This window comes from Tachypleus tridentatus, chromosome 6, assembly GCF_004210375.1.
Source record: "Tachypleus tridentatus isolate NWPU-2018 chromosome 6, ASM421037v1, whole genome shotgun sequence".
Taxonomy (NCBI): domain Eukaryota; kingdom Metazoa; phylum Arthropoda; class Merostomata; order Xiphosura; family Limulidae; genus Tachypleus; species Tachypleus tridentatus.
The window spans coordinates 79,038,537-79,160,432 of record NC_134830.1 but is presented as its reverse complement, the minus strand read 5'-3'; the positions used below and the strand labels follow the sequence as shown (position 1 = coordinate 79,160,432).

General features: G+C 32.8%; 1 protein-coding gene across 1 annotated transcript; it reads left to right on the top strand.

The window, feature by feature from the left end:
• The first annotated feature begins 3,812 nt into the window (after window positions 1-3,812).
• Window positions 3,813-112,774, top strand: LOC143252876 (oxysterol-binding protein-related protein 2-like). Its single transcript, XM_076505676.1, has 13 exons — window positions 3,813-4,049; window positions 5,113-5,250; window positions 78,107-78,182; window positions 78,515-78,649; window positions 79,979-80,076; window positions 81,687-81,863; window positions 89,507-89,585; window positions 93,417-93,535; window positions 95,267-95,537; window positions 96,649-96,765; window positions 106,409-106,532; window positions 107,876-107,966; window positions 108,401-112,774. The coding sequence occupies exons 2-13, from the start codon at window positions 5,201-5,203 to the stop codon at window positions 108,501-108,503; spliced, it is 1,440 nt and encodes a 479-aa protein (XP_076361791.1). The 5' UTR covers window positions 3,813-4,049; window positions 5,113-5,200; the 3' UTR covers window positions 108,504-112,774.
• Window positions 112,775-121,896: the final 9,122 nt, after the last annotated feature.

Here is a 121,896-nt window from a genome sequence, read left to right as displayed (position 1 = left end):
TCAGCCGTGAGGGCGTTATAATGTGACGGTCAATCCTACTATTCGTTGGTAAAAGAGCAGCCCAAGAGTTGGCGATGGGTGGTGATGACTAGCTGCTTTCCCTTTAGTCTTACATTACTAAATTAGGGACGACGAGCGCAGATAGCCCTTGAGTAGCTTTGTGCGAAATTCCAAAAACAAACAAACAAAACAAACCTAATGGAAAAGCCCCTTAAGAAGCACAGCGGTATGTATGCGGACATATAGCGCTAAAAATCGAGTTTCGATATCCGTGGTGGGCAGATCACAGATAGTTAATTGTGTAGCTTTGTGCTTAACTTCAAACAAACAAAACTATTTTATGAAAAACACGTTGTGTGAGAAAGAGGTGCGGCCGAGAAAAGGTTGAGCGCGCGACTTAAAGGAATGAGATCACAATTGGCGGCCAAACTGTTCGCTACATTTATAGCATTGATAAGAATTTTACGACAACTTTTCATTCATTAGTTAACCAGACTGCATTTTTGTTCAACTTGTGATGGTTGGTGAAACAAAATATGCGGTCTAGCTAACTAAAGAACGAATATTTTCCATAAAATTATTATCAATACTATAACGCAGCTACCAATTTGGCCACCGATGTTGATTTCATTTCTTTAAGTCTTACGATTAATCCTTTTTTGGCTGCAACTCTTTATACCTACGATGTTTTTGGTTCGACATATTGTAAGTGGTCACTCTATAGTAACCAACATTAGCTTTAGGATCGCAGCTCTATCATTTGGAACAAACCTATATTTTTACAGTACCAATCACATTATTTAAAATATGCTGTGTTAGCTTTCCTCTCGAAAACAGTGTTAATATCTTACTTTACATTACATCTAAATTAACAGTTTCTCATCATCAGCCGCATGCAGTGGGTACAGCCATATCAAGCAAAATTGTTTACGCTAATTGCTGAAGCTAATATCGCGAGACGCTAAGCTCTCTTTAATTAGGAAAATTTTATAAAATGTGTCAACTTCATGCTTAAAAGCTGGCCATCAATAATCTAGTTTGCTTGGTGTAACCCATACGTATGTTTTTACCTTATTACTTTGCTTGTCTAAACGTGCTATCTTTAATCCGAATGAAAAAAACAACTAAAAACCGTTCACTTTTAGATGAAACTGCAGTACTAACTTTAAACCTCGACTTTACGTGACTTTTTGCGTAAGCATGCATAAAAACATTTGGGCCAATTTGAATGGTTTTAGTTGAATAATTTTGTACGTGTAGCTTATATGTAGATCAAATTTGACATTTAATTGCAGTTTGCAAAGATCTGTTATTGTATTAGATATGGAAAAAAATAATAAAAGTTAAGTTTGTTTTTATATCCTATAAATGTTTCGTAATTTTGATGCAAAGAAATAGAAAAAAAACATTCAATCAATTTATAAAACTGGAAATTTTATATATTACGTATTTCTCAATGGATTGCCTTGAAATTTCGTATGTGTAGTAAGAATTCAGTAAAACACAAACACTGAAAATATCTGATAATTTGGATTACCACGTTATGAGTAACTGAAAGGGGAAAATTACTAAGTCTCATTCATGTTAAAAACACACAGCGTTTTGTACAGTTATTTTCGCGGAATGACATACTACAGTGTGTTTTGATTACTATGTTAATGTTATCATGAAAAATAAATGTTTTGATTTTTAAGAAGGAAAAGTTCTTGTGCTTGACTTTATTAAATTAACTAACAATCGCTAATTTTAAATTTTGCCATATAAGGAAAGTACTTTTAAAAATATGTTTACATTTTTTCTTCTTCATATGAGACATCTGCTAAAGCTACAGTCAAGACGAGACTTACAATTAATTTCTTGTAACATCCTTCTCCTTTTTATCCATCTATTATTATTCATTTATTTATCTGTATCTCAACGTGGATATTATTCAAAGAAATAGAGTTTATTCGTTTGTAATTTTGTTTTCTTCTATTAAATAGAAAATTAGCTTTATTTTATGACAGTCTTTAGTGTGTGATAATTATGAATTTGCTAGATTGTACGATTGGATTTTAAAGAAACTTATGCTTTTCTTACTACATAATTAATTAATTGATAATGAAGAAAAAGGCCATTAAACACTGAACTCAAAATTAACAGCATTTTAGTCTTTTTATCTGGCCACTGTACAAACTACACGCATCTGGTGTAAAAGGCCAGTTATCATTTTACCGGAGCGAAAAAAAACAGACCATAGTTTGTAAATCTCTCAGATTGAAGAGGTATGAAGAAATAAATATTGAAAACTCTTACGTTGCCATCATTTAGTGGCTCAAAAGTACTTAATGTTTTTATTTTTGGTCAGTTTTATGTTTTGGTTTTCTTGATGAGAAGAGTTGTGTGAAAGGTGAAAGAGAGCGTGAAAGTTGTTGCAGATTGAGGTTCTGTAAGACATCCAGAAGTAAAATGTGTGTTAGGACTGTATTTGAGTTATCTTTCACTGCGTTGAAAATAACTCTTTTCATTAATCAAACAAAGAAATAAAATGAAATAATGATTATTTAAACCTCTTTTTTTTTATAAAACTCTATTGCATATAACATTTCTTGAAATATATTTGTTCAGAACTACGCTTCCTTACTGCAATGTAACACTTTTTTTATCAGCCTTTTTAAATATATTATAAAATAAAAAGACTTTTGAGAAATTAATTAGGATTCCCAACAGCGTGAAGAGTTTTGATATAAGTTTTGTCCAGTGTATTTGATTTGAAGTGTAGCGGTAAAATAAGCTTAGTTTTCTTTAGTGAGAAAGGTAATAGTTTGTACATGATGAGTTGAAATATTGGTCTTAAGACTGTTTAACATTACATCGAATTGTAAAAAGGGACTTATTTTTGTACTTTACCCATGTGTACAGCATATAGTAATCACTGTTATTTGGAATAATATCGCGAAATCAGGTTTAAAACGTTTTACTTCTATTTAACAATGGGTATTATAGTATTTAAATCACAAATAGTCTAGTTTGTAACAAAGGTAATTTGAACTGTATATTTATAATATAAACATAATTCACTGTGTTGTAATTAAAACATTGTTTCAGATGGTTTAAATATAACGGGATTCAGCTATAGGATATAGAAAGCAATTGTTGTTTGTTGTCTGAAATTTAAAGCTATAAATTTGAAGTACCTTTTCGTATCTCATATGATCTATGATACCTTCCACATTTGTTTGTTCTAAAAAGTTGTTTAGCGGTACGTTTAAGAGCTTATAACACTAAAAATACGGCTCAGATACCAGCAATGGACACAAGACAGATAGCAATGTGGTTAATAACAAACAAACAAATTATGTGTTATTGTATCACTACATATGGTTGTTTAAGTGAATATTTATCTCGTTCAAGTGTATAGATTTCATTGAGAAATTGACTTGTGACGTGTATTTGTTTAATAAAAATGTTTTATCCATTTTCCAAAGACCTGTTATCATCAACTACAAAAGTTTAAATGTATAAAATATAAATATATATGTGTTCAATAATTTGGGGAGGAAGTTTTATTTTTAAATTAAATATATTAGATAACAACCATTTTTCGAACTCGTTTATTATGTTTGCAATGACTAACTTTGTCACGCAATCGGCATGAGTTAAGTTACTTATACATTTATGGAAGAGTTTTCATTGCGTTATATCGTTTGTTTTTAGTGGCAATTTTTTACGAGCTTAATTTCTCTCATTTTCTTTCGAATTTCTCTCTTCTGTCTACCACTTGACTTCCCTGAGCTGTTGGTACCAACCGTCACCATTGATCTGTCAGAAAGGCTGCGTCAGCTGTTCGAGACAAGTGCCGCGTGCAGTAATACCTAAAACTGTTGAGAAAAGATGTTACAGGAGAATTTGGACCTGTTTCAGCCTGTGTAATATTTTCAGTACTTTTCCTCAAAAGTTATAAACTGCAGGAGACCTTTCAGTAAACTGTAAGATTATAAAGCTTTGTTGTCAACCTGAAATCCTTTGTAGTCATGCCAACATGAGATAAAGCTGTACAGGTAACTAAGGTTGGTGTACTTTAATATTATTACTGGTTAAGTATTCGATTTGAGTGAAATTGTGTCTTAGAAACTAAGTTATCCCAAAGTAACTGAACCTAAATAATCGATAACAGACTTCATCAAAACTGTTTAATGTTTCAAAAACACCTGAACGTTACCGGACGTAATAAAATTGTGAGTACCACGTTCTAAATAGAAAGTGATTTTTAAGCGAATTTTGTTCGCAGCAGTTATCAGCTAACGTGGGCACCACGTGTACTAAAGCTACATCACAACTGCTGGCTCTGCAGTTGAGGTAGCGAGAAATATTAGTTTGTTTATTCTGGATCAAAATTGATGTCACAGTTCTTAAGTGCATTTATAATACAAAATGGTTAACTTTTTAACTAAGTGTTATAATGTTACTATCCTATAACGATTTAGTAGGTATAAGTATAAAAATACTTATATCATCAGACTAACTTCAGGCATCGATAAAATGTTATCTCAATTTATACCTTTAAAGGAGAGCCCGGCATGGCCAAGCGTGTAAAGGCGTGCAACTCGTAATCTGAGGGTCACGGGTTCGCATCCCCGTCGAGCCAAACATGCTCGCCCTTTCAGCCGTGGGGGCGTTATAATGGGACAGTCAATCCCACTATTCGTTGGTAAAAGAGTAGCCCAAGAGTTGGTGGTGGGTGGTGATGACTAGCTGCCTTCCCTCTAGTCTTACACTGCTAAATTAGGGACGGCTAGCACAGATAGCCCTTGCGTAGCTTTGTGCGAAATTCAAAAAAAACAAACAAAGCTTTAAAGAAAGTAAGCTAACGCAACAACCACATTTTCAGCTTTCTTGGCGTATACTTTTTTAATTTTCTGTTGTAAAATTGTATCCATTTTATCGAATAAATGTTACACAGAAATGACAACTGTTAGTTCCAAGAGCAGCAATAAGTGTGAAACTGTTTTCTAATATTTGAAGAGCTAGCAGTTATTCATCGACGTTATTCCAATTAAGGTATTAAGCTACAGAGTGTTCTCAGCCATGAGGGTGTTAAAAATAAATTCTAGTTTTTGTTTCTTCTCTCAGGTGGTGTGATATCTCCAATAAAGTTATCAACAGCATACCTTACATTGGGATTGAAATATTAAAATACCTTACTGACACCGACCTAGTAATGGCAGATGAAGATATTGCTGCTGATAGAGTTGTCTCGAAGCGTTACAGGTAATTTTGTAAAATGAATTCAAAATCTTATACAGGTATTATAAATAGCAATCGTTATTTTTATTGAGAGTCGTAATTTCTACCGAAAATTTAAATCGGCACCTAAAATGTATGAGTAAAGACAATTTTGATTTCTGTCGATTTCCTGTTTTTGACAGTGTTAGTACTTGTTTCTGTTTGTTTGTAAATTCTGATTATTTATTCCATTAAAGACTGTGTTGGTTCTGTCCTGGTGGAAAGGTCATATTAATGAAGCTTCAATCACGTTCTGGTGTAAAGACCAGGCTAAAGTGAATGAATGTTTAAGTCCAGTTCTTGTGCAAAGGACAGATTGGAGTTAATGAATATTCTGATCCTGTCCTGGTGCAAAAGTCAAGTTAGAATTAAATAATGTTTCAGTCTAGTTCTGGTGTCATTTGTACTGAACTGCTCCTACTTTGTTTGTTAACGTTTCATTCTCTTGATGCCTTCTTTAGGTCAGTGTTTCATCTATTACTTTGTCTCTGTTACATGTATAATTGCAAAGAGTCAGTTTTGCCTATTTCAACTGCAATTAATTTTTTTACAACAGCGAAATCTAGTTGATCTTTTCTGCGCAGATCTTCTCCCAACATTGTGCAAAGTGTCACGTAATATTTACCAGAAATAAAGTGAAATATAAAATTAATAGTGAAAAGAGACTTTTGTGTACTAAAGTAGATAACATTTTAACAGTTTATTAATATAGTGTAATAAAATATTGTTCTTTGATGGTTAGGTGGAGAAAATAACTCGTAAGTGGTAGTGAATCTCTTATTGGTCACGGAAAGCCTTCTTGTAATACTTTTTGTAAAGTCATTGTATTTTCTCTGTCATGGGATTTTACATCAGAAGTGTAGACAGAGCTCTTGTTTGAGTCCTGATAAATTTTAATAATACTTTCATAGATAATCTTGCTTCATTAATTTGGGGTTTTAACTATTTAACTAAATATGTATGTAAAGTAAATTATTGGCTATAATAACTGCCTCATTCAAAAAATGGGTAATACGTTGTCTCGTTGATCTGCGGAAGTGAAACAGCAGGTGTCTCATGGATAATTATCTACCTAAAATAATAGTATCGTTAGCTATGATAACGTCTTTAGCCCATAGAAACACTGTAAAAAGTATACTAATTGAAATCGTATATTTTGTCCGGAACATAGTTGTATGGATAAACTTGTGAAAGTGCGTCATATTAAAAGCGTTATTTTCAGGACATTAATTGTAAAACTGTATTTAAATATTGGAAACTAAAAATTATAATGCGTGTGTTTAATGTGTACTAAGTCATACAGAAACGATTGGCAGTGTTATTAAATATTTAGAAAAACATTAGATATGGTAAAAATTTTCAGCAGTAAGTTAAATGTGTTAGTAACACTGTCATTTTCAGAAATATAATTAAATGAAAAGTAAGATGAGACGTTGTGAAACTTGCATACTGTCCTTTGGAAGTATAGAAATACCTTTGTAAAATGTATGCAATTAAATGTAAGTTGAAATCTGTATACAACCCTTAGTAACATTGACACCCTTTGTAAAACACAAATAATACAAATAAATATATAAATAAAAACAAAAACACAAGTAAGACATATATGTAGCCCTACAGGTCTTTCAGTCATTGTAAATCGTATGTAATTATTTAATTATAAAGCGAAATTGAAAACACATCGTTATGAAATTAAATTATTAGTTTTAACACTTTGTTATTATAATGTCATGTTGATATAAGTTATACGATGCGCCCTCTCTTTTCACTTTGTCGAACTATGACGTCATCATCTCTGGTGACATCTTACACGGCACCAGCGCTCTCTGGTGATACCTTGCTTCTGATAACAAAATTGTCTCATCCCCATTGCCTGAGATCGACACACTTGTGTTGCCCATTGGCGCCGTGGATGGAAATCCCCAGTTTAACTACTTATGTTAAATATAGGGTTGCTAATTATATATAAAAACACAAAAATTTTGTAAAAATACCATTAACATTGTAATGAATACTATTAAATGCCAAAATATCATAAATATCGTAATAAGTGGCAGTAATCACCAAAAATACCATAAATATTGTAATTAATAGCTGTAGTCAACAAAGATATATATATTGTAATAAAGCCCACTAACCTCCAATATCCAAATATTGTAATGAATCTTATTAATCACCACAAATAGTGTAATTAATGCACTAATCACCAAAAGTACCATTAGTATTGTAATTGATCCCACTGATCAATTTTGTAATCCTTTGTATATTATCTATACGATATGAGTGATTTCACGTAATTTTTTTTGGGCGTTTCATTACATTGGTTGTTAAAACACGCAAAAAGATAAAATTTCTCAGTATTATACAATATGTAGAACTAAACTGAGTTAAAACAAGCCCATAATTTTAGAATTAAAAGAAATTAGTTAAAATCTTTGTACATAATAATAACAATAACAACGACAAAAGTTTCAGTTGCTTTTATTTCCTAATGAAAGCAGGAGAAATATGCATATTTTCGTGTTTGTATTTGGATGATGAAAGGATTTAAAATTCCTGAAGTGTTTTATTTCATATTTTTCTGTTAGTCATTTTTTAATACAGTTGTTGAGAAATGCATACATATGATAAAGATAGCAACTGTATTATCCTTAGTTTGTTGATGTTTTGTAATGTTAATTGATGTCAGTTTATTTCTAAATTTGGGCACAAAGATGTAAGCATTTATGTGCGTTTCTTCTTCCTTCATTAACATAAGGAACTATGAGCTACAATTATGCAAAAATGAGTATTGTTTTGCTTTCTTGCACCATGTGCAATATTAGTCTTAAGGAGAGTTCAAACTTGCTATAATTATGCATCACGATAAATTGTTATCCCAGATGATATTCTGGTAGACTAATCTTCAAAGGGCTGCTCAGTTTGTTTGATGATAGGAGAAGCTAGAATTTGTTGCATTAACTTGGCTTCTCACGACTCTGATCATATGCATTTTCTTTATAAAGATTTAAATAAAACTTAATTTAACTTGATAGTTCCCAGGTGAGACAGCTGTAACTTTTACGGACTTACAACACTGACAACCGGAATTCAATTACCCGCAGTAGACAGCGCAGATAGTCCAAAGTGGCTTTGCTCTGAAACGAATTAACACACAAATTAGCTTTATAAATTTTGTTATTTCCACAGTTTAGCATAGACTGTGCTAAAACATAAAATTATATATGTGTAAGTATTTCTAATAAAATGTTTTGTTTATTCAGTTGGGTGATTTACACTAACGTATGTGTTTAATTTTTTCTTTTTATAATTTTTGAGATTTGTTTGTTTGTTTGTTTTTGAATTTCGCACAAAGCTACTCAAGGGCTATCTGTGCTAGCCGTCCCTAATTTAGCAGTGTAAGACTAGAGGGAAGGCAGCTAGTCATCACCACCCACCGCCAACTCTTGGGCTACTTTTTTACCAACGAATAGTGGGATTGACCGTCACAGTATAACGCCCCACGGCTGAAAGGGAGAGCATGTTTGGTGCGACGGGGATGCGAACCCGCGACCCTCAGATTACGAGTCTTAACACGCTTGGCCATGCCGGGCCAATTTTTGAGATAATGTATAATTTGTTAAATTCGCGAGTATTTCTTACATTATCCAATGACTTCAATAAACGAAAAAAATAACAGTTTAATCCACAAATTAAGTAAATTTATATTTCATTAAACCGATTAAATTTGTTTTGTTGCAAATACCTGCTAAGAAATCGCATATGTATAAGGGAATAAATTTAGATTTAAATAACTTTAATAAATTAAACGTAATATATTTCTTTGTTTCAATGGTATATATTACATATACTTCCACAAGGACCCTGGAAGTGTTCTGTTTTACGAGTAAATAAAATCAAAATTAAAAGTAACGAATACTTTTATTTCGACTTTTAAAGTTCACGTCATTCTGTGTTGTAGCCTTTAGAGTCTATAATCCTTCTCGTGATTTATGGCATGTGCACGTTTTACTGACATCACTACAGTACATATTGCAACGTTAAGCTTCCCTTCTTTGACGTCATTTTAGTGTTTACTGACTGATTGACAGACAACATTCTAATGCACATTGGTGCAAGTGGTTAAAACAGATTACTCTTTCAGAGAAGTTACAATACCGGCTAATGTAGAATTCTGAACAATTATTACACGGTATTTTATAAAAGACGTCGGTGTTGTACAATTTTATATAATTTCTATTTGATAATGATTTTAGTTTAGGACTGAATTTTGGGTGAATTTTAAGTTATTAGGAATTTTCTGTTTAATGACAAGTTTTTTTCTAAGTGTTGATTACTATGAACTGATATCAAGGATAAATAGTAAGCTGCCGTGTAATATTTTGTTTTTGTTTAGTGTTAATTTTATTTGTGAGTTGAGTTTGGTTCTTTTTGTTGTTGTTCTGGTAGTTGTGTGAAATTTCTCGACAATGGCTAGTGGAAATTTGTTGGTGCGAATGAAGGAATGCTTTATAGAGCTGAATTCTTCGTCTGTATAGTCAGTAGAGCAAAGCCTTAAAATGTTTCTTTACTGTATTGATTTTTGTTTGGATTCATGGGTGGAATTGCAGGGGATGTGGTTGTCTGTATGAGGGAATTTTCAATGAATTTTGGTTTTGAACTATTTGTTATATTCGTATTCAAAGGTGAATTTAAGGTTAACATGAATAGAGTTACATGTGCAAAAAAACTTGTATGTGTTCCGTTGAGGTGAAACCAGGAAAAGTGTACCAGCATTGGGGAGGATAAAGTGCGGACTATATGTCTTTGGTTTCGATCAGGATTATAAATATGTTGGCGATAACAGGTGAAACAGGGTTGCTCATGCTTAAACCATATCTATGAAGAAAGTTTTTTATTGAAAATGAAGTTTGTTGTTGTGAATTCTAAGACGGAAACAAAAATATATTGAAAATATGAATTAAAGGATTGGGGTCATTACGATAGGGATCAAGTACAAGTTTCTTTCACGGAAGCTTTGGTGAAAAGCGACACAACGTTTGGTAATGTTAGGTCATATCACCTTCTAAATATAGTTTTACAGCTCTCAAGGTGTTATGTCTGCAAAGCTGCAACTCATACCTCCATTGAACCTATCACAGCCTGGTAGTTAAGGCGCTTGACTCTAAATCTACGAATCGAGAATCCCCGTCCTCAAACATGCTTGCCATTTCAGCCATGGTAGCATTATAAATGACGGTCAATCTCACTATTCTCTAGTGAAAGAGTAGCTCAAAGGTTGGCGATGGGTGGTATTAACTTAAATATCTATAGTCTATCACTTCTAAATTAGGGTGGCTAGCGCAGCCAGCTCCCATATTGCTTTGCACGAAATTCAAAACCAAACCATACTATTAAATTATGGCATATTTGTTTAATATAGGTCATTATGTAAAAGTTCGTTTCTTTTCTTCCACCTGCTGGCGGGGACTGGCATTGCAAAGCATCAGTTGGGTATCACACTTCTATTACTAAGTAATACTGTCTGTGAAGCAGTAGTTAGCAGTGCACAATCTCTGGGCCCGGCATGGCCAGTTGGTTAGAGCGCTTGACTCGTAATATGAAGGTTGCGAGTTCAAATCTCCGTCGCACCAAACATACTCGCCCTTTCAGCCATGGGGCCTTTATAATGTTCCAATCAATCCCACTATTCGTTGGTAAAAGAGTAACCCAAAAGTTAGTGGTGGGTGGTGATGACTATCTACTTTCCCTCTTGTCTTACACTGCTAAATTAGAGACTACTAGCGCAGAAAGCCCTCGTGTAGCTTTGCATGAACTTCAAAACAAACAAATTTCGGTCTATGTAGCCTTGTAAGGGTCAGAGTTGGCATAACTGAGTTTTAGCTGCGTAATAGATTCTGGCTTCACTGTCCACGGTTGGACTAGATTATACAACTGCTTCTCATTAGTAATTTCATGTCTTTCAAATTTCGGCCAGCATGTATCCCCCTCTGACATTGTTTTATATACTTAAAGTAGACAGCTGAAGCACTGTATAGAGGTTTCCCCAGATCATCATTTTACGACAAGCTCTGGGCATCAGTCTAGCCTGCTGGAATGATATTGCGTCATGGATCTTAAATGGATAATATCAGGTGATGGTAGAATAAATGGGAATGGATCATGTAGTATCTCCTATACCTACAGAAAGTTTAATTCCTAAGTTATCAAATGGGGGGTTCCGTAATTTATACCTGCTACGCATTATAATTTATTTCGGACGCATCTCCTGTTTATTATATTACTTATGTTAACGTATTACGATTTCAAATAAACAAAAATTTTAATTTATAAGTTAATTGAATGTCAATATACATCAAATATGTGATATTTTTCAACAAGATTGATACACAATTTTCTTTCTTAACACAAATATATTTTAATATACAAAAAACAACAACAATACAATTTGTAATAACGGTTAATACTAATAGTTATTAGAAATAATTATTTATGTAGAAAAATGTTACAAACTCGTAAACAGTATTCAGTCTTCCATCTTGTCTGGAACTGAATATTTTATCGACTGTCCAGATCCACGACGAGCAGATCAATTTTATGCTGATGTACAGATACACCTCACTTGACGGAAATGCTATCTAGCTCTTATTCTTGTTTGATATAACGCAATTTACAATCTTACTTTCACAGAGGAAGATAGATGTCTAATGTCCTGGTAGAAATACTAATTCTCGAACGTAATTCCCTGAAGTTAAACGGCTTATAATTTTCGAAATCTATAAACGTTCCTCCTGGTAAAATTCTGTAGTTTTCCCGATTAATAAGCGTTAATTACAGTTATAACTTCTGACGCTTGTAGTATATTGACTACAGCTGAACAACAATATTCTGTAGGTGTGTCGATTTATAAACTTTAAGCGAAATTCTAGAAAGCTCACTTGTCCCAACAATAATCGAAGATACACTGGTGCTTTTGTGAAACATATATTGTTAATTATTACTCATGAGAATCTTCTGCAAATCTAGAGAACAGGCGGGACTTTTGCAATGCACATTTTACAATATAAGTTACACACATTTCTAAACATATACTACATTGAAATAAATATAGATATTAAAATAATATTAAATCCGTTACATACTTTAAGACTTAAGTTACATGTAAGTTATTTAGGGGCTAAAATATGACTTCAGGATGTGAATAGAAATTATTGGAATATTATAGATTACACAATGTAACACACATTTTGTTCCTGGATAGTATGTGGTATTTCTTAATTGCTTATGTTGTTAAAGTACAGAAAATGGCCATTATTTCCTTGAAACTTTGCTTTCGTGACCTGGATAATGAAATTTAGAAAGTAACCTATTTTCTATTTAAAAACGGACAAATTTGCACATTTTCATTTACATAAGGTCTGAATAAAACAACATATGAATCAAGATTTACATGTATATATACTAAAGTTATTCAAAAATGTTTAGAAGTGAGTATTTTTTCGAGATTTGCGAGTGTAATGTAAATCACTTTCACGTATCAGCCCCCAAATATAGTCTCCCATCATGTTTTTGTTATACGTTCCCAGGTAACAAAAGCAAAGTTCGCAGAGACAAATAGGTCTTTTCCATTCACTTTAGGCATAAGCAATTGGAAAATAACACTTTCTGCCCAGGAACAAGAAAAATTAAAAGTTTTGTTACATGGTGTTATAAGTATTTGATTTTCATAACATAGGTCAACTGCTGCCATAACTGACCACAGGTATAATTGTTTTAAATTGTAGGTGCTTAGAAAAACATATAGGATGAGCATACAGGTAATATGGATTCAAAGTTTCAACTTTGATTATAAGCTAAGCGCCTAAACTATCAGGTCATGCTCTGTCAAGTTTTGAATATGTATTAATTACGAAAACTGATAAGGGAAGTAGTGTGGACGTTTTAAATAAAATTATGCAATTAAAGTCAAAGGTATCCGAAATGATTATACTAAACTTATGATGTTAGATACAGATCCAAAAACAGAGAGAGTAAATCACAAATATACTTATTAAAATTTAGAAGTTAATTTATTGGCAAATAATTAATGTCGTACATTAAGGAGTTGCTATGAGGTCAACATAGCCCAATCACCTGCAAATTTTTTTTTCCTATGCCACCATGAAAAAATTTGGGTAGAAAAATGTCTAGTTCAGTTTAAGTCAGTCGATTATAGAAAATATGTAGATGATGATGATTTAGACTACAGAGAGCTTTAGCATGTTAAAAGTTTAGTAAACCACTTTAATAGTACCTTCAACGTTAAATACCAAAACGTCTACAAATCTTCATTTTCAGATCTATTTATTCAAAACAGTAAGGGAAAGTTTCTATAACGAGTTGACTACAGATTTATGTTTCAGTTTTGATAATTATATACCATTGCCTTTTAATAATTCCTTAACAGGAATTGTGTTTGTTTGTTTTTTTGAAATTTCGCACAAAGCTACTCGAGGGCTATCTGTGCTAGCCGTCCCTAATTTAGCAGTGTAAGACTAGAGGGAAGGCAGCTTGTCATTACCACCCACCGCCAACTCTTGGGCTACTCTTTTACCAACGAATAGTGGGATTGACCGTCACATTATAACGCCCCTACAGCTGAAAGGGCGATCATATTTGGCGCGACTGAGATGCGAACCCGCGACCCTCGGATTACGAGTCGCACGCCTTAACACGCTTGGTCATGCCGGGCCAACAGGAATTGTGAATCAAGTGATTCATACGTGTTTAAGTACGACGGTCCTTTCTGTACAATTCTTTTCAATTGGCCTGGCATGGCCAGGTGGTTAGGGCACTCGACTCACAAACTTGGGGTCACAGGTTCGAATCTCCATCACACCAAACATGCTCGCCCTTTTAGCCGTGGGGGCATTGTAATGTTTCGGTCAATCCCACTATTCGTTGGTAAAATGAGTTGACTATTGGTGGTGATGACTAGCTGCTTTCCCTTTAGTTTTACATTGCTAAATTAAGATTGCTAGCGCAGGTAGCCCTCTTGTAGTTTTGCGCGTAATTCAGCAACAAACAAAAAACACTTAATATGTAAAAAAACAAAATTAATTTTATTCAATTATATACTGGGAAACAGGCGATTGTGATTAGAAATCATTTAAGTAAGCTAGCCCATCAAACTTATCTTCAAATGGAGGTGGGATGTATGTTTAAGTCTACATATGTATATCACAGTATTTTTTCAAATATAAAGATCGAATATCTGCCTACAAAACTTTTATTGTGGTATAAAAATACTCTTAATATAAGTTAGGCCATATACATTCCAACACTAGGCGTTTAAGAGCACGTTAATTTTAGATCTACGTCATATTCAAGTATTAAGAGGCATGTACAGTACAAGTATAATGAGCCAATAAATACAGGACAGTTTGAAATCGCTGGTAGGTTAATAATGAATTAATAACAAACAGGAGTTAAAAATAAATTGAAATGTAGTAATCAAGTCTTCAACCAGAGATAAATGAGTGGATTGATGGGATATATTTATAGGTTAACGTTATGTAAGTAGGAGATTAAGAAGTAAAAAGCCGCGAAGGTGAAAATAATGGAATGTGAAGCGTTTGAAATAAATTGTAGAGAACAATTCAAGAATCGAATTTTTAATTCACATTAAGTGTAATACGTATTGTATTTACACAGATAAGTAAACGCACCTTGGTCGATTGGTGAACTTTATTGTAACTAAAATCACAAGTAAACGCTGAATCAAAGAACTTGTATCTCTTGACAGCAGTACCGAGTAGAAAGAAGGAAGAATTATTTAAATAACGACATATCAGCAACTTAGATACTTAGATACATCACGAAACTTAGGAAAAGTTTAATGATGGCTGTGCGTTTCCAAGGTGGTATATATATTTCTAGGAAAGTAGTTAATGATGATGTTTCTAAGATGTTATGAAGTGGTCAGTAGTAACAGATTTCTAAAGGAAACCAAAGTTGAGATAAACGTACAAAAGGCTAATAGATTTGGTATGTTAAAATTAAAGCTATAACAAAGTTACATCTAGATTATGAATTCTTACTATAAGGTTGCAGCCAAAAATGTCTACAGCAGTGTGGTTAAACCACTGATGAATCAATGCATTCTAGTGATTATAAGTTTTGTTTAATGAAAATGCATACTGCTAGTTAGACGAGTATATTAAAGTAGCTACACGGGCACTAATTATAGTATTAATTTTTAGTTCTAGTGTATGTAGTAGCTTGGTTTCATCAGATAGTATTGATAAATATTACACTTTTTATGATATACCAATGGTCGTGTTTGTTTACCGTTTTTTCACATGTATGTTTTTGGAACTGTTTTTGGTCAATCTAAAATTGGGTTATTTTGCTAAAGAAATTGTATTCAACATTTGTTGTGTCAGAACTCGAACTAATATTTAAAGTTTCTTTCATGTATAAACATATATTACACATTTCAGTTCAACATAAAAATTATACATATGTGTTTATACACAAAAGAAATGGCAAGAAGAAATCTGCTAAAATGCAATCTTTTCTTTCTTTGACTTGCCATAGCTGTCGTTCATGTCTACAAAAGATAATTGTCTTTAATGCGCAGTCGCTTTAGGATACTGACGCCGTAGAAACTGTAATTGAGTGATCGTTTTGTTTTCAAAACTTCGAAGATATGATCAAATAGGTTATCTATATACTTGTAAACGTTTATTTGAAAATCTGACACAACGATGAAACTGTTTTAGATTATTTGAATATAAGGTTTGATAGAGCCGTCTAAACTATCGAACCACGTACGTCCCCATACCACTTTAATATGCATAAAGTTATTTTAATACACGGAATATTGTCGAATCATAAAAACTGAGTATAAAATAAGATATTGAAAAAAATATTATGATAATTATTTAGATTGAAGGAGTTTTGCAATAAGTGTGACATAATTTTGTTATATAAAGTTAGTAGATTAGAATTTTCATCTTTTTAAAAATACAAATATTTTAATACAAGGATATAAATCTAATATAATAATGTTGATGAAAGCGATTGGTAAAACCTAAACCGTCTTATTTACAAGGTCCTAACGTTTCGGGATACATTAATTTCATCGTAACCGAAATATAAAAATAGTGATAAAAAGATGATTATCAACTAAAAGTATAATACAATAATATAAGTATTAGTTGATTTTTGTCATTAAAAGAAGTCGTAAACGGAGGAATAAAACAATGATTATATATATTGCAGAACATTTGAGTTTAAGTGGGAAATTTTAGAACATCTGTAGATCCAAAGAAGCTCTGTAAGTAGTTAAGAGTCAGAGAGTTTTTAGCTATGAGTACGTTTTCTTTAATGTAGAGTCTAAGGTGTGGAAAGTGTCTGGTAATGATAGAGATCGTTAACTAACATACTGCGACACGTGGTTTCAGAATGTGAACGAAAGGATGAATGGTTGGATTTAAGTAGTTTAATTATATAATGATTTTAGTTAATAATAATCTTTTTATCACGATTTATAGATTTCGCTGAAGATGGAATTAGTGTATCCCGAAACATTAGAACTTTGTAAATAAAATCTTTTGTGTTTTATCAATTGTCTTAATCTTCGTTATCAAACTTCGGTTTTCACATCATGAATACATCGGTAGAATAAAAGTTCGGAAAAAATCATAAACATATATATACAGAAATTAATATAAGGAAAAACATTAATTACAAATTTAATTAATATAACTGATCTATAGAAAAGAAGAAAATGAAATAATAAGAGAACGAGAAAATATTTAGGATGGTGGTTAAATAATACAAAATAAAGAAAATGCTGAGGTTTTCTATGGAGCAAAGAGACTGGTAGAAGTTAAATAAGATGGAAAATATACAATATATAAAGATATAATAGATATGAATATGCAACATAAAGTAAAAGAGCGACAGTATCGATAAAGAATCGAGAAAAAGACGTAATGAAATAACATATTATTGAAGCACTGAATAATTGGAAATCAGTGAAAGAAACTGACTTGTTTATTTAACGGAAGGCTTAGAAAATTCGTTGATAGAAACAAAATTATGTGGATAATCAGATCAATATGTGCAAAACTTCAAAACTCTTGCAGTGTGGCATTATTTTTCAAGCTTATTAGCCAACACATGAATAGGAAAAGCGACAAATCCACGACTGTACGTAAAGTAATCAATAGGTAACATACACGCGTGTATCGTGATGCGGCAGTTGAGGGATGTAGCTCAAACAGAGTCGATCGAGAAGATCGAAGCTTACTGTCTCGATCAATAGATAGCTAATTATTTCCGTGTTTTGAATCAAACGGATGGTTTCCTGGAAACTTTCGATTTATTTTATAGCTGTACAGGTTAGAGACATTAGAGATTTAAAAATGAGTTAAAATACGTTATTCCCTTCCGTTTCCTCGTAAATTAAATGTTTTCTATTTATCCAAGTATTTGACCACAGACGTACCTCTCATCAATTAATATGTACATTAAAAATAAGCATTTAATAAGGCCACCATACAGCAAACTAAAGAAGTTTCATTAGCTTTAAGCTGCTTTGTCACCATTGATTATGTATTTTTGTGAAATGCACTCGAGGAGTTTTAAAACTAATGAAATGTGGTAAACACATGTGGAAGTGTTGTATGTAATTGCCCTGCAAAGGGCAAGATGAGTGGGAAATACTCTGACCCTCATGTAGTGATTAAATCAGTACTGAACAGAAACCAGCTATCATCTACGAGGTGGGAAGAAGAAGTCAAATGTACCTAACTCTTCCAGGTCAATAAGACCTAAGTACCGACATAGATTACCATTCCGTGCAGATCGGTGACATACATACATATAAGGTTAAAAAGATGATAACACCACCATTTGTGGTGGGCTCAACACAGGTAGTCCATTGTGTAGCTTTCTGCTTTACTAGAAACAAAGGCATTGATCTGGTTCTTCATTATAATCATGCTTATACACGAAAAATCTATTAAGAGGCTGTTTTATCCCATAGTGATTATGATACTAAAGTAATGTTAAATAACAAACACGAAATGCAAATCTACGGATTTACAATGCTAAAATCAGGGTTTTATTCCTATCAGTGGACACAGCAGATAGCCCTATGTGGTTTTGCTATAAGAAAAACACAAAAATGAAATATAATTTCATGAATAAAATTATACATGCTCATAGTTTAATAATAAATCTTATTATTTATCCATTCCGTGCACATACAGAGGGCCCGCCATGGTCCGGTGGTTAAGGTGCTTGACTCGTAATCTGAGGATCGCGGGTTCGAATCCCCGTCGCATCCAACATCCTCGCCATTTCAGTCTTTGGGCGTTATAATGTAACGGTCAATCCAAATATCCATTGGTAAAAGAGTAACCCTACAGTTAGCGGTGGGTGGTGATGCACTAATCAATAATAAACTAGATTATCCACAAACGATATTTATTAGATTCTATGTAACACTTTGTTTCAACACACAAGTCATAAGTATCTGGTTTTCAAATTAACTAGCTGTTTACAGAAGTGCATAAAATTATTCATGGTCACAAAACACGTAATTTACATATTTATAGCAAAAACACATGAGATATTAACAAATATATTACTACAGTATTGAAATATTATAGACAGCCACATCAAATTATTCACAGTGAATGTAATAGCACAAATTCAGTTAATCATGAAAACAGTTTCCATCGCAGTAGCAAAGACGACTGCACTTCAGGCTTCCCTTACCGTCGCTGCATAGGTCTTTGCATACCTTCTTACAACTATAGCGTATCATCTCATCTGACATCTCTTAAGAATGACCAAACGTTTTCCATTTTGATTTCCACGGATATCTCAAGTTTTAAACAGGCAGAAACAATAGTTATTATCACGGCTACTGGGGCTTTGCTGATTGGGTTTCACATCCAAAGATGTGTATTATAGACAAATATATTACTGCACCTTTTCGTGCTTTTAAACTAAATTGCACGATTCTGATCAAAATTCTGCCTTAATGGCCACACTAATATCCGTAAATACTAAACGTATGTAATGTACCTCTCTCCAGTTATACAGTGTGTATGTATGGAAACATCATATTTCATGATCTTTAGTTTTACATAAATATCTAACTGTTTCGATAATTTACTCTGATAACGTGATCTGTCCAGAGTTACTATTAATACTTGCGTAACATACTCTGCCATTAAAAATATTAAAGTAAGACTAACGCCAAGAAAGAACAAGATTTTTACGTGAAGTCGTTAAAGCTGTTATTATCAATCACACTTTAGTGAAAAGATTATGGATGCATTTTCCTGAGAAAGCATGTAAAATGCATTTTATGTTATTTTTACGATAACCTGTTCTCAAAGAGTTCTGGGCCTATCATCACAAAACCGTGTATTGTTCAAATGTAGGCGATTTATTGTTCAGAAGAGTGATTCATCTTGTAAGTACCGAATTCTCTCTGTTTGTTTGTATGTTAATAAGAAAGTTTTTTAGACTAGGGCCCGGTATGGCCAAGCGTGTTAAGGCGTTCGACTCGCTGTTCCGAGGGTCGCGGGTTCGAATCCCGGTCGCACCAAACATGCTTGCCCTATCAGTGGGAGCATTATAATATGACAATCAATCCCATTATTCGCAGATGGTGGGTGGTGATGACTAACTCTAGTCTTACCCTGCTAAATTAGGGACGGCTAGCGCAAATAGCCCTCGTGTAGTTTTGCGCGAAATTCAAAAACAAACAAACCAACGAACAGTGAGTGGGTTTCACCATCAAATTGTAATATCCACTTGGCTTCGGCAACTTTTGATCATGTGCCTGCAATTTGCAAGTCGAACGCCATAAAGAAGTGTCAATATCATTTTATCGATCAATGAAGTTTATTATAAAAACTGTGAGCACATAAACAACAATAACACTATTATTATATTCATTATTTTAAATTGCAAATGTTTACGTTTTAAGTTACATTTTAACGAGGTATTGGTGGTTTATATGATATTGCCATACAATATATACTCTTTAAAAAAAAATAAGAAACGTAAAAGGCAAAATATGAGACAAATTGTTAACAAGTTTATTCCGGGTAGTTCTGTATGACATGTATGAAACTTTGCACATTCACTGCTGAACATCCAAAGTCTGCAAAGGCGAAGTCCACGCATACTAGGTGAAGTTTAACGTCACTCAACGTCAATAACGAGTATGCCCCCCGTGAGCATCAATAACTGCTTGGCATCTCCTGCCCATGGAAGCGATGAGATGACGAATCACATCCTGTGGAATGGCTGTCCACTCAGCCTGCAAAGCTGCTGCAAGCTGAGGTAGAGTCTGCGGTTGAGGTTGTCGCCGTCGCAGACGTCTGTCCAACTCGTCCCAAAGATGTTCGATGGGGTTTAAATCTGGTGATCTGGAGGGCCAGGGAAGAACGTTGATGTTGTAGTGTCTCAAGAAGACAGTGGTGAGTCGGGCTGTGTGAGGACGGGCGTTGTCATGTTGAAAAACGTCGTTGACGTTCACCATGATGGGTTGCACATGGGGCCTAAGAATCTCGTCGACGTATCGTTGAGCCGTAAGATTCCCTCGAATGTGCCAAAGGTCTGTTCTGGCATTGTAGGCGATGGCAGCCCACATCATGACGCTGCCACCACCAAATCTGTCAACATCCTGCACACAGTTTGCTGCAAAACGTTTACCTCGGCGACGGTAAACACGGGTCCTTCCATTCTGCCTACGAAGCACAAAACGTGATTCATCGCTGAACCAAACATGCCTCCATCGTCGATGAGGCCATACCCGATGTGCCCGAGTCCACTGCAGCCGTGCTTGACGATGTTGCTGGGTGAGGATGACGCCTCTGACTGGACGTCGAGGTCAGATTCCTGCATCTCGTAGACGGTTGCGCACGGTCTGATCGGAAATCCTACGTAGCCCTGGTATGGTTGAGGCAGTAGACGTCGCAGTGGTGGTCCTATTCCGAAGGTGACGTAACCGGATGTTGCGATCTTGTGCGTGCGTGGTCATACGAGGTCTGCCAGATCGTGGACGGTCACGAGTTGATCCATGGTGTTGGTGACGATTCTATAGCCTTGTGATGGTGCTTGGGTGGACATTCACAGCTCTGGCAACATCTGATCGAGATTCGCCTGCTTCCAAGCGACCAATGGCGTTGTTGCGTTGTGCTTCAGTCAGTCTTGGCGTAACTGTATTGCGTGTCGGTGGCTTAACACTGAGCTATGGAAACCGAGAACCCGTCTCTTTTATAGGGATTTTGCACATGTTGCACTTGCAGAACATGCAGATCTCTCAAACAAATTTATTGGACACGCGTGAGTTTTGGCGAAAAATCCGATGTTTTCCTCCGTTTTCAAAGTGCACAACTTTTATTGTCATTTTGGTCTGACAATCAGTGCCTTAATACGTGTAACATCACATACTCTGAGCTTGTAACGTTATTACATATATTTCTCTTTAAAATAACAAAAATATCCCTTATGCGTTTCTTGTTTTGAAGAGTGTATTATTGAAAATATCTCAAACATTAATGAGTACTTCCTAACTAAACATAAAAGAAAGATAAATAAACAGTTTCGAATTATTTTTAAATTAATATTTTACTTATTAAGAAAATCGTATCGACGAAGTGACTTAAGAGCTTACGAAAGAGAAGTATACTGTAGATGAAAATTGCAATGAGTGTTATTTATAAATAAAAGTTCCAGTTTGCGAGTAATAATACTGACATGTACTTAGTTTAAACTATATAAAATATTATGTTAATCTAGAATATTATTGGTTTAATTAATATTTGTATTGGTATTCAAATGTAATAAACATTTTCTCATAAGCGAGATCTTGTATGTCTACAACATTCTTTGTTCCAAAGCGTTCATATTTTTAAAAAAAAATCATATTAAACTAAATAGAAGACAAAGCTCAAAATCTCTTTACCGAAAGATATTAGTTTAAAACAGTCTTAAAGCCTTTAATTATATTTTCCCTGTATTCGCTATTCCCTGTACGACTTCTATGTTTTTTTTTGTAATAAATACGCTGTTTCATTTGAAAAGAAGTTTTTGTTCATTTGTGTTTTTATTCCTATTTCCAAGCTCGCAACTCTCCCACAGCTGTGTACGTACGTATGGGTGTAACTGTAATTAGCATATTTCGTGTGAACAGCTGGGTACTTGTTCGCGAAGTGGCTTAAAGAATAAACAACTCCTCGCCATGCATATGAAATTGAGCATAATATAGGTCTTATTATATACGCAAGTTAAAGAATAAATCATCAAGTTTGATAAATATTTAATTCTACTCAGAAACAACTTACTTTAAGAAACATTTATTACTGATGTAGCTAACGTAAGAGATCTGGTATCACTGTAAACACAATCCTCAGTTAGTTGTGATATAAGCTTCATTATTGATATATAATGTACAGAGTGTTTGGAAAGTCACTGTGCAGTTTTGTAATCATATTTTATTCAGTCTCTTTCAAGCCAGCAACTGATAACAGTGTTTAGAAACAAAATAAGAAGGATCCAAGTCTGTATTGATGCCAACGGGGGTCACTTTCAACATTGTTTATAACTGTCATTCATATTTATCTCCTGAATTCTATATTGAAAGATGTTTATTAATAAGTATATAAATGCACAATGACTTTCCGAACACCCTGTATTTGCTTTTAATTCGGCTTCATCCTTCAACAGAAACTGAGCTATTTTATAAACAGACACACTAAACAGTCTCAAATATTCTTCGTATAGAACTAAGTAAATAAAAAAGTATCAAGAAAATCCATCTAAAATGAGTTGTACTGATGACATCTGACACTGTTTAATATTTTATATATCATAAGTACATCGTAAAAAAGCTTGTTATCTATTATAAGCACAATTTTTAACGCTGATTTACTAGCGTGCGCTGTTCTGGCACTTACTGTTTATCTGTGAATGTAGTGGTTCAAAGAAATGCATTGAATAATTTTTGTTTTAATGGTTTTTTGAGATAAACGTGATTCATATTTCAAGGCGATTATCTTCTTTGTAGGCTCTTTCATACTGTATGAAATTACCACTCATTTGATGAGCTAGTAGGGGAGAGAAACATTAAGCTTCTACTTTCTGTGTGCTATAGATACGGACGTTTGCTTGTGGGTTGTAGACAGTTAAATTTAGATGGGCAGGTGAACAGATTCTGTAAGCATCACGTACTGTTACGTAATGCTTTGATTTTGTTATGCGTAATTAACGTTTGCCTTAGCATTACTGCTTCTTTTATAGATAAGTTCCTATACTTCTACCAGAAATACTTTAAAGAAACTGAGGTTGTTTTGTAAGTTGGAAATTCGAAACACTGAAATGGTGTGTTGCCATACGTAACAAAAGCATGCCTAGATTATTAATTCGTTCCAATTATTAAAATGTTAAAATTTGTTTTGCTACATTTATTATGCAAAATATAATGTCTTCGCTTAGGTTACAGGTAACTTTATAATTTTCAAACCTGTAAATATGTTGTTTTAAAAATATTATGTCAAACGTACAGTAATTCTTCTCCCAGTTGAGCCGTATGTATAGAATGTTTCCTTTGGAGGAGTACATTGTTTTATGCTGTAAAATAGCAGTAGAAACAAACAACGGCCAATCAGATATTTAAGTTGGCTAACAATGCTTATAAGTTTAACTGCTTTTCAATTATAATTAACTGATGAGATGAAGTTACACATTTTCTTTGAAATGGAATATTTTGTCAATGCGATAAAGAGTGCTAAGGTGTAAGACATCTAATGTTTACGTGACCAAATGCAAGTTTTATTTGCTGAGTTTAACTATTAAGGTAATTTGATGGTATGGTTGTAGGATTTAATCACCGCTACGATGTGACTTGGTACCATCTTTAGTAGCTGAAAATCAAACTTTTGAACTAACCCAGTAGGAATTTCGTTTATTGGATCAGGGAAACGCTTGTATGAAGTGGTTAAATGTTGTGATATTGCTGGATATAAATTTTAGTTTGTGATGCTAGTTTCTTAGTTTATCGCGAGCATTTGACAGATTTGATTTATTTGACTGGTTATTAGTTATAATGTGTATACTGTTACTTCTTTTTAAAACGTAATGTGTGTTGTGTTATCAAGTATTTATCGCTCACTCATGTTACATGTTTACTGAAATTCTAATAAATACTTCTCTTTCATCTTTCATTGTTTCGGTATTGTGTAAGACATGTCTCGTTTGTTTTTTTAATATCACGTTCTACTTTGTTGTAAATTCCTCCCAAATTTATTATGTTGCTACAGAAAACGTTATCACATCATCATTATAATTATTTGTAAGTAATAGAAGCCGAAACGTTGTTTCTCTTCTTTTTATATGCAATTCAAGTTTATTAAATTCCTTATTTTGTCCACTCTGCCTGAAGTTTTTCTGAACTATCTCTCTATAATTATACCTATATATGTACAAAACAGTTTAAGCATGTTAATCCTACAGGATTAGCAAGTAATAGTGAAAAAAATAACTAATAATGAACAAGGCAATACATTTAATTTAGAATAACCAGCAGCAGAATAGGACATTAAAACCTTTTACAGAGATTTAGTAAAAGAAAAGAAAATATTTTTTTGAGTGATTATCATTCTGAATTATGATATGTATGGAATATAATACATGTATATAGAAGTTGGACAGAAAAACGTGTCATGGAAAAACAGTGGAGACATGATGCATTACCTAACCAAATATGGGTAAAGCGAATAAATGTTTCAGAAAATGGATTATATCTGTATTGTAATATTATGAGAGATAACAATTGGCATATGTTGTTTAATAACGTATATCGCAAATTAACTGTAATTAAACTTGATTTTAGGTTATATTTAACAGTTTTGAGAAGAACATGTGAATCGTACGATTATTGGCATTTATGCTTTTATAAAAGTTGCAATATTTTTAAATTAATTCATGTATGTAATTTTATCATTATTTTAGGAAAGGGTAATATATACAGTTATTGATGTAAGATACAAAAGATCAACATTTTACTTATCTTCAAATAATTAAAGAAAAAATTTTACTTAATTTTATTAATAGATTGAAGTCAGATTATATTATAAAAATTGTGCGTCGAACAAAATAGTAAAATTAGAACAATAAAAAAATGGACTCAGGCATATCGATGATTTATTATAGTTAAAAATATTATGAAAATTTCCTCTTTTTTAATAATTTATTCATATTTTTTCTTTTTATGTGATAAGTATATATGTATATATTTACTTATGATTATTGTATGATACATGACAGCTGATGGTGTGGTGGAATTTTGCAAAACAACAGCTTGAATGTTTTAATAAAAGTATTTAAAATTATTTCAACATTTTACAACTATTACTTCTGAGGTTATTGAATATTGATAGTTAAAGGAAATTGCTATATTAAAATATCATATATTTTAAATATATAGATGTGCTTTTAATTGGTATAGTTGTTTTTATTTCTGCGTACTTATAATATTAGATTCGATGCCCGTGGTGGCCATAGCACAGATAGCCCATGTGTAGCTTTGTGCTTAATTCCAAACAAACAAATGGACAATTTATAGATGTTACGGATAAGAATAATAAATTGATCTTGTAAATAATGGAATGGATAAATATGTTTTTATTTCTTTACAAAAAAAAAACAACTGTTTCTTTGGTGTCCATCTTGTAAAACCTGGTTTGGTTGTTTTAATAAAACCTATTAACAGTATCTTTCCACGTATGTTGATTTATGTGCAAACTTATCTGTCATTTGATGTATTCACTTAGGGTAATGCCATGTTGAATAGTTAGGAAAACATACAGTAAGAATAAATTGGCTTTACTATGTTTTGAAATATGAAAGTATTCGTAGAAGTAAATGTCTATTTACATAACAGTATATGTTACTTGTATTTAATGGCTGAATTTCTCTTAATATTATCTTTATACATTTGAAATATATCTTGATTTAATGTTATTTTATTTACTTTTGGTATATGAATAAGAAAAGATAGATTTATTCTTTTTAACTTGTATTTGTAAAGTAATTCGAACCTCTATTTTTGGAGGCAGTTAAAAAACATAAACAATTATAAAAAGTTTGTGTGAGAACTCAGTCTCTTTAACAAGAAACGCAGGTCGCGGGTTCGCATCCCGGTCGCACCAAACATGCTCGCCCTTTCAGCCATGGGGGCGTTATAATGTGACGGTCAATCCCACTATTCGTTGGTAAAAGAGTAGCCCAAGAGTTGGCGGTAGGTGGTGATGTCTAGCTGCCTTCCCTCTAGTCTTACACTGCTAAATTAGGGACGGCTAGCACAGATAGCCCTCGAGTAGCTTTGTGCGAAATTCAAAAACAAACAAACAAACAATTAACAAGAAAATTCATATCACATCGATGAGCGTTATTAACTCCAAAACTAGTTACAATAACTGAGAATATATTTTTTTTAGTGAAGGAAATCACGATATTTACGTGGATGTCGTAAAACTTGTTGTTGTTTTTTATATAATATAAGTAGATATATCAGATATATGCGATATGATAAATAATTTATTAACAGAACTCTCAGAGGATTGCAGTAGCAATTGTGACGTTCAAATATATGGGAAAGATGTTTTATTGGACTAATATCGATCCAATACTTTTTCCATCATAGTGGATGAATGAAGTCACTGTTATACTGTTCAGACTAATTTCGTAAAATACTAGCATGGCGGATTATAGCCATATCCTGTTGTTTAAGAACCGCTGTTCATCGAAGCGGAAATGCAATTTTACAAGATTACATGGTTGGCAACAAGTTTCAGGTATATTCTGCATTTAATCTCTCTCCAAATAAAGTTACAGGATCCGCTTCCTGTCAAAAAAATGTTCCCCATGTTATTACAATAATCGTAAAAGCTCACACTGTAGCACAACTTCAACTGAGCCCACTACCTCGTATATGTGTGTGTGTGTTTTTGAAATGTTACTCTAGAGCCACTTTAGGAAGAATGTAACATAACATGTGTCCTACTCCCAGTCATTAGTTGTTCACGGAGTGTGCCCTAGATGCCATCGAAGTTGTGCTTTTCTGTTTGCGTCTGATGTAGACGATTTTGAAATAGTTTTTCTTTCTATATAATATGTTTTGAAAATGTATTCACTCGATCCAGTTGGGTACAGTATAATCCAGAACATATTTGAAGAAATCATCCAACTGGAACACAATCTGAAATTATTGCTCTTTGAACCCTTTCCATTCGTTTTTCCCTCTGTTACTCATCACTTGTTAGAGATTGGAGTTTTTCTGATTTCAGGTGTATTTCTCTTCTAGGCCTGTTGTTAAGTGTGGTAAAAAAATGTCTTTGAAAAGCCAGATAAAGAAATTATTTTCAACAAAAACAATGTTCTTAAACTGGCACTCAATAATGTCGTATTGTTGAATATCCACGAGTTGAGTAAATCTCTACTGAAGCAATAATCTGACATGTCATATATTAAGTCTGTTTTCATATGCAAATATAATGTTCTACGAATATCCTTGTGTGTGAAAAATCTTATGAAAGTGGTCTGTTAGTGTATAAAACAGGTTAAAGACTGATGGACAGTGTATCTCCACTGCAATCTGGGCCCTACTTCCGCAGTTACCTCCAAAATCTAGGGTTCATTTTATATCCCACATTACAGCCTATACCCTGGGATTTCAATTGGTGCAGCTTTTTCATTTTTGTTGAAGCTTGTTTTTGGATAAACAACTGATATAATTGGTCAGAGGTTTGGAGTTGCTGTTTTTAACGCAGTTCTCCCTTTGTTTTAATTTACTTAACTCTTCAGTATTAATATTATCTTTACAAATATATATATATGTATTAAAACCCAACAGTCAAGTAAAATAAAACAAAATCAAAAGGAAGGACTGCGTTAAAATTAGAAAATCAGAACCTCTGACGAGTGATATTTTCCAATAAACAAAAACAAGCCTAAAAAATCAGAAACGCTGTACAGATAAAAATATGCCCAGAGTATAGACTATAATGTGGTTCGTTTGCCAGTTTCACATCAAGAAATTTATAAGTAATATTAAAATAGTAAATTAATCAAAAGAAGTAGAAATTAGGACAGCTAATTGTGGGCACTCAAGCCTACAACTTTCCATACTTACAGGGGTGGATGTGAAAAAGTGTCCCACCTTGAAAATGTTGATAATTTCTTACATCTGTTATTAAATAAACAGAAACATTTGTAAAACTATATTAAATGTAGGTTAACTGGAATAAGAAGATCTAACAAACTACAGCAGGTACACAACACTTAAAAAGTGATACTCTCTAGAGGAAAGATCTGGTGAATATCATGGATAGGTAAAGTTTAGTTTTTAGACAGTAATGCGTAAGAAACGAGGTCGAACATTATCATGAAGCAGTATGGGCCCGCTGCGATTGACCACTGCTGGATGTTTTTTTTTGACAATTTTTGGTGCATAATTTCAAATTTACAACAGCATTTGTCTGTTGTAATTGTTTCTCCTGGGATTAAGGATGAATATTGGGTCGCACCTGCTGACGACCATCGTACGCAGACAGACCATAAACTAGGGTGAAGAGCTGGTTTTGGCACATGTTTTGGTGCTTTATATATTCTAGCCACTGTCCGAATCGTTGTCAGTTGTCGTAAAGAATCAATTCTTCATTACAGCTGACGTGGAGAAACAGGTCGTTTTTGTTGCGAGTAATGAGTGAGAAACAAAGTTCAACTCATCTTGTTTTATGGTTTTCAGTCTATTCGTGAGGTACTAGTTTATCGAGGTTCTTCACCTTATCAATTACTCAAGATTTTGGGAACTTGTTGAATAAGGAAATTTAAGTATATCGACAAGTCCCCTTACGGTTTGGTAGGTATCTGATTCAATTAAGGCTTTCAATTCTTCCTTATAAATGACTGTCTGAGGGCGATTCCGAGGCTAATTTTCAAGGCTTGTGTCACCAGAGCGAAATATCCTGAACCAACACTGTGCTGTGCGATAATTAGGTGTACCATCACCAAATGCATGATTGATATTATGAGCTAGTGTCGCCATATTGTGGTTGAATTCATACAAGAAAAATACACGAATATCAATTTTATCCATGGTGACAAAATAAAAAAATCAGTTTTCTGAAATAATAAAAATAAGGTGAGCTTGATATGAACCGAACAATATACTATATTATAAAGACAAATTTACGATAATACTTCTCTTTCACACACTGGAACTCAAGTTCCAAATATGCACATGAAAACCTGACATTTCATATGCATCAGACTGAATTTACCTTTTCGATATGCTATTCCTGATTTCAGTAAATCTCCGATTACTTTGAGATGTATTTCTAGTTTCTTAACAATTATTAAACAACCAGTCAAAGTGCGAGTAATGCGCCCTAACCATCTGGCCATGCCGATCCTTAATGAAGTGCTATCTTAGAACATGAGAAATTGATTCCCTATGTATAATTATAAAAAAGAGCAAAAACGCCCATAAAAACTGCAAAACACAAAATGCGAAACCAAAATTTACGTTTATCTCTGCTTGTACCCAACAAACCTTCATGACAAATGTAGAAAAGATCTATCGAAAAAGGGACGAAGTAGTGTAAAAATGCCTGTAAAAACAGCAAAATGCAAAACTGAAAAACTTGTATGCCTTCCCACATGGAACTAACGAACCTTCAATTTTGGTGAAGATCCATCTACATCCTGCGATGTAGTTACATTGACATACATTAAATACTAATATCATATTTTTATAGATGTCTGAGTGAAAATAAACGAAAAATATTTTGAGCTTTTAAACATAAATAGCGAATGAAGAAGGATGTTGTTTAACGATAATTGTTTTTAGTTTCGAGGCGCATAGAAAAATTTAAAAGTATTAGTTTTGACTAAAGATATAACAGTCTATAAAATAATATACTGGGATGTTACAAAGCAGTTTATAAAAACAGCTTGGTGTTCTGAGCGTCGTGTATTCTGCAGAGTAGAATCAAACTCGATGTGAATCACATTCTTATCGTTTTTTTTTCACATTTGAGCCTTCCTGAAACTGGCATGTTTCTCTGTTCATTCGTTCTTTGATTTGGTTCAAGGTGAAGGTACATACCAATTTCAGTCTGCAGTCACCTCTCGATTATCAGTAGGTTATCAAGGCATTAGGAATCAGTAAAGCGTGGTGTAATGTGTACGCATTTATGGTTAATCACAACGATGCAGGTCCCTAAAGCTCTCTCGAAAACAAAATGTTAATAAGATTATTCCAAATATTTGAAGCTGCAACGAAACGCTGATTGTTTTTCTACTTACTTCTTGAGAACTGTGTTTAAATCAGAAACTTTATGCTGTTCATGGGATGAAACCTTCTATATGTTTTGAACTTTTTTTCTGTTCTTTACAAATTTATATTGATGTTTTTAATGATGACCTTGGTTAAAAGCTGTTTTCGTACTTTAACAACCATTATTTTCTGTATATGTTTCTGGAGAAATTATATTTGTTTTTCAGTTTGTTTGTTTCTTTGTCATTAAGCACAAAGCTATTGAAAGGGTAATTTTTGCTCTGCCTTTCACAGGTATTGAAACCAGGTTGCTAGTACTGTAACTCCCTGGACATACCGCTGTGTCACTGGGGGATTTCTTTTTTTTTTGAGAGAATAAGCATTGCTTGCTCTGTAAAATTAATTATACTAACTGAATATGAAATCACGAAGGAATATTTTAATTTATATTTGTTACATAGGGATATAGGTGGTGGATAAATATGGTGATTTGGATCACCTACTCACAAACTGTATACATTAATTAGAATTACGCTTGAATAAAAGACAAAAATATGATATTCCTCATCCATATTAATAAAGTATTGACACGGGTTTGGAGTTGATTTGTGAAATATATATGTATAAACCAGAAACAATATAATCTAATTGAAACTTAAAATTATACCTTTGTTATCAATCCAACGAATAGAATATTCCCAACGCACGCGGGTGCTGTGACTCGAGGACGATAACAAGGAGTGATAACGGAGACATAGGTTTTGAGTTTCAGTTCTGTTGTATTGTTTTCAATTTATATTAAGTTCGTTATTGTTTTGTAACACTGGTTTAATAATCTGTGAACAATTAATGTATTTAGTAGCATTAAATATAGGGGTTTATATATACATACAGAGATTTTCAGAACTTTTAGTAGGTGCCCATTTGTAATTTTGTAGAAATAATTTTTCTAAGCATAAACTGAAATAAAAGGTTAGAATTTTAAAAGATCGGCTGTTTTTATTGGACAACTAAGCCATTATTTATAGATGCTGTGTATTAAAGCTATTGTATCTATAAAATAGGCCTGGCATGGCCAAGCGCGTAAGGCGTGCGACTCGTAATCCGAGGGTCGCGGGTTCGAGCCCGCGTTGCGCTAAACATGCTCGCCCTCCCAGCCGTAGGGGCATATAATGTGACGGTCAATCCCACTATTCGTTGATAAAAGAGTGTAAGACTAGAGGGAAGGCAGCTAGTCATCCACTGCTAAATTAGGGACGGCTAGCACAGATAGCCCTCGAGTAACTTTGTGCGAAATTCCAAAAACAGAAACAAACATCTATAAAATAACTAAAGATAGAGTTTGTTAGTGTAACATGCACTCTGACGTAAACCTGATGCTTAGTTTATTTTAATTAAATAAGACAAAAACTTTTCTACAAATAGAATGTCGTTACTTTTATTGTCACTGTAGTAATGTATTTTTGTCTTTAACAAGTTGCTTTACGTTTATTTCACAAGAAAATTTCTTTAATAGAAATTTGTTATTTCTGAAGTAATTATGAAGTGGGCTGGAAAAAGATTGTTGGTTACATGACAAGGGTGTGTGGTAGTTCATCTAAAAGCCTTGTAATTAACACACTTCTGTTTTCATCATTCAAAATCGGAATGATCTTTGAAGTATTACTCGAAATATATGTTGAATTAGAACCTAGTAGAATTATGCTTTTTCTCTAATTAACACTCAAAATTTTCTTTTAGTGTTATTTTATTATAAATTCTTTTTATATCTTTTAAGATTTTACGTATATGTTTGACTTTTGATTTTGTTTATCGGAAATTAACGTATTATTCATCTTACTGATGTGTTGGGAAGACTTGTTTTTATGACTATGTTGAAAGCTATTAGATGAAATTATATGCAATTTGTAACTCATTATATCGTCTATTTTTTCTCTGTTCTTACATTTCAAACAAAATTTAATTTCTTGTTGTTATAAGAAGTTTTTGTTAATTTATTGGTATTTATCTTCGTTCTTTAGAAAATGTAGTTTCAAGATATTATAACCTTATGTAAATATTATTATGATTATAACTTTCATTTATTAAACCAATTTATGCCTAACATCATCTTAAACACTTAAACAGAATTTATTGTAAAAGTTGCATTTCGTTAGATATGTGGTATTATTAAATACATTAATGTTTTACAAGTAAGAATAATGACTATTCTAATAACAGTTTCGGCAGAAAATATGTATTTCAGATTGACTTGTTCTTGATACATTTAGAAAGCACTTATATTATTAAAAATGTAGAAACTAAGAGATAGACTTCATGCTTAAAGTACGGCACGAAAAAAAAAGATCTTATTCGAGAGTTTTTATGTTTACTAATGTAACGAAATCATATGATATCATATTGCATTTCCAACTACATCATAAAAATGTTTTGGCTTTAAGATAAAAAACTTTTCAATCAAATAGAGGACAGAGATGGCCCTAGAGCATATTTTAGGAAATCATTTCTTCTCTGAACTTTATTACTGGATTAATTTAATGAAAATACGTCGTTAGTTACAACCTATAGAAACCGAGCACCCTGAAACTCATATTTGTCCAACTTTGAATCAGCTTGTCTGAAAAAGTTACACTTAACTAAAGGAGGTACTCGGTGAAGAGCGTAAATTGAACTATTCTGCCGTTAACAATTTCTGGATGTGCGGGATAGTCTTTATACCAGCCAGTGCTTTGGAATCCTATACCATTCTCCAGTCAGTGCAGTGCCAGTTCTTGACATTAATAGTGAGTTAAATTATCATTGTGTGGAAATTATGTTGTTGTTTTCCTTATCAACCAGTGACCTTTATTGTACATGTTATACTAGCACTGTAACATTGGGGCATGTTCCTGCACCTGGAAAATGTTTGGACTAATTCATCTCCAAAAAATCGTAAAGCCAGATTAAATACTATGTAGATATATTGCAGAGCAGGAAATCTGCCATCGGAAGCTCTTATGTTATAACTAAACTGCCATCATTTACATTCAAGGATGCTGCACCGAGCATGTTGTTTACCTTTGGTTTACCAGTTACAAAAACATCGTATCAGGTATAAAATCTTGACCCATATATGAAGGGCATGGACATCCAGTGCTGTCACAGACAGTTCTATTGATTGCGACAATGTTTTTATTTAGTACTCATAATTTATTTTGTCGTATATTCAGGGGCGTAGATTTTGGGGGGGATGAGGTTATGGTGCATACTATCATCCCCTCCTACAGTTTGGTCTGTTGAATTGTTTTATTGCATCATAGACCAACAAATTGTGTGTTTGTTCAGGTGATTCTTGTGTTTTTACCAATCGAATTACATAATTAGGCCTAGATGTAGGCTTTTACAGTAGCCGAAATGTACATCTTTAATATAGGCGTGCATCTAAGCTTTTTGATCTAAGCGATGGTTCGTAAGTATCAGTCAGTAGGCCTAAGTATACATGCAAGGCTTGCAAGCACTATCACAGAATCTACCTGCGTCTTATAAGTAGTGTAAGATTAAGTAAACTTTACATCACAACAGATTGAACAGAGCATGAAATTCGAAAATATTACTCCCAAGCGTAAACTCCTGTGATCTAGATCTGACAGGCCATTTGTATCTTGTAGCTGCATCAATCTTATGTGTATATTGTGCGGTTTTCCTACGCCGTTTGTTCTTATGCATATCTAGCCGGTTTTATTGTCGAAAGCCTTACTCTCCTTAGCTGCCGAAGACGCTGACCATAGTGTGTGTTTTAGTGTACAGTTAACGACAGGTGGAAAGAGTACAGATAGCCCATTGTTTATCTTTGCTGTAAAACAAACGAGATTTTCTACATGCTAATGGGGTATATCGCGCCATCTTTAGGTAGGCACATACAGCGAACTACAATTGTTTCTCTTTGCAGCAGGCCCGGCATGGCTAAGCGCGTTAAGGCGTTTGACTTGTAATCCGAGGGTCGCGGGTTCGAATCCCGGTCGCACCAAACATGCTCGCCCTTTCAGCCGTGGGGGCGTTATAATGTTACGGTCAATCCCGCTATTCGTTGGTAAAAGAGTAGCGCAAGAGTTGGCGGTGGGTGGTGATGACTAGCTGCCTTCCCTCTAGTCTTACACTGCTAAATTAGGGACGGCTAGTGCAGATAGCGCTCGAGTAGTTTTGCGCGAAATTAAAACAAACAAACTCTTTGCAGCTTTTCCTCGGAAGAAGTGAGTATTTCATTGATTTTTTTTATATAAATTTAGAAAATGATGAAATGCGACTCATCCTACTACACCACACACACACACACAACATATTACATTAAAACTTTTTTAAATTTAGTTTACTCACAGTTATAAAAAAACCTGGCATTGTAACTGTTTTACTAACCGTAAGGCCCGGCATGGCCAGGTGGTTAAGGCACTCGACTCGTAATATGAGATTCAAAACATAACTAACCGTAAATCTCTACTTTTGAAACAAAAGAGTCTCATTACATACATACATAGACCAAGGTTATAGTCAGGAGATTTTTGTTGTTGTTTTACTTATGTTTATAACCTTGTTATAATAGTCACTGCTAACAATAACGAACAAAATATTTACTCACAAGTAGTTAACAGTTCAGAGCTTGGAACAGTTAAAACTATCCTGACGTTTATTTATTTTTATTTTTGTACAAATGTTTAAAGGAACCTTTGGTATTTCTTGTGTATTATCTTAACATGAAATATGAAGAGATTGTAATATTTTAATGATGATAAAGACATTTATAATGAAAATTATTAGCAAGTCACATTCAAAAGACATAAAATTTTAGCGCTTTCGAAGCTCTACCTTTGCTAACTGAAGAAGACCGAGGTTAAAGCTCAAAACTTGAAAACAAAAGAAGTTTTAAGTACTATATATATAGTGAGTCATTGCAGCTTAGAATATCAGTGTGTAGTTAAAGTATCACAGTTTGCTTATCATAAATTATATAGCAAGATCATTGGAGACTTGTCACAGCAATTCCTTTTGTTCGAGTGAAATTACTTGGTGAAACTCAGCTCTCTAAAAGCTCTGTTTTGAAGGGAAATGTTTGCTATATGAGATTTTCCCGTATTTTTATTACTGAGCAAAGGATGGTCAACAGGAGAGGAGTCATTCCGGAAATCAATGATTTATTCTTATTTCAGTAAGTCTCAATGAATGAAGCTCAGTACAACTTTTAAAAAGAAAAACAAAATATTAATGAGTATATAACATACGGATTATAGTATGGCGGTACCATACTGGTCATTATACCATTGCTCTTATATATACTTTTCATTACAGAAATAGCAATTTTAACTTGAGAATTGCTAACGATATCGTCTTGTAATGCATTGTGCATCTGGCTCAAACTTCAAGATTGAATCTTTGGGCTTTTCTTTGCTGTTAGTTCAAACAGTATTGAAACTAATAATTTTTCATGTATTATTGCAACCCGTTTTTGAAGATAATAATACCATTGCACCCTTGTTTTGCTGTGAATGCAATAATTAATTGACGAATCTCGTATTCAGCTTACACCATCACATTCACAAATACATCTAGAGCATCTAACATGTTTAATTGATGTGTCGCTTTACTTTGCATTTACGAGTTAATTTCTTCGCGATGGATCTCATGGTCTTGACTTTGCATATAGTTCCAAATTCTTATTTTTTTGTTGATCAACACCAAGATCCATAGTTGGTTCGTGTGGCAGGTATTAAAAGATATATTGCATATTAGTTGAATTTTTGCTGTTTCCAGTATCATTATGATATTTAAAATAACCCACCTCAAAATATAGGTAACATTGCAAATGCTATCCATTTGCAATGATGAAACAGGTGAATTATTCATGGGTGATAGAACATGTGAAGAAAAAAATTATAATTTGTTTTTTCACTTATAAATATCAGTTTTTCTGTTGTCTCATCAAATGTTTGCTTGTAAATAACAATATGTATAAGGATTATTATTTATACTTTGCAAATTAAAAGATAAGTGATTACCATCTTGAATAATTATGCTATCTCAAAAGTATAAACCATTTATGGGAATCACATGACAACGTGATTGTTGTCCTTTTGTAACATTAAATCTTTTGAGTACGTAATAACTATATTTATAGTTATATTGCGCAAATTGTTTTATGGTTTGAGATGTTAACTTTAAGTGAATAATTTGTTATGGAGTTTTTTGAACAAAATTAATGTAATTAATTGTGTCTATCTAAGAATGTGATATTTATAGAATAATTTATACATGGCAGTGAAATACAGAATATTGTATTAATATAATGAAATAAGTAGTTTCAGAAATCGTAATATCCGAATGAGAAGATCAAATATCTGATTAAATATTTGATTTATAATAAGAGTAATAATTTGGATATTTATGTCTAATATCTTATCGTGAACTAGTGAAACGAATTTCTCGCGATTTACGGAACTGTTTGTCGTAAGTAATAATATATACACTATGCAATGAAATCTATATTCCGATACAAAATGCTACACATGATGTATAAATAAACATAGCTTTGAAAGGGGCTGTTGTAACTAAAGGGTGTAAACGGTGCACAGCCCTCGCATATAATTTGTTTAGTATTTAGTAAACACGATAGTATATTTTCCACAGTGATTACAACAACTGCACAGGAGATAGAAGGATCTAAATCGCGATCCAGAGATCTGCTCACTCTAAACTTAGGCTCAATTTTTACTTACAAAGGCTCATAAATCTGTATCCTTGCTTAAGACTACAAAAGTCTAAATACTCCTTTATAAATAAGTGGAAAAGATGGATTTGTAGAATTATTTGGTGTTCTTTCTAAATTTTGGTCTCGTAAACGCTATTATGTGAAGAAAGCAAGAATAAAAATTCCAATGATATAATTTTGAGAAAAAGATAATTTATATTTTTGTCTTGGTGGCGAATAGGATACCTGGTAAAGATATTAGCACCTTAAGTTCCTTGAAAGTGTTTTAATGAATATTTTCATATTATAGCTGTTAAATGTTTTGTTATTAGTTATTACTCTACTGCATGATAGCGGCAATGTAGAGATCTCCTGAGTTAATGGGTAGTTACAAGGGATTACGAAGACAGTAGATAAGAGTATTTAAATATGACCTGTCACAGTTTTATTTTATAGCTAATGTGAAGCAGGCGTAATAAACTGATATACCTGTAAAAAGATAAAGTTAAACAAATTGTCCATTTCATCGGTTCAAAACTGTAGGATTGCTGTAACAAATTGTGTTGTTAAGAAGTTCAAAGAGGATATTTTATGTAATCTCTGTGCACAACTCTATAATTATTTTATTTGTTTGTAATTAAGCCCAAAGTTACAGAATGGGCCATGTGTGCTCTGTCCACCCTGGGTATCAAAACCCGGTTTCTAGCATTGTATGCCCACAGGCGTATCGCTGTGCTACTGGTGTGCGCAATATTTAAAAATGCATTTTTGGACCAAACCTTTCAGTCAGATTTTTTGCTACTTCTGCTTAACAGAGAAAAATAACTTCAAACCTTGCGTCAAATATAATTCACGCTTTTTACTGCTTTAATTACTGTCAGATCATCTACCAGTCATTGCAAGGAGTTCAGATTATGTTTCACACTTTTTTACAATTAATGGAGAAAGTGTGACATATTTTGAAAATGTTGTAATGAGATTAAATTAAACTTTTCGTTTTCCATAACTGTTGAATTGTTCAAGCTATTCTTTCCATTTCCTTTAATTTTTAGAGTAGGATTGAATCCTATGTCCACTTCTGATATAATAGACTCAAATAGTAATTTTCGTACTCTCAGTTGCTGGAATAGTAAGCTTAAGTAATGTCTTTCGTTTTCTACCGCTTCTTTAATGTTCTTGAAACGTGCTTTGAATTTCTACGACTAGTGAAGTGAACTTTAATTATGTTTTCCATTTTTCAGATCATTGAAATGGGCTTATTTCACAAAATTTATTTCGATCGTTCATTAAGTTTAGAGAAAGATTTGGTTTTCTCCGATTTATTACTGTTAATACTATGTATGTTTGAATGTGCAAAACTGCTTACGACAACTTATTTACAATAGACAGTGATAAATTATTTTATGACTTCGGAACACTGTTTACCATGGAAGTTCATATATACATGAGACACTGATTGGATAAAATGTACTGCATTGGGCTGGCTGTAGTCAATAACACGAATCGATTTTTGTCTTCTCTTATGGTTAGTCATGTTTAAGTACACAATAAAATATCATTGAGTCCATTCCTTCAGTTTTAAAGTATGCATGCACAGTTATAAAGTATCAAATTGTCTTATTTTTGTCGTGTAGTATTGATTTATTAAAGACTCATTTGTTGGTTTATAGTCTTTCTAAGCGGAAGAGAATGTGAAATACTTTATTTGACATTATATTAATAAATTAATGATAGTCTAAATGTTTATAGTTGTGATGTAGCAGTGCTATTATAATTTTTGAATTTTTGTTTTATATTTCCCTTTTGTGGTTCATCGATAAGCTCAAAGGTTTGTAAGCACAAAGCTACACAGTACAAATGGTCTACTGTTGTTTTTCTATGTAGGTTTACTTAGTGAGTGTATGCTTAGGATCATGACTAAGATATAATGCATAGAATAATGACACTGGAACTTATGAAACTGAAAGTAAAAATAGAGCTATTTGACAAATGAAACGTAATTTAAAATATTTTTTAGCAGAACATAATGGATATGTAGGACATAAGATTGAAAATTCAATCAAGTAAAAAAAACACAGCATATTTGGGAAAGAGTCGGTAATATTGGCTCAACCGAAGAATTTCAAAGCCAATAATATCCGTGAAGCTTTCGAAACTATAAAGTATGAAAAATCATGAATTATGAAATAGAAATGAAAATTAGGCACATTTTTGTGTCAGAATGTGACTGAATGTGACTAAGAATCGTGTATAAATACTAAAGCTACTTACAAGTCACATGACCTAGTTAAAATGATTTAAAAAACATGTTTTGCAACCACTTCTGATTATGAAATCGAAGCGTTAAAACATGTAGAGTCAACCTTTTGGAGGTCATAGGTTGGTCTGAATTAAGAATGTTTTTAATTATATATCTAATCTAACGTTATGTTTTATTCATTATGTAAACATGTTATTCGCCTTAATACTTCCTGTTGGCTGAAAGAAAGTCTGTGGAATTATAACGCTGAAAATCAGGCTTAATTACCTCCTTTACGCACAGTTTAAAGGGTGCGAGTTCGAATCCCTTTCCCATCAAACATGCTTGCTCTTTCAGCCGTAGGGGCACTATAACGTTACAGTCAATCTTGCTATTCGTTGGTAAAAGAGTAGGTAGAGTTTTCAACTGGTGGTGATGACTAGTTGTCTTCTCTTTCACTGCTTAAGTAGGGACGGATAGTATTGATAGCCTTCGTATAGCTTTGCGCGAAAAGCAAAATAAACAAACCAAATATTTGCTATTTATTGTGCACTTAATTCCATATTTCCATAAATCAGAATTCATTGTGACAACTGAATTATTTTCAAACACTACTTTGTGAGTTGGTTAACACATTTATTAATGTGTTACTGAAGCCCACTACTTACTTTCCCCGCTAGTTAACAGTTCACCTACGAAGAAAAAGTGTCTACCGTTTAAGATACTTAATTTATTGACTTAGTAGTTGTTTCTCATCCTATATGATTTTCTAGCAAAACAACGTTTGTATTGATACTTCATAACCACTTACGATAATTTAATCACTAAATCGTCAATTATAAGAGCAACGTGTTTAGGTCACATGGGCATTTGAACCTATTTCCTCCATTGTAGATTATACTCATTGTAATGTTCATGGTCATACTCTATCGTCTGAACCCTCAAATTTTGTTGTAGCAAGGTTCTCAGATGGACAGCAAGGTTAAGCTCAAACTATATGTCTTAATACTGTTCCCATAAGGTTTCTACTATATGTGACATTCAAAAATACTTTTAACCAGACCCAAAGTAGAAATGTCCCTAGAGGGACATGAGAATTATATCAATAGTATTGATATGATTTCGGATTCTACTAACATATTTATTTTTGGAACAGTTGGAAATGATTTCGAGATGTGGCTAAAAATTTGTGGGCGTTCATCAGCATCAAATCCTTTGTTATTATATTGTTAACTATGGATTCAGATTCGATGACTGTCATTACAATAGATTTTAGGTCAACTGATTTTGTTCATAGTCTTCGCGCCGCAGATGAGTGCGTTTTTCTAGAATTTATTGGTGGGTGTCTTCGGAGACCAATTCTATCCTAAATATACTACCGTGCAATGAAATTTTAAGTGATTGATAATTCACCGAGAATTAAATACGTAGGAGCTAAATTCATCGTCCACAGCCCCACGTCTCACATCTACATAGGAATCTAGTGCATTAACATGTATAAATTGTTTTTATAAAGTGAAATTAATTCTTTCAATAAGGTATCTTACAGTTTTTTTAAGATTAAATGTTAATGCTGTACTTACTATTTAATCCTAAATAATAAGGGGTAATGAGGAAAGTATCAAACGTAAATTTCTATCTTGACAGGTAATATTTTTTCATAAAAGTAATGAGAACGATCTAGGTTGGAGTGATCAAGTATGAATGAAGTACTTAGTGATTATCTTTAAGAACTATGTATCAGGTATACAACAAATGTTTGATGCAGCAATAATGCTAAAGATCTACATATTTCATAAAAATGATTATTCGGTTAAAAGAAGATTTCAACCTGAGCTCCATATTAGGTGCAGTTAGTGTAGGCGACCAGGTTAGAGATTTGGGTATAACTCTTCCTAATTTTGAACTAATGACAAGAAGAAAGAGAGTCAGCAAGGGCTTCTTCAACTTCATTAACCCTAATAATGAGATTGAATGCTATTTTTTCAACGTAGCCGCAGCTGAAAGGACAAAGATTGCGGCAATACTATATATCGAATATTGCAGCTCAATAATTATAGTATTTATGATTATTAGTGACAGTAACTCTAATAACGATAGACATTAGAAGCACATTTAAAATATTCTTGTTTGGTATAAACAGCTTTAGCTTATGAAACTACATTATAAAAGCATGCAAAACATTTTCAATTTCTAAAACAGTAAATGTTTACTTGAAATTAATAGGAAAAAATACATATATATTTGCTTTTGTCTGGAACACATCAGTACATGTTGAAATGTAATCTGTTTGCTAAGATATGTTTTGTTTGATCGATTGGCTGTTTGGCAACTAGGCTATCTGCGCCAAACAACTGGTTAAAAAGAAATTAAAGTAAAATCGTTATAAAATGTAAAGATGAATCAAAGTAAAACTAAACACACTTCAAACAGCTGGTAAAAAACTGCAATAGAATTAGAAAAATCAATGGCTCTTAAAAATTGAGAAAAACATAAGTAAGGTGGATAGTGTTACCATCGCTAGTGACACTGCCCAACGTTAGGAGTGAACCCATAGTAAAAACAGGTCTAAAACACAGTAAAACGTTGACTATTGTGACTTGAATGTCACAAAGGCCACACATTAGTACATCAGTCACAGATAAAAGAAAATGACGAGTTAAAGCCTGTGACTAATGCTTAGCCTTAATTATACTGCCACGCAATAAATTTAATGCTCGATGACACAATACGTGCAAGTCCTCGTTTGCAAAATTAGGAGGAAGTTGTGCAGTTATGACGCTAATCTTCATCCTGAAAAGTGTTACACACTCGATACACATTCCTGAGGGACACCATATTCCGGTGAGAAAGAAGAGAAAAACGTCGAACCCACATAAAAAAGTTCTGTATAAAAGTGGGTAAATGGCAGGTAACTCACGTGAGTAGAGGTCTCGCAACATGCCATATTTCCAGGTAGTATCATAAGCCTTCGCAAGGTCAAAGAATACGGACACAAGATGTTGTTTTAGAAGGGCTTCTCTGCTCTGAGCGAATTTTCAAGTTGAATTAGGTAGTTTACCACGGTGGAACACTATCGTCGAAACCCACACTGGGTGGGCTAGAGGAGGATGTTTGATTCAAGGAACCAAACAAGACGAGCAGTAACCATCCTTTCTAAGATCTTAGAGACAGCCTGACAAAGCAAGTGGAAGATAATTTGAAGGAATCTTGGGATCCTTCCCTGGCTTCGAAAAAAGAAGAAAAATAGCCTTCTCCAAGCATCAGGAAAAGCATTATCCTGCCAAATCTAATTATAAACAACCAGGAGAATAGTAAGAAAGGCAGGAGAGAGAGATGGCGCAGGAACTTGTAATGAATATCATCAGGTCCGCCCATTGTACTGCCAGACCGATGAAGAGCGAGTTTGAGTTCCACTAGTGTAAAGGAACAATTATAATCATAGACAATCGGCCCGAAATGAAAGACGCGATCGCTCTGCCCGAGTCGTGATGGCTAAGACGATGGAGGATGAAGCAAAAGTGCTAGATACCTGTCAAAAGCTTTCACCGAGAGTATCAGCGATTCTCTGGGTATCACCTACTTCCCGACCATCAGAGAGCAAGATCAAAAAGGCAACAGAATTATACTGCCCACTAGCCTTTCGAATCTTGTCTCGTATGACTATGGAACTATTGGTAGAACAGATGCTGGTTGTGAAGTTAATCCAAGATTCCTTTTGGCTTTGACGTCTTACCTGCCCAGCATGTGCACAGGTCTGCTGGAAATATATTTGGGTCGAGAGTATGAGTTACCTACGAAAGTTATCTCAGGCCCGTTTTTGAGCCTACCGTGTCATGTGGCAGGCAAGATTCCACCACGGACGAGGATATTGTGGAAAACATGTCGAGAATTTAGGAATATCTTGAGCAGTTGCCTGTGTAATACAGTCAGTCCTGCTGCCAAGCAGTCGTCTATTGATGGCTTACAGGCAGAGGCAGTATCAAGTTCAAAGAGAGCAGTGAAAAAAGGTTAGTTGGCTTGTTCCAACTTTCACGGAGACACGCGGGTCGAGTGGCATCGATCATGGCCAGTCTCTTTGAAAATTATAGGAAAATCATTACTGCCATGTAAGTTACTCTCAACCCTTCAAGAAAAGTGAAGGGGTGCAGACAGAGAGATCCATAGCAGTAAAGGACTGACTAGGTGCATGAAAGTTAGAATAAGTACAGACACCAGTATTGAAGAGGGAGGTTGTAATCTAAGAGCATACACTATAGAATTATTCCTCCCATCAATGTCATACCACCCAGAGGAGATTATGTAAATTAAAATCCTCCAGTATTAAAAGCAGAGATGGCAACTGTTCAGTGAGAGCATCAAGGTCTGATTGATCATAGGTGTTTTCAGGTAACAGGTAGCGAGAACAAACCGTTATGGTACGACCCAAGGAGACAAGGATGGCTTCGGCCTCCAATGGTGTATCGAGTTGTAAACTTAGGGTAGGCATGTGCTGGTTGAATAACAGTGTCACACATCCATGCACTCGTCCATCACACAACCTGTCATTGCAGTATAAAGAAGACTGCTGAAAAGTTCGAAAACGTATTCTGTAAAGAAAGACACACAGGATGGTAAGAATCAATCAAGGCCTTGATGTTCCAAATTACAATGGAAACCTCGACAGTTCCATCATATCAGATGACCATTTTTACTTAGGTGTGGGAGAATTTGGTGGAAGACCCTTTTGTTTTTGACCATTTTATTTCTCTTTATTAGAAGGCGGTCTGTTGACTTCCGTGGATCCTGCCCTGGGTCGAGTGGGCAGGTCTCTGTCGGTGGACAAAGATTCCAGTGACCGAGCGCGTGAACGAGTAATTGTTCTGCATCTCGGGGTTGAATAAGAAGATGGATCCAAGGAAACGCCAAAAGCCGAAGCCAAATGAAATGGGTCTGGGGAGCCACTGGAGTGAAGGGGACAGAAATAGGTGTTGACGTTGATTCGTCAACTCTTTTAACCACAGAAAGCAAAAGACTATTCAGAGATCTGTTTGCACTGCCACTTTAGCAGTAGAACAGATAGCAACAGAATGTGTACAAGATAGACTGTGGACATTAACTTTTAAGTATCGGTGTACTTAATGTTATGATTCGTTTTCAAATACTGTACTTCCATCTACCTAGGGCAAGAAAGAAAGAAACTAAAAGGGGTGAGAGCCATTACAGTTAACACATTAAGAATCCATTTTGCACTTGTAGGAATCATGGTCTTTGCTACTGAAACAGGCACACGTCAAAGAACTACAATGTTATACAACATTGACATTGGAAACATTTGAGATGGTTGGGAATATATGGCCGAACCCTATAATTCAAATAACCTGCCTTGATGGTAGCAGGTGGCCATAGTGACCTAAACGTCAAACTTAGAACATTGATAGGAAGCGTAATTCCATCCTTGCGAGTGGAGATACGCCTCACTACGGAAACACCTTGGGTGGACAAGCCAGCGAAGATCTCTGACTTGGGGATATTCTTCAAATCACTCTCAACAATAACTCTTCATAATAAATTCAAAGTAGCATGAGGAGTAACTCAATTGGTACATATCCCCATTGGCCTTCAAATGCAAGCGGCGTTCATTGTGTTTTGGAGTGGATGTTTCCACCAAGATGTCCCCGGAACATAGTTTCTTGACTGACTTAGGAGAGCCAGTAAGCCCCTCTAGTCTCTTCTGAATAAAAAGGGAGACATTTGCCTTAAAGATTTATTTAAAAGAGAATATAATATTAGAAAATGAGGTACAGGTGTTGAAGAAGTTGAAGACTGTTGTTTACCTATGATATTTTTTTATTATTTTAGTCTTATTTGGATTTGAAAGTTCCATAATAAAGAAAGGACATTTCATTGCCCACTCTCCCTACTCACCATGGAACCCTACGAAGGGACGCAGTGAAATGCCAAACATGGACTATGTGGCAACGTCAAGGTTTCGTGAGCACCACACTAAAAATCCAGCACCTGTAGAAAACGTCCAACACTGGTAATCCGTTGACCCTAGCTCAAGTGGACCAGTCGATTGACCATGGAGGGTCACCCCAAGGCTATTTGTCTACAGGAATTCAAAGCCAAAGTGGTGTGTTAGGAGTTACATCCCTCAACCACCAGGATCCTCTCCTCTCCTTCCTGAGTCGTCACGTGAGGCAAACACATGAGTGGATGTTCAGATATCAAAGGAAGTAAACTGAAAGTAGAAAAGTTTATTGTGAAAATCGCGCAAATGTGAAATAGTTCGATATTCTTCACAAAATGTTTTAATTTTAATTTATTATTGTTATGGAATTTCAGATAAATATTTTGATGTTGCATAGTTATACAATGTTTTTTTTGTTTTCGTTCAACAAATTGATTAAGTTTTATGTTCATAATTTCTGAATGTCTAAAATCATTGTTTTCCGGATAATATTTCATTTTAAGTTGTGAAATGTACATTATATAATTTTACATTTAACACCTGCCACACGAGCCAGCTCCACAACTTGGAGTAATTTCGGAAAGGTTTAGATTGTTTTGATTAGACAAAAAAGAACACGTTTGACACTATTTTCAGAGTCGAAATCGCTGGATGATACTCTTAACCTGACATGAGACTATGAGAGCCAACTTGAAGCAGTTAATTGGTAAAGTATAACGATATAGCAGTGATGTGGTTATACTGTAGATTGATGATTTAAATGTACTAGTTAAACCATACTGTGGGTTCAAGTCGGATAGGAGAAGATATTATTCGAAGATATTCCTATCGACTTTGCATACCAGCTGGATTGGAAGATCTTTAATTAATTATTGTACTGATAGCGAAACAAAAAAATGGGCACAATAGTATCGTTATCTTAAAATATGTGGATTGTAATCAAAAATAAAAAATCATTAGTTTTAGTATTTTGTGAAACTAACGGTATAGTTAAGCTTAGTACTGCAGTACAAATGTTAAAGCAGATGTACGATGCATTACAAGATGACTCACATAGCTATTCTCATATAAAATATGCCATCTCTACAATGAAGAGTAAATAACAGTAAATAAATTATTTTTGTCTTAAAATAATTTTTCGAATTTATGAGTTTTCCAAATGTCATGAGCGAGTGTATTTTGTCCGCATTGTTTACGGTGTTTGAAAGACCTACAAGGAAAATCTTTTCAAACAAACGTAAACAGAAAGATTATTACAAAAACGTACAACATTTGCTCGTTCTAGTTCGTTCGAAAATGTATTTCAATCTGACCTTTCCTCTTTTTTTCTTTTTTAGGTTGAATATGTTTGTTTTGTTTTATCTGACAAACAGTCAGTCCCACCAGAGCCTGCCGTTACTGCAAGTTTGGGAATAACTGCATTAAGCTATATACGCTCTCTCCAACACGCAGAATCGAACCCCGGATTTTAGTGTTGTGATCCGGTAACTACCACTGGCTCGCAAGAAGACATTAATTAAAAAATAGATTCTCTCTCTTCTTCTCTATGTAGGTATATACATATAGATAGATACGTTAATATACTAATGTCTGTAATATGCTGGAATATAGAACATAAATATTTACTATGCGTATCGAAATATAGCAGAACATATATACTGGAAAAGTTCCACCCCGACGATTCAGTGGTGAAAAACATGAAATACAGAAACAGAACAGATTGAATGGAATAAAAGATACAAAGGTAGTAAATGAAAGCTAATAAGGTATTAATATAATTATAGGTTGTTTTTTTTTCCAAATTACTAATTTTATATTTTTTTTGGACTTGGATCTAAAATAATTTCACTTCAGTTATCCATTTTGTTTTCCCTAGATCGAAATTAATTACATCATTTATATAAATAATATATATTATATCGTAAGTCCACTGTCATAGCGGGGTTTTGGATCAACGAAACAGTTTGAAATGAAACACTATTATGATATTAATATTAAATGTTTACAAAACATGATAACCTTCTATTCATATGTTATATGAAATGTTGTGGTAATATCGTTATTAGACACAATGCAGTGAGGCACAATGTTTGCCTTTGAAAGTAAGCCAACGAAGTCAACTCATAAGTAAAGGCATACGTTCATAATAGTACCAAAAGTTTGTATTTGGTAATCAATTTCCGTTGGCTCAACACTATTAGGTATCAAATGAAAACCATGAATAAAATTTAAATTTTGGTAGAGTCTTAAACTAAAGACATAAACAAAAAGATAGTTGAACTTTACATTTAAATTTTGAAGTGCGAAACATTAAGTGGTAATGAAATTTGAAGTGTTAAATCTATTACCATATCTTAGTTACTCTAGAAATTCGAGAAATACACTTATAAATTACTATGGTAAGTTTACTGTCAAGACTGCTACTAAAGGTCGTTGAAATTATGCCTCTGCGTCTTGTTAAAGGTTTTAAAAGATAATACACACAAACACACACACATATACATATATAAAATTAGATTTAATGTTTTATAGAGAAAAAAGTAAATAAACAAATGAAAAAAATATGAATTAAAGGAAAAAATGAATAAAATCGCAGCCACAAAACAAATATCAAACACCGGGGTACAAATCATAGGGTGGGTAATTATGTAATGTGCTTTTTTTGTGTGTGTTGTCGTTGTTTTTTTGGTACCAACAAAAGTAAGTAACTGAATATTTTATGATTATTACGAACAATAGAATTTTGATTTTCTTCTTTTAAGGGTAGATCAATAAATTGATCTGTTAATGAATTTATCATCGCTACCAAGTTGTTAAATGAATAATGTTGTGAAATCGTGTTTATGTACTGTATATGATAATTATATTTTACTTAGATTTTTAAGTGTTCATGAATTGTATTTTATTTAGATTTTTAAGTGTTCATAGAACAGATTCATTATATTTAATTATCTAAAAATTATGTTTGTTATTGATATTTTCTTTTATTTTGACAAATATTCATTGATTAATTTGTTTAATAATACAGCAGGCTGTTTCAGTGTAGGTTTTATCAAACTAGAAATAAAACGAAATTTAATGGGAGATTTATGGTACAGATAAGGTAATTCTGAATGTGGATTTTACTTAATGTAAAATTTTTCAGCTTTCAGTAAATTACTAATAATACCCTCTTTAGACTAATTTTGCAACTTAAAAGTTTGTGTGGTATTTGTTGTATTGATTACAATTTATAGATAAGTCAAAATTACAGATGGCTTTATCAATATTTACGATGATGTATATCTCTTAAATTGTCTATATTTTAATTATAAATTAAGTAAATATTAAATCTGTTTGGTATTTATTTAAATACATAAAAGCAAATTCGTATTTAATTTTATTAATTACATAATACTTCCATTCTAAAAACTAACTCAGATGATAATATATGGAACAATAAAGTTTTTAAAAAATAATTGTTTTCTTTTCAGAATGTAAAATATCTACTTTTATGTGTTGTAGTTATTCTTTATTTAGCATATTTTCCATGATTATCAATGAAGAATTATTTTATTATATTCAATGTTTCAATAATAATATGAAAAGAATCTCCCAAGAAGTATGAATAACAGTAACGTGGTAAATTGTGTACATTATTCATATATATATAAATTGCTTTAAAATATTTATAATTATTTATAAGTGATCCTACTGGAATTTTATACTTAAAACTAATAAGGGGTTTTAAAAATTTTAAAGGAAAAATATTTTGTATTACAGAATTGTACAAAATTCTAGAAACTTGCAAATCATTAAATTTTTTGTTTAAAATAATTATTATGTACGATGATTTTCTTTTTGATAATTTTAAAATTATGTAATTTAAATTATTTACTTTATTATAACTTTTATAGATTCAGAAACTAAATGTTTAGCACGATTATTTTGAAAATTAAATGTAATTACAATTTTTTTAATACTTTTAACTTTTAATTGTTTATTTTATATGTATTTGAGCTGGTATAATTAAAACTGTTAACAATTATGTACAACTTACTTTATATAAAAAATCTAAAATTATAAAATTTACTCATTTCATTCTATTTTTACTTTTACTCTTTCCCGACTAGCACAGTGATATGTCTGCAAACTTGTACTACTAAAAACCGGCTTTCGATACCCGTGTGTAGCTTTGTATAAAAAAACAAACAAACAAACAAACCTTTCCTCTAATCTTTTTTTGTTCCTTTTTTGTTATAGCTGTCATAACAAAATAAATTACAAATGCAGTTGTTGTTACTTAAATTTATTGCAGTATTAATTTGATTGAAATCATGAAGATATAAAGTTTTATCGCTAAGAATGAAAAATTCTATTTTTGTGATATGTTTGTTTCTATGTAATCATTAGTGAAGCAAAAGGATGAGTTCTGTAGCGTTCGTATTTAACAGAAGTTACTACATTACTTTTATTTTGATATCTACGCAGATTCGAGCGAATGTGCAGAAGATTAGAAGTTTGTATAATATATTGCATGCTACATATGCCATATGTTAATGGACAAATTACGGTTATTATATTTTGCAAAAAGAATAATTATAAACAATCGGATGAAAAGAATTAAGACAAGGACATGTGAGCCATCGCTTACAATCAAATTTTATATCGTTTATAGCCAGAAGAAAAGAAAAACTAATAAACAGCTAACTAGGCTGAATATAGTTTACACGTTATGGTTTGTTTGTTTGTTCGTTTTGAATTTCGCGCAAAACTACTCGAGGGCTATTTGCGCTAGCCGTCCCTAATTTAGCAGTGTATTGTTTGTTTGTTTGTTTTGGAATTTCGCACAAAGCTACTCGAGAGCTATCTGTGCTAGCCGTCCCTAATTTAGCAGTGTAAGACTAGAGGGAAGGCAGCTAGTCATCACCACCCACCGCCAACTCTTGAGCTATTCTTTTACCAACGAAAAGTGGGATTCACTATAACATTATAATGCCCCCACAGCTGGAAGGGCGAGCGTGTTTGGCGCGACGGGAATGCGAACCCGCGACCTTCGGATTACGAGTCGCACGCCTTTACCCATCTGGCCATGCCAGGCCTACACGTTATGGATAATTAGTGTTTACAATTAAAAAAAATAATTTTAAAAATAAAATGTATATATTTTCTTATAGCAAAGCCACATTGACGATCTGTTGAGTCTACCGAGGAGAATCGAACCGCTGATTTTAGCATTGTAAATCCGAAAACTTACCACCGTACCAGCGGGAGACATAAAATAAAATGAGAATGTGCGTGAATTAATACATCGATATACAACATTGATTAATATTGCTTATTTAAATAACAACAACAATTTTTTAAACATATTACAACAAAATGAAGTATAACAGAAATTATAACTAGCATATCCAAAGTTTAAATGAAATATAATTAGGTTTAATTTTGTAGAGAAGGAAAACTAAATTAATAAAAAAATGTAAATGAAGCAAAATTACCTGAAACGCAGCTACAAAGCATGATCATGATATAATTATACAGATAATAAGACACTGATATTGGGCCTATTGACGTTTTAAATACTACATTATTTAGTTAGTCCTTTATAATTTTTCAAGGTATAATATTGTCTTTTATATCCATTGCTGGCAAGGTGTATCACCCAATGCAGTGATTTGAAAGAGACAATTATGTATATGAAATGCTATGTTTACATGCCTATAATTTTGAATACGACATGGACAAACTGAGAGGCAAGTAAATAAAGCGTGCAATTTACGTGATTTTCATCACAAAATACATAATTTGTTTTTCGGTTTATGTATGGTTGTAAGTGAAAGTTATCATTGTTACTGTGTTGTCTACATCCTAATTCTGATATATTTCTTTTGGGTTTGTTCTGTATACGTAATAGATAGATAAATTATTTAACTGCATGCAGATTATTTTCTTTTTATTGATTGATTGTTGATTTTAATAAGAAAACCAGGTTTTGTACAAAACAAAAATCACAGAAAGCTACTTAATGTGGTAGTTCAGTATTTGTTGCAATAAAAAATGTTTAATATTACACTTTATCATTACGTTAAATATAAAGCCAAAAGGCATTATGTTAAAATGCGAAAGTCTTTTTGTCGATTTAGTAAATCTGTTCGACATTCTGTTTTCAGACTACTGTAAAAAATTATTCGCTAATTATCAGAAAGAGAAAGATATAAATATAACGAACCTGATCTCACTTAATAAGGAGGTACTGGATATGGATATCGATAATTCTTCAAATTCGAATTGCAAGCTACATAGGGTTATCCTGAAGTCGTTTACACTTTATACTCCCAAAGTGGTGCTATTTTTAAGTTTTAGTGTGTTCTTCAATCTTCTTCCAATTTTTGAAATGTCCAGATGTAATTTTATGCTTTTAAACTATTTATGTTATAATTTATCCAGGCCTTATCATCACACTTGACTAAAGGAGACATGACTGATGAAACAATCAGTTAAAAAAGTAGGGTATTGGATACTTGCATTGAAAGTTCACAAAGGAGTCGGTATAGGCATAGGTAATTTTTGGAAAACTCTCCAACATTTGTGTTTTGATTTTCTGCTACTTATGTAAGATAGATTTGAAGTGATTAAAATGTCAGTGCTGGCAAGAAATAACGAAGATTCTTGATGCTAAGAAGATAGTATAAAAATCTGAATATTTTCATACAATTATTTTTTGAATACTTTACCCCTAAATAAGTGAAACTGCCTTTAAATGCCCTGTTTTTGTGTGTATCCTGAATTGCCTTAAAATACTTGTTTATTTTTAAAAATTATGAACTAATAACAAATAACAATAAACCATTTAACGACTTGTGTTATGCAACTAATAATGACTAATGAATAGTGTTGATGAATAAAGTAATATTTCGTCTGTTACAGATAAATTCACTAAATGTGGTATTGGCTAGGAAATTTAAGAATATTTAGTTGTCTGTAAACTAGAATTAATTTCATGTGAAAAGGTTCTAAAGGACACTCTTTTTTACCTTTACCTCCTGCATTTGCTTATAGTAATGCAACCTTATAAAAACTCCAAGAAAGTCGGAATTCATAAAAGATTTATCATGAGCATCTATAAATCACCACTGAGACTGGAGCATTGAAAAGTCTATTACATGGCTGTACTTCGTCAAGCGAGAATTTACATGACAAACACTCATGAATGGGAAGAAAGGGTGTATGGCAAGAATCATTAAGTGGTTTTATTTTTCCAAGAACTAAAGTATTTAGTATAAATATTCTAAATGAAAGTCGATATTTGGAGCTTTTTCGCCAATAAAAATTTGTGAAAGATTGTATTTCTGGAGATCTTCTTTAAGTTCTTATAATTTTCTCATGTCGTGATGATGAAGTGGTTGACCTCAGATTCCTTCATGTGAAATTTGATTTCAGAAAATCTGTACTAGCAAGGCCTACATTCAAAATATGTTCAATTAATTTGTTTGATACCGATACCTGATTCAAATTTTTGTTCAGTTATTTTTCACTTTGATTAAATACTGATCATACATTCATTAGGATTGGGATAAAACTGAATAAAACGTATAAGCCATTGCTTTTAAATCGGATATCCGAATCTTTTTGAACCAGATTTATTTGGTGCCTATTTGATCAAGATTTTGGATCAAATTTATCAGGATGTTTTAAGAATGTACTGTTAAAGTAAAAGTTAGTATTCGTATTATGACTTTGCAAGCTGTTAATGAAGTAGACGTTTTAGCTATCACTCCTAAATGCATGTAGAAAATGACTTTAAATGGCTGTGGGTAATACTTTACGCTATTTTGTAATTTTGCAACGTTTAGTAGAAAGGTTTATAGACAACGTTACCCACTTGCACATTGCAAAGTTATGACACAGAAGTAAATATCGTTTAGTATTACCAATTATCCCAAAAGGTATACCAACTATTGAACTTATGATAAGCTTCAGTAATATTCGTACTGCCATATAACGTTCAGATGCATAGTTTTATTGTTTGTTTGTTTTTTGGAATTTCGCACAAAGCTACTCGAGGGCTATCTGTGCTAGCCGTCCCTAATTTAGCAGTGTAAGACTAGAGGGAAGGCAGCTAGTCATCACCACCCACCGCCAACTGTTGGGCTACTCTTTTACCAACGAATAGTGGGATTGACCGTCACATTATAACGCCTCCACGGCTGAAAGGGCGAGCATGTTTGGCGCGACGGGTATGCGAACCCGCGACCTTCAGATTAGGAGTCGCTCGCCTAAACACGCTTGGCCATGCCGGGCCCGAGTAGTTTTAAAACAAAGACTTTGTTATATTCTACTTACTTTTTTCTGGTGTAACTGACTCAAATTTCCCAGTGAAATTCATAAGATTGAATTTTATCTAGAACACTTTGAAGTGCAGCTTTCTAGGTTAGCCATTTAAAAAAAATCTTTCTAATTACGGTCAAGTGTTATTTTATTATTTACAGTGAAACATCAGCGTTAGAATAATATAAAATAGTTATTTTAATTGTGGACTAAAAACTTTTAATGTCATTATCACTTCTTCGTTTAAAGTTACTTAATCTTGTAAATTTGTTATAAGTATATATTGAGAATATCAACATTATTGGGTCTTTAAAAAGTTTGGGTGATGGTCAGAAATAAATTTGTTAAAATATTTCCTTATCTTTTCTCCAAATAGATCAAAAGTTTTTGGAAGATTTTCTTTTGATAAAAAAGGAATCTTGCAGTCGTGCTGATTGGCCTTGTTACATAAAAATGCTTCATGTTTTTTATTTTGCTATATGACCAGTACGGCAATCTGTACAGCTACGCCAGCATTGGAATACTTTTGAAATAGATTCGAATAATCTGGCATTATACTTTATAGAAAGTAGCTTATTTGTTGAGTTGTTTTCATTTAAAAATATATCTACAGTATGTGTAAAATGTATATGTAGTTCTAAACCTGACCTGGCTAGGATTATGCATACTATTTACTTTGGCTCTGCAAACAATTTTTTTTTCGTAATACTATGTAATAGATATACAAGAGTTGCTTTATTCTTCTGTCTAAAATGCACCCTGGGTTACTCATAATAAAATTGGAATATATTTAAAATATTCGCTATCGATAAATACCTTACTGAATTAAATTTCTTTTATTTTTGTTACTTTAGGATTTGAAAAATGATGTATTATCTACCTCTTACTGATAGATTTTTATTTATGAACATCAACTTTCATTAGCTTCTTTTGTTTTAGTTGGCGGCAGGTGTTTTACAATTTCATTTTGATTATATTCATTCATCACTAAATACATATTCAGTTATGTTCAGCTTTGCTAGAAAAGTAGCAAAGTTTAGTCAGGTAAATTGCTTAAACATCAAGAATGTAAATAAATAAATAACAATATGCATTATTATTGAAGACGTAATATCTATACTTTGTATTCAGCACAGAAAGTAATTGCACGTAATACATACTTCGTAGCATCATTATACACATTACATAAAAAATATACTTACATCGAAATTATTTGGATAAAATTAAAAAGAACAAAAGTAACAACAAGGATTCCATTTTACCGACATCCGTGAAAAATAGCTTGGAAAGAATCTCAACAAAATAATTACATCTTAAATGTTTAGTCTGATTGTGAGTCTTTACAAATCTTTGTTTGTTTGTTTTTGAATATCGCGCAAAGCTACGCGAGGGCTATCTGCGTTAGCCGTCCCTAGTTTTGCAGTGTAAAACTAGAGGGAAGGTAGCTAGTCATCACCACTCACCGCCAACTCTTGGGCTACTCTTTTACCAACGAATAGTTGGATTGACCGTCACATTATAAGGCCCCCACGGCTGAAAGGGCGAGCATGTTTGGATTGACGGGGATGCGAACCCGCGACCCTCAGATTACTAGGTGAGTGCCTTAACCACGTGGCTATACCGGGCCTATACTTCTTCCATGTCACGCACATTAGCACGGTATTATAAACAAAAGTTGAAGGACATATTCAGGCGTTTTGTGCTAATAATTGTTCTGAATAATTAATCAGCTCTTTAAACTACGTAATTGCAATTTGCCAAATTAACGGATGAAATGAAAACTCTCACACACAAATATTAGTGAAAAGTTCTTAATAAATCTATATAAAGAAATAATTCTGATTCCCTCAAAAAGCATGAACACATGATACACGTGTGTGTTTCGTATAACAAAGCCACAAATGGCTATCTGCTGAGCACACCGAGGGGAATCGAACCGCTGATTTTAGCGTTGTAAATCCGGAGACATACCGCTGTACTAGCGGGGGACTAGGTGTGTGAGTTATTTATTGATTAAAAATTGCTATTCAGCTAAAAAGAAACTTCTTTAGAAGTAATGTTTCGTAGTCTTATGTTATTACAACAGGAGAAAATCGATCCCTTCTTCTCTTACGTAGGTGCTTTTTTCCCGCGGCCAATTTTTTTATTTTTTCACGTCTACCTAACTCTGTACATTGCTATTTTTTATAAGGTCCAGTATCTCGTGGAAGCGCGATTGAAGTGGCCGCTCTAGATTAAGCATGTAAGTCTATCATCTGCTGAAGATTAGAGCAATTGATACACCAGTAAAACCTGTCAGTTGTTTCAGTTACTGAATCTAATTTCTACCACAGTATACGCACATTGAACAGATGAGCAGAAATTGGGTTATACTTCAGATAATTGTACAGTATATGTAGTTTCTTTTTATTTATATTGAAAGTTAAATAAGGTAGAACAAAACACGTTGAATATATACATACATACAGCACATCTACAGACACTGACACATTTATACATTTACAGCTTATGGTAAGTATGAAAATAAAAACCATTATTTTAGCTGCTTAATAATATGAAGTTTGTTTCGTTGAGAGTTTAACCTAGAGCATAAAAACAAAAATTGCTTAAGATAATGTTGATTTATAATGGCATAATATTAAGCGCAAAGCTGGGTTATTTCATATCGTTCAGTATTGGAAGAAAACTGTCCTTTCTTCTGCTAATTATCTTTATAGCGCCCCCTGTGAACTTGAAGGCTTACAACGGTAAAATGCAGATTTTTAATGCTCAAATAACTGATTACGCAATTTTATACTTAAACTGTAGCCCATTGTTTATTGTTTTAGAAAAAATGAAAATAAAATCATGATTCTAGAACACGATTTTAGGTAGTAATAATGAGTTTGAATTTGGTAGCCTGAGAGTTGAAAGTAATTTATATTCCAACCTCACATGTTTCATATTTTTCTTTGAAAAACATTTTATGTTTAATCACAATTTAATGCTGTTTTTTTCTGAATCTCGTGGTTTTAATGATACTTCATTCACCATAAAATAATAATATTATATAATTTAAAGTATCCAAATATTGTAATTCTAAGTCATAGCTTTATAATATAAGTTAATTTTCAAAAGATTTTATTTAATTTATACCGACGAAAAATTTAGTCACAATTACACAATTCTGAATGATTATTTCTTGTCACACGAATTTACTTATCTTACTTTTTGTTTATACACGGCAAATGACTGTCGAATTCTCAATATTTCTAAGGTATTATAAACTTCTAACATTGTTTTACATGTTATGAAATTAAAGGTTAAAGTATCATATGCTTCTTTGCTTATAAATATTAATGTTGCTATATTGAACATATGCTGTCTGTTTCATCTTTCATTGTTACTTCAAACGAGTGTTAACAAAACCGTTATCAGCAAGCTCGCAATACTTCATTTAGAAATAAATGATGCAGCTTATTTCTTCTATCCATAATAAGTAAGTTTCTTTTATTGTATAGTCTGGATTATGTGAAAACATCCATATTTTGTAATTATACACTTTATAAAAGTATTTGGGATAGGAATTTATGGTACTTTGCATTTAACAGGTTAAAATACTATTATAAACAATCTCATCCACACTCTTAGTTTTTATATAAATTAAATATAAAATGATATGCAGTATAATTTGAAATGCATATGACTGATCATTTAGTCAATGCTCAATAATGCATACTTGTTAGAGATTGGTTTAGTTTTCACAGATCATAACATCTCAATTTAGAGCATAGTCATCATAGAGAGCAAGAGCAGTTTGGTGGCCCTAATGTTTCATGCTTAAAATCAGAATGTTGAAGTGGTTCTGAAATATCTTCGACCACTTCTCTGCAATAGCTGCTTCTAGGACATCCTTAATGTTTGGAGTCACTTTTCGCGATCAGTCATATCTTCTTCAGGGAATAAGTAGACCAATTTAGCATGATCAGGGTGGACGTTATCATTTATCAGGCTGACGTGATAATCAATTGCATTATATTAAGGCAGCATAAAAGGTAGTAGAACATATTATCTGTAATCTATGCCATTAATAACATCATTTCACAATATCTAGAGGACCGTCCATTCATCATTGTTCAGTCCTTCCTAATTTATATTTTCACCACTGCCATATGTGTGTTCCTTTGTTGTTTGATTCATCCAAAATCCAGTGTTACGTCATGTAAGGAGCTCTGATATTTGAATAAAAGTGTGAATGTTAAATTGTTATTTCTTCAGGCATCTACTACTTTGTTCTGCTTTTTTCCCTGAAATGAAAAGATCTTCACTTTTAAAATCGAAAGTCGCATAGTGCCACAACTGCTTACTTTATAGCGTATAGCGGAACAAAAATATGACAATATAATATGGCACTGCATATTGTGATAAATGCATTACCTTTATAGGATGCTTTATAATTATATACTAAAAGTTTTCAGTAGGGGAGCCAAGCTGAAATAACAACATTATGGTGGTTACCTTGGATATCAAAAGATCGGTAGCCAACGTACTTAACATCTTTAATTTTAAGCCAGAGAAGAGGTTGATTTCAATGGCTATACACGTTTTGGGCAAAGAGAGATTGATTATGACACTATTAATGGATCAGTCGTCTTACATTTCAGGTTGTCTATCAGTTATTGAAAATGGTCATGAATTGTAACTTTTGTTTTCTGTATCCAACTTTACTATGCATATTTTCTGCCTAAATTAATAAAATACATGCTTATTTTATTTCGGTTGGTGAGATAAATGCTTAGTAATGTTCTACAAGCTTGATTAAATTTAGTACATTAATATTGGCAATATTGGTGGTACCTCTTAAGCTTATAATGATGGATGTTCTACAACACATTTACTAATTCAAATCCTGTGACGTAAGAAGTATATGTTAGTATAAGGACAGTAATGTCTGCCATGTCATACATTTTGTATCAAATATGTGATTTGCCAAACGATCCATTAGGGTGATCTGCTGGGTATGCACAAAATAACGGAGTTGATATTAAAATGTTGGCCTAGAACCTTATAAATTAAGTTGCTTTGGTTGTCTTCCTTTAAGTATAGGCAATTTAGATGAAGAAGATGGTACTGAAGAAACTCGTTTAAGAGGAGTAGTATATACATAACTACAATAAACACAAATGCCAGTGAGCACAGAAGCGCACATTTACAGGGTAGAATGTTGCCAAATTAAAAGAGTATAAGAAATATACTCATGGAAGTGACCCATTTTCGAATAAACTAGCAAGTGAAACAAAATGCATTTTTCTGTGACATGATTGATACATTCGACTAACTTTACAATGTTCGTTCTTCTCGCGTGAATGCAAATGTTTTTCAGTTCTTTCATCCAGAGATAAGACATTCGTTTACTCATCAAGTTTAATTATGTAGATCTTGTAGCTGATGTATGTTCATACAAGAAGGGAGAGAATGTTGGTATTTGAAGGAATTATTTGTTCATCATTAAAGGAAGGTAGTTTGAGGGAACTCCTCCATCACAGGAAGCACTGCTGTAACACAAATAACATTTGGATATGGAAAGGTGATAATTTCATATAGCACTCTTATTCTCTGTGTATCATTAACCAAGGATTATTTTATTACAGCTTCGATAGTTTAACAAACAAAAACAATTACTGCTATACCAACTTTGAGATTAACAATTTTCCAAATTACTTCATCTACTAGGTTCCACATAATATTTATGACTTGTGTGACAATAAATAAGTTTCTGTTCCAGTTCTAATATGTCATATGTAATCGCACTATTTTTTATAACTATCTGCAAATTTATTATTTTGTTTGTTTCTACATTGGGGTAATAACCTATGGTTACACAGGATGATTTATTGAACGTTTTTGTTTATGTTCTTCAACATGCTTACACTTTTCACCTGTCTTTCCCTTTTTACTTATGTTTCTTACTAAGTAGAGTTCACTGCATGTTTTCTTCTATTTCAGTTTTGCACATTAGCTGTTATCAATCTTTGTATCACGTTCACCAAAACTTCCTGAATTATTTGCTTGCAGACAACCAATATTTAGTTGCAGAACTTCCTAGCAATTCTTAAAAGTTGGCTTCAACTCCTGAAGCACTGTGTTAAACAAGTAGGAACAGTGGAACCTCGTTAATCCATTCATGTGAGTCACTTGCACATAAAAGATGTAGCTTTGTTGCGACATTGGGAACACGCTTTCACGTACAGTGATGAGCCTGCGCAAAATTTATCAATATGTTTAATCGAAAGTTAATATTATCATCCTTAAAAGAACTGGAAACTACAGCGTCTGGTAATAGTACAAATCCATGGTGATAACACTGAACACCATTGAAAAAAGGAGTAAGTGTTTTTAAGGGAAGCGAAATATCTAGATCATGGTTCTTATAAAGTGACATTACGCTGTTAGTATAAAGTCATGTGAATAATAACTACAAAAAAAGTTTGAAATTGTTAAAGTATAAAATCCAGTTAACCATGTAGCATGAAGTAATGTGCGCAAGAACTGCAGAAATAAGAAATTTGGAATCGTTAAAGCATAACTTCTAATTAACCCTGTAGTATAGTTCAAGAGCTACAAAAAAGAAAATAAAAGATTTTTGCAGCCGGTAAAGCAACATTTCATCTTATTGAATGGAATAATATTAAAAAAAATTCATGATCCCCAATGTACTAACCCGTTAATTACACTCGTTACTGTTATTTTTCAGGATTAATCATAATATCATTACTAAATATGTTTTTTATTCCTCACAGAAGTGTTTTGATGTTTTTAAAAACACTTAACTGCCTTAAAAGCGTAACTTCATTTAAAGTATTTTTTCTATTATATATATATATATATATGTAGAACGCCTTTATTAAATTATTCTAATAAAACTATATAAGATGCAAAGGATATCAAATTACCTATTATTTTTATTTTATCTCAGAAATATAAAATCAACGCTACTTACCCAGATATTTTTAATAAAAATAAAAATTTCAACTGAAAGACAATAGAAAGCAAGAGTAATTGATATCATTCAACATTTAGAATAATAGATATTAGTCAAATACTTTATGTAACCTTTGCTTTCTTACAAATGTATATTGAGAATTTATAACGTTAACATTTGGATTTGGATTTTAGCCTACTGTATAGCTATGTGCTTAACAAACAATCCAAAATACGGAAAATTACTATTTTGATCATTTATGGAATATCTATGCAAAACCATTAAATAGATCCCACTTTAAGTTGTAATGAGTGTTGATATATCCTTTTGTATGGTGGTAAATTTTGTCGTTCTCTCTATTTTATAGGAATAATTCGTTCTTGTCATAACAGAATGTAAATTTCAATACTATGATAATGCTTCACTGATCCTTGTTGACAGCTGAATGAACCTGGGTGAGAATACTTATCATTTTTTAGAATTCCCATATACTTCTACTAAGGGCACCTCATAATGGTTTTGTTTGAATGAGCATATTGATCATATTGTCAGAAATAATTGTCACAATACTCCATGCTGTGTCGTAACTATATAAAAAGAAGCTAGCATATAGTACCAGTATATGTTAAAAGGAATCAATTTAATAGCACTCTACAAATAAACCTTCATAAAAGCGGTGTTTAATGCTGTATATATATATATATATATATATATATAAAGTTTTGTTCTCATTTCACGGCTCCAAAAATATGGAAAATTGTTAGTAGAGCAGAAAGTGCGTATAAAAGCTTTACGTGATGCTGGTTGGACTCTCCGGCAAATTGCTGTAGACTTGAAATGCTCCCCAAACATTTTCAAGTACACCCAAAATCGAGAGACTGAAACAAGTAAATTTAAAAATAGGAAAGGAAGAGGCAGAAAACCTAAATCCAATCATACTGATGTTAAGTATCTAGGTTTATGCAACCTTCTGGGCAGTAGGAAGACCGCCGCTGATCGAAAGCATGATATAAATTACCATGTTCAAAATGACAGAAAAGTGTCCAGAACTATAGTAATAAAAAGACTCAACGATAATGGAATATTTCGTCGTGTGATAGTTAAAAAACACAATATACGGGTGAAAGTGATCATTTACAATACTTATGTTTCAGAAATAATTAATTATTTAATTCCACTGACATATTATGACTAGAGTGATAAGACGTCCCAATTTATTTACAGTTTGCCCAATGTCCTGAGAAAAGTTCGCGAGACGCACAAAAGACACAGTACTATGATAAAGACATCAAAATGTCATTCACAGAGAAACACGAATATAATACGCATACTTGACTTGCTCATTGCTGTAATACATGCTCTCCTATCCCTAAATACTCTCAAACGATCTGTCTGTTTAGAAACTCAGCTCTTTGCAGGTCTGAAGACAATGCTTATCGTCAAAATACTCTTTATACAATCATGTACCAAATTTTATTACCATTAACTGAAAAAGACAAACAAAAATCGACAACGTAGTTTCTACTTTCCATTCCATCTTCACAGAAATATGTTTGTAATATGTCTAAAACGTTTAGAGGTAATACTAAAACCTTAAAGTAGTGTGTTTGAAAATGTTATGGATGTAGTAAGGAATAGTCGATTTTAAGATAAATTGGATCAAACTAATAACTAAATATTTATTGGATGTATAATTTAACTATTTTTGCTTATTTATATTGTGTTCATCACGAAATAAAACAATCTCAGTGTTATATATTTGGAAGTATAGTGGAACAATTCAATAAATTTTAAGTGAATTAAATAACAGTTAAATTATTCGCTGTTTTTAATTATTGGTATTTAGGTCATTTGGGTGGACCTAGGATGGTCAGGTACAACCTTGACCTTTCCTCCTGTTAAATTATTTTAAATTTGTAATCAACAGTTCGAAATCAAGGGCAAGGGCTGGACTGTCCAAATTTTGGAGTTTGGAAGTCTGGTCACCATAATTATGGCATATCTTTCAGCCAACTCATATCAATTGGCAATAAGCCAAGTGGCAAACGGGTTAATCTTTAGATCACTTTGAGGAAATGGACTACGGTGTACAGCAAAGAATGAGTGACTGTCAGATTTGTTTAGCCATCAATTATCTTTTAGCTATTGATAGTATAACTTCTTGAATTAATTTAACATTTTGTTTTCTCACTGACGCCACCCTAAAGATTTTAGAATTATGAAATAAAACGTTTTTAGAAACATCTGAAATCTCTCTAAACATATTAATTTATGGTCAACTTGCTTTTCATCGTAAACTCTTTATATTTGTTGTTACGTCAATTACTTAGTATTATGTTATCTTTTCTCAGTGACAAAGAATATAAGAAAATGCATCATTTCAGCCTCTTGTCAATCAATATATTAAATCTAGTTTTTATAATTTTCCTTGTTTTAACATCTCAAACTCAGTCTTGTTAATTCTCCAAAACAGGAGGGCCCGGCATTGTCAGGTGGTTAAGACACTTGACTCATAATCCGAGGGTCGTGAGTTCAAATCCCTGTCACACCAAACATGTTCGCTTTTTCAGCCGTTGGGGCATTGTACCCTGACGATTAATCCCACTATTCGTTGGTAAAAGAGTAGCCCAAGAGCTGCTTTCCCTTTAGTGTTACACTGCAAAATTAGGGACGACTAGCGCAGATAGCCCTCGTATAGCTTTGTGCGAAATTCAAAACAAACTAAAACAAAACATGATATCGTCAGAGAAACCGTAATGTCTCTAGATTTCGTTATTTGAACACTCTGATGCCAGGCATGGTCAAGCGTATTAAGGCGTGCGACTAGTAATCTGAGGGTCGCGGTTCGTATCCCATCGCACCAAACATGCTCGCCCTTTCATCCGTGGGGACGTTATAATGTTACGGTCAATCCCACTATTCATTTACCAACGAATACCCAAGAACTGGTGGTGGGTGGTGATGACTAGCTGCCTTCCTTCTAGTCTTACACTGCTAAATTAGGGACGGCTAGCACAGATGCCCTCGAGTAGCTTTGTGCAAACTTCAAAAAAACAAACAATAAACATTCTGAAGGCGTTAAACGAACTCACTGTGGTATTTAATAAAGTATATTATATATATATATATATTTGTATATATTATGGGAAATTGTAATTACAATGAGGAGATACTCATTAAATAATACATCATATTTATATATTCACTGATCCACTAAATATCGAAAATGTATTGTTACTACTATATACTGTTTGCAAGTTTTTGTGACTACACAAACTAACAACTTCTTTTTATGAATATCACTGTCGTCAGCTGTGAAAGTCGCTTGCGAGATCTCAAGTTGCTAGATCTAGTAACAATATTTTTAAGTTGGCAACACTGTATATGTGTTAAATATGTTCGCCTTATATTCTATGCGAATATGAAATGTGATGATCTATATACAACCTATGGTGAACATATTTCATTTTTCATTCTTATAACTTACTTCTTTTGAAATTGTCACTTCACAATTATTCGAACGAAATTATCCTCCAGTGGCACAACGTTAAGTATGTGGGCTTACAACTCTGGAAATAGGGCTTCGATACTCGGGATGGGCAGAGCACAGATTGTCTAATGTGTAGATTTGTGCTTAACTTGAAACAAACAAATCGAACGAAATTCGTCACCAAAACCATCTTTATATCTTATGCTCTGAGCAGATTAAAGTTTCAACATAAAAATGAAAATAAGGGACATTTAAGATGTATTTAGAGTCATTCGATACTCTGCCTGTATTACGCTTACCTTTAATCTTTTTATGGAATTCATATGGTTTCTTCATACGCCGGAGAATTTAGTTTGGTTTGAATTTCACACAAAGCTACTAGGAGGCTACCTGCACTCGTTGTCTCCACTTTAGCAGTGGTAGATTAGATGAAATGCAGAGAGTCAACACCATCTACCGCCAACTTTTGGACTAATCTTTTACAAACGAATAGTAGGATTGACCTTCACATTATGATGCCTCACACGACTGAAAGAACGACATTTTCAGTGAAAGGGATTCGAAATCACGACCTCCAGAGTACGAGCCGAGGTTACAGGGGAGGATTCAACCTCCATAAAGCGTAATTGATCATAAATATAATGATCAGGAGAAGTCGTTACACAGAAAAGAAACGTAAATAATAATCCTCTTGATCACACATTAGTGAAAAAGTTCAACCTTTTCAATTTGAGATAACTGGTCGTTCTGTTTATGCTATATTGGTCACTTTATCCTCAATTTGCCGCATCAAAACAGCCTCTGGGGCTGCGGCTACATAGCCCAGGTACTCCAAGTTTAGAGTTTGGAGCTTTAAAGATATAGCCAAGCATAAGGAACAGACAAACAAAAAGAGAGAGAGTGAGACATTCGCGCTTATATATATATATATACAAACTAATACAGATGTTCAATGTAATTCTAAGAAATCAAAAGCAAATGCAAAGAAGAATGTTCTAATATATCAACCCACTACATCCAGTGACGACGAGGTCTTTCGTAAATTCTTGGACTCATTAGGCCGGGCGGGATTACAATAGACGCAAGTAGGTCCAGACGCTATAATTATCATAAACTTTCATAAGCATCAACTGTTGTGGTATGAATCAGATTAAGCAAGTAAACTATAAGTATTATCAATTTTATTTAAGTCATTTACAAGTCAGATTTTTGTGGAGGGAATTAATAACACAATATCATTTTTTTCTTACTTTTTTACTACAAAGTTGAGGATAATATATATAATAAAATGCTACATAAATCAGCAGTACAAGGTAATATAATGAGAGTAACATGATCTGGTAATTAGGGCACCTGACTCGCCATCTGTGGATCAGGAGTTTGAAATCCTTCACCGAACGTACTCGTTCTTTCACTGTGGAAACCTTATGACTGTCAGCCCCACTTTTCGTTGGTATAAAGAGTTGTCCAAAAGTTGGCAATGAGCGATGTTGATTAGTAGTCTTCCCTCTGGTCAAAAGATGACTAGCGTATATAACCTTCGAGTAGCTTTGCACGAAATTCAAAAAGAAGCAAAACAAAGTAGTACCAACAGAAGGGTAAAGTGCTCGATTATCTTTAGTTTAAACCAAAAGGAGATGTACGATAATTTAGAAGTTGATGATGCGTAGTAAATATTTTACTTCAGTGAAATGTTTTCCATTTACTCAACGGTACGTCTGAGGACTTACAACGCTAAAAAATAGTTTTGATATCCGCGGTAGGCAGAGCACAAATAGCCCATTGTATAGTTTTGCGCTTAACAACAAAATAACCATAAATGGTAAATAAATGGTCGAATTTGCCATGAAACTGAAAAAAAATGTAAAGAAATATAAAATTATTATTTTTAGTTGTGTCCATGAAATATTGTTCATGAAACTTCAGCGTATCCACTGAATTGGAGTGAACGTTGAGTTTTTTTAGGAACATTCATAAATGTTAAATAAAAGTGCATTTTTTATTGAAACATTTTCAATATAATAGTTTATTAAACAATGAAACTTAAGTGTTTATGCTGGGAAATGTTTTAGGTGTAACATTATGGTAGAAAACGTTATCAATACTAATATGCTCTGAATAATTACGCATAACAATTATGCCAATATATCTATAAACTTGATTAATACGTTAAACCTTACTGTTGTATTTTGGTACATAAGTTTAAAGTAAGTAAATTCAAGTAAATTTAAGCACGGGAGCTAAAATAATTCCATATACATTAGCTGCATCTACTGGAATAAAAATGTGAACTAAACATTAAAAAAAAACGCTATGAATTTCAAATCGCGACATTCTTTATATCGGCTGACAAACTATACTTGTAGAGTGATTTGTGTAATTTCGAACTTTAAAATAATTTCGGCGCTTACCAAACTCTGACTGCTTTATTATATGATACTCTACTTATGAAAAATAATGAGTTTATAAGCATTATTACTCTGAAAGCGTTAGAGTTCGCTTGTTTAACACAAAACTATACAATAAGCTACAATAGTTCCAAAATGTTTCAATATAAATCCCGAAGCTTGCCATTAAGTCATAGGGAAATTACATTCTAAGTAATAGGTATAATGGTAGTGTCATTAGAACAAAAAACGCCATATTGTTAAAGAAATAACAGTTAATACCATTAAATGTTTAAATTATGAATAAATAAAACTTCATGTGCCTGTTGTGTAAAGATATGAATTTATAAAAAGAATGGAAAGTAATTTAAGTGGTATGAAAATTTCTAAAAATGGTAACATAATGTATCACTTACATTAAGATGATTTTGCGAATTTTCTTAGAATTTTATTAACATTTTTAGAAGACATTTTAAAAATATATATACATTTACAGTTAAATTCACATGTGAAAATTATGGCTTTTGCAACATAACACTATTGAATCTTTTATGATTTGCTCCCCAGTGGCTCAGCGGTATGCCGGCGGACTTACACGCTAAAATCCAGGTTTCGATACCCGTGGTGGGCGGAGCACAGATAGCCCATTGTGTAGCTTTGTGCTTAATTCAAAATAACAACTTTCATGATTTTATTGTGAGCATAATAACTTTTGCTTACAAAAAATTTGAATTCACATTTTATTTAGAGTGTGAAATAAACTCAATTCTTTGCATTAAACTGTAATAAATACAAAAACTAAATTTATTGACGGTTTACTTGGCGGAAGTGATGACGTTTATGCTATATATATCTTCTCAGTATTCATTGTCATCTTTTTTTGTTTCGAAAGTTGTTTAAAGTGGCATTATTGAAGTATTTTACACGTTAAATAATAACGTATTCCATTCTCTTAGTGTACGGATTTACAACGCTAAAATCAGGGGTTCGATTCCCCTCGGTGGGCTCAACTTTGCTATAAGAAAACACAAACCATTCTCTTAACCCATCTCCCTAGTGAGACAGTAGTATGTATGTAAACTTACAACACTAGAAACCGGGTTTCGATACCCGTGTTAGACAGAGCACAGATAATCCATTGTGTAGCTTTGTGCTTAATTATAAACAAAGAAAACTACTCAATCCGGAAACTAGCTACTTTATAATTTACGTATGGCTTATTTTCTGCGATTTCGGTTAATTTTAGTATATTATCTCAACTCAAGAAGTTTATTTGTTATGAATTATGCGTTATCATTGTCTGTGACGTTAGTAAAACCGGCTTAAAAGGTAGTTAAAAATTAGATGAATACCGATGAGTTAAACTCGCAGTATATAATAAAGCTTTACACTTTTATGACTGTATTGTAACTAAAGATTATGTGCGAAATTTACAAGTACGATAATTTTGCAAGTGCTTATTAATATGTTTGTTTTCTAGTGTTTTATTTAGAAAGTTGAGTCAACGATATTTTTGACTAAATAAAAATAGCCTTTCAGTGAAAGTCTTAAAAATGGTATACAAGTCTCAAATATCTCTGGTTAAATAAAATTCACATAAGTACTGTAATGTACTTAAAAATTGTTAACTTTTTGTTATTACAAAGATAATGCTTAATAGGCTGAAAAAAATACTGAGGATTAAAAGTCTAGATCTCTTGCGAGACATTGCCTTTTCCTTTTTCTCGTGTATTAAACCAGTTGGATAAAATTACTTGTTCAAATAAAGAGTAATTTGCATGTTTGGATTTGTATGAAAAGTGATACTAAACTGAAATACCTAAGCCTGCCTAACTCTTATCATACGTTATTAATATTATGGCCGATATTTACTCCAGTTACCTAACTTATGATTCAATGCTTTCTGATCAATATAAGTTTAAAATCCCTGAGTATGTTGTATACTCTATTTTTACCATTATTTTTAAAACTATTCCTAATACCCAATTTTCTACTGATAAAATATATCTATCAAAATATACATTTTAATTGCAGTGTTAATCCTGGATGTTATTAACACAATTAGCTTGTGCTGTACTTTCCCGTTAATGCTCTGAAAGCCCTACCTGCTTGCTCCAGGTCGTCTTATCGAGTGTCTTACCTACCTGTAATCTGAAGGTTCGAATCCTCGTCACACTAAACATGCTCGCCCTTTCAGCCATGGGGACGTTATAATGTGACAGTCAATTCCACTATTCATCGGTAAAAGAGTACCCCAAGAGTTGGCGGTGGGTGGTGATGACTAGCTGCCTTCCCTCTAGTCTTACACTGCTAAATTAGGGACGGGTAGCGTAGATAGTCCTCGAGTAGCTTTGCGCGAAATTCAAAACAAACCAACCTAGATCCAAGAAGATTATGATACCGTTTTTATGACTTCTTTATATTATGCGGTTAAAGAAAATTATTATATGTGGCTCATATTATGACCACTCAGTTTGTCTTTGCACTGTGATATCTGAGTTAAAGGTGTTAATGACCTACAGAGTTCAAACATACATTGTTAATACAACTCCCAATGTTGGAGGCTACGATATTAAAACCATTAGGCAGAAAACATTTTACACCCTTTACATTTTAAGCTATGAAGAAGTGGGATTTGTTGCAATTATGATGGTTATATACTCAACTGGACGATTGAATTTTAAATACAAGTCTTAATTTTGATGACAAAAAATACCACTAAATATGGCATCAAGTTTTGTTGACTGGAGAATTTTGATCAGTTTTGTGTATGAGCTAATTTTAAGTTATAAAACTGTTATCAACTTATAGAAAAGCTTTTACACTTCGCTTTTTCAGCGATAACTTTCTAGTCTTAGAATTCATCCAAGGTTACAAGTAAATTTAACAAGGCATTCGTTTTTGTTTTTGAAGAACTTTAGTTCATAATGTGTTCAAATCGAAAACTTATAATTTTCGAAACAGAAATACACTCTTGTATTTAATGGCACTAAAAAACAAAGGAATGTGTTTGAACTTGGATACCATAGCCATGCAGAAAGAGTTTTGTAACAAGTCGCAATCCAAACGTGAAATTAAAACTGTAATGTCTTGTATAAAAGGAGAGAATCAATGAGAAGAGCTGTTTACGTGCTTCAGGATACAGTACACAATATAATCAAGAAGGTTTTTCCATCTGAAAAACTCACACAAGACAAATACACTCGACAAATGATACACAGGTCTTATTGCAGACATTTAAATTTGACCACAGCTTGGTAGAGGCACATTAAACACACACGTTATACTTACATGTAAGTTATATCAAGATTAGCACATATATCATATGCAAAGAAATAAGCAGCATTACGATCACCAAAGTAACTGAGTCTGTATACATACAGTTATTGTGATTGTGGGGGAGGCTGCTCCTGCTTGCATCCCTCCTTGTGCAGCGTCTATTTATCTTAACGGCTGTAACTAATTTCGTGTCTTTATGTACCGGTCAGTTGGTAAAAGATATTTCTAAAGTATTATACAGCATATCGCAAAATTTTATTGAATGAATTCATGACTATCGCTCTATACTGCTACGGAGACAAGTTAGAGATCAAGTGAGTCAGTACGAAGGACATGGTGAGTTTTCCGTTCTGCCTTTTGTGTTACTCAGAGTATGGATTCACCATTCAATCGTAATGTACATCAAGCAGTTGGGGAATAAATTGGGTATTCATGCGTTTCTATGCAAAAACATAACGCTCAAGCCTCTGGACTACTATGTCTATCGATATTTCTGTAAAACGGTCGTCATGATATACTAGGTAGAAAGTAGAAACCAGAATGAAAGAGTGGATTGCTTCGGACGTGACAGGCTTATGATGAAGCCACTTTCAATAGAAACTACGTTGCAAAACTACTGGGAAATGCACCCTCATCAAATAAACATTACCAGACTGTAATGACGTGGTATGGCCACAAAATTATTTTAATATAACATACTCAATTCTCTGTATGAGGCAAATTAGAGCGAGAGACAACCAATAGCAGGAGAAAGTACAATTCTGCATGAGTACTTAATTTTTGGCATAAACAATTTGAAAAATAGCAAATATATCAGAGAGAAGTACTAGACCTTTTTAAAAAAAAATGATTTCATGTGGATATCTCGAAATAGGAGGAGTCATAAAAGCTAACTGTTGTTATTCAGAATAATTTGATTACTGTCTGTTCATTACGGTTTTAGTGGAGGTGTGCAAGGGAGACGTAAGGTGGGGGGTGCTATGAACCTTACAAGTGTAGTTAGTGTTGGTATAATAAGTGTGAAGTAAAGACATAAGGTGGGATAATACATGAAGTTTATTATAGAGGTAAAATATCAATTCAATTTAACCTAAATCGTTTATGATTTAAGCTATTCTCTGTTGTATCATCAGTTTTAAATAAAAAACAAGCTTATTTCCTAAGTAGAAACGTTAAATTCAGAAATCAAATATTTTTCTAGTTTTGTTTTCTATAAGTTACATTTTATACTTTCAGTTCATAGACTAACAACAGTATTATTGACATAAAATCCATTGTTGAAACGTAGTGTTATTTATATATTAGAAATCGTTAATGTAATCGATTTTTACCAATAATTATTTTATGAATATGCCATGAATTTATTTCATGAATGATTTTAATTTTGATTGACTCACAGACTGGTTTATAGACGTTTGACTGCCTCGGCTGCACTTTTTTTGCCTTTGTGTTGGACAAGCTGATTTCACAAAATTTATTTCAGTTAGCTACGAAATGTGAGGTTAGGGCATATTATAGGGTGAAGGTGGTAGTACTTGCCCTTTTATTTTTGATGGGCAGTACGTTAACATAAGTGTATTAAATACAAATTTATTTTGTGTTTTCAGAAAATAAGTAATGCTAAAAATTCACCCAAAACTAAGTGTATAGTTTCTTGGTAAGACAATGGTATGTTTATGGATTTACAACGCTAAAATCAGAGGTTCGATTCTCCGAGGTAGACTCAGCAGACGGCCTGATGTGGTTTTGTTATAAACACATACAGATATATTAAGTGAATATCAAAAGTGGTGTCACGATCCAAGTTCAGTTGTCTATTTCATGTTTAACAAAGAGACAATCTTCTCTGTGCAACGAGGTTAAAGCTTCAAAGTTCAGTTGGCTACTTTATGTCTAACAAACATTTAACACCTTAATATCGACACGAATACAGAACTGCTAAGCGCTTAAAATGATTTTCTGTTCGTCTTTGATTTGATACAAGGATATGTTTTTATGTTTTTGCTTCTTGTCTTCTTTAACTACACGTATACATATTACTAAGTTCTGCAGAAGAAAAGCTCCAGACACAATTTAATCAGCGAACCAATAGAAATTCTAGAAATAAAATATTTATTTCGTATTAATGCATGTGTGAAAAAAAACGGTAACAAATTCCGACTATTACAAAATAACGTCCAGAATTTAAGTGATTAGAAATTAAACCGAAGATTAAAATAGCTTAGGTATAAAAAATGTGTTTAAAGAATAAAATTAATGGAGAAGATAAAATGAACTATTGTGTGGTTTAATGGTTTTCCCCCACATGAAAATATTTTATTTTATATTCGCATCCCGTTAAATAACATTTACAAAAGTATGGGTTTAACTTAAACTTATTGCCAAGTACAAAACTATGTCTCTGCTTGGACAACAGCAAGTCTTCTGATTTACATCCCTGTTTGTTTTGAATTTCGCGCATAGCTACTCGAGGGCCATCTGCACTAGCCGTCCCAAATTTAGCAATGTAAGACTAGAAGGAAGACACCCACCGTCAACTCTTGGGCTACTCTTTTACCAACGAATAGTGGGATTGACTGTAACATTATAACGTCCCCACGGCTGAAAGGGCGAGCATGTTTGGAGCAACCGGGATTCGAACCCGCGACCCTCGGATTACGAGTCGAACGCCTTAACCCACTTGGCCATGCCGGGCTCATTTACACCTCTACCCTCAGAAGATAGCCCGCTGTGGTTTTGCTATAAGAAGAAAAACCAAACAAACATAGTGTTACGCAATGAGCTATCTGTGCTTGTAACAACCGCGGGTATCAAAACTCATATTCCTAGAATTATAACCCCTCAAAATTACGGCTGAGTCAAAGGGAGTATTTGAATTTATGAAGTATATTGCATTTTATCTTTTAAGTCTTAATGTCAGTGTGCTTTAACTTGTGCGTGTAAGTAAAAAATACTTTTAAGTGTTGCATTGTTTTTACAGCTATAAAGATATGTATGTATAAGTGGACGTGCCTCTTAAAAGCATGCAAATATAAATATAAAAATGGCTATCACAAAATACTCCCATAAATTATGTAAATATAACATAAAACGCACAACATCAGCCTCGGTTTATGTTTAGAAAAAGTGAGTATCTGAAAATAACAGTCATCGTTGAACTTGTAAAGAGACTAATTTGAGCAGTTTTAAAAGGAATTAAATTACAAATTGGATGAAATGTTTGGTTAACTTGGTAGATGAATGGGATGAAACAATTAATGCCTGGACGTAAGTAAATAAAAGTCTGAAGAGACAAAGAATCACTCTGTGTGTGTGTTATTCTGTTTCATTTTATAGGTACTTTTTATGAGCACATTTCTCGCTAATTTGCATTTAGAAAGAAAAGCTTGTTGAAACAGGAGTTTCATTTACTCCAAGTTTATCGACCAAACTGATTCTTTCAGTCTTTCTCCATATCAAGCTACTATTATTGGCCTTTGGAAGTTGAAAAAGGTGAGCTCTTATGGGTTGACTGTTTGGTCGTTTAAGACCTGATAGGGACTGCAAACTGATAGAGGAAATGCAGCTAGTCAGCAACACCCACTGTTCTAATGAAATAGTTGGATTAGACCATCATTCTTATAAGTACCTTTTCGCTCTTGTCTTGATAAATTGGCCACATACATAGCAGAATACGTCTGGAGAATGCTTGCAGCTTTTAATGTCATCTTTGATAAACTCAAATAGGTCTATGTGTTCAATTACGTAGCTAGAACTGAACTGAAGTGGTGAGTGGTGAGCCCCTGTATATATATTGCTATGGAAAGTTCTACAAAATTCTAAAAGGTTCTTGAAAATTCTCGTAAGTTCTACAACATTCTTGAAAATTCTTGTAAGTTCAAGAAAATTTGCTATCAGCTACGCAGCACTATATCTACCTGGAATGTTCTGAAAAATGGGTAAATCTGAAAATTTCATTACTCAGATCACAAAAGCAAAGTTTGAAGAGAAAAATAGGTCTTTTCCATTTACTTTAGGCATAAGCAATTGGGAAATAACACTTTCTGCCCAGGAACAAGAAAGAGTAAAGATTTTGTTACATAGTGTTATTTTCGATTGGGTGGTATTTATTTATTTTATTATTCTCATATCAGAAAACTTGATCTGGCGTGTTTCGTATGTTGAGACGGATGAAACTTTGACTTGAAAAAACTTTTTTTGATATACACGAATCGTCGATGTTTGTTTGTGATTAAGTAAACCTATGATGATCTTGCCACCCAATTCGTGCTTCTGTGTTCCTTGTGAAACTCTGTTATGAAATTATATTCTAAAGAGAAATTGAAACAATAACAACATGAGGTAGAAGAATAAAATTATATTTTGATGGCTCTTAAACACAGTGTTAGAGATATATCAGTCGGATCTAACATTGTGTTTTAGAGCCATCAAAATATGCTTTTATTCTTGTATTTCATGTTGTTATTGCTTAAATTTCTGTTTAGGATGTAATTTGACAGACCCCAGAAGAAAATGTTATATAACAGCTTAAGAGTTGTAATATCAAACACGTTTGTTCATATTCTGTTCCAAATCCATTCCCCTGATTAGTTGAGGACTGCTATTTTAACTCTTCTCAGCCTTGTTAGATTTAGTATGGAAAATGGTATTCAAACAAGCTTGGTATGTCTTTGGTCTTTGAGAAATATTAGAAGATATTTTGTTAAAATACGTATATATTTCTTTACATTTGCGCGAAAGAAAAAAAGATGTTTTTAATATAATTTATACCAGTTTAAAAGTTTTAATTTCTTATTCGTCTTTTTAATATAATCTTAATTTATATCGCTGCATCTTCAAGTGGCATAAGTTATGATTTTTTTAAAATCCACATAAAGTATGTGTTATTTCGTTTAAACACAAAGTATTGTTTGAATTCCTGACATAAGCTTCATATCACGCGTAGTTGTACCTTGTTATTTACCTCACAGAACGCTGTGGAGCTCTTAATATCCATATTTAAAGAAATATGTGATATGAAGATATTTAGATGTTTTACATGTTAATCACGAACGCCTAAACAATAATTAAACTTGTTTTATAATTTCATTTATGTTTAAAAAATTGAATTATTTTAATTATATTTAGATGTTTAAGGTTGGATCATTGTCCTGTGAAGTTAGTTTCTGCAAAGGCCAAAATTGACAATAGAATAAATTCAAATCTCAAGGCTCTGCTTATCTGGGAGCTGCTTATATCTCATAAGCTAACATGTTTAATTAATAAATATCGAAACTTTTAGTTTCTTTTATCCACTTATTGACAAAGAAATACATTTCAACAGCTTGTAAAACCGCTCAACTAAGTTTGATTTACATGTTGTCCAGTAATATTAGAAAGTTTCCAGAAAAGTAAAAAAAATAATATTTTGCTTACGGGGCAGATATTTTAGCGAACTAAGTTATCTCCTACTCAGCTATTCGGGCTTTCTAGTATGTTTATTCTAAAAATACTTCTGGATAGCTTTGATGGTAGTACATTGTTCGTGTTTTTTATAAGAACGTGTTCAGTTAACATTACGAATTTTATTGATGTTACCATGTTTATATTTTTTATTTTTTACTTCTATGTCCGAATTAATTCTATTTTACTTCATTATACTCGTTTTAACAAACTTGAAGAGTATAAACGTATAAGATGAACATTCATCATGTTTGCACTGTTTAATTTGCCCCCGCCCCCTTTCACACTGGCACAGTGGTATGTTTGTCTGCAGACTCACACCGCTAGAAACCAGGTTTCTATACCCCCTGGAGGGCAGAGCATAGATAGTCCATCGTGTAGCTTTGTGCTTAATTACAAACAAACAAAGTATTTACTTTCTTAATTGCTTCCCAGTGGCTCAGCACTATGTCTGTGGACTTACAACGCTATAAACTGGGTTTCGATACCCGTGGTAGGCACAACACAGATAGCCCATTGTGTAGCTTTGTGCTATTTCAAAACAATTCAAAACAACAACAACTTTCTTTATTTGTATCTACAGATGCCAGTCATAGTAAGCTGCAAGATTAATAACCAGACAAAGCAAAGTTATTTCGTAGTCTATTTACTCAAAATAGAAAAACAGGATTTTAGGTTTTAAGTAGATCTAACTAATCATGTATTGTATAGATTAATCATTTCGTTTTGCAACTCCTTCCTTCGTCTGACTTGAAAACAATACATTCATTTTAACTTTACATTTCTAAACTGATAATTTAATTTCATATTCCATGAGCAAATAAAATACTTTTGGGTTCATTTGGTTAAAGAAAGGAAATGGAGCTCGCCAATGGCATAGCAGTATGTCTGCGGACTTACAACGCTAAAAACAGGATTTCGATACTCGTGGTGGGCAAAACATATATAGTTTATTATGTAGCTTTGTGCTTAACTTCAAACAAAAAACAAAGGAGAGAAATGGCTCTTCTTGTGTCTTTGTTTCATAGATGATTTACGTAACAAACTTTAAACAAGAAGGAATTTTAACAGCAGCATTTGTAACTGGATCTCAAATCGGTCAAGAGATATAGCTGTGAGCTAAAAGTACATACTTTGAAAAACACACACACCCAAAAACTCAAATGTAAAAACAAGTAATATGCTTTATTTCTACGGGGCGGAAAAGATAAAGTTAGTATGCTCGATACACATATTTTGAGTTACAAATACACGTTTATTTGATTTTCCATAGTTTACTATAATTTATTCTTAAAACGGTACGTGAAGAATAATAAAACATTACATATTTTGTTAGGCCCGGCATGGCCAGGTAGATTAAGGCGTTCGACTCGTAATCTAAGGGTCGCGGGTTCGAATCCAGGTCGCACCAAACAATATCGCTTTTTCAGCTGTGGGGGCATTATAATGTGACGCTTAATCCCACTATTCGTTGGTAAAAGAGTAGCCCAAGAGTTGGCGGTGGGTGGTGATGACTAGCTGCCTTCCCTCTAGTCTTATACTGCTAAATTAGGGACGGCTAGCGCAGATAGTCCTCGAATAGCTTTGTGCGAAATTAAAAAAACAAACAAACGTAAATTCTTATTAGATGAAAAAAAACAACATTAATCTGAGGTCAAATATTCTTTGTAAGGAAAGTATGTATTTTTTCAGCTAAAAATTATACGTGTAGTTATTATCCTCAGAAAATATTATTATATAGACCTGGATCTTTATAACTGTAATGGTTTTATCCATATAACTTCGAATACATACACATTTTCTGTTTTGCGGTCAGACATTTTTACATTCCTTCCTGTCCCTCACTGGTACAGCCGTAAGTCTACGGATTTCAAAGCTAAAATCAGGATTTTGATTCCCCTCAATGGACTCATTAGATAGCCTGATGTAGCTTTGGTATAAGAGAAAAACACACACACATACTATTTCATTTTCTGTTGATGGATCTTCATCAGATTTGACATGAAAGTTTGTTGAATCCATAGGAAAATGTGTACAAACTTGCGGTTTCACATTTTTGGGTTTTGCAGTTTTTATGGGCGTATTTTACAATTACATATAAGGGAATTGTGAAAGAAAGGATATATGGTAATTATTAATTTAGACATTCTTGTTACACCACACTGACACTTAAATAAAAAATAGAGTAATATATCTATATAGATTAGATAAATCGTAAAATTCTAATTTCATGAAGAATCAGTATCAGCGTAATACCACGTTTTATTGTATTAATCTTTTTGTAAACAGTTTTGTATTTGTAGTATCTATTGTTTATACTGTATAATTAATCCACATTCAAATCGATTTACACAAATTCCAAAATGACGATTATCGATAGTATTTCACGTTAAACCCTAGGCTAAAAAATTTGGTTTTATCTTATCTGCAGTAATGGTGAAAATCTACCTTTTCAAAAATGTTGTTATTAATCTTTTTCTTTGATTGAAGTTTACGAAGTTAAATAGTTTATTGTTATCATTTTCAAAAGAAAAGCGCACCTTTTATTTTATTGAATTTAATATTTTTTTTTACATATTTGTAAGATCATAGAAAGTTTTCAAAGTGAAAGTCTTCAGGTTGTTTTTAAAACTGAAAATTTGCAGAATTCCAAAGTTCGTAAGACAGTCCGTTTAAAAATACTCATGTGAAATATTTTTGTCTTATAGATGTCATCTTCCGGCTCCAATGTTTTCTAGAAGTGACTTGAACCTTTGGAGTATTTTGAAACATTGCATAGGAAAGGTATGTATTTCCTGAACAATACGATGAATGGAACATTCTATTTTACGTTTTAATAATTTTCTCCAGTGTTTCCTTTCTTTCTCAGTAATTGTGGTTAAGCAAATACTTAATTTTACTTGTAACATTTTAATTATCTAAATCGAGTACAGCTTTGCACATATTTTCTCACTCATATAATATCTACAGTAAGGCCAAAGTAATCCAAGATATTGTATTTACCACTTAACATTTCAGGTATTCAGGTAGATTATATTTGTATTGATGGATTTTTAGTGTTTTAACCATCGAATGTGTCAGGTTGCATTACATCAAGTTGTCATTCTCTGTTCAAGGATCTGTCAAAGGTTGCAATGCCAGTTGTGTTTAATGAACCTCTCAGCTTCCTTCAACGTATTACAGAATATATGGAATACAGTTTCTTGTTGCATCGTGCTGACGAATGTGATGACCCAGTAGACAGGATTCAGGTAAAAATCCCTGTAAATACACATCTCCAATAATCAAAATAAAAGCCTAAAATTGAACAAACCATTTTTGGTATTATAAAAACATAAAACAATTCGTGTAAAAACTATGAAACACGGAATCAAAGTCGTTATATAGATGTATAATTATCTCGTTTATTTCAGCTTATTTTTGATCTAGAAAGATCGATACCATTAATCATTTCCCTTATTGAGGTTTATCCTTGATATTAATTTTTGAGGTTTTTTTCTTGAACTCAAAACGTCTGTGCCATCCTTCTTGTTACTAAAGTTTAATCTTGGTCTTAAAACACCAGTGCAGGAAGAATACTATATTAAAATGATATTTGATTTAAATGAAATAGGTTTAGCTGAGATGCTCTTAAATGATCCCTACAACTGTTTTTTTCAATACTTAGTCACACTGAAGTATTAAGTTCACTCATTTTCATGTAATATTTCTGTTTGAAGAATAAAAGAGGTAGCTGAAATGTATATCAGTATTATTATAACACGTTTAAGACATAAAAGTATTTTTGAACACACAGGAATGGGCTTAGGAATACTAGGTTACTTTTGAACACGAATTATGTATACACTAAAACACAATATATTGCTTGACAAATGTCTTTTTGCAAATACACTAATAATGTTTATTTTTTGAGGCTCAAAGCGCTGTTCTTCTATGTAAATTATAAAGTTGAATGCTGTAATAGAGTTGTTGGAATATAAAAACCAAATATTAATTTAGAGTGAAAAATTAAGAAGGGAATCAGAGTGACTTAATAGTCCTTTCGTATTACAGTCATATCTGTTGTCTGTAGAACCATATTACTACAGTCATGTTTTAAAAGTGATTTTAGAGCCCTCTGTAACCACGTGTTGCTTTATTTCCCGTATGTGACCATAAAAAGACTTGATAATGCTTGTAAAACCAGTTTACAAGGGAAGATTGACACTCCTTGGCAGCCATTATCCTTGACACTTTCCAGTATTAAACATTACGTGAGTGTCATAAAATGCAAAATGAAACAAGTAAGAAAGGAAAAATTTAAGACAAAAAATTGCAATTTTTTGCGATATATTTTTTCTTGTCAAATTAAGAAAAACGTCATACGTAGTTAAAATGGCTGCTTTGATGTTGAAACGGAAAATATTAATAATGTAGAGGTGACTACATCGTAGGTAACACTCCTCACAACAGTAAAGCTCTAACTCGATTTTATCTGAGTCTAAAACCAAAATTTAAATAAATATTCCCTTTAGGCTAAGCTTGAAATAAATATTTTGTTAATTAACATTTTTTTGCATTCCTGTTTTTCTTTGCTGAAGTATGTGGCAGCTTTTGCTGTTTCTGCATTAGCATCGAACTGGGAGAGATTAGGAAAACCTTTTAATCCTCTTCTCGGAGAAACTTATGAACTTGTCAGGTAGGTTAAGTGATATGTGTTATTATCGTGCACTATGTCCCTTTTTAAATAGATGTTTAAGACTTTAAGTCAGACTTCTGTTTTGCATTCTGATAAAAGTAATTTCTTTCGTAAAACCGAGCACTTTTAACAAACCTCATTATATTCTTAGACAAGTGTCAATAATCTAACAACTCTGTATTTTTTGACATTACATATTTTTTTCTGAATTTTATATTGGCTTGAGAATTTTCCACACAACTACAAAGAGATATCTGAATAGAGTCATCCTTAATTTTGAACTATTAGAAGGAAAGCAACTAACAGTTCCCATTACTAGCTCTTGAATCATTTTTATCTAACCGATTTGACCAGCACTTCTATGGCTTATTCACCGCACCAAAGTGCAGAGTGCGGTTTTGATGCAATAGGAAACGAACCAAGAATCCTAGGACGCGCTTACTACTAATCCACGCCCAATCTTTACAACTAACTTCATAGCAATAATTATATTTTTTGTTAATAGTTTTAGAAAGAAGTTATAGTACACTATTGCATCAAACAGCTTATTACAAAGTAGTTGCTTTAGATCACCGAAGTCTTAATTTTATAATTTATCAAAGCCATAAAACACAATTTCTTCTTGATTCTGTTTTTTAAAATAGGTCAGTGATTTATTTAACTGTTATTACGCTTTATACACTTTTTGTTAGTTTTAATTATGTATAACAATCAAATTTCTAGATAACACCAAATAAACTTTCTCGCAACTAAAACAACCCAGCTTTTGAAGTTAGATTTTATTTTCTTATGTACAGTGTTTTAGCAAGGATTTTAAATATTTGTGTATTGTCTTGGAGTTTTATCATGTTTTAAAATTGCCATTTTTTATATTTTGTTAATTTAAATGTGTATTCAACAAACCTATACAAAGTTAATGTATAACACGATGTAATTCTCGGTGGATAAAAGCTATAAAACGTGTAAAAAGAACGTAAGAATACCACATTCATAATTTTTTAAAATTCCAAATTTAGATGATTTTCACATGTGAGCATATAACATTTATTTTGATACACAATATCCTGCGCTACATGCATTTAATCTTAAAGCCCTTTATATCTGATTCAAAACAGATAAATTGTATTCAAGAAAGAAAAGTCTTAAAAGGTCAGTATTTGTAACGACATGAGTACTATATGAATATTTCTATTGCATTCAGTTAATAAAATAACGCCCATCTTGGGAGCATATTAAAAATTAAAATCAAATAATTTATTATAGTGTTTGAAGTTAGCGTATCTATCAAAGTCAAAATCCAAATAATAAACACAACTTATTCGTAGTCCTAACATATGTGGCAAAAAGTATGTGAACTGTAATTGTTTTTTTTTCACATTTCTCTTCATTTGTCTGTTTCAGATTTAAAATCAAAAATGTATAAAAATAGCGTGTCAATGGCTTATAAACCAGAACAACGTAACCATGCTGTTGACCTGATGCGCCTATGTAACACAGAAAAGTGTATTGTCAAATTTTTTGAAAGAAATAGAAAATAAAAATATTACTAAATATAGTATTTTTAATCTATAAGAAAAAAATCACAGAAATCCCATTTTTATTGTGTGCAGGAAGGACATAGGTTTTAGGATCATATGTGAACAGGTTAGCCACCACCCACCAGCCAGTGCTTTTCATGCTGACTCTCCGCATTTTATTTTTCATGGTTTTATTCACCCGAAGCTCAGGTTCTTGGGAAAGACTGTTGAAATCAAACCTGAAGGAACCCTTACTGTAAAACTTTTAAGGTAACTAAATTTAGAAAGAAGTAACGCATTTATTTATGAAACATTTTATATAGAAAATATTAAAGCAAGACTCAGGTTTACATAATGTAAGATTAAAGTCTGCTGTTATAACTTAAATAAAAACTACCCTTTTAAAAACTGTCATTTTCCATACAGTAAAATAAGTGTATTAGTTCGTTAATTTACAAGTAATGGTTCAGAGGAATCATCATTTTTGATAGTTTAAAGAGTTTTAATTTATTTATCTTGTCACTACGTAAAGAAAAATTTGTAAGAATAAATCGAGGGTTCATAGTTACAAAAAGGCACATGTGAAATACATAGTAAAATAATTACGTTTAATATAATCATTTTGTAGATGTTAATCATCTCTAATTTCCTTTCAATGAAAACTCTAAATAATAATAGAGAATATTATTTAATTTTATAACAATCTGTTGTTGCAGCTCAAAGTTGGTATATTGAACAAAACTAATAATAGGTAACTTAAAGTACTACAGTAATATCAGTGTTTTTATGTGTTATTTGAAAGGTATTTATTGCATATTTATGAGTTAAATTTAAGAAAAAAGCTTTCCAATCAGTAGCGATACAAAACTAAAACTGCTTTGACTGTTGTTATTACTATTAATTATCGTAACCACCTGGAATCAGAAATGCAACGTTTAGGATATATCACTCAAATATGATAAGAGATACTTATGAAAATCTTATGTGTCAGCTTAGTTTGTTACCTCAAGACTCTGGCGATAAAAGGATGATGTTGCCTGGACTAATGCAACTGTTACAGAATATTCAAAGGATGTCGCCCGAGGGTTACATAACTATTACACAATATGCAAATTATACTGCCAGTTGGGGGTGGCATAACTGTTACGTAGGAGGCTCGATAAGGCGCAGCTCTCTTAGGGTCATAGTTACTGATACTTGGCAAGCAAACCACAAATTTAATATAAATCAGTGTGTCGCAAATTAATAGTAACAGTCAAACTCTAAAACTTAATGATTTAATCTGATCTGCATAGCATAGTGTTTACAGTTATCAGTACTGAAAGATGTTTAACGCAATTACAGTTTTGCTTTATAAGTAAAACACTAAATACATTTTATAAAGGTGAACCGTGTTTCTGTAGTTAGATAATTCGATAGGATGATGATTTCATAGTTCTTCTATACGCGGATGGTGCTACTAAGGACAGTGTTACCGTAGTTTGTAGGATGATCTATTAATCAATAGTATTTTACTTTACTTGAAAATCTATCTTTTGAAAAGACAGATTTTTCGTGATAACATCATTAAAAATATCATTCATTAATTTAACATATGCTTTTAATGTTTCACTAAATTAAATGTATTCTAATGTTTTTTCCTTTACCAGTATAACTGTGAGTTGTGTTGTGCTTCATAGTAAATGAGGTCTTGATAAAACATTTCGTTTCACACATATTGACAGTTACTCTATAGCTTTTCACTTACGTACTACATGTGTTTTAGAAAGACTGATATTGTAAACGAATTTATCGTACTAAAATGATGACACTTTAAAATATATATTTGTTTAAAAACTTGTTGAAAGCTCAGGAATTCCATATCCTATTTTTAAAATTTTCACGATCACCTTAGGTACACTATAACAATTAAACTTATTTATTGGCCAAGCTAAAGTTTTACACACGAATAAACTTAAGTTTATGTAAAAAACGACAATGTGCAATTCACGTACTTCAACTATACGAATCATACTTTACAACAAAAATATTTCATATATGCTAGTTAGTTATAACAGGACATGTGTTTTCTGAATTTTACATCATTCATTACTTACACGTGTTTATACATTATTTTTTCATATTTAATGAAATGTAGTTTTGCTTATTTTAGATCTTGACTTTTTCAAAATCAAATTTTGTCGGTTTTCAATATTAACAAGCTTCATATTTTATGTCATGATAAATAATTATTAATTGATTATCGTATTTTGGTGGCTTTTTGTAATTTGTCATATTTCTCTCATATAGATTTTGAAAGAATGTTAACATGTATTATCGTTTCACTTTAAAATTATACAAGTCATCGATTACAAACCAGTTTTCAGACTGATGATTAAATTTCAAATAATTACGTGTCTGTCTTAGTCATTGATGATAAATTACATCCATTAATAACTGTTTCTAACAAGTGTGTTTGAACATCTGACACCACTGTTCTTTTGTATTCCTTATACAAAATTCATAGTTCGTCATAACACGAAATGCTATCGTTAATATACATAAACTCGCACACTTAACAAACATACTGAAACATATATAAACAAAACTTCACGAAAAAAAGATGACTTCATATATGATTTATCACAACTAATATGCATATATTCTAATTTTGAAGCTTTTAAGAACAAAATCTCCAAAGTTTTTGACACAATATTTCAGTTTTGTTGCTTCTTATAACAAAACATTTGGTCTATAAGGAAAGATGATTCTTTCATATTTTGTAAATACATTACATTTACTGCTTATGTAAAATTACAGAATATACTTTATAACAACAATGTCAAATCACAGACTGACAAGCGTAATGAAACATTTATTAACAAAACTTCAAGTAAATTTATACGATGTTACTATTCGAGTTAGAGTTTATATTTTTCATTTCTGTAACATTGTTTGTAAACAAACACTGAATTTATCATGAGATATTTTAATTCAGGTAATTCTCGATTTGCGCGATAGTTACGTTCCGGGAATTGGTCGCGTAAATCAGACACAATTTTCCATAGAGAATACACGATGCGTGCAATCTCAGTGGGAATGCCATTAGTCAAATTTACTGCAGGGGTGCCACCTATGTTAACGTCGTCAACATAACATATTTACAGAAAACATCAACTGCAGTTTGAAGCACGATAAATTTATTGTAATTACAGTGGTGCCTCGGTTTTCGAACTTAATCCGTTCCAGAAGATTGTTCGAAAACCGAATCACGTTTTCCCATAAGAAATACTGTAAATTAAATTAATCAGTTACAGTCTTCCAAAAATTACGCATTATGAAGCATTTTAAGTAAAAATATTGCTTATTCATACCTGTATAATAATACTTACATGTATAAAGTCAACCACAAAACTATAAACACAATAAAAAAACAATAAATGAAAATTTAACTGCACTTTACCTGTGCTGGGGAGAGCTGATGGCGTAAGTGAAAGGTGATGAGGAACGTGGAGAGTAGGAGGGTTATTATTGTTTAGAAGGGGAATCACCTTCCATAAAAACGTCAGGTAACTCTCCTTCTGGGGTTCTTTCTCTTTTCTGTCTATTTGCACCTCTACAACCTGGACTCACTGGACCTATTTCTCACTAAAAACATGTCTAATGAGGTTTGTTTCTGCCTGGGACCCTCCCCATGACTCACCACACTATGTATGCCACTTCTCTTCCTAAATTGTTCAAACTACTAGCCTTAAAGGCATTACTTGTATCAGCACTCGTTCCAGGGGTGTTTTTCAAGATGTCAGCATGCAAATGTTTTGCTTTCTCACAAATGATGGTCTCAGAAATGCTATCACTAGCTAACTGTTTTTCGTTTACCCAAATCAACAACAGTTTTTCTACCTCTTCCGTTGTTTGTGATCTTTGTTTCGTAAACACTGGCACTCGTTTTGCAACATCAGTTCCTTTGATGACCTCTTTATTTTTCAGTATGGTGCAGAGTGTAGACATCGCCATAACAAACTGCATAGCAAGGTCAGACACAGGAACACCACTCTCACACTTCGCTATGAGATCTTTTTTTCACCTCTGTTGTGGCTCTAACAACTTTTCCTTTTGGTTTGCTGCTTTCATTATCCTTCTTTGACCCCATGGTGACTTATTTAATCAGAATATTTAGAAAAACAACAACAACAAAAAAAGAAGAACGAGAACGTTCACAACAGATTTTAGCGGGGGTGTGGACTGAGCGACAGGTGCGGGTAAAATGATTTGGACAAGCCTGGCGTGGACCTAAAATGGTCGAAGGATCGTTCGGGTCATCAGTCGGGTTATTTTGGGGGTTCGTGCCACGACAGCTTGGTTCGGGAATTGAGTTTGTGTTCGACAACCGAGACATTTTTTTCTCAAACAATATGTTCGAAAACCGTATTTCCTTGTGCGACCAAACAGACCCGCGTTCTTTCGGCTACTGCACAGATGATAACCATAAAGTTGTCATTGTAACGTCCTTTTAACTATCGTGCGTCGCATTACTACGAATGTTATTGTAATAAGGCACCTGCATCAGCTGAACATCCAAGCATACGGTGAGAATACTTCTATTTGTACCGTTACAGTACACAAATCGCTCGAAAATCGCGTAAATCGAGAACTACCTGTGTAAATATTGAATATTATAGTGAAATGTGACATGTTCATTTACACTTAAGCAAGATATGTAAATTTTATAATTCATTATGTCAATTACAATCAGTTTCCTGTGTCAAATGTAACAGACTTAGAACAAGTAGTTCGAAGTCTGACAAAAATAAAATGTTAGATATTTATGTGCGAAGCTTAACCTTTTATAATAAACTTCAGAGAAAGACAAATAAACATTTAAGAAAATTACTAAATATAGAGGAGACATAGTTTTATATTTATTTAAACTTGCTTAAATTCACGAACATCAACCATATTAATAGAGTTTTTCATGCTATGGAAAATATATATATACATATATATATATAAAATATAAAAGACCAGATAATACAATAATGCTGTTATCTGTTGTAAATATTAGAAGTGAGAAACCTTTTGATCAGGTGATGTGATGTGTGCAATCATAGCTTTCTCTTTCTTAGGACGTGATGGTCTTGAAAATGACATTTATATTTAATATTCTTCAGAAGAAAAATATCTCTAGTCTTTACTATCTGCTGGACGAATCTTCATTTGGCATGCCCAGTGCTGTAATAATTGGGAAATGTCTAAATGTTACATCAAATGACTACATAAATAAAACACGTCTCCATAAAAATGACAGACAGGACACTTGAGATAATGAGAGGTACTGAGTTGATGATCACACGATTGTACGTTTTGATATGGTATAACACAAAGTGTAAACTCATAACCTACGACTATAAGTATTTTTTTGTAAATTAATTTTACACACTTACAAAAAGTTGCAAAACTTATGTTCACTCTATGCTAACACATGACATTTGTGAGTTACAGGAGTGTCTGAATGCATAGCGTTATGACTGGTAATATTTTTTTCACAAAACTTTCGTTACCAACTTTTACTAAAGGTTCGCCACGAGAAGAAACATGACAGCATTTGGACCGCACACAGTTGCCAACGAAACATACTGCCCAAGTACATGAGCTGGAAATGTAACACCCAAATAAATGATATAAATACTATTCACTAGTATCTCAAAAAACCAGGGAAGATTATATATAACCCACCTGATGGTTGATTCCCCAATATTGAATGCTTGTTTTGTAGCTGCATTTTGTGTTAATAAAATAAATATAAATAAATATATAAATACATCTTATAATATGTACTACAAATGATTTAGTACAATATACTACAACGATTTTGGATATGCAAATTAGCAAGTCACATTACAAGCACAACTTGTGAAATAGGTTGTATCAAAACAATATTTTTATACGGTTTTGTATTTTATGGGTAATGCAAGATCAGTGAAAAGTGATCTCTTTAGGAATTGTATGTAATAACTTTCTCTGATGCAAGATACTTCTACACTCAAGTCATAAAAAATATGTTGAAATCGGAGATTTAGAATTTTAAAGACGAAGATATCCCTTTTACTTATTCAAATTTTAAAACACAATAATGCATTATTCTCAGTTTTACTGAATTTTCTTAGAATAATCGAGTAGGAGCTATCGACTAAGAAGAAACTTGCCAGAAATTATTTTATGGAGTGAGAATCTGAATCATTTCAACTTGACTAAGACTGAAGCAGAGAAAGGACTAAACTAGACGCATGTGGAACAATCTGTACTTTCGACAAACAAGAATCAGAGATTAGAAACAAGTGTGTTTTGTGATAGTCCTGGCGACAGCATGTGCTCTATGGATGGTCATCCACTTCAGGGAAACAGATTTTGAAAAATAAAGATAGTCGAAATAATTAATTCATATTTACTACTGTAACCGTTTTACTGTGTCTTAATTAAAAATCATATGACAGCACGTTATTATTAAACCTTAACGCAAATGTAGTTTTCCTGGATTGTTTTTAATTATTAAGTATCATTAAGACGTTAGAAGCCTTTATATTTGAGTTACTTATTATCTTTAGCTTTTATTTTTAGGTTTTAATTTGCCATTGATTTGTTATGTCAATTTGGAATCTGAAATTGGACCTAAACTTGATATGCAAGGTTACCCCATTGCATCTGCTTTATCTTGGTGGCACTTTTAGTGAAAAATGTGTTTTCTTACAGCAAAACCATATAAAGCTATTCCCTGATTTTAGCATTGTAAATCTCAAGGGGGAATTACCTGATATTAATTTAATCATAAAGCTGGAATCTGAATCTAATGAACTTTAATCTTGTATCTCAGTCTTCTAAATCTTAAATATTGTATCAATATAATATAAATCTTAATATTTCTCTACCTCAAATCTTAATCTGTTTTAAGTTAAGAAAACATGGCATTATATAAGAAAATCGAAAATATAATTTTTTTCTGCATGCAAGTATTGCCCATGTAGTCCAGCATGTTTTATATGAGAAAATTCCTATCCACAGGACCATTCTTGCGACACCTTAGTTAAATGACCAAATTTACTAGGTAACCAGGCCCAGCATGGTCAGATGATTAGGGCGCTCAACTCACAATCTAAGTGTTGTGAGTTTGAATCTCCATCCTACCAAACATGCTCGTCCTTTAAGCCGTGGGAGAGTTATAATGTTACAACAAATTCCACTAATGGTGAAAGATAATCCAAAATTTGGCGGGTGAGTGGTGATGGTAATTAGAGGCGGATAATGAAGATATATTACACTTTATATTAAACGCACATATAGAAAAATAATGAGAATTATATATTAATTAAGAATAGAAAAAAGAAAATTTCTATATATCACTGGAATATGGATCCACTGGGGGAAATCAGGACCATCAAAAAAGATACTTAAATAAGTCAAACCTGTGTAAGCAAAACGCAATATCATATCAGTGTCAAAAGCCATCCACAATATAATCAAGAAGGATTTTTGTCTGAAAAAATTGGCACAGTTCACGTGTACGCAAGTTGCTTCCACGATGTATTTGCTCAACCATCGTTTAACTCAAGGAGCTGTAGAATGAAATATGTTGCACTAATGCTTTATAATTTATAAATGTTAGGTTTTTGAAATTCTGAAAGTTATTTTTTGAAAAGTTTAAATACGTAAACTTGTTTTGCACCATGTTTGATTAATATATTACTAATTTTAGAAAACCTAAAATCTATACTTTTCAACATTTACGATTATCATTAAGATATGTCGTTTTGGAAGTATTACATATTCATATGAAATACTTCACAAATAACAAGTCCCTTAACATTCGTAAATTTTCATTACTGTTATAAAATTAAATATAAGTGAAACATAATTTTGTGAATATGAATTCCTTATAGACACAAAGAAGTTTATGCTTGGACCAATGTCAGTTGTCGTGTTCACAACATAATAGCAGGAAAATTGTGGTTTGAACAGGTACGTAATAAAATTATTTTTTTTGAATTCTGCAAGAGCTAAGAATGTTTGGGTTCTAGTTCTCTTGCATTAATTATTCAATGGGCATGACTCTACTGATTGATAATAAAAATGTTTTTTTTAATCTAGTCCATATTAACTATGTGTGCTTTGTAATATTTAAATAAAGTAATAATATAATATGAATCTTAACTGGTCATTTATCTTAAAATACGTTTATTTAGAACAATGTTCTGAAAGTCATTAAAATATTTATAATTATTTCTATAAAAACTTAAATTTCTAGTCATTAGCTGTTAGAACTAGTTAACACAGTACGTACACACTCCTCAATGAAGATCTCTCTCATCTATTGTGATTTGATGTTGACAAGATTAAAAGGAATACTTATAAATCTTTCGCAATTGATTTAACATATATTTAAGCAACTTATAAACAAGTCTGAGAATTTCTTGATGAGCTTTGCATATTGAAAATTTAATTTAGAATATTTTAAAAGCTTATAAAATTATATTTTTATAAACTTCTTTTATTTAATTGGGTTTAATTATATGATTAAACACAACTAACAGAAGCGTTAATTGTATTAATCTTTCTCCCTGATAGTCGTTTACACCGTTTCTTTGTATTTACGTTTCTTATTATAATGAATATTATACATTCCAGTTAGATATTAATGTCAATAGGTGACATTTAAGTAAAATAAGCGAAAGAACATCTATAAATGTAGAATTCCTAGTAGTGTAATAAATGGTATTTATTATTTTAACTTCATACATGGAAAATACATAATACTATGTAAGAAAATTTTTATTTTTTCTTATTCTTGGGCAGAAAGTGTTATTCCCAGTTGCTTATGCCTAAAGCAAATGGAAAAGACCTATTTTTCTCTTCAAACTTTGCTTTTGTTACCTGGAAACGTATAACAAAAACATGATGGGAGACTGATACGTGAAAGTGATTTACATTACACTCGAAAATCTCGAAAAACTACTCACTTCTACACATTTTTGTTCATTTTTGTATAACTTTGGTATCAATACATGTAAATATTGATTCATATGTTGTTTTATTCAGGACTTATGTAAATGTGCAAATTTGCCCATTTTTACATAGAAAATAGGTTAATTACTAAATTTCATTATCCAGGTCACAAAACCAAAATTTGAAGGGAATAATGGCCATTTTCTGTACTTTTACAACATAAGCAATTAAGAAATAACACATACTACCCAGGAACAAAATTTGTGTTATATAGTGTCATTTACAGCTTTTTTATCCATCAGTAAGTTAATTCAAACTTGTGTAAAGCGTAGTTAAAACGACTTTAGAAATGGGTTAATGGATTTCTAATAATTTTATAATACAATAATGACTTGTATTTCAAAATCAATACTTCTTGCTTTAGTAAATTAGCCAGACATCTTCTATATAAGTAGAATGCCCCCCCCAGTTGTTCAGCGGTATATTTGGGGACTTGCAACGCTAAAAACCGGGTTTCGATACCCGTGGTGGACAGAGCACAGATAGCCCATTGTGTAACTTTGTGCTTAATTCAAAACAACAACAACAACAATAAGTAAAATATTGTGTAATCGGGTCATGTTTAAACGACTGACAAAACAAAAGTGTTTGTGTAAAATTCAAACAAAAATTATGCGTTTTGTGTCATAGGAATTATACACTGCTGGCCAAAATCTTAAGGCCAATGAACATAGAGAAAAAATATGCATTTTGCGTTGTTAGACTCAACCACTTATTTGAGTAGAGCTTCGAAAGATGAAAATAAGAAAAGGTAAAATAAAATTAAAAAAACCTTTTAGCGTTTAATAGGGAAAATATGAACACTATGAAATTAATCTAAATTTTAGTTGGTCAAAAGTTTAAGATCATACCAAAAAGAAGTCCTAAATAGGGTAGGAAATGCCCAACAAGAGGTCTCAGTAGTGAGTTGCACGGCCGTCATTGCGAATAACTTCAAAAATTCGCTTTGGCATGGTCGATATAAGCGTTTGATGAAGGCTGGCTTGAATGTTATTCCAAGTGGTGAAGATGGCTTCACGAATATCATGCACTGTTTGGAATTAATGTCCATTTCTATAGACTTCCCTTGCCATCCACTCCCAAACATTTTGAGGCGAACACGCTGGATGGTCCAAAAGAATCACGTTATTCGCCATGAAAAAGCCCTTTGTTCTGCGGACATTGTGGATTGCAGCATTGTTCTGCTGAAAGATCCAGTCATTTCCACACAAGCGAGGGCCTTCAGTCAATAAGAATGCTCTCTCTGACATGCCAATGTATCCAGCCGCTGTTTGACACCCCTGTATAATCTAAAGCTCCATTGTTACATAGAAGGAGAAAGCATTCCAGATCATGATGTAACCTCCTCCACTATGTCGTGTAGAAAATGTCTCCGGTGGAATATCCTTATCGTGCCAGCAACGTTGGAAGCCATCTGGACCATCCAGGTTAAATTTTTCTCATCAGAGAACAAAACCTTCTTCCACTTTTCTACATCCCATGTTTGGTGGTTCTCAGCAAAGTTTAACCGACCTGTTTCGAGGTGTGGAAGGAGGCGTGGCCTTTGAAGACATTTACGGTTTTTAAAGCCTTTCCTTCGTAAATGCCGTCTTATTGTTCTTGAACTGTATTCTGTGTCCGTAAGGGCCTTAATCTGGTTCGACGATCGATTGGTGTCTTGCCGGACAACCCGTCGGATCCTCCTGCTCAAGGCCGGCGAATTTTTTTTGGGCCGACCACTTGAAATTCTCGTTCCATATCCCTCAGGGTCTTTTAAGACATTTGCAACAGCAATTTTACTACGCCCAATCTCACCAGCGATGGCACGTTGAGAGAAACCTTGCTTTTGCAGCTCGACAATTCTGCCATGTTTAAACTCTGTCAACGTTTTAGCCTTTGCCATATTTTACCCAATGTAATACAGGAGATGTTAGTGGGAGATGTTGACAACGCTAATGCTTGAACACAAATGATTAAATTTCGTTACGTGTTTACTGATTAACGCTTCGTTTCAGTATGGTCTTAAACATTTGACCAGCTAGTATTTAAGCTAATTTCATAGTGTTCACATTTTCCCAATTAAATTCTAAAAAAGTTTTTTATTTTTATTTTCCATTTTCTTATTTTCATCTTTCGAAGCTCTACTCAAGTAAGTGGTTGACTTCAACAACGCAAAATGCATATTTTTCTTTATGTTCATTGGCCTTAAGATTTTGGCAAGCAGTGTATGTAAATGCAAATGTAGAAAAAATATATTTATTTTAGTAATGTGGTTTTCATTTGTAACGTAACTGCTTAAACCAAAAGAAAAATTTACATTTACTTCCAAATACTTCGGATAATATGTAGAAAATATCATAATGATGTTGGGAGAGTTCTAAAAACTAGTTTTGATTTTATATAGCTTAGTTGTTACGATTAATTGCTGAAATATTTATTTGAATAACTTTGTTATTTATTCATTCACAAGATCCCGGTATGTCTGCGAACTTACAACAATAGAATCCGGGTTTCGATACCCGTGATAGTCAGAGCACAGAGAGGCCACTGTGTTGGTTTGCGCTTGATTTCAAACAATAAATCAATTTATAGGTAGTTATGTTGTTGAAAAACAATTTAGGAAATTTTTAATGGACTTTCCTTTTTTATTTAATTAATTCTTAACTTTTAACCAGTTTGGCAAAAACTGGCTTGTGTGCTGGTAATTTAATGAAAAACCTGTGAAATGTTAACACGTAACTCGGATTTAGCCATGTTAGTTATCAAGTGTCGTATTTTTATTCTGTTTTATTCTTTGATGTTTCCTAGTATGGTACATTAGAGTTGGTTGGACATGATAGTGGACTGAATGCCGTTCTACATTTCAAACCAGCTGGTCGGCTTAGTAAAGATGTACATCAGTTAGAAGGCTTCGTATGTAACAAACAGTAGGTCTTTTTCTTGTTGACTGGAGTTTTGGAAAGTTTTTTTTTTTGATAAACTGAATTTTGTGAGTTACAAATGGAAATTGCAGTTTTATATAACAAGACGTAAATGTTGTAAAAAGATAGTACGATTTGTCACTCTTGTAACGTATTAAGTATAGCATGCTTTTCCTACATCGACAATACCTCTGGTTTGATATGCCTAAAAAGTAATTAGAATGCGCGTGCGTATGCTCCCCACTTTAGTAAGCTAGGTTTAAATATATACATTGTACAACATTTTAAAATAAGGCCTGGCATATCCTGGTGGTTAGCTGACTCGACTCACAGTCTGTGGGTCGCAGGAAGGAAACTCTTCCCCCAAACATGCTCACTCTTTCAGTCTTGGGGGCGTTATAATTTTTCCACCAATTTCACTGTTTATTGGTAATTATTAGCCCAAATCTGGCAGCGGATGACGTGGATTGTCTGTCTTTCCTCTAGTATATCACTTCAAAACTGGAACGACTAGCGCAAAGTTGAATAGTTTTAATGCAGTGAATACGTTTAATTAAATTTCTACATAAGTTTAATAATAATAATAAAAAAGACGATTACTTTGAAATATTTATAGAGGACGGATTGCGTGATTTGTTTAAAATATTTTCCGATTAATTATTTATTAAGTTGTTTTATCCCCTCGCAAAGAGATATTGATCATTTAACTGTAGAAACTTTAGTTGATATAATAAAAAGGGTTCTATTAATCAGGCATCTCCGTGGCACAGTGGTATGTTTACAGAATCGCACTCCTCGAAACCAGTTTTCATCTTCCCTGGTGGGCAGAAATATTATTGTGTAGTTTTGTGCTTAATTCAGACAATCAATCAATTTATCAATCAGAATATTTTATGAAACATAAAAATCAGTATCATTGATAATTTAATCTGGATCACAACTATTTGCTCGCCCTCTTTCGGTATTGAATTGTTATCACTTGATTTTCTGTTCAAACAAATAAAACATGGTATTTGTTATTGTTTGTTTTTTGAATTTCGCGCAAAGCTACACGAGGACTATCTGCACTAGCCGTCCTTAATTTAGAGGAAAGGCAGCTTGTCATCACCATCTACCGCCAACTCTTGGGCTACTCTTTTACCAACAAATAGTGAGATTGACCGTAACATTATAACGCCCCCATGGTTGAGAAAGTGAACATGTTTGTTGTGACGGGGATTCGAACCCTCGACCTTCAGATTACGAGTTGAGGGCCTTACCCTTCTGGCTATGCCGGACAATATTTATTATTAGCTGTTGAACGGTGACAGGGTATTATAGATAATTGGTTTGCTTTATAAATGAGAAATAAATAAGTGAGTAGTTTGGATTTAATTTAAAAGTATTAAGAATAATAGATAATTAACTTGTTAGTTTTTTCATAAATCATTGTTTAAATATGAAAGTTCACGAAATGCGACAAAACACGTTGTTTAATCTTGAATAAATCTTTCCTTAATTAGAAAAAATACAATATAGATTGGAAATATTATGGTTGTTAGGCGTAGAAAAGTAAAAAAAGATGTGTATTTAAAATATTGTGAATTATTAGGTTTGTATCTGCATCTTTTAATTTGTTTTCCAATACAAAACCTTCAACGTACACACCTACATGTTGATTTTTAACAAAATTATCATGTATACCTACAACTGCTGTTGTGCTTATACCATGTGATTATATTATTAATCATTCTACAGGAAAACAAAACTTCGTTTCTTGTACGGCAAGTGGTCAGAATTTCTAAAGAGTGCTGATGTTGAAGCTTACGAAGAATATGTTCGCACATTTCCCAAAAAACTTCGTCTTCCTGATTACGCAGAGTCAGCAAGTGCTCAAAACACTTCTTTTTTTAGCACTTCTCCAACAGGCAGCCCAGGTCATACTCCCAAAAGAATGGTTGACAAATTTAATAGCTTCACTAGGTCATTTACTGGTGGTGGTGGAGTTAGCTGTGACTCCCTTGATTTGGTACGTGCTTTTGTTTTATCTGGACAAATGAGAAATATCAAACTGTCCTATAAGTGACTCTGATAGATTTTGTGACTTGTAGCAGCTCAGTGAACGTGTATTTAGACTTACCCGCACACACGTTTTATTAATCGCCTTTTTATTTTATGTAGGAGAGGTAAATTAATTTTCGATAAAAATAATCTGTTCACTCACACATTTTGTAGTTGAAGTATCACAAATATATGTTCTCGTTTACAGAATGAAATACAGTAGTGTAAAAAAATGTCTTTCCGTGATTAGGTTAATTAAATAAATATCAATTACTTACTGAAGAACATAGGTTAGTAGATAAATATTCTTCTTTGAGCTGAAAGGTACACAGTAGGTAGTTTCTTGTTGAGATGTGAGATATTGCAATACGTAAAACTTCGTGTTGATCTTTAGTGTCGCAGGGTATGCTGGGTTATAACAGTAGATAAAGTATATTTGATATGCTACAAGATATAGTAGAGAATAAACTGAGTAGACCATGTTTATATCCTTAGAGTGGTGTCCTCTTAATCGATCTAAATCAGTAGAATTATTTAAAACAGTAAATCTAACATGAGAAAAACATTTTTCACCATGACTATGTGAAAAATGCGTCAAATTATCTTGCAGCTATTACTAAATTGTCAGTGGTTACTCAAAATATTGTGAAATATTAAGCTGTAAAATGCATTATACACCATCAAAATTAATTTAATTCTGTGCTGAAACAAGGATTTATAAGAGTTCTACATCTAAGCCAAAATCATAATTGCTAATATGGGGTAATATTTCTTTGAAAGTAGACGTAACGAAAGGAGTTAGTCGAAAACAAAATATAAACCAACCAATTTAACATTTGTTTTAAATATTTTGAATATATTGTAAATAAGTTTCTTGTGAAATTACGAAAATTGTTTGTTCAATAGAAACGTACACAACTGCATAAAAACTTAAAGTACCGTTTATAAGTGGTAATAGTAGGTACATGCTGTGTTTCAATATATTTCTCTCATTAAATACATCCATAAGTTTAACATACATTTAGTTCTGTTTGTCCTGTAATACTGTTTTGGTGTTACAGTGAAACGTTTCCTTTCAGCCCACCGAAGATGACACTTTTGACACTGTACCAAAAATCGACTCTCCCTGGTCAGAAGATATACCAAATTCTGTAACACTGTGGCAGGCGGACCCAAGACCTGAATACTCAGCTGAGGTTTGTTACGAAAGTTGTTTCGTATGTAAATTAGAAAAAAAAAATTATTAAATCGTAGCAAATATCAAAATATAGCTTAACATTGATATATGAAATTACAGATCATGTCGTTTACTTGGGAATGTAACAGTGGTACTGTTAAAATTTTCTTTTTGGTGTTCTACAATTAACTTCACTAAAAATAACAAAGGTGAAAATAAAACAACCACAAAACACTAAGTTAGAAGTACAAATAGCAAGAAATTTGTGCATGCAGCAAAATATTCCAAACTAGTTGAAATAAAACAATTAAAGGTTTATTTTTGTACAAATTAATGACATACGTTATAACATTTTAAATTTAATACTGTTTTTTATACATTTTGTACTTCTCTTGATTAACGGTTTATCTTACCTTTTCTTATTCGTGGGTGTGATACATTTTTTGTTTGATATTGTGTTGCATTCCCAACTTAAACTTGACCTTTTGATACATATTTGTGAGATGCTATTGTACGAGTTTATAACTTGTTTAAAAAAAAACGCTAAGGGCTTACAGAAGTAGAGAGATTTATAATAAATAATTTTTGAAATAGGAGTAAAGTTAACATTATTGTAAAAACATTAGCTCTTTATCCTTGAAATAGGGCTGTTATTTTTATGACAATTTAGTCATTTCATGAAAACAATTCAAAGCATCCTTTCTTATTGTTATTCATAGCTCTCGACTACAACAATTTAGTAGATATTTGCAGAATTGGAAACACATTTTTGTCGCTTTCACAGAATTGTTATTGTTATGTCAAATCAATTTTAGTTGGTAATTACTTTCATTGAGAATTCATTGTAATTGAAATATCTTTTTTCTAACTACAAATTAACAATAAAAACTTTGACAATGATAAATAACATAATTTTGAATTTTTATCAGAGTTCAGTATTACATGGACTTTTATCTAGAACTCATTTCAATTATGTTTTTAGATGTGAATAACCAATAGCAGGAAAAAAAAAGGAGGATATTTCCTCACTTACTAAGGCTCGTCTTTAAACGAAAACAAGGTTCTCGGTGTGTTGAATTGTTTATTTTATGTTATTATTGTTGGGTGAGTATTCCACAGGTAAAGGCTAACTTAATTGTAGATGCTCTTCGTCTTTGCTGAATTCAGCTATTAATCAAAACCAATGTTTGTATAAAATCACGTTAATTGAAATACACAAGGTGATCCAAACACCAATGCTTAAAAAAAAAAGAAAGGAAGGAAGCACTGTCTATATAATTAGGAAACCACGAGCGAGAATAGATAAAATAATATAACTTTAGTGGTTACAGAATAGAAAAGTAAACTAAATTAGTGTTTAAAGTTTTATGAATATTCTCGTATGCAACACTCTTTCCAGTTAGTTGTTACAAAAGGAATAGAATATATCTTAGCTTAATACTCTCTCTCTTTTCCTTCTTGTAATACGAGATAGGAATGTAAAGAAGAGCGAGTCACGCTCTCGTCACTGCTATGTCCATAGAAGTCAGTAGAAGAGTTGGTAGCTAGTGAAGTCATCAACAAATCGGGCAAGAGTGTGGGTGATACGTATTCAACATGTTTTCACTATTGTGAGAATTCCGCTGCAGTGATTTAATTGTAAACCTTTCTTAATATATTACAAATTTTTCACGTTTTAATACGAATATTTAAGAGTGCTATGCGGATATTTTCATACTATACATGAGAACTGGCCACTTAGCTCACAGGAAGAACACTACTACTCAGTTAATACATGTCAGCAATTATGTATTGAAGTATTATACTATATAACAAAATTTTTATTTTTTTTGTTCCTGGGCAGAAAGTGTTATTTCCCAGATGCTTATGCCTAAAGTAAATGGAAAAGACCTATTTTTCTCTTCAAACTTTGCTTTTGTGACCTGCGTAATGAAATTTTCTAATTTACTCATTTTCCAGAACATTCCAGGTAGGTGAAAAAGAATTTTCTCGAACTTACAATAATTTTTCAAGAAATTTATAGAATGTTGTAGAACGTACAAGAGTTTTCTAAGTTGTTGTAGAACGTACAAGAGTTTTCTAAGTTGTTGTAGAACTTACGAGAATTTTCAAGAACCTTTTAGAATTTTCTAGAACTTTCCATAGTAATACACATACATGGGCTCACCCCTCACCACTTTAGTTTAAATTTAGCTACCTAAGTGAACACATAGACCTATCTGATTTTATCAGAGGTGGCATCAAAAAGCTGCAAGCATTCTCCAGACGCATTCTGGTATGTATGTGGCCAATTTATCAAGACAAGAGCGAAAAGGTACTCTGTGACACCATTTGCTAAAATGTGTGAAGCCTACAAGGCATATTTCGACATGTCTGTTCGGGATTAAGACAAACCCTGGGTCTCCAAGGAGGCTTTACTAAGTTTCCCTGTTATCTTTGCCTTTGGGACAGCAAGGACGCCGCAGCGCACTACAACAGGAAGCACTGGCCACACGGACCGAGTTCTCTGTGAGGAGGCGCAATGTCAAGTGTGAGCCACTAGTGGACCTCCAGAAGGTGTTGTTCTTGCTATTGCACATAAAATTGGGTCTTATGAAACAGTTTGTCACAGCTCTTGATAAGGATTCTGCAGCCTTCGAGTACCTTCGAGACTTCTTCCCTAAGCTGTCTATGGCACAGGTCAAAGCTGGTGTCTTCGTTGGACCACAAATAAAGAAGATCCTAGAGTGCATAGAATTCCCGAATAAGCTCAGTAGGAAGGAAGAAAAGCTTGGGGCAGCTTTGTCGCAGTGGTTCTGGGCTTTTTTGGCAATCACGAGGCCGAAAATTATGTGGAACTGGTTGAGGCTCTGGTGAAGAACTACGGCAAAATGGGCTGCAGGATGTCCCTGAAAGTCCATATCTTTGATGCTCATCTTGATAAATTCAAGGAGAACATGGGAGCATACTCAATGGAGCAAGGCGAGTGCTTCCACTAAGATATACTGGAGTTTGAACGCCGCTACCAAGGAGCGTATAATCAAAATATGATGGGAGACTATATCTGAGGGTTGATACGTGAAAGTTATTTACATTACTGTCGCAAATCTCGAACACTACTCACATCTACACATTTTTGTTCATTTTTGTATAACTTTAGTATAAATATGTGTATATCTTGATTAATATGTTGTTTTATTCAGACCCTATGTAAAAGAAAATGTGCAAATTTATCCATTTTTACATAGAAAGTAGGTTAATTTTTAAATTTCATTATCCAGATCACAAAAGTAGAGTTTGAAGGGAATAATGGCCATTTCCTGTACTTTTTACAACATAAGCAATTAAGAAATAACACATACTATCTAGGAACAAAATTTGTGTCACATAGTGTTATTTTATTTTTTAGAGAGATGCAGTGGTCTGCTTGAAATACTGAAACACGCAGTTGTTAACACGAAATCGTAGTTAAGTCAACGTAGAATTAGAGAAAAACATCAATCGTTTCACTATAAACCTCGCGAGTGTGATGTCTGAAGTTTTCCTTTCACTCACACATTGGTGATTTACAGCAAACGTCTGTGTATAGTTGTGTTCTGCCTATCATGATCATTAGGCATCACATTATATGTTAAGGGTAGAACTGTTGACTCTCAAGTCAATCTTTTTGTGTTGACAATTATAATATTCAGCAACACATTCTGTAATTAAGATGTTTGTTCATTTTTCAGCTTAGGTGTATTGAGTTAAAGAGGGATCAAGCTAAAAACTTCAAACTTTAATATCATGGATAATGTTTTTGATCTTAACAACTGCCTTACCTCTGAACTGAAGGACTTGGTTCTGTTGCTAATTAAGCTTGTTTAATTCAGGAAAAAGACATTTAGATATGTTAAGCCAATGTGCTTCCTTATCAGTGCCACTGCACGTAGGCCATTCCGTCCAGATTCACATGTTTTAGGTTATCTCTCTATCTGGTGACAATATATTGAAAGAAATTAATAGCAGCTGCAATAACTTTTATTGAGTATCCAAAACTGTACTGGAGGTTGCCTATGCCTCCAGTTTCTTCCTTCAGTGAACTATGGCTTTGTTTTTCAATCTTACCAGTATTTAATGTGGTTACTGATAGAAAAAAAGCCATGAAGCCGTGACGATTGTAAGAATGCCAAGCGCCAAAACACTGTATAAATTATGCTTAGGCCCACCTCCGATAGGACTAAGGCTATAAGAAATCTAAGCAATAATTTGTTCTACAGATGGAAGGGAGGATAACTACTAATTACCAAAGATTATCCATAGCCTCCCAATCAGCAAAACTGTATTTTCAGACTAACTAGTCATTCTGAAAACTATGGTAAACAGAAAGTATTTGAGGATGTACAGAAAGGTAACAACAAAACTATCAATCTTGCTTACAGGACGGCTAGAAATTCAGGCCTTACCAATAGTCTTGAACAAATCTCAGGGTCACTGAACTCACAAACAGTAATGCATTGCAAATACTAATGCCAAACTCAGGAAACATAATGGAACAGTGGAAACACAAAATTGGTTATAAAATGTATCTTAAGCTGAGCATAAATATCCTGCAGCCCTGGACAACTCACTTTAATCTTTGAAATAGGTTTACTGGAACCCCTGGAATTCAAAACATGTCTCCCCTTGTAAAATTATCAAAGCAGACGAGTTAGTACCAGAGGCTTATCGCTAAAAGTTTCGAGGTTATCGCAAGCAAGATAATTCTCCAGTTCAAAAAATTGGTCTTGCCCGATTGTTAAAATTTGAAAGAGAAAATGAGGTAATATCCAGAGCATTTGTGTCCACACACGAACCTATTTTCATCATATACCCGATATTGTTGTTTTGGCCAATGATGAAAAGGCTGATGTAGTTTGGAGGAATTTAGAGCTTTTGTGTCAGTTGATTCTATGTCATTGTCAAATGACTGCTAATCCCATACCCATACGTATTTTACGTGATACCGGGGTGATTCAATAATTGTTGTTGGAAGGTGTATTGCCTTTAGATTCGAATTATGCCACTAATGAGTCTGTTATTGTTCAGGATATTGAGGTTTGCTTTATTAATGTTCCTCTCCATAACATTTATTTAACATCAGACCTAGTTTTGGGACTAGTTGTGCTTGGAGTAAGACCTACTTTGCCAGTTAAAGGTGTATCATTATTGTTGGAAAACGATTCGGCTGGGAGAAAAGTTGTTTCCTAACCCAGGGTGATTAGCAAGTCGATCCCTGTTTCATTTAAAAATGATATAGTTTTTGAGGAAAATCCAGACGTGTTTCCTCCATGTGCCGTGACTTGAGCTCATGTAGAGAAATTAAGCCAAAAACAAATGATAAAAATTTGTTCAGATTATGATGATATGGATTTGTCTCAGACATTGTTTGGATCTGACAGGGATCGTGTGAATAATTGTCCTACTGACAATTCATTAGTGAGTAACAATGATGAACGTCAGGGGTATGATTCAGCTGGGGAATTTCCGTTTACTAGAACCAAATTGATGGCTGAACAAGAAAAGGATCCACAGATCTCTTCACTGAAATTAGTGTTTGGCCATTCAGTGCGTGTCCCTATGAAGTTGCTGAAGGAATAATGTTTGGAAAATGACCCAAACTAAATGCACTTACTGAATTACATTTCCAAGTTACGGTTCAGATGGCTCGAATTGGCTTGAGAAAATTTGAAATCATCTCAAGCTAGAATGAAATACGTTTATGGCCGCAAGGCTGAAGAGCATAGTTATTTCCTGGTGGCATGGGCTTAGTATTGTTATCCCCTATGGGACATTCACTCAAAGTTAGGTATGTGGTCCCTATGAGGTTGTTCGGAAAGTGAAAGACTATCAGTTGTATCATATCAATATGTTGAAGCCTTATCGTATCCGAGATACATTTAAAAACATTTTAGCTGTTGAGTGTTCTCCTGATATTGATGGCAGTCTCTTTGACTTAAACACTCATAACTTTGAAAATATTGGAGATGAATGTAACATTAAACCGAGTAATTTTGACATTCTGACCAATCTTGATACATTACTCGTTCTCTTACCTCCTAAAAAATAGGCCCGGCATGACTAGGTGGTCTTCACCTTGTGTACCAGTTTCTAAATCTGATAGTTCGGTTAGATTCAGTACATATTTTCGCAAAGTGAATGCTTTGACAAAGACAGATTCCCATATCACTTCAAGAATGGAAGATTGTATTGAAAAATTGGAAAGGCCAGATATATAACAAAATGTGACCTACTGAAGGGATACTGGGCTGTTTCCCTAACTCACAGAGCAAATGAAATTTCTATTTTTGTTACTCCTGGTAGATTATAGCACTACAGTGTAATGCCGTTTGTGATAAAATTTCTCAGGTAAATTTTCAGCGAATGATAAATCAATGTCTAAACAATCTGTCAGATGTTGGAATTGATGATATTGTAATTTACAGTAACACCTGGGAAGAGCACTTATGTGTATTACGTAGTGTTTATAAGAGGCTTAAGAAAGCAAATCTTACTGTAAATTTCACAAAGAGTGACTTTTATAAAGCCAAATTTGTTTATTTATGTCATGAGGTTGGTCACGGTCAAGTATCTCCAATCCAGTTAAAGTTCGTTGCTTTTTGAATTACCCAACTTCTACCAAAAGAGACGGTTTTAGAATTTTGTTTGGTTGCTACAGTCAGCATACTATAAGCGTTGGAAGCTATAACTGTGATAAACGCTCATTCATCGGAAAACTACAGATACATTACCAGAAACGTTTATAGATTTCGAATATAACGAATCGTTCAACTTCAGGGAATTAACTTCGGACGTTATTATTTATACGAGAACATTAGATATTGTCGTCGATGAAAAACTTACTTAGGCTTCAAGCCGTCAAAAAAAGTGTACTTTTGCTCTCTATAAACATTGATAAAAGATTCAGTTCCAGACCAGATATAAAACTCAGTATTTTATCTCAGAACGGCTGGTATAGGTATCAACACTTTTACTGATAAGGAGAGAACAACGTTTAGACCTTCCTAGGTCATCTTCAGGTTAATACCCGTTCTGAGATACATTTTTATGTCAAGTGGGTTTCTCGTCATCAAGGAAAACTTAGTATTATTTGTAAGTTTGTAAAGGTTCAGTATATAAACCATTATTTGTAATAACTGTTATTACAAATTGAATTGTTGTTTGTATATTAAAATACATTTGTGTTTAAAAAGGAAACTGTGTGTATCAATCTTGTCGGCAAGTATCGTAAATTTAATACATATCGACATTTAATTGATTTCTATATTCAAACTTCCGGTTATTTAAAATCATTATACGTAACGAACGTAGCATAATAAATTGAAGACTCGTCCAAAGTAAATTATAATACGTAACAGGTGAAACTATGAAGAATCATGTGTATAAATAAATATTTTGTCGAATTATAGCATAACGTCAAAGTTTTGAAAGTGTATGTTTAATTATTGCACAATATTTAATGAACGTTTTATTGATGATGTAATTGCATGTTGAGACACATTGAAAAACAATTAATTTCGTAACATGATGTATATGTCTGATATATTTCTCCTTGTAAAATATGTAGCGGATTATTTTGTCAAGTTATGTTGATATCATAAAGTCAAACAAGTGTGTGCTTTCTTATAGCAGAGCCACATCAGGCTATCTGCTGAGCCCACCGAGAAGAATCGAACCCCTGATTTTAGCGTTGTAAATCCGGAGACATACCGCTGTACTAACGGGGGGGGAGTCAAAGAACTGAAAGCAAAAACTTTAATTAATTTTCTGGACTGTTTGTATATACATGGTTAGAAAATATATAGCATTCATTTTAGGAAATTAATTAAGTAAAAAATTAATGATTTGATACAACCTGATTGAATTGTTTCCACTTTATGAAATTATTACGTCATGGCCGCTCCCAATGGCTTCTTGCAGCTCGCTCTCGGGTGAGAATTTGTGAAAATATGACGTCATCACTCTAATATCATGGTCCCTAGTCATGGCGGCCTACTAACTCTACCTCTAGTGACATTTGATAGAACTATGACGCCATCGTTTTTTGATGGCATCATCCCTCATTCACTTTCTGAAGCAGGAAATCAGCGCGTTTGTCCAGAGTGGGGGATAACTACTTACATACAAATGGATATAAAAATATATATTATTAGAAACATGTTACATTTAGACCACAATTCACTTGAATTTAACTCACACATAAACACCAGTTTCATCAGGCTTATGATGAAAAGCTATGACTGAATATGAGTAGTACATACACATAGTACATTTCTACTTTTCATTGCAGTAAATAAGGTTATAATAGTTTCATAAACGTTAAATTAAAGTAATACTTGATGACAGAATGTATATAGAATATTTTACATTTGCAAACAAACTTATGCTTTTTCTTATAGGAAAGCCACATGGGGCTATCTGTTGAGCCTATCAAGGGGAAACGAATCCCTGATTTTAGCGATGTAAATCCGTAGACTTACCGCTGTACTAGCGGGGGGCTTCCAAACAAAAAAGAGTTGACTGTATTTTACACACAAAGAGTATTTAACTACGTATAGGTTGATACTTACAAAGATTGATAAAGATTATGAAATTTCAAAGCTTTGTGTTTGCAGGTGGTTTTCTGGTAAGCTTCTGATTTTTTTATTACCGAATGAAAGAACTTTCAAATTACATACTAAAAATCCGTCTTGATTTTTGCAGCTATCCTGTAAGTTTTATGATTGCAAAACTCACAGTAAAAAAGCTGCCATTAGAATTTGCATTTTCAACGTACCAGAAACTCAACATTAAGTGGAATTAAGTACAGTTTATTTTCGATAAAGTACGACTTTTTTATCTTGTTATTTACCTTCAATGTTAACTGATTTATTTTATCTTAGATTTCCACGGTAGCATTTCTTCGCTTCTTGACACTCAGATCTTGATACAAATGATTTTCTGTTTTCTTGTAATAACGGTTCCTTTTTTGTCAATATTAACAACACATCTTGCTTTTTTTATTTCACCAGTGAAAAACTACTTCTTATATCTTTCTACGTACATTAATCCACAAAATCCCTCACTGTTGCACAGAGAGAGTTACAGTGTGCGTTGTCCATTTCAGCTCGAGTTGAGCTACACGTGATGGATGACACTAGATTAGTAGTCTTAATTACGTTTATATTCATAGCTGTAAGTTAAATAACACAAGATACATAGTTTTACTTTCTATCATGGGGAAGTTTATTTATATATTTAAGAACCTGTTGATTTAAGTGAATGTTATTCATTCTACCACAGAGTAAAAATGAAATACCTATTATGTGATAGAGAAACATAGTTCAAACATTTAGTTTATTATTAAAATTGTGTCGTATTTGTAGAAAAGCTTTCAAGATTAGATTACTGTTAAAGATTCAGATAGTCGTGCATATTTCGAAGTTAAAACTTTATTGGCGTCAAATTTCAGGCTACATTTCTACATTGCATGCACACCATGAAAACGTAGTTTAATAAATTACGTTACATAGGGACTTTAAGAATACTACAAAACAAATACTTACGTTTAATGTATCTAACTATGTTAAAATTATAACGTGATAACAAGACATGTACATTTCTTATGGCTCTACGTGCTTGTAAGACTTAGTTGTTCTTTTCAGTACTATCATTTCACATTGTTTGCCATAGCTCTAAATGAGTTAGACAATGATATGAAACAACTGCTTCCACCAACTGATTCCCGATTACGTCCAGACATTCAAAAGCTGGAACTCGGCGATATAGGTAAGATTATTTCACCAAACTGTAGTTATAATGAATTTTTTGTAGTTTTATTCCCTCTCAGCCGAATGAAGTGACTAAATACAAATTATTACGTCTTCGTCATTATTACTCATCAATCCTTGCTCAAGTTATTCTTTCTCCTTTCTGATTTTCATTTTATTGACTGAGTATTTAATTTGTTGCTAGATTTTGACCTATTGACCAATGCAGTTGTGAATGGTTTTAATTTATGGCTCATCAGATATATTTAGATCGTTTATGTTTCTTAAAATAAAACTCTTCAAAAATGAGATAAGTTCCTTTTTAATTACCTGTCATCTATCTATTTTGTTACCTTTTACAGTTTTTCAAGCTACCTAAGTATGACAATTAATTTATTTTGTGTTTAATATTTTACGTCGTTTGTGTTCATTTTTTTTTACTTCAAATTGACTTAACTCTATTGTAGTTTTATGTGTTTACTGACATCGTTGCTTTGATTATAAATTTGCTTTCTTTGTCTCTACGGCTAATCATCTTCAAGTGTTTCACCAGTGCTGGATTGTTGCACCCAAAGCATGTCGAGAACTTGGATGTAAACTTCTCTGTAATCATATATACAGTAAACATTCCAGTTAATACCAAATTTATTCAAAAACCGTTCACAAAACTAAGGTCTATACGATGTAAAAACCACACTGACAAACACCACACCAACATTATTTATAAGATACAATGTGATAACTGCCACGACTTCTATATTGGAGAAATAAGTAGAAAAATGGAAACCAGATCTATAGAACACAAAAAGTCACCTTCACACATTTTCGAACACTGCAAATCAAATAAACACAACTTAACTCTAGAAAACACCCAAATACTAAATAAAGAAACAAACATAAACGCAAAATTAAAGAAGCCTTACTTATACAACAACTCAAGTCCAAAATAAACCAATACAAAGGAACATCATTATACCTATATTAATAAATATATCCAACATCTAAGCACACCCTCTACATTCCTACATTCAATTATGCAACCCCCTTCAAACATGTGGTCAGCTATCTGTCAGTTACCTCTTTCTTTTTTTGTGAATCTGTTGATAACCAAAGAAGGTCAAAACATTGTTCGCTTCTCTACATAAAAAATTTTCTCAACCCATACCAGCCGTTTTAACATATATATAAATTGATGTTTCGATTTATGATTAATATCCTTTTCATTTTTAAGTTAAGTATACGACTCCTTTGTTTTATTGTTTATGTAATTAATCATACTGTTAAAGATTGTGCATACAAGACTTAACGTAAAGTTATTATTTTTCATAAATAATTGTTGTATTGAGATTGTTCTTGAACTAGATGGCGCTGCCTATGAAAAAAACAGGCTCGAAGAAAAGCAACGGGATGCGAGAAAGCAGAGAAAGAAACATAAAATCATGTGGGAACCAAGGTATCAAATCATTTTCTATATTTAATCGTTTAGTTATTTGTATCTTAAACATTTACGTGTGGACTGACACGTTACAATCAGAGAAATCAAATTGTTAAAACATATTTGTTAAATGTTGAAATAGCTTCAAGTTTAATATATATTTTTTACAAAAAAAAGCAACAAACTTAAAGTTAGAATAATATGTTTCATTTTTCTGAAAATTGTTCTTCTTTACCACGATTTAACTTTATTCTATTTCTAAAATTGTTTAGGCATTGTCGTAATTATAAAATTTTCAGTGTACAACTTTCCATCTATACGCTTTGTTTTAATTGATGAATTAAATTCAGTTTAAAATTCAGAATTGTTATAACTGTTACAGAATAATGCTTCAACGAAACGCTTCGTTGATATTAATAAATATATATCTTTTATTTTATATCTTTTCCCAGATGGTTTAAATTAGAACACAATCCTTACACTAAAGCAGATGACTGGATATACACTGGTGGTTACTGGGAACGAGAATTTTCTCGCTGTCCAGATATATTTTGAAAATACAAGACCTATAATTGAATGATATGTAAACGCTTTGTTATGAAAAAATGGGAACATGTCTAATCCTGTCTTACTAAACGCTTTTATGATGGTTCGTTTAATGTTTTGTTAATTGACTTAACATGGAAAAAAAAGAGAGAAAAATATTAGAACTATTAAGGGGGTTATATGAGTAACTAAGCTTGTTTGTACTTAATTTTAAAATTGGATTTTATTATAAATTACATCAAAAATTGTTCTGGAGGCTAGGAGCAAAATAATATAAATGTTTTTAATTATTTGTAAATATATATTGTTTTTGTATGCTTAGATTTATATATTTTTATAATGAAAACTACAGTAAGCTATTTTCAACTTATAAGTATTGTCATTTGAAGTTTTCGTATTTAGTGCTTTGGGTTTGTGTTTGAGTGAAATTAAAAATACTGAAGATATACATGAGTAATTCGAACTTACCAATATTTTGTTAATTAATTTTCGTTTTTCTAATTTAGCATTTCTCTACCTAGCCATATTCCTATTTCGAATTATTAGCATAAAATTAATACAAACATTTTAAATGGAATATACGATTATATTCAGTAATTTTCTTTTATTTGAGTATTACTGTTCATGTCTAATTTACAGTTGTTTTGTATTTTTCATAACGGAATTAACATTTGATACAATTTAAATACTATCGATACGCTATAGTCTAGTATTTATCTTAATTTAGTAGGATTTGTTGTTTAATGAGATAAAATGTTTGTGAATAACCTGAAACAAACTTATGATTTTGAAATAACAGTGATATGTTAACTAAACTATCCTTTTGCTTGAGTGTCAACAGGTATTTTGCAATTATTTATAATAAGCGTAAAATCTAACGTACTTCAAAGAAAACAAACTAAAAGAAACGTCTCGACAATTTTTAAATGCCTGTTTGTTTCCAGAACTTATAAGTTTTCATCATTTATTTTCCTTGGGTAAACAAAATGCCGTTTACTATCTGAATTTTAAAATTAAGATGAAACCCTCATGTTCATAATTAAACGTACATTCTTAAATACCGTACTAAAAATGATTAAACGCTAGTCATAAAGATCTGTTAGTAATCGTCTTTGTATTTGTTTGGGCATGCAAGTAGTTGAGTTGTAAATGTGATTTCGAATAGAGATCTATGTGCAAAACGTAAGAGATAGAAAATTAAAATAATAGTGGAAATATTTTGTAGATTTATGTGTATAGTTTATGTATGTATAATATATACATAAAAATGATGAAAATTAAATAATGTATCTCACAGCATCCAAACGTTCAAGAATGATCTACCAGAGTTATTACACATGTGTATTATACGCATTTTTATAGAAGGAAGTTTTAGTAATTTCGGAGAGTTAGAAGTTTTCCATAGCAATGCTAAAGAATTATTCTTTGAAGAATCTATTGCATTCGATGCATTTAGATTTATAGATATAGCTCTATTTTCTTAATTCATTTGAAACACTTAGCTTTTTGGAAGACTTTGTTGTTTGCAAGATTTAACATGCAGTTATTTTAAAAGTTGTTTACTGTTTTTAGAGTGTCAGTGTTATCATATCTCATGAACTATTGTTAAATGAACGGCAGGGCAGCTTACAAACTTAAAGATACCATCAGAATCGGTTGTTTGACGCTGTTGACCTCATACTTTTTACATTGTTATGTTTTTCTTTGATTAATTTAGGTCAATTAGCATTTAGTTACTTTTCGCTAAATATAAAAATATGTTTCTGCCACAAATATACATAAGTTCACTGTGAATTGTATTTTTGTAGGAATATAAATAACTTAATCAGACTATAAAGTCCAAACATATGTAATTTTGATTTATAATTTTTAACCTAAACTGATTTAGTATTGTTTATTGGGAGAAGTGAAGCTTAGCGCAGAGATGCACAATGGGTAAACTTGGATGCCACCGACTGGAAGATCGAAACTATAATTGTAACGTTATAAACTCTTGCACGAACGTACTTGCGATAAAAAACATGCTCATCCATATAGAAATTGCACCTGTGTGAGGGGCATTATTTGATATCTGCTAAAAAAGCAAGACTAATATAAACTTGACATATCAAATGGTGAAGTAATTGTAAGCTAAATACTTTTTTTTCAAAATCAAATAAAATACATTACCTGCATTTGCAAAACAGCGAGAGCAATCCAATGAAACGGATTTTGCATCCCCAATATTTTTAAAACATGGTCACTGTAAAACATTTATGCTTTTATAGTGACGGAAATAAGTTATTAATATTGTTTTAAGAAAAGTGGTAGAACATGAAACCTTTGTGTTTTCACTTTTAACTGAAGTTAATGAAGACTGAAAATAAGTTAGTTTTGAATGAACTTTTCCTTTTTTGGTGTGTGAGTTACTTTTCTGTCCTTATTAGCTGTTCGTTTTCTTTGCCACTGTATTGATAGTATTAGGTTGTTGCACTGTGTATTTGAAATTACACAAGTACAATAAAATCTGCTTTTCAAAGAATACTAATCATTTACTTTCTCACATAGTATGTACCATAGTGGCTCAGCAGTAACTATGAAGGCTTATAACGCTAAAAACTGGGTTTTGATACTTCTGGCGAGCATAGTGTAGATAGCCTATTATGTAGGTTTGTACTTCAAAAACGAAACTCACAGAATACTCTTGTATTTAAAATAAAACATCCGAATTATAGCTACACAGTAATATATCTGTGCTATGCCTACTATAGGTGTCGAAACCCGATTTTAGCGTTATAAACTCTCTCACTTACAGATGAGCAACTGGGAGCAAAAGATTCAAAGAAATGAGATAACCGTAAACTGTATATTATACCAATCATATATGTTAAACTAATCTTAGTTGACTGATGGAAGCTGTTCCCTTCTGAAGCTAGTTAGTCAAATTTATTGGACTGGTTAATATAATAATATTTACTAAAATTAAGACGAACCCATTCCCTTTTTTTATGGGATTGTTCTCTCTACTAATTTGTGTTATGCACTGCTTTGTGTTTCTAGAAATTAATTAAATGCTCTGACACAATTTTATATCGTAGTAGTATATTCACTCAAACAGTTGGAATTTCATTGTATGAGATTTCCGTATTTTAAATGATTATTTCAAGCCTTGCAAATTCAGTCATTTAATGAAAGTCATGAAAGTAACTTGTTTCGGTTTTTTCGTAAGACCCAATCTTGAAAGAGATGATTTAAAATATGTAACATACAAGTTAGAAATATCGAGAAAATTATGTAAGGATCTTTATGCTTCCTAAGTACTACCATAATGGATTAATAACAAATATGTAATTGATAGAAGTCATATAACATATTCAATGTATTTGACGGTAGTAACATAGTAAACAGTATAATTTCATTGTTGTTGTTTTATAGTGCTTTCGAAGGGAAGAAAAAATATTTGTTTTAATGTAATCAGGATTAGAATATCTATGTTGTTTTATATAGTTTTCGGTACAATTGTTTTAATATAGCCTGGATTACGAATATCTAGTGGCGCAAATATAAAGCGTGCATTAATGAATTAAAGATGTGCTATTGAACTTACGTCACAGAGGCTGTGTCAATAGTTGGTAGTATAAAGTACAAGTCATAAGTAATAATTAAACCGTCTTTAGAAAAGTAAAAGTAAAGCATATTTATGTAGTAAGTGTATGTTGTCATAAGTGTTCGATATTCATGGAATCTGTTAACTATCACAATGCTTGTGACTATAATTGTTACTTTTTATAACACGAAAAATATTAAGTTAAAAATTCAAACTTTGAAATACGGTGAATTTTTGACTTTTAAAACCTTTAAAATTTAAAACTAATTTTAAAATTAGTCTGTACGAGTATTTTTAATACTTTTTATTTATATGTAAATTTGCGAGTTTCGTGCGAATATTAATGTTTTGTGAGTTTTCTACAGAGTTTCAATATGTTTTGCGAATTGAGTATTAAACGTTACGCGAATTTTAGGCATGTCGGAATTTTAAGTTAAGGATTTAAGTTATCCTTTTGTATTTGTTTTCTTTATCTAATCTGTTTGCATAATTGATATAAATAAAATCTCAAAACAGAACTCTTACCAACAAGTAGCAGATTTCGTGTCAATGATATAATTATGATACAACAAACATGTGGTTGATGAAATTATATACAAATACAGTGTTAAGAAAAAAGCAATACATATCGTTTGTACCATATATATGTAAATGTTTATATGTATACAGTGGAAATAAATGATGTGTACTAGTACTAATTTTTATGTTGTTAATTTTTTATAACACGGCCCATTATAAAATTACGTTAATGTCCAACATAGTTTTTAGTGTAACGAATCATTTTCATACACCTATTATATCAAAATAAATGAATAAGTTGACCTGACATATTTCCACCAACTAAAAATTCACCCCCGTTATGTAAGGTGGAAAAAATTAAAATTACAGTTCAAGAAAAATTATAGTGACTTTTGTTAAATAAATTTAAAGAAAAGAGGTGAACTAAAAACACGTGGAATAACTTGTCAGTTCACAATACATGAACTAGTAGGCCCTCTATGCAATGTAAATTATTATCTAGTGGAAAAACTAAAAGTTCTTAAATGTATTGTAAAAGATAGAGGGTACGTTGATAACGTAATCGACATAGATTTGAAAAAATTCAATTGCTCGCTAATAGTTTCATCAAAAAGGGTACAAAACTGAATTACTGGTTAATTGTTCCTATATTAAAATGTTAATTTTCTGAATCGCTAAAAATATGTAAGTATTCAACTGATATTTTAAATCAAATACTTGATTCAGAATTTTGGTACTCTGTATTCACTAATAATTAAATCCTTTATTTGTAAATAGGACCTAAATGTTGTATTCTGAACTAATAAGCTATATAATGTGTTTTTTTTCTCACACTTTTCACATATTACATAATAATAATCACTAGGTATCTAGAATTGTTTTTGAGCTGTAATTTTAATTTTTCACCTCTGGTGATGAATGAACATGTTTAGCGGGCCAAAACATGTAACCTCAACTTGTTTATTTCTCTTAACCTACTAACTGTTGAATTAAAAAAAGAAGCATTGTATCTTTGGCTGGCCGAAAGATTTAATAATCTGAACTTGTTTATGTCTCTTAACATAATTTTTTTAAATAAAAAAATCATGTTTAGGCTGCCAAAGCATATAAGCTCAAGCTTGTTTATTTCTATTAATCTAGTTATTGTCGCATAAAAAAAAAAAACATTGCATCTTTAACTGGCCAAAATATATAGTAATTTCAACTTGTTTATGTCTCTTAGCTTGATACTTTTTGTATAAAAAATATTTCACGTTTAGCTCGGCGAAATGTGTAGGCTCAACTTTTTTATGTCTCTTAACATAATGCTTGTTGCATACAGAAAGAAATGTTGAATGGTTATTTGATTTTATAGTTATTTAGTTTTATAACTTTATACAAATTGGCTATATATAGTTTAAACACAGTTTATTATCTAAGTTTACTCCCACTACTCACTTTCATAATTATTGTTTTAATACAGATAAGTGTCGCCAATGTTGCTCTGTGGATAACATTCTTTTTTTCAGAGTTTTCGTTTTTTAAAAACTATCACAAGAAGTTGAGATTAAAAAAAATTCATAAAAAAATCAAATATACTTGAAAGGTAAATTAATTTATGAATATGACTTAAAAGTTCATGCTGATCAAAATCAGACAAACGTTTGTACATGATTAGTCATCTAATAGCAAATATTTTGAATAAAGTAAAGCGTAACTGAAGAAAGAAGCAAATTGTTAAGTCTTTATTGGCTGGTTGGTTTTTAGTAAACATTTGCAAGCGAAAACCCTTTTTAATGAACAGAAAATAGTGAATATTGTTAAAATATAGGCGCTTAATAAAATTGTAGGGCATAGGGTTCAAATTGACGAAATGCTATTCTGGAAAACAAGTAAAGGGTAATACTGAAGTTTACGATGTAATAATTACAGGAACCCTACTGTTAAAAATAATTGTGCTTACTTTTCAAAGTACTTTGTTGTGCAAATAAGATACGTGATAATCAGCCATGTTGTCTACAGTGAAGATAACTATTCATTCAACCTAAGCTATATTAAACCTTGTTTAGTGTTTCACGTTTAATGAAAATAGGCGAATAACAATAGCATGATGTGGTTTGGTTTCAAGTGTTATAAAATGCTGTTAACAGACGTGGAACCGCTTCCAAGCCAAAGGTGTTTGAACACTTGGAAAATGCGGCGCATCATTCACAACACAAGCATAAAACCGCGACATACCGATCCTGATTCACCACAACTGTAAGCACCCACTCTTAGAATCAGTTAATTGCAGCTACATGTAAATGCCATGCTTGTATATAAAATGTAGAAAACAAGTTTCCCAAAGACGGCTCATATGTGAGACTCTTTTAAATTGCATTCCGCTTAAAGAAAAACACAAAATAGCTTTCCTGTAATTCTTTTAACGAAGAATATGTCTAGTAGTCCAACAACATGTAGAGCAACATTCTTTTTTTTCAGCTTCAACTTTAGTTTTATAAAGACAAACGACAAATATTGTTAGCGATGGAAGTACTTTTGGACAGAAATAAAAATAAGCATTGGTAAATATATCGACCTCTACAGCTTATAGAGTGTTACCATTAATGTTAAACATTATATTGACCACATCTTACGACTGCTGCCGTATACTAATATAGCTAACTTCGTCTTCAACTTGTCCTCGATCTGTTAGACTGGCCAACATCTTTCTTAAACCAAGGTGACGAAAAAAAAGATTAGGTGTTATTTGTGTATTGTACAGTCTGACTTGATACACTAGCTGAATAAGATAAAAGCAAGTATGCTATTTGTAATTTCCATAATATGGTGACTTATTTAACTGAATGTTAGTTTTGCATGACTAATGTTTCTGAATATTCAGGCAAAACTAAACAATACATTAAATGACCAGATATTTTGTGGACTGTGACCATACCAAATTTCATTTCCATGAAGCATGTACGAAACGTTCTTAATAGACAAGAGTTCCTCAAGTTCTATCAACTCATAGTTTAAACATTCATCACTGATGACTGACTACTTATGTTTACTGTAACACATACCGAAGTGAAGTGTCAGGATCCGTTAATATGCAAATCTACATATAACAAATGTTTACCTACGTGCGTAAGCTGAATGTCTAATTACTCTGGGCAATAAAAAACTTTGCTACTGGAGAAAACTCAAGTATTTCGCAATAATCTGGTGGTGCTGATTTCAAAATTGTAGCCAGAATTTGCCCATTCTCTCTAGAGTTTTAAGTTATTGTAATAGCACAATAATTTATTAGCATCATGTGCAATACAATGCAATCAACTCAGTAGAAAGATTTATGCTGTGAAATTAAGTTTATTTGGACAGTTTAATACAGTTTAATTAATAAAAGGCATACATTTTAAGCAACTTCAAACATCGACTGTATTCTATTGGTGTAAAATTTCAAACATATTGTTTATATATATATATATATATACTAAAGGTACACCACCAATTATCCGGCAACTGATGGTTCCAGCATCTCCTTCAATCCGATGAAAATTACGAGAGCGCACTCGAAATTATCTCGACCGTAAGACTAGTTCACTGAGCAGCCAGGAATTGCATTGCATGTAGTGCACGCTCTTTCAGGACGGGCTATCTACTAACTTTACAAGATTTAATGTATCAAAGGAGAAAGAATTTGTTCATGAATTGCTTGAGGATGCAAAACATTTTAAGGGACCTGCTGCCAAGTAAGCTTAATAAAGAAAGTCGTAATCCGAGGGTCGCGGGTTCGAATCCCCGTCCCACCAAACATGCGCACCCTTTCAGCCGTGGGGGCGTTATAATGTCACGATCAATCCCACTATTCGTGGGTAAAATAGTAGCCCAAGAATTGGCGGTGAGTGGTGATGATTATCCGCCTTCCCTCTAGTCTTACACTGTTAAATTAGGGACAACTAGCGCAGATAGCCCTCGTGTAGCTTTGCGCGAAATTCAAAAATTTATTAATATGAAGGAGTTTTCCTTTAATTTGTATTTTATTAATTCATTCAAAGTAATTATTATTTTCTATTAAGATGTTCCTCTGCAGATTGTTAAGGTTAGAATTTTGACTGTATTCATGAAGCAGTGATGATTAAAAGTATGTGAGTACTTATATTTGACGACGCATCTTGAACTGTTGTGAGATTTATGGAAAAATAAATGTTTTGTAGAATCACCAGATTTAACAAGTTAGTTAGTAAATGTGTTAATTAGTACTCAGCCAGTTTTGGGTCGTGCATTAGAGAAAAAGAACATTCAAAAAATAAGTTATTATTTCTCGTGATGACGAGAAACCCACTTGAAGTGAAAATATATTCTCAAGACGGCTGATATATATATTAACACTTTAATTGAAGTAAAGTACAGAACAGGTCATCTTCAGGTTAAGAAAGAAATGTTATGTACTTTGGCATTTTTGTTAACGTTGTTCGTACAAAGCTACACGAAGGCTGTCTGTGCTATGCGTCCATAATTCAGCAGTGTAAAACTAGAGGGAGAGCAACTAGTCATTACTGCACACTGACAACTCTTGGGCTACTCTTTTACCGATGAATAGTGGGACTAACCCGCGACCCTCAGATTGCGAATCGAGCGCCTTAACCACCTGGCCAAAGGTATCAAGGAAGTACAAATAGAACTTGTACAGTGCACAGAGATTATAATGACGAATTTGGAGATGTACAAGAAACTCATCTATAGAGTGCAAAAATATTATAATATCGAAATCAACGAGGTGCAGAAGAATTTCAATGACACCAGAAAATTGATTTGTAAATGAAAAGAAGAAACAAGCCACACCTCTCCCAAGAACTTCAGCAACAAACATCATTATCTGTGAAATATTAAAAGGAATAACATATCTTGCCAATACCTATTACAATTTCTGCTCTGCTGCCTGTGACTGCAGCACATCCCTGGACTTTTACAACTATATCCTTCCTCATAAAGTTCCAATATTACTCACTTCATAAACTAACATATTAACCAGAAACATGTCATGGAAGGCATACCAGATTGAGTGCGAAATAATTACAAAACTAAAGGAATGTAATAGTGAACAATTAGCTTTCCATGTTTTTGCTCATTTGAAAGAATAAGACTTGACAACATTAAGCAATCTCTCAACCGAGGCCATATCAACTATCAAGCAATGGTGATTGTCTTATGAAGCAGATTTGAAGTGACACACCAAAAAGAAATTTTTCAAACATATTCAGAAGTAAAGTGTCGATGAAACATGAGAACAAATCCAAAATTTCAGAATATTTGAAAGTACTTACCCATTTACCTTACCCAGATGCTCCACGCTAGATTTGTTGGCCTGTGATTAATTAGTAGATGCCGTAGCGGATTATAATATGTGATTTAAGCTAAAGCAAAGTAGGTATGCATCTTTAAAGAAAGCTTTCCAGGTGGCGATCGTAGTTGAAAAAATTAAAGTTGCAGATAAAAAATTAAATTCACCTTGTAGGAATTATGGGCTTAGAACAAATTATATAATTTATTTCTGTTGAAGGTCTAGAAGAGCTCAAATGAAGAGCTCATTAGACAAGTATGAACTCATAATAAAGACAGGACAGAATTTGTTTCAGTCACTAGAAACTGTTCCCAAAGGATGACAACAGAACAAAACTGCTATAAATATGACATTAATCTAACATTTTGATAATTCAATTATAAATCTTGAAAGTGTATATATAAAAACTGCTTCATGCAGAGACATGGGTGTGAAGTGCGAGTAGCTTCATATAGCTTGACTGCCTATGGATAGTAAATCTCCATGCACCATATAATAATTACAATACCAGAAATTGTACATCAAACAAAAAAAGAGAGGGGTTTACAGTGCATAGTTTAATAACAGTTGACCTAGAGCATAAAAGAGTAGAACCCAGAAAAATAGGTGATCCTTTGTTCTTTGAATTTTGTGCAAAGCTACACGAGAGCTATCTGCTCTAGCCATCTCTGATTTGGCAGCTTAAGACCAGAGAGAAGGCAGTTAGTCATCACCACCCACCGCCAACCCTTGGGCTACTCTTTTACCAATGAAAAGTGGAATTGACCGTCACATTATAACGGCTCCACGGCTGAAAGGGAGAGCATGTTTGGCGCGACGGAGATGCGAACCCGCGATCCTCAGATTTCGAGTCGCACGCCTTAACACGCTTGGCCATGCCGGGCCTTTTTGCAAAATCTGGGTCTTTTAGTCTAAAAGCTATGTGTTGGGGCTTTTCTTTTATGTATTTTGTCTGGAATATTTTTTTAAATGACAAGTAGTAATTACTTATCAAGATGATATTCCACCTTTCCTGATGCCTTGATGAAATATTTTTTCTTGTTCTTCGATTTTCACGGAAGTAATCAATATGTGAGTGTAAGAAATGAACTGTCAGGTTCATATATCAACCCAACTCTTTGAATTTATTGAGAATGTTATTGACAATACTTTAGTTATTTCGGTCCTTCTTGTTTCCTTAAAATTTGATAATAACATGTTTAAAGGCAGTTTACGTTTCTTTTTTATCTTTCCACAATGTTCTTTCGAATTTAAAGTCATTTCCCTAAGTTTCACTTCCAAAAGAGCTTGAAACTGTTTGCATAGATACTTGAAACAGTTGTCATCTTTGTCTAAGTCCTTTATAAACTGCTTCATAAAGTCGAATTTTATGTGATGTGGAGTTAATAGGACATTCTTTTTGTCAACAAACTTTTACCTTTAATGTTTTCAATTCTGGATGAGACTGTCTCTGCATGGCCAGTACTTTTTCATCCAGTGTTGATTTCATGCTCCGCTGTCTGATTCACACAAACAAACATGTAAATTTTGTATAATCGGATAGTTGGTTCAGCAATATACGAAGAACTTTTAATTTTACAAAAGGTAGCCAACTATGTGCTTTGTATTTGAACTTATTAAGAAGAAGTTTGAGATTTTCGTACATTTCCTTTAAGTTAACCAATTGAGCAATATGAAACAGTTGTATATATGCTACTATTGTGAAAAACCTTTTAACTTCTGTGGGAAGATTGAATCAGCAATCGCCACGTACTCGATTCAAAGAGTGCTGCTTCATGAATCTTGGTATTAATTCAGTAATATTGTTGCTATGAACTAATGAGCCTTTTTGCAAAAATTATGGTATCAACTCTTTTTCACGATTTCTGTACCAGTAAAATGGTGTACTTGGTGAAAGTAAGTTTTTAGCATGAAGTCTGGACCCAGAATCCTCTGAAGTATCGTTTGGAAGGCCCAATTAATCAATTTCACCTTATGTGAAAAGTGATGATTCATGAGATGTTTCAGTTTGAAAGCAATATCTATCATCATTTCTATTGCCATAAGATCCAAAATCAGATGAAATTGTATCAAGAATCTCTGTTGGTATAAGTACAGGTACACCAGGCCTTGCAGTAGATTAAAGGTTTGAATAAGAAACTTTCTTTTATTTTGAGTATTGTAGCCTTGTACATGAGCAAAAATTGCACTCATCTGCGTGGTTTCTAAGCTCACGAAAGACTGTTAAAATTCCAAAAGGCAATTTCTTTTTATCTATAGTCCACTGTCTCAACTCTTTGATACAAATATTACAAAATTTGTATAGAACTTATGATTTGTTTTGGTTCCCAAGCTTTATTCCAAAATATGCATAATATTCTTTTTTGACGAATTATGTAATGTTTTGCCTTTGTTTTATGAGAACAAATTTGCCACAAATATAACATAATATATCTGGGTCAACAAATATGTTAAGATGGAGGATCGACATAAACTGTCTTCATAATTGATAACGGACTTCATTAATTTAAAATTTTGATTTTAAAAAATGCCCCTGCCATCTTTCAAAGGCATAAGGCTTTAGCAGGAGTAACTGAGTGTTCTAAGAATTATATAAACAATATTATAGTGTTTTCATCCACATTTGAATAACACTTGGAATATCTTGAATTGATTTTCTACAAGTTACGTACACCTAATCTTACTTTAAAAGTTCTTAAAAGAAAATTTTGCCAACAAGAGTATCATATTTAGGATGTACACTTGCTTCTGATGAAATACACATAAATTATGAAGAAGTGAAAGCTGTTAAAGACTTTCCAGCTACATGAAACTGCAAAGAGTTAATTACATTTTTAGGTATATGTGCCCAGTGTAATTAATTCATTCCACATTTAGTTACAATTGCTGAACGTTTATGTCAATTATGAAGGGAGTATATCAGGTGGAAATGGACCCCTCCTCAGAACTGCAGAAATTAATGTAGGCTTTAAAAAAGATATGAATCCTCTGTCTTGCTACTTCCAAGAAAGAGGAATATTACTTCTTTGCATCTTGGTGTTTCAAATGTTAAATAAAAAGCAGTTCTGTAACAGAAGCGTGCCATAACATATGCCAGTTGAATATTGTATTTAGCAGAGAAAAGCTATACTACTAGAAAGTAGTCTGGGATGTATAAAAATTAAGATATGCCTAGATTAAGAAGAATTTATCATTTTAACTGCCTTGAAATAGTTGCAGACAACTCTAAAGTTAATTAGTAAACTGACGCATTGGTGATTGAAATTATAGGACTAAATATTTGAAAACAATCACAGAAAATAAAAAGACAACTAGTTACCCTGTGCCCTGTCTAGACATTCTACTAATCTCCAGAAGGAACTTTGGAATTGAACGTTGGTAAGGTATCACCAAAACTTTTTTGCCATTGTCAATGTTAACAACTGGTAAGTGGACACGCTGAAGTTGATGGATTTAAGCAAATACACGATTATTTGAAAACTGAACTGTTACAAAAGGATTTTACTCTAGTTGCAAAGATCGTAAATATATCCACACACTATGTCTTCATTGAAAATGTTTCTTATTACATAAAAGTGTTGTTAGTAATATTAAATTCAAACCTGTTATGCCCAAAACACTGAGACTGGCGATGTTAGTCAAATTTGTATGATCATCCTAGGAGTGGTTATCTAGGCTTCCAAATAGCAACAAAAATTGTACAGACGTGATTATTAGACTGGTATCAGAAAAGACATTAAAATTATGTGTTGTCATGCCATGTTTGTCAAACCATTTAATTTGATCAAAAGTAACCAGCTGAATTTATGTAAAGCATGAATTTAATGAACAGGGTAAGATAATAGGAGAAGACATTAAGGGGACTTATTCTAAAAATAGTAAAGAGAATGGTTATTTGTTGGTTGTAACAAATTAATAGGTTGAATTATATCCTCTTAAATAAATAACTGTGAAGGCGATTGTAAAAACAAACAAACTGATTAATGGGTGAA

Excerpts from the sequence above, each read along its gene's own strand:
- LOC143252876 (XM_076505676.1), top strand. The coding sequence starts at position 5,201 with ATGGCAGATGAAGATATTGCTGCTGATAGAGTTGTCTCGAAGCGTTAC. Across the intron at positions 80,077-81,686 it reads GAAACTTATGAACTTGTCAG|GAAGGACATAGGTTTTAGGA; the intron begins GTAGGTTAAGTG and ends TATTGTGTGCAG. Across the intron at positions 93,536-95,266 it reads GGCTTCGTATGTAACAAACA|GAAAACAAAACTTCGTTTCT; the intron begins GTAGGTCTTTTT and ends ATCATTCTACAG.